This window comes from Lissotriton helveticus, chromosome 7 (assembly GCF_964261635.1).
Source record: "Lissotriton helveticus chromosome 7, aLisHel1.1, whole genome shotgun sequence".
Taxonomy (NCBI): Eukaryota; Metazoa; Chordata; class Amphibia; order Caudata; family Salamandridae; genus Lissotriton; species Lissotriton helveticus.
The window spans coordinates 285,674,072-285,818,250 of record NC_136068.1 but is presented as its reverse complement, the minus strand read 5'-3'; the positions used below and the strand labels follow the sequence as shown (position 1 = coordinate 285,818,250).

Here is a 144,179-nt window from a genome sequence, read left to right as displayed (position 1 = left end):
CCAGAATCACAGAATCACAGGATGTGGAGTTGATCCTGAAGCTTAAACCTTGGTTTCCCAGCTTCTAAATCGTCAGTCTAGCCATGAGACTACATCCTCTCTGTTGCGTGGGACATGCCTCAATCATATGAGCGCCACTATTGTCCATAAAATATTGTAGGGTCTTGCGGGTCGGATTGTCCTACCAGTGTCAGCTAGCACCATTGCTACAGCCAACATAGCGATAATTATCGCTAGTTGTTGGTAATATGCCCCAATGTGCCATGAAAGCCCAATGACCATCTGAGTTATTTGCAAACCAGTTTAACTTATTTTTAATGTTTGTTTTAACCAATACATCGGATTTTCAATACTTGTTTTAACTAAGACACCTGTTGCACTAGTTCTCCTTCTCGTACAATGGTATGCTGCATTAATCTCTTAAGCCTGTTCATGCAATATAGGCTGAACATGAATATTGTAGACCCACAGGGCCTTATTTGGAGCTGACCTAAAGGATACCCCGTCATAAACGTGGCAAATAACTCTTCCACCATATGACAAGTGAATTATATTCTGTGGCACTGCAGTGGACGGGATATCCATTACCTTTGTGATGGAGTATCTCGTCCGCCAAACTCTGAACAAGGCACTTCAAAAAACTCTTCCAGATTCCTTCCAATCTGTCTCAGTATGCATGATACTGTTCCAGTAGGTTGACTAAACTAGCATTCCTTTACAGGAACCCCAAATAACCATAATAATGGTGGCAGCAGGTCTTATGTTTTCAGTATTGAAGCAGCCCCACCAAAGCACTAGCAACTTGACTCTGCTCACAATTACTGTTTCAGTAGAGGGATTATGAGCACAGCTCTGCAGCCCCCAGCTCTGCCAGTGCTAGTCTTCTACTGAGTCTTGTCAAAGCCATTTTATTCTTGCTGTTGGAACCTGCAAATCTGGGCACCGACAGCTGTTTCTGGAAGTGCTGAGTTCAGTCACAGAAACACATCCAAACTAGCAGTGGCAGTCCCCTTGTTGGGATTACCTTGTCATTGAGAGCCACTAGTGTGAACACAAATTCTAGATCTGTTTTTCGCTGCTACTACTTCAGAGCAGGTGAAAGCAAAATACATTTTCCCCTCCTGTGACGTCACCGGGGAATCACTTGCTTTCCCAGCCTTGCATTAATTTGCAGAGACCTAAGCAAAGTCATGGAATGACAACTGGCGGTATCACTTACCTTTTCCTTCCTTTCTCTGGTCTCCACAAACCTAAGGGAGGTGGGAGACAGCACGCAGTACTCTGTCTCCACCAATCACCACATTCCCTATCAGTTGTGGGTCTTTTCAGACCTGCACTTATAGAGGCTTAAAAGTTGCATTTCCATGGGTCTCAGGGAGCCTGTCAGCATTGTGCCAGTGTTACTCTACTCATCATGGGGAGCGGAGAGCATGCCTTTGGGGAGGGAGAGAAGTTAGGCTGCTGTTTGAGGGGGGTATGAGCCCTTCTCAAGCAGCATCCACAATCTTTGTCGGGGTGAGCAACAAAAAGCTACTAAGTTAACCTGGCCTGTGGTAGCTTGGCAAAAAAGCAGTCAGGCTTAACTTTGAGGCAATGTGTAAAATATATTATTCAGCATTCCAACAGTAATAAAGTGAAAACACAACACAAGAATAAATCTCACACCACTTTAGAAGAATAGAGTCAAATTTATTAAATTATTTGACACCAAAGTGACCGGACCAATGCAATTTCAAATATTCTAGTATGTGTAGCGCCTAAAGGCACAAAGCGCCACTCAGAGTCATCTAGTAGGGCATGGCTGGGAGAAAGTCATATGTTTATGTGAACTGCAATGGATCGTGGGACATATACCGGAACCAGGTTAGTCCCGCTTCACAAAATGACCTTTTCAAAGTCCTACGCCTGTGCAAAGAGTCCAGTTTGCGTGGAGTAGGCAGATGGTCCTGGTTGTAGCACAAAGAGCAGGCCAGGTATCATGGACAGTCATGGATGCAGCATGAAGATACTGTCACGTATGGTCATTGCTGGAGGTTCACAACGGTGGTAACCACAGGCTGTTGATGCTGTAGCATGAAGAGCAGATCTCACATTGCCAGTTGTCACTGGTAGTTACTGTAGCATGAAGAGTCGGGTTCATTAGAGCTTTGCAGTGGCACTCAGCATGGGCAGCAAGATCTTGGTGCAAACAGCGATGTTCGCGGTCGCAAAGACCCCAAAACTTCAGGATTACTCTTTTTCTTTCCAGAGGATCTCCACTGATGCCACCCCAAGAGTTCAGGACCTCGGAGGCACCTCTTGGTAATCAGGAACTCACTCCAACAAAGGACAGCAGGGCCAAGTGAAGCCCTTGCAGTTCCAGGCAGGTCCAGTTGCAGTACGTCAGCTGGACAATTGCAAGGAGGCTTCTGGAGCTTATTATGTCCCTGTAGCTCAGAACGGAAAGTCAATCGGCTGACCTTGGGAGACCTTTGTCCTCGGATCAAGGGATCAGGCCTGTTCTTTTTTCTCAGACAGCTTGGCAGGCCTCTAGTAGGTACAGTTGATGGCCAGGAAGGTCCAGTGAAGCAGGTCAGCTGGGCAGCCCACCTGCTTCAGTACCCACAGGTCAAGGGGTGTACTGAAGAGTGGGTCTGAGGGTCCTAGCTTGTACCTGGCACCAGCTTTGCAGTGAAAGAAACTTTGGGAGTTTTCCACACTAAGAATTGTCTGGAATTTCCTACCTGCCTGTCCTGGTCCCGGGATGCCTGAGTGCACAAGTAGGCTAGTGTTCTGTTATTTGTGTGTGTGTTGAAACAATGCATTTGAAGTGCAAGTGGGGCTGTGCACAACTCCACCCCCTTCCTGCTTCAATGGGCCACCCTGACATCACCCAGTCCTTCTATTGCATGGCTGTCTGGGAGGAATACATCAAGGCCAACTGACCCAGGAAACAGGCTGCAGGTACCATAAATGGTTAGGACAAGGAAATGGCAACTTTCTAAATATTATGCGATGTTACATCGCATGCGATAGATCGCATGCCATTACAACACGGTCGTTGAAACATTACATACCTTTACAACACAATTCATTACAATGACTTGCTGTAGGGGGCGCTGGATGTGGGAATAGTATAATTTACTATTCCAACTCCAGTCTGTGCAACAGTAGGGAAGGTGTTGGATTTTAAATCCAACACATTGTGCCCCCTACAGCAAGTCGTTGTAACGACTTGTGTTGTAAAGGTATGCAATGTAACAACACAGTTGTTGTAACGACTCCATTGTAATGGCATGCGATGTAGAGTATGTTACCCCTTTCTAAAAGTGGCATTCATAGAATCCTGACTTAAAATTCAACTTTTTATTTAAATATGATTTTATATTACAATTCCATAGATAACAAACATGCCACCTCTGCCTGCTCCTAAACAAAAGTTATCACTTTTTAAATGTAATCAGATAACCAATTTTCAGCTTTATCCTATGGGAGATGTAGCTCTCTCAATAGTGAAAAACAAGTTTGTGAGTTTTCACTGCCATGACACATAAAACTTATAAGGACATGTCCAACTTTTTAAATACAATGCACCCTGCCCAATTAGCTGTTTAGGGCCTAATCTATGGAATGACATATGTAGAAGAATGGGCGTTTAGGCCTGGCAAGGGGTTTATTTTGCCAGGTTGAAATGGCAGTTTACAACTGCACACATTCTGTCATGGCAGGCCTAAGGCATGTTTTAAAGGGGTAATTCAGTGGATGGTACAATAAGTGCTGCAGGCCCATTAGTAGTATTTAATTAAGGGCCCTGGGTGCATCTAGTACCACTTTACTAGGGGTTTACAATGTAAATGAAATGCGCCAATTGGGTGCAAGTCAATTTTGCCATGTTTAAAGGAGAGAACACAATCATTTTAGCACTGGTTAGTAGTATTAAAGTGCACAAGTTGTAAAGCCAACAAAATAAATTCAGCAAAACAGTTGGGGTGAAGAAAAAAGTTTGAGGGTGATCCTGCAGGGAGGGCCAGGACCAACAGGAAGCTGACTAGATGCTGCATCCACAGAGGACGTTTGCCTGCTTGACTAATCAATCACGGTTAAACTTAAGAAACTGCCCAGGCGCCCCGGATTCCTCCAAGTGCCGTGTGCCCAATGAGGCCCACGTAGCCAGAACCCTGTCTGGCCTACTGACGGCTATCATTCCCATCCCCGCACTGTCCTGATGAAGATCCAATGTGACTAGCTAATGGAGCACACCTCGGGTTGAAACATCGACGACCATTTCACAAGGCCCAGTTTGACAAAGGCTCTGCACGCGTTTATGAACATGATCAACCAACAGAGTCATCAGTCCCAACAGTTTCGTCTGGCCTAAGAATTGTTTTTTCCTTCCTCCCTCTTATGTAAAATCCTTATCACTGTATATTGTACACCAATGTAGCACTGAGCACACATGTCACACTGTTCACAATTGTATATATTGTATCGTCTCCTAACAGCCTAGATCTACTATATATGTGAATATTGATGGATGATTTAAATCTGTTATAACATATATAGTAGACACTACTTTGGAGTCACTGCCTCTATTATTTGTTCAAGTCACTTTATTCAGGTGGTTGAGAATTTGCACTTACGAGATACATGTGACATTAAGTGTACTGAAAAGAAATTGACTCATACCCAACAGAACCAATTCTTGTTTCCTAATACATACCCGGGTTCTGAGGGACACAGGGTCACCCCGTTTTTGTGGTACTACAACAGGAAACAAAGGCACAAAGTCGGCAATATTAATGCAGGAGGGCCAGCTATCCATATTGTTTTATTTATATTTTGTATGTAAGAAGGGAAGAAAGATTAGTTAAAGACTGTATGTGGGCGGGGAAAGGGCTCCAGGCTCATTTTGTATTTGGGTGGGTAAGGTAAATGCTGAGGGTGGTGGGGGTGGCTTGGAAGAGCTCCAAGTACATTTATTTAATACTAGCTTACCCGTCGCGCATTTCTGCGATCTCCGAAGAAAGAATATTCAAGGAAACTCGTTGTGATAACATTCAATTAACATTGTGTCATTTTTTTTTAAACATATTCATTTAAATATGGAAAACATTTCAAAGTCTCGTTTTAATTCTATTTATTTATTCGAGTGCCTGTGGATACACAATTTTTAGTTTTGCCGTCTGGTGCGTACATCAGTATTCGAAAGATTATGAGGGCCCTGGGGGGCCGATATTTAAAAAACTTTTAGGCCAGAAACCTTCACGGGAGTGTACTCAACAACTTCCCAAAGTTTCCCGGCGATCGGATGAATGCTGTTTTAATTCTATTTATTTATTCGAGTGCTTGTGGATGCATGATTTTTTGTTTTTCCGTCGTGTGCGTACATCAGTATTCAAAAGATTATGAGGGCCCTGGGGGGCCAATATTAAAAAAAAAATTATGCCAGAAACCTTCGGGGAGTGTACTCAACAACTTCCCAAATTTTCCTGGCGATCTGATGAATGCTGTTTTAATTCTCTTTATTTATTTGAGTGCTTATGGATACACGATTTTTTGTTTTTCCGTCTTGTGCGTACATCAGTATTCAAAAGATTATGAGGGCCTTGGGGGGCCGAAATTTAAAACAAAATTATGCCAAAAACCTTCGCGGTAGTGTACTCAACAACTTCCCAAAGTTTCATGGCGATCGGATGAATGGTGTAGTAATGCATAAAGGACAAACAGACAGACAGACAGACAGACATACATTTGTTTTTATATATATAGATTTGGGATTGAGTGAGGACGGTACTGCTGAGGATTGTGTGCATCAGTCCTAGGATGCTAGGAATGGCTTTTAAAAATTGGGTGGAGAAGGGAGGTGAGGTGAAAGGATGATTAAGTAGGTTGCTAAACACCAGGTGTCATATGGAGCAGGGAGTGACTACAGTTAAGCCATAATGTACGTGACTCCTGGATGGCTCCCATGTACAACTGATGGGAGTAAGGTGAAAACAAAATGAAGGGACCTACATCACATAAAATATTGAAGTGTAGATGTGAATTAAAGGGCTATTAGGGTTTTGAGTGACTATCATAGACAACTCCAGCTTCACTCATTATTTAATTTGACGTCATTCAGAAACCCTCCGTGAAAAATATCCCCATCATTTAGAGTTACCCACCTACACTTCTATATATTCCCAGCACAAATGTTCTGCCATTCAGTACATCTAAATCTGTATCTTAATTATGCCCAAAGAGTTTCAAGCTATTTCTTGACGGGAGTCATACACTGCTCTGCCAAAATACCTCAAGGTTGAACAAGAACATCTTCTGTTGAAGTACTAAGAATAATACTGCTATGTCAGTGGACAAGACCTCAGTCACGCCCTGCTCATTCTTTATTGATAAGGTTCTAGACAGGAGTTGTTAATGATGTGCTTCATATACATTACATGCATTTCACCAGTTACTCAACCCATTTCCTCACCAAATCAAACAAGTTGTTTTCCATTAATGTGAAGAGAATCTTGTTGCAGTTTCTAAAATTGTGTATTCTGAACGAACCAAAAATTGCCACTGCTTTTCTATCTCAGGTCGGGATGGACAGAGAACCCCCAAAGTATTACCAAGTTACTGATTAGGTCACAGATATCAACCGAGAAAGTACCAAACCTCTTCGGGTTTGAAGCAGTGAAGCAATGAACCACTGCTTGAAGGACATATTCCAGAGCAACATCAAAAACACAGCTTGTCTCAAGGAGGTAGTAGCCCGGCTTGAGAGCACGTTAAGTACAGTGCACTCATACGGTTATGTTATTGGTGCAGGTACAAACAGGCCAATTATTACTCAGCAAGATACATCTTTCTGGTTGAATAGAGGAGTCCAACTCAGAATGTGCATTGTACTAGCTGATTAATGTGCTCTGTTTAATTGGCTGGATTTCAGCGTGTGAGAGATGGTGTTTAATATTTAAAGATGCTATTTTTATGGGCTGAAAAATATGTTAATAAAATTTTGACAATACACAGTTAGATGGTAATACAGATTGATATTTGAATTGTATACATAGTTTCATGTGATCAAGGCCAAAACACATAATGGCCGGCAGAATTTGGAAACAATAGAGAAGATTCTGTGCCCTGAATTGTGGTCTGTGCTCCATTTGAGAAACTGCAATGCATATATATATGTATGTATGTATGTATATATATATATATATATATATATATATATATATATATATATATATATATATATATATATATATATATACACACATATATATATATATATATATATATATATATATATATATATATATATATATATATATATATATATGTGTATATATATATATATACATATTACCTACTGGCGGTCGCCAGTAGGTATATATAGTTAGGATTTTTTCCCTATGGGATTTTTGAAAATTCTATGTCTAATAACTTTGGCGTTTGTGGACGGAATTGGCTGAAATTTTCAGGAAAATAGAACATTTTGTTTCTGAGCAGCCCCTGGAAATTTGGGGGGGGTTCGTCAAGGGGGGGCTGAGAAAAAAGGGGGGTCCCAAAACGTGTTTTTCCAATGTTAATTTCCATAGGGTGGTTGGCCTCACTTTTAGCCCGAACGGCTGAATGGATTTGCACGAAACTTGGCAAAATTGTAGGGACTGGTAGCCCGATGTGCCTTTGCTAGGTCTCAATATATGTGCTCCAGTGGATTTTGAGAAATTAACGTTCAAAAAAAGATATATATCTGTAACAGCGGACCGGGCAGCGCTCCGGTTCGCGTACTTTTCGCGTTACGGAGCTTTGTGAAGCGAAGCTGATTGGTTCTCCGGCATCTGTAAACATTCCAAACAGTCCGTAGCGGCCGCCATCATGTCTCTTGGTAGGATCGAGAGACAAGAGGAGGCCAAAGCGAAGGGGCAAATGACCATAAGGGGGCATAGTAGATCCTCCCTGACCCCCTAGGTTTGATGTGGAGGTTTTAAAAGGGCCCCGCGGGGCAAAAAAAAAAGAAAAATAATAATCGAACGGCTGAATGGATTTGCACGAAATTTAGCAAAATTGTAGGGACTGGTAGCCCGATGTGCCTTTGCTAGGTCTCAATATATGTGTTCCAGTGGATTTTGAGAAATTAACGTTCAAAAAAAGATATATATCTGTAACAGCGCTCCGGGCAGCGCTCCACTTCGCGTACTTTTCGCGTTACGGAGCTTTGTGAAGCGAAGCTGATTGGTTCTCCGGCGTCTGTAAACATTCCAAACAGTCCGTAGCGGCCGCCATCTTGTCTCTCGTAGGATCGAGAGACAAGAGGAGGCCAAAGCGAAGGGGCAAATGACCATAAGGGGGCATAGTAGATCCTCCCTGACCCCATAGGTTTGATGTGGAGGCTTTAAAAGGGCTCCGCGGGGCAAAAAAAAAAAAAAAAATCGGTTTTTTGGTGGGGTGCGCCCGGTTAGCGTAACGGGAAGCGGACTGGGGAGCGTACTACAAGGAAAGAAGAATGATTGACTTTTAACTTATTGTATGTTTATAGACTTTTTTAAAACTTTTTTTTCTGCTGAGTGACGTCTCGGCCTATCTCCACGGGATGCAGTCCCTACCATCTCGGCGTTTAAGCCCAGGGGGACCGGTAGTGTGGGAGAGATAACGGGGCATATTATCAAGGGGGTTAATTTCCGCTTTTTTGGCTTTAAAAGCCAAGAAAGCGGAGATAAAATTATCTCCGTATTACCTAGCTGTCGCTAACACCAGTTAGCGACCGCTAGTAGGAGATAGCGACCATCTTGGGCCCCACTTTGCATGTCAGTGATATTTATCACTAATGACATGCAAAGTGGGCATGCCAAGATGTTAGCGACTGGAAACTGTCGCTAACATCGCTATCTCCTATTACCAACTTTTGGAGATATTCGCGCTAAGCGCGAATATCTCCAAAAAGTAACACCTGCCCTGAGCAGTTCTTAGCCATGTTATCCAATGGGAGGTGGATAACATGGCTAAGAGCATTAGCTCGGTAATGCATGAATATCGCTGACTTTTCAGCGATATTAATGCATTGCGGCCGTTTTTTATCGCATTTGCGATAAACCTTGATAATAGCAAGGTTTATCTGCGATGATTTCTGACGATGCTTAGCGGTAAAAAATTCGTTGCTAAGCATCGTTAGGGATAAATATCGCTTAACTTTGGTAATATGCCCCAACGTCTGTTACCGTTCGATTCGAAGGAAATTAGGAAGTGTTGAAAAACATTGTCTGCGCCATCTTGCCTTTTTTCAAATGCCACACTTTTGTCGTGCACGGCAGCCATTTTAGATGCCTTGACCAGACCCACTCTCTGCACGCTGTCGATCCTTAGCATGGCTCCCCACCCTCGCAAGCATCTCCCCCAGGCACTGGTCACCCCCGCTCTCTGTCTTATGCATGGGTAATAAACCTCCCCCCATCTGCGCTGCTCTTCCCTGAGAATCAAACCCTGTGCCCGCCCGACACCTCCCTTTCGCCCTATTCACTACCGCACCCTCTGACACTCCTCTTCCTCTGTGTCCGATTGTCCAGGCCGGTCCCTGGCTATCAGCTAGCCCTGCAGATGTAGTTTATGGCCCCAGTTGTAAAGAATCACCCCTCTTCAAAGGAGTTATAGTAGATCAAGGCCCACACCCGATGAGATCCGTCACACCACACGCGTTCCTACTATCTGAAAACCATCCTGTATTGTGATTGGGGAGGGGACCGAGCCTGAAGCGGAAGATTCCAGGGATGACTCTTTGTACATCAAAGTTTTTAGAATTATGTGTCACATTAAAAATATATAGCACTCCAACAAAGTAGTAGGATTATAAAACTTTAATAACTTATAAATATATACAACAAAACAAAAACAGTAAAAACATTTAAACATTTTTAGGGAAAAAGAAGGAACAATGGTCAGTAGCGGTCGGTTGTGCGAATAGTCCCAAGGCAGCACAACGTCCTGAGTTCTGGACGGCACCCAGGTGATGTTGCCTGGGTGCCGCACTGGTTTTGGGTATCCTACAATGCTGCTCCGAATAACGGCGTGGGGCGTCCCGGGGGGTGGCTCGTCAGTAGCGGTCTGTTGTGCGAATAGTCCCAAGGCAGCACAACGTCCAGATTTCTGGACGGCACCCAGGTGATGTTGCCTGGGTGCCGCACTGATTTGGGTATCCGGCGTGGGGCGTCCCGGGGGGTGGCTCGTCAGTAGCGGTCTGTTGTGCGAATAGTTCCAAGGCAGCAGAACGCGCTGAAATGTGGATGGCACCAAGGTGATGTCCAGTAAGTTGCCGCCCGCCGAATAACGGCGTGGAGCGCCCCGGGGGGGGGGGGGGGTGAGGCGGCGTGAACGGGCCTCCCCAGGTGGAGCCTCGTCTGCTGTAGTGGGGCGCCCCTTTACCGTTTCAGTTGCCATTCCGTCCGCTTTTGGTCCACTGTGTCAAAATCCGCAATTCAGCTGAGTTGCGCCCACTCTTGCGGTGCAGCGATAGGCGGCTGTCACAGGACTCTCAAAATGGCGGCAGGCTCTTTCCTTTTTGGGCCTGGTCCACTGAAATGGCCCTGGGACACCTTGGAAATCGGACGCTTGTCTGCTAGGTCTTGGACCCCATTCTCGAAAGCGTCCCCTCCGCCTTGAGGATTCTACAAAAGTCTTGGGGGCCCCCGACTCCTGCAGGCTTCCGGTGGGGAGCGGCTGCCATGATTGCTCGCGGAATGACCACGACGGAGCCACGAGATGGTGGTGCTTTCATGCTGACGCCAGCTTCAGTCTGAAACATCCAGAAACAAGGTGGGGCTTTCATCGTTTGGGGGAAAAAAAAGTTTTCATCCAATGAAAAGTGTTATTTTTAGGTCATATGATCAAGCCTTCCATCATTAGGAAACCAAAAGTAAAATGAACCAATGAAAAGTTTTATAAACAAGTCACATGACCTGTTATGCGGCATAGGGTATAAAAAGCGTAGAAAATCCGTTGGCACGTGAGGCGGCGTCAGTAGCGGACCGATGTGCGAATAGGCCGAAGGCAGCACAACGCGCCAAGATCCGGATGGCACCGAGGTGGTGTCCAGCAAGTTGCCGCACTGGTGTGGCCATCCTACAATGCTGAAAGTGGGCGTGGGGCGCCCCGTTGGCCTGTGAAGTGGCGTTAGTAGCGGACCGATGTGCGAATGGGGCCAAAGGCAGCGCAACGCGCAAAGATCCGGATGGCACCGAGGTGGTGTCTAGCAAGCTATGCAGCTGAGTTGCGTGCGCACTTGCGGCGAATAGGTCGAAGGCAGCACAACAATGTTTTCTGAATAGAAGGCACCACAAGGCGCTGAGATGCCAAGATCCGGATGGCACCGAGGTGGTGTCTAGCAAGTTGCCGCAGTGGTGTGGCCATCCTACAATGCTGAAAGTCGGCGTGGGGCGCCCCGTTGGCCTGTGAGATGGCGGCAGTAGCGGAGCGATGTGCGAATGGGGCCAAAGGCAGCGCAACAATATTTTCGGAATAGAAGACACCACAAGGCGCTGAGATGCCAAGATCCGGATGGCACCGAGGTGGTGTCTAGCAAGTTGCCGCACTGGTGTGGCCATCCTACAATGCTGAAAGTCGGCGTGGGGTGCCCCGTTGGCCTGTGAGATGGCGGCAGTAGCGGACCGATGTGCGAATGGGGCCAAAGGCAGCGCAACAATATTTTCTGAATAGAAGACACCACAAGGCGCTGAGATGCCAAGATCCGGATGGCACCGAGGTGGTGTCTAGCAAGTTGCTGCACTGGTGTGGCCATCCTACAATGCTGAAAGTCGGCGTGGGGCGCCCCGTTGGCCTGTGAGATGGCGGCAGTAGCGGACCGATGTGCGAATGGGGCCAAAGGCAGCGCAACAATATTTTCTGAATAGAAGATACCAGAAGGCGCTGAGATGCCAAGATCCGGATGGCACCGAGGTGGTGTCTAGCAAGTTGCCGCACTGGTGTGGCCATCCTACAATGCTGAAAGTCGGCGTGGGGCGCCCCGTTGGCCTGTGAGATGGCGGCAGTAGGGGACCGATGTGCGAATGGGGCCAAAGGCAGCGCAACAATATTTTCTGAATAGAAGATACCACAAGGCGCTGAGATGCCAAGATCCGGATGGCACCGAGGTGGTGTCTAGCAAGTTGCCGCACTGGTGTGGCCATCCTACAATGCTGAAAGTCGGCGTGGGGCGCCCCGTTGGCCTGTGAGATGGCGTCAGTAGCGGACCGATGTGCGAATGGGGCCAAAGGCAGCGCAACAATATTTTCTGAATAGAAGACACCACAAGGCGCTGAGATGCCAAGATCCGGATGGCACCGAGGTGGTGTCTAGCAAGTTGCCGCACTGGTGTGGCCATCCTACAATCCTGCTCCGAATAACGGCGTGGGGTGCCCGAAGGGGGGGGGGAGGCGGCGTGAACGGGCCTTCCTAGGTGGAGGCTCGTCTGCTGTAGTGGGGCGCCCCTTTACCGTTTCAGTTGCCATTCAGCTGAGTTTCGGCCGCTCTTGATGCTACAGCGACAGGCGGCTGCAACAGGACTCTCAAAATGGCGGCCTGTTCTTTGGATTTGGGCCTGGTCCACTAAAATGGCCCTGGGACACCTTAGAACTCGGACGCTCGAATTTTTTTTCCTTTCCTCTACATGCAAAAAAAGGTAAATGCCCGGGACGTTACACGCTTCATCTGCCACGATGTACTCTCCAGAGGAACCGAAAAAATATATAGTTATGGTAACTATACCATGCATCGTCATATGGAGAGGTGGCACCGATTAATTATAGTGCTGCATAAAAGAGAGATTTGGAGGAGAACCCCCGACCTGCCAGTACATTCATCAAAGAAGTGGCACTGACAGCATCAGAGGCAAGGGAAACGGTCCCAAATATTTAGAAGAACTTTGGAAAGATTAAAATGACATGTTTAGATTGTGGCAAATTAATTTCATGTGGACAGATGAGTGTTACTCTAATAAATACAGCATATGAACATCATCATAGTCGATGGTTGGTAGAGACATTTTGACTATATCCTGGACCTGCCCGTCCTCGCCCAAAATGGCGCCGGAATAAATGGGACTCGTAACTCCTTGTTGTGTACTGGTTGCACAACCTTGATATCACGAGATACGTATGCAGTTTTGAAGCACATGGCGGGCGGGGACGAGAATAGATTGAATATTTCGATATCCCTATTGATATTAAGTTCTGATGTGTTATTGATTACTGTACTATTGAAAGTTCGAATTAACGTCACCCATGGTACTTGCCCGCAAATGTATATCTAGATAATTTTATTGTAACTGGCCCTGTCGTATTTTAATTATAAAATGTACGTCCACCGATTCCGCAACTGTTAGACACCTTAGTTCTTGCAACCTAATGGCCCGCCCGTTACGTTCCTCTACAGTGTAAATGTCTACTCATCATATACGATTACAGTTTGCTCCGTGGCCGGCCCACGTGGTTATAGGCCCGTATTTGTATAATGACATTTTCACAATAAAGGTTTTTAAAAGAAAACATGGTAGTAGTATATACATTGGTAAAGTTTTTAATAATAGTCACTGTTTTAGAATCAGTAAAAGGCAAGTGAAATAAAGCAGACCAATTACATGAAGGGTAAAAGGTATAATACGCAGGAACGCAGTAAAGATAAATGGTCAAGGGCTGTTGTGTTTTCTACTCCTGCAACATAAAGTGATCGATAAGAATCTCATATTCAGGCGTATCGGCGAGTAAGACAGCAGGCCGACCCTCTTTTGCTCAACGGCTCCGTCATGGGACGAAGAAACACCCTTTTTCTCGAAAAAGGAATATATTTTACTTGCAGGACAGTTGTAAATTTTCCGGGAAAGTACATTAGCCTGGAACATTATAACATATATTTAAGAAAAAATAATGTTCGAAAGTAATAAAAAGCGTAATTTTTAGGTCATATGACCAAGCCTTTCATCATTAGAATAAGAACAGTAAAATGAACCAATGAAAAGTTTTATTAACAAGTCACATGACCGTTATGCTTACGTTACACGCTGCGCGTTGCGCCCAGGATCAATTCCGGATGCGCTAACGCGGCGCGTCATATGACGCATTACGCGACAACGCAGGTCCAGAATATAGTCAAAATGTCTCCACCAACCAGCGGTCGGAACACAACCCCTTTCAGCAGGCTAAATAGTTCTATTAAATGACAACAGAAGGGACAGGCAACAAGAACCATCAGTCAAAGAGGGGAGGGCTAGTTCTTCTCTACCGGGTCACGTTGGGGCGCTACCGGAACTGATCGAATTGGTAGTCTACAGTGTTTCTGGATGTTTCAGACTGAAGCTGGCGTTAGCATGAGAGCACCACCATTTCGTAGCTCCGTCGTGGCCATTCCACGAGCAATAATGCTAGCCGCTGCCCACCAGAAGCCTGCGGGAGTCGGGGGCCCCCAAGACTTTTGTAGAATCTTCAAGGCTGAGGGGACGCTTTCGAGAATGGAGCCCAATCTCTAGCAGACAAGCGTCCGAGTTCCAAGGTGTCGCAGGGCAATTTTAGTGGACCACGCCCAAATCTGAAGAGCCGGCCGCCATTTTGAGAGTCCTGTGGCAGCCGCCTATCGCTGCACCGCAAGAGCGGGAGCAACTCAACTACATGGTGAGCGAGACGCTGTAGTCGAAAGAGCGGGCGGTAAACAGCTGAATAGCGGAAGAGGCACAGTGTAGCAAAAGCGGGCGGAATGGCAACTGAAATGGTAAAGGGGCGCCCCACTACAGCGTGTCTTTAGGTGAAACGGATTGTGGGACAAGGTCAAGAATGAAAGAGTTACCAAAAGGCAAAAAGTTCGGCTTGATCCCGGGAGCCGGCCACCTATGTCGGGGGCGATCTCAGGCTACACCAGGAGAACACGACTTGGGGAGGGAGCCGGAGCTAAGCGCCCCCTCCGAGTCCGCGCCATCACACCGTCCCTCGGGGGCCTCCGTCAAGCGGTTCAGGGTGGCACTGCATCACATGGTTCACAAATGCAGTCACGTCCTCAAACAGCCCCCACTTTACTTTGAGAATAGTGAAGCTGAAGCAAGTGCAAATAGGCTTCAGACAGTGTTACAAGCACTCCTCAAAACTTTGAACCATCAGAGTGCATGAATTTCATGCTCGATCGATTGAGCTAGCCGGATCGGGCAACAAAAAGTATAAAATAGTTATGTAAATAGTTGTTTAATAAAATGTTTAACCCTGTTACTTTGCTGGTGTGTTGTATATATTTGTAATATTTACATAGAGTTTATCGTTATTTTGGGCGGGGTGGGTGGCGGAGCCGAGCTGTATTGCAGCCATCATGGTGTGGCGTTCAGTTCATCTCACTAGTTTCGTATTTGTCATGAGGGGTTGTTCCTAATGTTTCTATTTTAGCGAGGTCAAAAAGAGATCCCATTAGTGGCCTACTGATTTTGCTCGATTCCTTTTGTTTTTTTACACGATTTTTCGCTATCTGCAAAGACTAAACAGAGTATTGCGACTCTCTGCTTGTTTGTAAATAGAGAATGAACCAAAGAGAACCCATTCTAAAACAGTAAATGCTTGGATAACAATCAATCAAATGGAGAGAGAAGCAGGCACGACGGATTACAACGGGGGCAAAGGCCTGCGTTAACTACCTTTCACTATCTGCAAAGAGAGAGTACTCCTAATAGAAATGAGGGGGGGGGGCAGCATTCAAAGCAGATTAGTGTGCATAAACACGAAAATGTTTTTTCTTACCACGTACTTGACATTCGACAGCTTATGATATTTGCTATTAAAAAACCATTGAAATTCACTGAAAAAACCATAGGTTATAGACCATATATAGTTAGGAATTAGCATTTACAAAACCTTGAAAATTCACTGAAAAAACCATAGGTTATAGACCATATATAGTTAGGAATTAGCATTTAAAAAACCTTATTTTACTCACACAAAACCATTGAAATTCCATATATAGTTAGTTGTACTAACTATATATCGCGCACCCGCAATCCACTGCTGATCATGTCACATATTACATCATTCATGACATGGTCAGTGACATCACTGATGACATCACTGATGACATCTCAAATGACATCACTGATGACATCACTGATGACATCTCAAATGACATCACTGATGACATCACTGATGACAACATCCAGTGAGTGTATTTTTCTGTAAAGTTAAAATATGTCTTGAGTGGATGTATAAGTGTCTGGATGAAGGATTTAGTAGGTGCATGACTGACTGTATGAGTGAGTGATTAAATGTGTCTCACTGAGTGCATGGGTTAGTGACTAAACTGTCTTAATTTGTGCATCATTATGTCTGTTGTTCTGAAAACTGCTGCATGTGTTGTTCAGTAGCTATATGAGTAACTATATGGGTTATGGGATGTTGTCATCAGTGATGTCATCAGTGATGTCATTTGAGATGTCATCAGTGATGTCATTTGAGATGTCATCAGTGATGTCACTGACCATGTCATGAATCATGTAATATGTGACATGATCAGCAGTGGATTGCGGGTGCGCGATATATAGTTAGTACAACTAACTATACATGGAATTTCAATGGTTTTGTGTGAGTAAAATAAGGTTTTTTAAATGCTAATTCCTAACTATATATGGTCTATAACCTATGGTTTTTTCAGTGAATATAGATATATATAGATATGTATATATATATATATATCACTTGTCCTTGTGACACCTTCCACTGCTTCACGCAGAAATGACGAGTGCAGACCTCCAATAGTGCAGATAATTTTTATTCCAGTTTTCTTTTTTTTGCCTTGACGCTTTTCGGCCATACATACGGCCTTGATCACATGACTCATGACTATATATATATATATATATATATATATATATATATATATATATATATATATATATGAAAAAAGCAGCACTCCCCGCAGATAAGGAAGGAGAAGAGGCCACGCGAGGGAACAATGTAGGAGCCGTTTTTATTGACAGACAGCGTAGCAAGATGCATTTCGGCAATGAGCCTTCTTCGGTTGCTGTTGCTGACACGTGATGACCCCACCTGCATTTTCGAAATGTCCAGTACCACCCTCATTGGAAGGTAAGTAAGCCACCGCCCCCAAGTCACATGTTGATTCTACCATGGTGGCGCAAAATGAAACTTCAACTCCCAGAAGACAGTGCGGCTGGAGAGTATTGCAGGGGACGGCAGACAGGATTAGAGGAAAAAATGCAGTGATGAAATGAGGAAAAAACGTAAAATAAAAGTCTTGTGCACTCCTACAAGTCCCTCTCAGTTCAAGCCTCGAGCATAGTGCAGCCCAAAATTAAGCCAAAATGCAGAGCCGAACAAACAGTGCAGTCGACTCCTCGTTAAGTAACAAGCTGCCAGCTGGCAGAAGGCTGAGGCAAACACAAACTTGAGGCGGGCAGAAACTGGTCCGGGAAACGGTAATTATAGATGCTTGGAAAGCAGGCGCCAGCTGGTTTCTGCCACTTGAAGAACCGGAGCCTCCAACGCACCTCTGGCATGTGCGTGAATCTGAATGAAAAAAGCAGCACTCCCCGCAGATAAGGAAGGAGAAGAGGCCACGCGAGGGAACAATGTAGGAGCCGTTTTTATTGACAGACAGCGTAGCAAGATGCATTTCGGCAATGAGCCTTCTTCGGTTGCTGTTGCTGACACGTGATGACCCCACCTGCATTTTCGAAATGTCCAGTACCACCCTCATTGGAAGGTAAGTAAGCCACCGCCCCCAAGTCACATGTTGATTCTACCATGGTGGCGCAAAATGAAACTTCAACTCCCAGAAGACAGTGCGGCTGGAGAGTATTGCAGGGGACGGCAGACAGGATTAGAGGAAAAAATGCAGTGATGAAATGAGGAAAAAACGTAAAATAAAAGTCTTGTGCACTCCTATATATATATATATATTGCGAACACCGGAATCCCCCAATCCTCGGGATTAACCACAATTGAGAGCACTCAGAGCCAGTATATCGTGGGTTAGCCAAGTGATTTATTAAAGTTAATTCTCTGCAAATAAGGTTAGCTTACAAACGCGTTTCGGCGTTACCGCCTTCGTCAGTGTAAGCAGGCGTTGGCTTTTCAACATTATTTAAACACCAACATAGTGACCATCTGTCACGTGTTGCCAATCAACAACATAAAAGAAGGCACATATTATTTTCAATGTGATTACATGGCGGCCATCTTATAATGGTAAAAACGAAATGTAAATCAATATTCACAATGCATTAAATACAGGTATATAGCGTTAATGCTTGGGTTAAGTGAAAGTTATATTCACACTATTTACAAATTTAATCAAAAGAATTACCCAGTACTTAATAATGTACATTCTCATACACTCTTGTCTAATTGCGCCTCGAGTGCCTTCAAAACTAGTAGCTCATAATACTCCATACATGAGTTCTCTCAAGAAAGGTTCACAATTGAAATTCTATATGTGCAACCTATACTGCTATCATGCCCTGAATGGGCTAGACGTTATTCCAATAATTCATTAACACGATATATTCAAAATAAAGGGAAAAAGAGCAAACATTTCTGAATATATATGCATGTTTCTTGATCCAGGTTCCTAAGAAAACAACACACAGTGAGGTGGGATAATCATATATGTGTCCACATCTCTTCCTCATTATTCATCCCACCCGGGGTCTTAGTCTGTAACTGGATGATGAATCTCGATTCCAGAGTTCTCAACTTTTTCACCCAGTTGCCCCCTCTCTCAGTTCTGACTAACTGATCCAGTATGAAGTATGTCAGTAAATTGCTGTTACTATTGTGTTTTTGCTCGAAGTGGCGTGCTACAGGGTAATTAGGGTCTTTTGTAGTAATCGCCCTCATGTGCTCAAGGACCCTCAATTTAGTAGCTTTAATTGTGCTCCCTATATATTTGTGTCCGCAAGGACACATCAAGCAATACACTGTATAGTCAGAATTGCAGTTAAGAAGTTTCGTGATCTTATTTTTTGTTTCCTTGCCTGGAATTGAGTATTCCTTGACTTTTTGTGAATTCCTACAGGCCTTGCACTTCATGCAAGGATGGAAGCCAGAGGCAGTGATTTTCCTCTTTTTCTTCTTGTCATAGTGGCTATTCACCAGAAAATCTTTAAAGAAATTTCCCTTCCTATAAGTAACAAGGGGATAATCTGATATAGATTTCCCGATTACAGGGTCTGATTTCAAAATCCTCCAATTCTTCTGCAATATATTAAAGATTTCTGGAGATTTGTCTAAGTAGTCCGTGATTAGTCGGATCTTAGAATCTGTGGATTTGACCTTATCACTTAATAGGTCCTTCCTCCCCACTAACTCACTTCTCATTGCAGCTCTATCCAAGATCCCTTTCCCATAGCCTCTCTGTGAGAATCTCTCCCTCGACTGCTCCTTTGCTGTATGGAACTCCTGTGCAGTTGAGCAATTGCGTTTTAAACGCAAGAACTCCCCAAGGGGAATATTATTGATGACGCTGCGTGGATGATAGCTGCGTGAGTGTAGTATGGTATTACCCGCGGTGGGTTTCCTGTAAACCGCTGTCTGAATAGAACCATTCTCCAAATAGACCCGAAGGTCCAAGTAGAAAACCTCACTCTTACTAATATTGCTGGTGAATTTTAAATTCAAACTATTGTTGTTCAATTCCGCAATATATTCCTCAGCTTCAGACTGTGGACCTATGTATATACATATATATAAATAGATATAGATATAGATATATATACTCATAGATTTCATGCGAGTCAGGTTGCTACTCTCCCCCATCAACAATGGTAATAAATACGATATTATACTCCACACATCTTCATTTATGTTTTGTACCATAGCAGCTGTTCATGTGTATTTGGTTTAGACAAAACCAAGATGCAAGGGGTAAAATTCAAGCAGCAATGTTAATTCACACCCAAATGAGTTACTATTGCAAGACTTGTTTCCATATGTAAGATAATTCCTAAATTTAATCTGTGGGCAGTAAAAAGGAGTTTTCTCATATTGCCTTTACTAATGAATTTGAATGTAACTGTTGTACTGCATTACTAAATGTTTGAATGTATGTTTATTGGTACATTTACTCTATAACTAATGTGTCATTTGACAGGATAGTTGAATGTTTGCCAGTGGGCTCAAAACTCACATTTCACAGAGAAAAAGTCTAAATGTGAAGTATTTTCTGAAATGCACAGTATGAATCCCATTTTCTGTATAAGTAGCTTCCCATAAAAATAAAAATAAAAAGTAAAATGGATGTTTAATACAGAGTTGTGTCTTTCTTTCAGTGGCAGTAAAAAATGCTTCCATTGAAAAAGTACTTTTTGACTTGCCTATATCTTTGGCACCGTTTGATGAATCTTCACTGGTTGAGCATGGAAAGTTTTACGGTGATCCGTCAAGCGGGGGCTGACAAAAAAGGGTGTCAAAAAAAGTGTGCTTTTCCTTTTTAATTCACATAGGACCTTTGAAAACATCTACAGGCCGAACTGCTGAACGGAATTACATCACCAGTTCAACCAGGAAGTGTTGGCAGCCATCATGGGACTGGGTTTGAGCCCAGTCAAAAAACAAAATGTAAAAAAAAACCTGAAAAAGGAGTAGGGTAGGTATACCCTGACCCCATAATGTTGATCCAAGGGTCCCGGAGGGGTGGCTGCCATGAGGTTTTGGCCATGTTGTGGCCAGCCTATAAGAGGGTGGGAGTTCATTTGAGACCACCCACATATCCTTTGGGGTCAAGCTGGGCGCACCCTGCCCCCTTTCTTTTTTTAAATACATTTTCAGGACATAGAGATCATATCCCTGAGTTCTGTAATGGCTGACACAACATGTTATTCAGGTTTTGACTAACTAATATGAGTTGTCTGGTCCCCTTTAAAGTGGCCATTTGGAGAATATCTGGAAACCAACAGCCCAGATATCACTATAAATTAACCCCTTCATGACCACCACAAGTACCACTTTAACATAAATTTCTTGAGATTCGACAAACTATGCCAAAATTATTAGAAAAATAAGAAATGCTCTTTCGACGGAAACTCTGAACTAACTACAACTACACAACGGAGACCACTACTGTGTGATATCCAAGAAGTGGGAAGATGTAGCCTTAAGGCTAGAGAGGTCGACCTCGAAGCTGGGGAACTGGGTTCAAGTCTCAGCAATGACGCTCAACATCCTGTGATTATGGGCAAATCACTTAATCTCCCAGTGCCTAACAAAAATGAATGTGTCCATCTGTAACGAAAATAGTGCGCTTGAAAAGCGTTCTGATAACTGATATCTTCAGGTCTAGTTCGCGCCATATATAAACTCTAAAACAATTTTTTTTTAAAGAAAGTGCATATGTTTTTCTACTTTGACAGTAACCTCACATTTACTACTAGATTCTGTCAACTAAATTCAAGCAGATTAGCAGTAGCTTCAATGACTATACATTTTACATGTTTTACTGGAGAGAGAACTGGCACACAATTGCTGAAGCATTATAAATGCATAAGAAGAAAACTTACAGTGAAGAAAATGTTCATCAAAATTAAGAGACATTAATGTCAGTTTATCAGTATCAGTCATCTTTATTAACTGTTTATATTAGGTATGCATAGTTCTTATTTATATAATTAATGTGGTGAATTGCACAACTAGGAGTCCTGGCTAATCAACCTTAGTCACCCATGTTTAAATATGGATCACTAGGTGTGTGTTGTTGTGCAACAGCTAAAGCTTTAGCAGTATGTGAATGTTAATTTGAGCAACATTCAAATTGATCTCTATAGCTATTATGAGTCAAGTCTTTATAGTGAACCTCAATTTTCAATTGTGTGAGCTAGGGGGGAAATAGAATACAGTTTACATGCCTGACTGAGGGCAAAGTTGAGCAAAACGTTATTTGCATATTTCTATTGATAAATGCGTATCATAAGCAAGCGCACTTATAAAGTGTATATTATCCCAGCTGGTCATTTATGGAACAAAAGATGTATGATGTAAGAGGAAAGGCACTGGTCATGTACTTACTGAAAGATCCATGATATAAGAGGAAATACACTCTCTAAATAGTAGCAATTAGGAGAAGAACACAACTAAAAAGATGGGAACTAATGAGTTGCATTGCACACTGCACTTGGAAAAGCGTCTTTAAATTGAAATCAAACAGGAACCGATATCACGAGAAAAGGTTCTACTTCATCTTAGATTGGGAACCTCGAAAAACCTTGAATAACATTCTTTAGAAAGACCACTGTCTTGTAAAGGACAATTTATAAGACTTCTTCATGCCCCTTTCCTTGAACTCACAGAGTTTGCTTGGCATGTGAATAAGAAGTCAAATTGTATATCTTTTGCCCATTACTGCACTACACAATTCTGTCTCCATCCTTTATACACAATGTGCCAGGCAGCTCACAGAACACCTCTCCAGAGACTGTGAGTGCAGAGATGCTAGGGTAATCCAGGCAGTGAGCTGCTCCCCCATGTGCAGAGCACAGCGCAAGGCAACACCCTGCAGGATAATATGAGAAGGACTCATTCCTTCTCTGAACACATGTCGACTCTGGTAAGCTCTCTCAACTTCTCTGAGCAAAGATGTGACACATCCCTCTCCCTGAGGGTTTGGAAACTAGAAATCCTTAAATATAGGTATGAATATGCTGATTTAATTGGAAATGCTCACCAAATATTACAACTCCTCATCACTTAATATCTTCAAATGATCATCCCCTTCATAAACACTTAAAAAAAATGCAAAAAGAAGCCAATGAACCCATAATAATTCAATAAGCAGATCCCCAGCCATTGAATTACTAGAAAGCTTGAAACGATCTGACAAAAACATCAAACTCCAGAGGCACTAGGATTTTCAGGTTACAGATCAGGAAACAGCAAATTTTCACAACTCAACTCCAAAATGCAAAGTGCTAAACATAACCAAGAACCAAACATTCCCACTCAGCAAACACTAAATCTCATATTGCCACCTTCTTCCATGATACTTGTACATAAAACCACAAAGAAATAAAGTCTGACTAAAACAAAGACCTACAGCTGGTAATTCCACATAGAAACATTAGTAAGTGGCCCTATTTGAAAACCCGCACACACATTATTACTTCAAGAACCCTCTTATTCCATGTACATGACCCAGTTCTCCCCTTTTTCTGCAAAATGGGTGAGGAAGCTGTCTCAGTGCAATTCTTGTCACACATCTCTAACACTTACCATTTGAGCAGCTTTCATCAAACATTCTGGTCCAAACACAGCATGGAAACAGTGACACATATTTTTGGATGCCATTTTTCACAAAATTGATGATGATTTTCCAGGTTTCTTGGTGCTTCTGGATTTGTCAGTGAGATTTGAAACAATTGACCATAAGACTCACCTCTCCATAAAATACATAAAGATGGGAACTAAGGATATTCTGCACCTGTTCACTTATTTTCTCTCCTCGAGATCCTATTTCATCAACTGCAGATCACCATCACTTCCCTTAAATTGTGGAGTTCCTCAAGACTCCCTAAAATCTCCATTAAAAATAACAGGGAAGGAGAAGCAGAGATTCATCCAGCCTCTGGATTAGCAATCTTATCATTAATGATGAATGAATTACTTGTGTCAACAGACCAGAGTCTCAAAGAAATTGTATTGGAGACCCCCAACCACACGTTCACAGTACATAGTATCTATCTCTTTTCCACTCGTGTGCTAAGGTGGGTAGTGCCATCATGGGGTCGTAATCACTTGAGGGTTCTATTCACCCAGTGATTAACCGTCCTCCACCAGGAGGGAGACTGTCTGTGGTGTGTAAGGTTGCCCCTGGGAACTTTTAGTCAAATAGTTGGGGGTGTTGAGGAGTTATTCCGACTCAATCAGTGATTGCAGGCATAAATGTGGCTTCCCAAGTACCATCCTCTGTACACCTTCTAAACCATTAGTTGATCAGAAAAAGAATTGATAGTCTGTGACCTGAGAAGATCCCTGAAGGACTGGACCTGTTCCCTTTTGTACCTAAAACAAGGAACTGGACACCAAAGGTTAGATGTCTGTCCTTGTGCATGGTTTTAGGGACACAACAATCTGCAAGAGGCATGCCCAGCTGTCTAGTGGCAATTGCACTTGGATTGGACTTTGGTGCAGTTCTCTGCCTGACTCTCTGAGAGTCTGTGAGTGTTTTCCCCTGAGGACCTGGGGAGGGACACAACAATCTGCAAGAGGCATGCCCAGCTGTCTAGTGGCAATTGCACTTGGGTTGGACTTTGGTGCAGTTCTCTGCCTGACTCTCTGAGAGTCTGTGAGTGTTTTCCCCTGAGGACCTGGGGACAATAAACTTGCTATTAGGGTCCGCTAATTACCGGAAAATTATACCTGATGGTAATTAGCGAAAACTTTGAAAAATGCACCAAAGTGCATTTTTCAAAGTTACAGGTTACACACACACATGCCCTTGGGGCATGCATGTGCACAACATGAGTTTGCAGTACAATTTCAAGGGTGCAACAGGGTGTATTTTTGGCACCCTTGAAATTGCATTCGCAATTTGCGAGTATCTAATGGGTACTCGCAAATTGCGCGTTCAATTCCCATTCATTCCTGTGGGCCTGTAGGCCCATAGGAATGAATGGGAAGCCATTCATTGATTGTGACTCGCAGTTTGCGAGTCACAGTTAAGGTATTTGTAGGAATCGCTATTTTAGTGAATTCTACATGCATAGGCTTTTGTTATTCCTTATTAGCGAATCCTTATTTTTCGCTAATAAGGAATCGCACATGCCATTTTTGATGCATGTGCCAGAAAATGTTTTCATTTCTTACCGCTTTATTTTTCTTTTAAAACAGTTTTTAAACTGCTTTAAATTAAATCAATAATTATTTTGCATTTGTAACACTATACAAAATAGAACTATATTTTTAACTAGTTTTAAATAATTAATTACATTTAACATTAGTTTATATGGGTTTTTATTAATATAATAAGACCCTATCTCCATTATTTTCCATTGGAGTGTGTGGCAGTACCTGTGGTTGGCCTATGATGGTGCTGGACTTACTCCAACTCTGAGCTGGAATACATTGCTGACTGTTTTGGGTGCTTTTTGGCTATAGCAATTTGAGAAGTGCAGTTTGTGGATAAGAATGAGCCTACTCCTTTGTGGGTGGGTGCATATACCTCCATAAACCCCTCCTAACTCCCTCCATAACCCTTCCTTAGTCCACCCCTAACCTTCCCTTTTAATTGTAAGTATTTCCCATTTTCCAGCACCAGACACTCTGTCTGTCCAATAGCGGTCGGTAGTAGGATTGCTGCCAGGTGTTGACTTGGGGAGGGGGAGGGGCGGGGGTGGGGGTAGTAAACTATAGAATATGTACAAATACAGGTAAGTAAACAAATTTCTAAAAAAAACAAATTTCGTAGTGTGCACTGCATTGCATTTGGCGCTGCAGTGCACACAACAAACTTCGTTTTCTTTTAATGTTTACTTACCTGTATTTGTCCATATTCCGTAGTTTTCTAACCCCCCACCCTGCCCCTCCCCCTCCCCATGTCACCGCCCGGAAGCACTCCTACTACCGACCGCTACTGTGTCTAACTCTCCCACATTTACTACTAAAACGAATACTTACGCGTGCAGAAACTCTGCAGTTGCGGTGGACATGTCCTCTTATGAAAAGAATGTAAAGGTAAAGGCGAAACCTTCTCACTCAGATTTATGAATAGCATTTTGTAGCATGTTAGTAGAGCTAATGTAGGCCCAATAGATTTTTTATTAAGGGTGGGGGTATTTCCTAAAGTAGTCCTGGCTCTGTAAATATTTAAAAAATCTTTAAATCAGTACAGAATAAACAGAACTGTTTTATGATTTATTCCTTTGTTTGTTATGGGCTATAGACATAGTCTATTTCAAATATTCAACCAGTTTTCTGAGCTTCATCTTAAAAAGGAACTATACACCAGCTTAGATTTACTTTCATTTAGCTCTGTTTTGCATCTTTTTTAACAAACCAGGACCTTCTTCATGTAACAGAACAGATATGGGGTGTGGCATTGGCTACCGTCCGTAAGATTGGCTGCAGGAGAAGCACTTTCCCAGCCGCCTTAGCCTTTTTTTCTGTGGCGCTGATGTAATTTCCCTGAAAGTGAAATAGAAACCAGCTAATCAACTCATTTCTCTTTCTTTGGATCAGCGCTAAGGGGCATATGCCAGCCCACCTAGCACTGATGATTTGCATGGGCTAGGTATCAATGGGAAGAGAAGAATTAATCTACCCCTTCCAATTGTATATCTCCCTAGTGGATCCTTGCTTTGGGGTGCCACAGAAGGGCAATACCCAAGCAGGGATCTGCCTTCAAGGAACTAGTATACAATCGGTCCGAGTGCCCCCAGGGCAATGGGCTACTGCTCTGATCCCCACTTGCACCACAGATTGTGTGCCCCTCTGGGAAACTGATAGGCAGTCTTGAACCCCCAATCTGCCCCTTCCAAAGGGTAGAAAGCCCTATGGGCGCCAAGGCAGTCATGCACATATATCAGGCCAATCCTCCACTACAAAAAAGGCAAACCAGCTTTTTGCCTCAGTTGGAGCAATTTTCTCTCCAATCTGCCCCCAAGGGTTCAGACACCCACCAGATCCCAGGGAACATTATTTCGTTAACTAGTGAGTGGTGGGAGTGGTCCTCATACACAGCAGTCCAAGCTGCACCCCAAGAGGGTGTCAATTAAGTATGGGCCCAAAATTCGTTCCGCTCGTAGAATTTGCGGATTTTCCGCAATTTCGCGATCCGCGAATCTTGCGAAATTGCGGAAACTCCACAAATTCCACGAGCGGAACGAATTTTCAGCGAATACGCGAGCGGGACAAATTTTTTCCAGGAAGCACTTACAGGGTTACAGCAGGTGCCCAAGTTGAAGCTAATTTCTTTGTAACCATTTACAAAATGGTTACAAAGAAATTAACTTCAACTTGGGCACCTGCTGTAACCCTGTAAGTGCTTCCTGAGCAACGCCTCCAGAGATCGTTGCCTACTTGCAACAATTCTCTGACCCTGCTCTGACCCTCGAAGCAGGGTCAGAGAATAGTTACAAGTATCGCACAATGGTCCTGTCACAAAAATTAAACCGCAAAAGGAAGTACTTACAGATAAGGCCTCTATGTAGGTAAATGGCATTTACCGATTCGTAAATACCGAATTTTACCGATTCGGTATTTACAAATTGGTAAATGCAATGTAGGTATATTTACCAAATTTTTTACCGAATCTGTAACATTCGGTAATTACCGAATCGGTATTTACTGATTTGGTAATTGCCATTGATTCCTATGGGCCATGAGGCCCATAGGAACCGATGTCAATTACTGAATCGGTAAATACCGATTCGGTAAAATTACCGAATTTACAAGGGGGACAGGGTGTCACTTTGACACCCTGTTGCACCCCTGATTCAGGCTTGTGTGCCATGTGACACACATACATGCCCTCAGGGCATGTATGTGTGCACATGGCACAGGTGTACATGCACAGATGTGCATGTACACAGAAATTCCTTATTTACCATGCAATAGTATTACGTGGTAAATAACGAATTCTTAGGGGCCTGTGGCACTGTTTCCAGTGCCACCTACATATGGATTTACCCATTCGGTCAAATTACCGATTCGGTATTTTACAGAATCGGTAAATTTACCGATTCGGTAAATTTACCGATTCTGTAAAATATATGCCCCTACATCTCAATCACCTAATACCGGTCGGTAACGGCCGAATTCGGCCGTTACCGACCGGTATTTGGTGACCTACATCTGGCCCCAGGTGCCGGACTTGAAGCTCAAAATCAGTAACACATTAACCAGCCCCAAATTAATTTGTCTCGGTTGAGGCTGGCTGGGCAGGTGTGCTTTCTCCCCATAATCTACAGTGGTGAACCAGAGGGTGCTGTGATGAACCAGAAGGTGCAGTGGTGAACCAGAGGGTGGCAGTGGTGAACCAGAGGGTGGCAGTGATGAACCAGAGGGTGGCAGTGGTGAACCAGAGGGTGGCATTGGTGAACCAAAGGGTGGCAGTGATGAACCAGAGGGTGGCAGTGATGAACCATAGGGTGACAGTGATGAACCAGAGGGTGTCAGTGGTGAACCAGAGGGTGGCAGTGGTGAACCAGAGGGTGGCAGTGGTGACCCAGAGGGTGCTGTGATGAACCAGAGGGTGCTGTGATGAACCAAAGGGTGGCAGTGATGAACCAGACATCTGAAGGATTCTGGGGTCCTGTGCCAAACGTATTTTTGCATCGATGAGTTTCCCGAGCACCATCCCCGTGTAATTCCTGTGACCAGGAGGCTGCTTTCTCCTCATCTGCTGCTTTGTCGGTCTCTGACCCTTTATAAACAAGATGCATGTGAACTCGCATAGAAGCCCCACCCGTTTGACCCCGTCCACCACACACTAGCGGTATAAACCGTCCCCACTATAATGGCCGGCTCACTCAAGGGACCTCAACGCCTTTTGGCACGCTGGCAAAGTTACAGGCACACATGGTCACATATTTGTGCAAATGGCAAAAAAATCAGTGGATTTTTTTTGCCATTTCGCGCGAATTTGCGGACTGCGAATTCGCAAATTTCGCCCATACTTAGTGTCAATACAATCTTTCTGCCTAGGGTTAAATTTGTGAGGGGTTTACTACCAATCTTCTCCAGCTGGGGCAGAAAGCCCACCAGATACCAGGAAAATAAATGTGCCAATATTTATTTTTGGGTGCTCCCCCACATCCCTGGCACAAGTAACTTTCTGCCACCCTCATGGGGGCATGTGTTATGTTATTTTATTTATATTTGTAGCGTGCACAGATAATCCAAAGAGTGTCCCGGCGTGAACCTCCAGGAGTGAGGAAGCCAGTTTAGATAAAGAGAAATGTTTTCAATTTTTTTTCTAAAGAATGGCGTCCTGAATGCTAGAGGCAGTGAGTTCCAAGCAAGAGCAGCTTTCAGGGTGAGGGAACTGCCACCCATCCTTTGCAGTCGTAAACAGGGGACATAAGCCATGAGTTGAGAGGAAGAGCGCAATTGTCTCGAAGGAGAATAGAAAGAGAAGCGCTTCTGTAAGTAGATTGGACCAGAGGCATGAAGGGCCTGGTGTGCTATGGCTAAGGATTTGAATTTAACCCATTCTGCTATGGGCATTCAGTGAAGAGGGCGCATATGTTGTTCAACGCTGTTTCTAATGGGGATGTTAAGGAGGAGCCTGACCGCTGCATTCTGAATTACTTGTAATTTATTAAGCCGATAGCCCAGGCATAATCTATTCGAGATAAAATAAGGGCTCAAGTGACAGTTTCGTTAGCAGCCCTAGGGAGGAGTGGAAGAAATTTCCTAAGGGTTTTAAGTAACCCAAAGCAGTTCCCAGCTAGTTTCATGATCGGGGTCGAGAACGTACGGTTCTCCTCAAACCAAACCCCAATATTCTTAGGGGTTGCCCCGTTTAGGCTGTCATAACCAAGTCAGGCAGCTAGAGTACCTCTCTAAATTGTGGGGGAAACTTTCCATGAAAGAGGATTTCCAATTTCTCCTCATTACATTTAAGTTGTGCGGAGGCCAGCCCGTGAAAAACCGTGGTCAAGCACTTTTTAGCGGAGGAGGTGGAGCACTCAGTTTTTCCTCATGTGAACAGGAGCTCGGTGTCGTCAGTATAGGCAATACTTTTGGCTGCCAAATCCTCCCCCAATTTGACCACGGGGGTAACATAAATGTTAAACAGAAGGGGACTCAAGGAGGACCCCTGTGGGACCTCAGTAGACACCCTCTGTGGTGACGAGGAAGATAGGGGGAGCCATAACTTTTGCATCCAACCCTCCAAAAAAGATTTGAGACAACCCCAAGCAATGCCAGATATGCCAATCTCAGCTAGTCGGTTGAGCAGCAACAAGTGGGGAACAGTGTTGAATGCCGCCGAGAGGTGAAGCAAAATGAAGGCTGCCCTCCCGCCGGCATCCAGACAATCCCGGATGGCCTCAGAGACTTTCACCAGAGCTGAATCAGTGTTATAGGAAGCTCTGAACCCAGACTGGGCTGGATGTAAAAGGCCCAAACTTTCGATGAACTTGGTAAGCTGTTTAGTAACCACTTTTTGACACACTTTTGCCACACTAGGCAAAATGGTAAAGCGATGGCTTTTTTAGTAAAGGTAAAATCTTGGTTGCTTCCAGTCTGCCGGTACAAGAGCCTCCTGGAGGGATATATTAATAAGTCTATTAAGCTCCAGGTTAACAGTCTCTGCAACGGCAGACAGAAGTCTGGCAGCACAGGGGTCCGATGGAGAACCTGATTTCAAGCCCTTAAGGGTTCTAAGTGAGCTAGGCAGGTTGATGGGATTGAAGACAGTCAAAAATTGAGGGGAAAGACAGGCAGAGACCCTGAAAGCAAGGGCACAGCTGTGTCTATGCTGCAAGAAATAAATGACTCCTGTATAGTGCTAATTTTATCCATGAATAAACTGGAGAGATTTTCGCACCATTTTTTCAAAGATGGGAGCGTACTCAATTGGGCCTTGGGCACCAGGAAGCTCTGAACAATTGAGAACATTTCCTTGGTGTTTTCCTGGCTAGATCAATGCAGGCCGAATAGTAGATGCTTTTAGCATGGGCTGTGGCGGTGTAGTAAATTTTAAGTTTTTTTTCCTAAGCATAAGCTTTGCCAAAGGGCAAAATTCCTTATGCCAGCCTTGCTCCAGTTTCTTACACTCCTACTTTAAATCTTTCAAATCGAGCGTAAACCACGGTTCTGATGGAGAGTCCCTGGAGTGCCTATGAAGGGTGGCAGGGGATAGGAGATCCATTGTTTTTGAAATTCAGTTTGTAAAAACGGCAAACCCCCCTTCCAGGTCATTGGCTAGATCAGCCTGGAAGTTGCCAGGGTCTGGCTAAACACAAGCGGGTCAATTTTGGCAGAAGCAGGTTCGCGATTAGTCCGGGATGGGGAATTGATGTCTTCTGCCACTCAGTAAAAATACATCAAGAAGTGTTGGGACCACGAAACCGGGTGGGGATCTTCGACTTGGATGGGAAAGTTAGAGTAAATTGGGTTGAGGATATTACCTCCAAGATGTGTTGGAAGGGTGACCCATTGGGTAATCTGGGCAAGGTTCAGTGTGTCTAGGAATTCTTGGGTGTCCCCAGAAGCTGCCTGGTCAAGGTGGATATTTAAATTCCCAAGGAAGATATAGTGGGAGAACCGAAGTGCCCGGGGAACAATGACATCCCCAAGTGTATTAAGAGAAGCCCCTGTCGGTCCTGGGGGCCTATCGATCAAAGAGCCTTAGTAGGAAAACTGTGTGGAAATGCCACTACTGAAATCCAAGGCTTTGCATTCCCCCCACAGTATGGCCTCGCCCCTATGGTGGACCCAGTTGTCTCTATATTTCATAGCCACCCCTCTCCCTCTCCCCCCTGTGCGGTCAACTCTAGAGACCGTATAGCCATCGGGAATGGATAACGTAACGAGGTCTTTACCTCCAATCTCCCCCCAGGTACGTTTTTTTCCTAATAAAATGGATGGAGGCAGCCAGCCCAGACATCAGGTTGAGCCCCCAGCCGCAAAATGACCCCACCAGTCTTCCTGCTCAATTTGGGGTCAGATAGGAGGACTTTACCTCCAACTGTTTCCTGGGGTGGCAGAGAGCCAACTAGACATCAGCGAAGTATTTTTCTTTGTAAAGAAAAGTGGCTGAGCAGCCCTCAATTTATGAATTACTAAAGAAGTCTTTTTGCACCCCTGTGGAGGAGCTAGGAGGTTTTTGCCTACCATCTGCTGCCCTGGAGGCAGGGAGTCAGTAGACTGAAGGGAGTTAATTTTTCTTTTTACAAAAAACAGTGGTGGTGAGCCATCCAAGCATTAGGCCAACCCCCCCACCCCAAAAAGGTCACACAATACTTTATGCCCCTGATGGACAAATTTGGGGAATTAACTCTCAAACTGACACCCAGTTGGAGGATATAAAGCCTGCTAGACACCAGGGTATTATTTATGTGCTATATAAAAATAGAGGTTGGGAGTGTCTACCCCCAATCTTCCTCAGGGGGCCAGAAAGACAGTTTTGCCCATTCAGATCTAGGGGTAAGGTAAGATACATGGGTGAGAGACCCACACCCCATTTTTTAACTTTTGAGCCTATTTTCTCTCTGGATACTAGCAGTCTTTTAGTACCCCAGGGGAGGAGTTTTGGTAAACACCCACAATGCACCCCTGGTGGGCAGAAAATGGTTGTACCTATTCTGGGATGGGTGCAAAAAGAACAGGTGATTGACGGAATGCTGTACAATGTCAAAAACTCAACCCAGTTCAGAGAACTGGGTCTAAATACATTGTTGTTGTGCTCACCACGCCATTCCAGTTTGGACACAGCCATAAACAAATTAGTCTTGACCCTGCTCCATAAGGGAACAGTCCAGCCTGACCTGCAAGGCCAGGTCCTCCCTGGATGGGAAACAAGTATCCTAGGACCAGTTTTGGGGTATCACCCCTCATAAGCGAGAATATCTTGACGCCGGTGGGACGGCGAGCACGTGACCCTTCCTACTTGGGGTGACAACTGCAAAAAGAACAAGTGATAAAATCAATGCTGAACCATAGCAAACACTCACCCCCAGTTCAGAGACCTGGGCCTAGATCCATAAAACTTTTTGTTCAACACCCCATTCCAGTTTGGATCCAGGCATACGCAAATTTGCCTTGACCCTGCTCCCCATGGGAACAGTTCAGCCGGAATTGCCAGGCCAGGTTCTCCCTGGACTGGAATCAAGCATCCTAGGAACGGTTTTGGGATATCACCCCACATGAGCCAGGATAGCTTGACTCCAGTGACACGGCAAGCGAGAGACCCATGTCTGGGCATACCCATCCCACTTAGGGTGCAAAGTGCTGCGGCAATAAATGATGGCCGAACAGCTGAATGAATCAAACATTCACCCTCAGTCAAGAGATCTGGGTTAAATCCATTGTTATTTTTCTCAGTTTGCCACCCCAGTCTGGACCACGCCATATACAAATCGGCCTTGACCCTGTTCCTCATGGAACAGTCCAGCCGGAACTGCCAAGCCAGCTCCACCCTGGACCGGAAACAAGCATTCTGGGACCAGTTTTGGGTAAACACAACCTTATCAGCCAGGCTTGCTTGAATCCAGGGGCACAGGGAGCAAGGGACCCACGTCTGGGCATACCCATCCCACTTAGGGCACAACGTACTGCAGCAACAAATGATGAATGGAATGCTGAATGAATCAAACATTGACCCCCAGCCAAGAGATCTGGGTTAAATCCATTCTTCTTTTGCTCACTGTGCTACACCAGTTTGGGCCCAGCCATATGCAAATCAGTCTTGACCCTTTCCTCATGGGAACAGTCCAGCCCAAACTGCCAAGCTAGGTCTTCCCTGGGCCAGACACAAGCATCCTGGGACCAATTTCAGGGAATTACTTCTCATCAGCCAGGCTAGCTTGAATCCAGTGGAACAGCAAGCAAGGGACCCACGTCTGGGCATTAGCATCCCACTTAGGGCGCAAATTACAGCGACAACAAATGATCGACAGAATGCTGAATGAATCAAACACTTACCCCATTCAAGAGATCTGGGTTAAATCCATTGTTCTTTTGCTCACTATGCCACCCCAGTTAATACCCAGTCATATGCAAATCAGTCTCGACCCCCCTCTCCATGGGAACAGTTCAGCCCGAACTGCCAGGCCAGGTCCTCCCTGGACCAAAAATGAGCATGCTAGGAGCGGTTTTGGGGTATCACCCTTCTTCAGCCAGCATAGCTTGACTCCAGTGGAACGGCCAGAGTGGTGCCCATATTTGGGTATACCAGTCCACTTAGGGCAACAAAAAAAAAGGACAAGTGATAGAGAGAATGCTGGACAATGCCAAACAATCACCCCCAGTACAGACATCTGGGCCTAAATCCATCATTGTTTTGCTCATCACACGATTCCAGTTTGCAGCCAGCCGTATTCAAATCAGTATTGACCATACTCTCTCTGGGAACAGTCCAACCCACACTGCCAGGCCGGGTCCTCCCTGAACAGGAAACAAGTATACTAGGACTGGTTTAAGAGTATCACACCTCATTAGCCATGATAGCATGAGTCCGGTGGCACAGCGAGCATGGGACCCACGCCTGGGAATACCCGTCCCACTTAGGGCAACAAATGCAAAAAGAGCAAGTGATGGATGGAATGCTGATAAATGTCAAACACTCACCCCTATTACAAAGATCTGGTCCTAAATCAATTGTTTTTTTGCTCACCATGCTATTGCAGATTGGACCCAGCCATATGCTAATCAGTCTTGACTATGCTCCCCACAGTAACTGTCCAGCCCAAACGGCGATGGAAGCCTGGTGCAATCCATGGTTGAGCCACTCTACCCCCTTTTTTATTTTCCGGGCCTATTTTTTCCCTTCCTGTCCTTGCGGGCCCAGATTTTGGGTAAACACTCTCAATCTGCCCCCCGGGGGGGCAGAAAGACTGGAAAAATTTGATATATCCATGTTGCTTAAAGGACCCTTTCCTATTGGGTGAACTTGGCCTACCCGCACAAGCGAGATACATTTTTTATCTGGAGACTTGGGGCAACACTGAGTGGTAGGAAATGTGTGGTTCCCCACAGATTCCAGACACTTTCCTTACAGAAATACAAGTAAAATGTGTGTTTTAGCCAAAGTTTAGATTTGCAAGGGCTTCTGGATAAATAAAACCTAGTGAGAGCCACAGATGCCATACCACTCTGGATTTCCATGGGTGTCTAATTTTTTTAAATTTGAAGGTTTTCTAGGTTTCCCTAGGTTATTGTAGGTTTCCCTGGTCCCGACTGATCTAGAGCCCTAAATCCAAAGCTACACAAATTACAAAAAAGGGGCACGTTTCAGTTAAAAAAGGTGATGTGTCCATGTTAGATTTTGAGCCCTTTCCTAGTGCTTAAACAACAGGGGGGGGTTTGGCCCAGAAGGACAGGGGGGGGGTAGGGCCCAAATATCAAGGAAAAAAGTTTTACCCACACCTCCTACAGTTTGGATCAAATTTGTGATCACAAAGAAAGAGATAAACACCAATTACTATGCTTATCTTGGCAATGACTTATGCCTCTTTACTCTTTTTATTTTTTACGAAAAGATACTTTTTTTGTCCGAAAGGTGGACACACTATCAACTACACAAACATCTCACAATAGTAAAAAAATGAACAATACATGAATTAAATTGTGCTGTACATTACTCAAGGCAGTTATTTACAAAACATTTTACATATACCGTGAAACACTAATACATTCGTGAACCCTATTACATAACATTCAATATGTCAAAAACAATTTATCTACACATCAACTCAATATCAAGAAGTCAATATCAAAAACACAGTCAAAAAGTAAATATCCGACTGAAGCTGTAGATGAAATCAAGCAGCTTTGTGACAAATACCCCGCTCAGAGAACGACTAGTTCAAGTACTCTGAGCATTCGGAAATAAACACGAAGGATTCAATCCCACATAGCCAAATAGCTTTCCTAGTGCTGGCACTAAATCTACCCACACAATTGATGTACCATTTTTATTGGGAAACTTGGTGGGAGGCTGGTGATAGGAAAGGCGTGGCTCCCCACAGATACAAAAAGCTCTCCTCTCTGAAATGTGAGAAAAATGTGTGCTTGTAACCAATGTTTAAGGTTTGCAGGTTATTTGGATACAAAATAACTGCTGAGAGAAATGGAAGTCATGTCACCTTGGACCCCCAACCCATGTGTTTACTTTTCAAAAAAGTGCAGGTTTGCTAGGTTTCCCTATGTGCTGCCTGAGCTAGGGTCCAAAATCCACAGCTACCCGCATTTCAATAAAAGGGTCAGTTTTTAGTGGAAAAATGTAATGGTCCACATTGCATTTTGGGCTTTTTCCTGTGGTGGGCACTAAGTTTACCAACACAAGTGATGTACCATTTTCATTAGGGGTCTTGGGGGAATGCTGGGTGCTTGGAAATTGGTGGCTCCCCACAAATGTCCTCACAGAAATGTGAAACCTTTTACAAAGTTTATCCAATAAGTATTCTATACCACTGGCCCTTGGCCAACGTTTTGTGAGGCACTTGGGTCAGCTGGTGGAACTTCAGGTTCCTTTAGTTTTATTAAACATTTACTAAAAAAGTATCAAAATCATTTGATGACAGACACATGTTTCCAGCATCTTCCAACTGGGAACTAGACTTTTGTTTGAACTGATAATATCATGACTTTAGCCATGCATGTGCCTTTATTGCCCCTCACTACCACAATTGCCACACCTCCCTGACCAGGGAGTTCTGCACTACTTCACATTACATCTGGAAAACCAGGGTGGCAATGAAAACGTGAATGACTGTGAGGATATGTTTTTCCTAGTCTGGCAAAGATTAAGGGGCTTAATTACAAGCCACTTGCACCTCGGGTGCTTCACTTTTAATTTGGGAAAAAGTGATGCAACAGTGGCATAAGGGGCTTGTAAATCAACCCCTAAATACCTTTCCTCAAAGCATGTGCACTCACTTTTAACTATGTACTGAATCATGCTCAAACTTAAGCTGGGTTATTTCAGGATCAGCTAGCATAGTTTGGCTGAGCGACAACCTCACCACATCTGTCTGGCAGAGGGCCATACATTATTCCCTTCAGTGCCTTAGTTACCTCACCCATTATAAAAGAAGCCCGGAGGAAGAGGATTCTGTGGAGGAAGAAGCAGCAGAGACAGATTCAAGACAGGGCAAGGTAGGGAATAGTGATCCTGGATGGATGCTTCTGGGACAGAAACTAAGGGCCTTATTTATGAGGCCGTGTGACACCTTCCGGAGCCATTACGTCACCTTTTGTGGTGCACCAGCAGCATAAAGAAAATGCACCATGTTGCGCCCTATTCACAAAGTGATGCATCTAAGCAGATGCGTCACTTTGTAAAGCCCTGCGCAGCTGCGCTACATTACACCTGTGTCAGGTATAGTGCATGCAATTTGGGCTTTCCCCCGTAAAAAGCTTTCACTGTGCCACTTCTAGGAAGCCACTGAGTCAAATTCTTATGCCTGCCTCACAGCAGGGGTAAGACTGACGCAGGCACATTTAACCGCATGCGCGCTAGCGAAATTCCGCTCCTGTGCTCAGGTTTTTAAAACCGCACTTTACATGACGAGCTGGGCTCGTCATGAGCGTGCGAGGAGGCTACCTCATGACGAGCCCAGCTCGTCATGAGCGTCGAAGGGGTTAACATGGGACTTGCCCATGTGTAATGATACATTGCTGCAGTTGGTTCACTGTTGTGACACACTCCAGCAATGCGTCATTACCGAGCCTACAGATACGTCAGAAATACTGAAGGATCTGTAAGTCCTTGCGACATGGAGTGCTGTACATTTAATATGTGCATCCATCATGACGCAAGGAGGGCGCAGTGAAAACTGTTACGATTTTCATGAATGATGCCCTGAGTATCTAGACAGGATTCTGAGACCTGGGTTTAAATCAAGAGTCTGCTAATTCAGTATTACCTTGGAACGTCATCTCCCTTTAGCCTTTCTTTTTCAAGAACATGGTCCTTCCCTTTTTCCCTCTCTTTCATACAGGGCAGGTGAGGCAGTGTTTTTTTTTTTTTTTAGCTCAACACTGATTATCAAGACCGCATGTGAAATCAACCACTCAAACAGAGTAGGATGTAGAATGGGTTTTGGCAGATATTAAACCTTTTTCCTCGCTCCTTAGTTTCAGGGTAATGTTAATTAGTCTGCACATTGCCGTATAATCGTGTATAAGGCACCTGCGTGAGAAACATCTTTGAGATCTGCCACTGTTTTCTGTAAACAATTATCTTCATTAAATATATTCATTCCTACTTGGAATTGCAGAAGGAGTAGCCTCTAGCTTCTGATGTTGCGTATTTGAAGAGGGTCATCTAAGAATGGATTTTGAAGCTTCATGTTCTGCTCATGTGATGACGTGTTCGTACCTACGTGTACTATCCATTTAATGACTATCTTTCGATTCTTCCCATACACTTCCAGCCTCATTTCAAGTGCTGGTAAGTTTTAAACCAGTTGACCTTTGAAGTCGTTATCAAATCTATGGCTCCGAGACAATTATGCTTGAACTCACGGATTTTTTACGGCGCAATTTCCTCAAATCATACTTGCAGGAATTTGCACAGGCAGATGGAAATTAAGATACCGTGAGGTAATACTGGTGCTCAACACCATAACAGCACACTGGTCATCATTTCCTTTGCTAAAAGTTGGAACTAGTTGCAGATACTAGCCTGTGAAGTATTAGAGCAGTAGCGGTATTTCCTCTGAGTTTTTATACCTCCATCCACCCCCCTCCCCATTTTTCCACCGCGATGTTTCACTTGGATCCCTGAAGGAAGTAAGCGAACTTCTGAATAATGTTAAATTTCTTCCTATTTCTTCCTATTATTCTTAAATTCTGTACCACCAGTTTTTATTGTTATTTTATGTGTGCATTTGTGCTTGGCCTTTTTATGGTATGTTTACCGAGATAAAGCTCTCTGACTGACTGGCTTCTGAATAATGTTATATTCTATTAGCAGAGATATGATAAGTGGAGGTGATGTAGCTAATTTGCTTCAGATATTTTAAAACGAAAGTAACCCTGCCGTCTTCTTTATTAAAGATGCAGTTTACGTGGGAATACCACTAGATCACACATGCTGCATGTTTTTTCCTTCTTGGGAGTACATTTTTTAATTCTTGAAATACTTTTGATGAACTCTATTGCCAGACTAGTTCCGGATGTAAAGAAATCCAACCACATCCCCCAATCTATTGCGGTCTACTGCTCCGCTTCTTCCTGAAGCTAGAAATACATTCAAACTACCCTGCATTACGTTTAAAGCCATTCACCCACAACATCCAGGCTACCTATGTCCCTCCTTTCAAATTTCTGACATATGTAAAAACTTCAGGAACAGGAAGGTTTTTTAGGCTTAAATCCTAGAAACTCAAATCAGACCTTGCAACCCTGGTTTTTTCTGGGGCAGCCCCATCTCTTTGAAACTACTTCCCCGAAGACCCCCATTAACATATAGACTAAATTCAATTCCAGTAAAAACTTAAAAACCCACCTCTATAGGATCTACCGTGATAGTAGATGCTGTCTATTATCCTTCCTCTGCCTTCCCCTCTATCCTCTACTGCAGTCTTTGACTCCACTGTGCAGCTAGTCAGTTTCAGCTGCCAGATCTCCAAAACCCCTCCTTTCCTTTCACTTTTCTTACTCTCATTCTTTTTCATAACAATTTACAACCAGACCGACTTCTCCAAACCCTACTCAATTTTGACTGGTATGCATCCCTACTTTCTTTTTATCACATCCATCTCCCTCTGCTCTAACCTCTTCCCTGTCTTGTTAACCCCTTCGATGCTCATGACGGAACGGTTCCGTCATGAGCGTCGGTTGAGCTATGCTGAAGGTGTTAACTAAAGTACCTCCTAATTGCACACAAAAGAATCCTTCACTACTTTTTCACTCTATTCTCAGGTTTAAAAAGGTTTATACCCAAGAATTCTTCTTTGGTAACTGGTTTATGATAAGTATTAATGTCTCATTGTTTAATTTCTCCACATTCACTCTCTTGCGCTCGGACCCCCTTAATCCTTCACTACTTCTTCCTCCACTTGCAGTTCACTCTTCCAACTCACATTTAAACTTTGTTTTACCCAAGAATTCTCCCTGGGAGTCAGGTTTATGATAAGTATTAATGCCTCATTGTTTTCTTTTTCTGTAGGAATAATTTCTATTCTCCAGTGTTATGTTACAATAAATAAACAGGTGCTTCTGGCACCAGCCAAAAATTGAAGATGCATTCAGAGGGCACTGCATTATAGTTTTGGCACAAGCCTAGCAAAAACGTCTCACACGCTTGTTTTTAGGTTTCAAATACATCACCCACTTTATTCAGCTCAACATTGTGTGATACATTGTTGCTACAGTATCTTGAGCATCAATGCAAATGACTAAAAGGTAGAAGTCGCTTTACATTATTTCAACTCCGAAATCTCAAGTGAGTAGGAAAAACTCACAAACAGCTAACTCACTTATAAGGAACTTTTTATTTTTGAAAGCTAAAAAACACTTTTTCAGGAGCTTTCCTCAGGAATGCATCTGCCAGATTACAATGATGGAAGCTCATTTAACTTTGACATGAGTTGAGGACTTGTTACACTTTATAACAGTTCAATACATGTGCTCTGTGACCAAGTGGATTACTAGTTGGGTAGACTGTATTCTACAACTAATAATGGTACTATTCTTGTTAGGTTCACAAATGGTTTCAGTAACCATGAGCAACCATGAGCTTAACCCCTATTAGCTATAAAACAGAACAGACAGGCTTAGCTTAAGAAAAATATGTAAAATATTTAGAAATAAAAAAAACTGTTAACAAGTTAAAAAAAAAAAAATCTGACTCAAAATAGAGAATATTTTAATGAACAAAATGGCACCAAACTACAAGCATCCAATAAGGGAAATCGGAGATATGAATTTTTAAAGCATTAAACAAAAAGCGACAAAAGGAGCAAAGGGCCAACTGCCGGTAACTGGTCGTGCTTGATCGTGACAAGGGTAGGTTTTGTGGGTGACAGCGATGAAGCATGGGGGAAGGTACAAGGACCAGGTTGGTCCTGGTAGAAAGGTTACCTCCTCGAGACTACTGAGAAACCAGGCAGTGAGATGGCACAGAGGAAACGGTTAGGTGTTGGACAAATCCGGCATTGAGGTGCAGCCTCAGCTAAATTGTTGATTTAGATGGGAAAAGTTAAGGCCTTTTTTATGAGGCCCTTACGCCGCAGTTGCGTCACTTTTTGTGATGTTGCAGCAGCTTAAAAAAAATGCACTATGCTGTGCCATATTTACAGAGTGACGCATCTAGGCAGATGTGTCACTTTGTAATCCCCTGCGAAAAATTATGCCTACGATTGGTATAATGTATGCAATGTGGGCGTTCCAACACAAGAAAGCCACGCAGAAGTGACAAAGTGAAATCTATGAGATTTCACTATGACACTTCTACAGCATCAGTACGTCAAATCCTTATGCCAGCTTGAAGCCGAGGTAAGGGGTGATACAGTGTCTTTCACATGGGGCTTGCCCCATGTGAAATGACAGGTTGCTGGGGGGTGGGCGGTCAGGAACCCAGAGGGGAGGAGCTGGTGGCACAAAAACAAAATAAAAGACACGTTGCTGGAGCTGCATCTGTTTTCGGACACACTCCAGCAATGCATCAATTTTGCGCCTATAGATAAGTCAGGAATACTGGTGTATCTGTAAATCCTTGCAACATAGAGCACCGTACAGTAAATACAGTGCATCCATGGTCTCGCATGAAAGCACTATGAAGATTAATGCATCGCTGATTTGCCGCATGGATGCAACACTTTTCATAAATGAGGCCCACAAAGTTTTTGCGCCTTGGAAATCTTGTGCATATACTCTTCAATGGCAGCGTCTAGGGAGCTGTAGGATCGTGCTGATGGATACTGGCATTGATCAGGGAATATAGCAGAAAATGTCAGAGTCATGCCTACCGGCAATGCACCCTCAATGGTTCTGCTGGTAGGTGGGTTCCCATCCCTCAGCGTTTCTTCAAGCAAAATGTTTGTGGAAAATTTCAAAGTCCCAAGTTTTAGTGTTAGGCTGGAGGAGCACACTCTGATACCAGCCAAGGATTCCAGGACCAAAGGGACAACACTTGGGGAACAGGACTCACTCCAACAGAAGCCACCGGACAGGTCTAGGGCAAGTGCAGTGGAAAGTGGTCAGCTAGGCTCTTTCAGGCTTGCTTTCATTCTTCCAGCTTTTTTGTCCCTGTGACTTAACTGGAGACCAGCCAAATGAAGCTCGGAGTTCACCTTTCTGATTTGGGTACATGTGCAAGCAAGTCCAACACTCAGGGTTCTCCTCACAGGCCTCAACAGCAGGTGCACTCCTTCTTATGTCTTCCACAGGGCCTGTTGTGTTCTGAAGTGGGTGCCCAGGTGTATTCCATTCATGCCAGACACTAGCCTGTGGGTGGGGGTGACTTCTGGCTACTCCTTGACCAATAGGAAAACAGTTCTCAGGGTAATTCTACCCCCTTTTGCACCAGTTCTTAGGTGCCCTACTGCAAACAATCCTGTATTGTCCCTCTCTACCTAAAAGCAAGATGGCAAAACCTTTCCTTCCTTGTGCAAAACTCCTGTTTCCACCCTAGAATTATAGCCAGGGCAATAAGCAAACCTTCTTCTCTGGTCACTCAAAACCGGTTCTCTGGCAGCTCCACTACCACTGGAATTAGGTCTTGTCTGGCTAGGAAGACACATTTGAGGCAGGCCCATATGTGAGCTACATCTGCCAGTGACAGGATAGGATTGTATGTCAGAGGCAAGCATGGCTAAACCATGTGTGCTTCTACTACGCAGCCCAATCTATGAATACTTCTGAACCATGCATTCCTTTTCCACGTAAACCTTTATGACACATGCCTTGCCTTTACCATGCATATTCGAGGTAATGGCATGATAGGTATACAAATGTGTGGTAAAGATCCCAACCTATGCCACCTGCCCTTAGCCCTAATAGCTAACCAGACCACCAGAGCCCTAAAAGCAGCTCTAACCCCCCAAGCCCTCAAAACTACCTCAAAGCCCCAAGCCCTAAAAACTACCCCAACCCAAGCCCTAAAAAGTTCCACAACCCCACCCTGAACATTGTAATCCAACCTGAGCCCTGAAAACTTCTCTGACACCCCTGAGCCCTACAAAATACCCTGAACCCCATCCCTAACAACTATCCTGACCCCCTAGCCCTAACAATGACCCAGACCCCAACCTGAGCCCTAAAGCCTGACCCAACTCCTGAGCCCTAAAAACGACCCCAACCCCCATGCCCTGAAAACTACCATGATCTCCACTAAAGCCTAAAAATTACCCAACTACCCAGCCCTAGAAACAGCCCCACTCCCAGCCTGAAAACAACCCTGACCCCTAATCCTGAGCCCTGAAAACTACCCTCAACCCTTAAAAACTACCCCGCCCCAAAACCTGGCCCTAGCCTCAGCCACCTCACTGCGTCCTCTACTGATCCTTTCTATTCCTAAGGCCAACCGTCTCAGCATCTAGACCGCGCACATCCCTTAACCACACATATGCCTGGTTAAGGCATATGCGTAGGTAAGGCAAGAGTGGTTGTGCTTGCTTAAAAACGTCACACGCCCTGTCCACATTGTTCACAGGATAGGCATTCTTTGAAGATATAAAAGGGGATATCAATGGAAGCTCAACCTCTCTCAATATGAAAATCCTTTATCTCTGCTCTGGCAGTCAATTGACACTTGATCAATGAGTTATTCTACTCATGAGTGACAGCTGGAATCTTAGCTCAGGCAAATGGGCTTCTAGAGTCTTTAAGCTGGTAGAAGGTGACTATTTAAAAGTAATGTACCATTTGTGGGACCTTTGTCACAAACCTGACTTTACCAATGAATTAATTGTATGCGTTACATTGTTTGCTAAAGTTTTCATGTATTACAACTGTTTTTACTTTGTCCTTCATGAATGATCAATTACAAATTAATGTCTTCCTTTTTCTACTAAAAGATACATCCAAATATTGTCCTTTCAAAGGGTTAATCAACCCAATCACCTCATAATTCATCTACTTCTGCACACACTTCCCCACTAACAGAGTGTATGAGGCCCTTTGTGTGAGTAGTGTCCTTGTCTTTCATCCAAACATCATAGGAACCCTAGAAGGCATGAGTGCCACCCTCTGATATAGTGACAGAGAAAATAAGTGCTTGGCTGACTAAGAGGACAATGAAGGGGCAGGCTGAGTTGTGAGCCACATCAGCTTGTGACAGGTCAGGACCCTTTGAAAATAATCAACTTCCTAAGCATTGCCTAGATGGCCATCCTGTCAGAGTAAGGTCAATCTACCCATGTGTGTCTGAGGCCCGGGAGTCAATTCACAGGTGTCAGATGTGTCAGCCTTAGGGTGGTCTTCCCAACAACTTTTTGCCCTCCCTCTCCATTTATCTGACCTTGTGTTTGCTAGCCTTAGGATTCTGAGCGCTTTACCACTGTGTGTACTGTGCAGGCATAAGTTATAGTTAGCTCAGTTAACTATAACTGCTGATTTTCTCTGGTTTTGTATGAGTGAAATGAGAGCCTAACTATATTGTCCCTGTAACCTTAGTTTTTTCAGTTATTTTCTATGTTTTTCTAGTTCTATTTCCTAACTATAATGTCTCTGTAACATTTGTTTTTTTCAGTGAATTTTTAAGGTTTTTAAAATTCTATTTCCTAACTATAATGTCCCTGTAATGTTAGTTTTTTAGTGAATTTCTATGTTGTTTAAATTATATGCCCTATATTTAACCTGTAACCTTTGACAGTGAGTGTGTGAGTGAGTGTTTGAGTGTCTCAATGGGCGTGTAAGTGGGTATGTGTTTGTCTGTGTGGGTGTTGGAGTGGCTGCATTAGTGTTTCACAGGGTCTGTGAGTGGGTGCATGGGTCTCTGAGTGGATCAGTTAGCGTGTGCGTTCATCTCTGAGTGGGTCTGTTACTGGCTACATGAGTGTTTGACTGAGCCTCTGCATGGGTGTGTCAGTGTCTCTGTTGGTCTGTGAGTGGGTGTCTCAGTCTATGACAGGGTCTGTGAGTGGACACATGAGTCTCTCAAGGGGTCTCTAAGTGAGTGTATGATTGTCTGAGTGGGTCTGTGAGTGACTGCATCAAAATATCAATCAGTCTATGAGTTACTGCAGGAGTGTCTATATGGGTCTCTGCGTGAGTGTATGACAATATGAGTAGGTTTCCAAGTGAGTATGTAAGTGTTTGAATGCATCTGCAAGTAGATGCATCAGTCTATCAGTAGGTCTGTGAATGGGTACTTGAGTCTCTGAGTTGATCTGTGAGTGTGCGCATTAGTGTCTGACTGGGTCTCTGAGTGAATTTGCCAGTGTCTGAGTGGGTCTCTGAGTGGGTGTCACTGTCTCTGACAGAGTCTGTGAGTGTGTAGATGAGTGTCCAACTGGATCTGTGAGTCGATGTGTCAGTGTCTGAGTGAGTCAGTGAGTGGCTGTCTCAGGCTCCGACAGAGTCTGTGAGTGGGCACATGCATCTCTTAGTGGGTCTCTGAGTGGGTGTATTAGTGTATGAGTGGGTCTGTTAGTGACTGTGTCAGAATATCAGTGGGTCTGAGAGTGACTGTATGGGTCTCTGAGTCAGTGCATGACAATATGAGTGGATCTCTGAGTGAGTACATGAGTGTCTGAAGGTATTCGCTGGTGGATGCTTCAGTCTATCAATAGGCCTGTGAGTGGGTGCATGAGTCTGTGAGTGGGTGCTTGAGTGTCTGACTGGGTCTGTGAGTAGGTAGATGAGTCTCTGAGTCGGTGTGTGATTGGGTGCATGAGTCTCTGAGAGGGCCTGTGACTGGGTGCATCAGTGTCTAAGTGGGTAGGTGAGAGGATGCATGAGTCCCTCAGTGGATCTTTAAGAGGGTATATGGGTATCAGAGTGGGCCTCTGAGTGAGTACTTCGGAGTATCATTAGGTATGTGAGTGATTGCATGACTGCCTGTCTGGGTCTCTAAGTGAGGGCATGCAAATATGACTGAGGTTCTGAGTAAGTGCATGAGTGTCTGAGTAGATCTGTGAGTGGATGCATCAGTCTTTAAGTAGGTCTGTGAGTGGGTGTGTGAATCTCTGCATGAGTCTTTGAGTGGGCGCATAAGTGTCTGACTTGGTCTGTGTGTGGGTACACAAGTCTCTCAGTGGGTCTGTGAGGGGGTGCATGTGTGTCTCAGTGGGTCTTTGAGTTGTGTGTGAGTCTCTGAGTGGGTCTGTAAGTGGATGTGTGGTGTCTCAGTGGGTCTCCGAGTGGGTGTATGAGTGTCTGAGTGGGCCTGTGAGTCACCAGTCCTTCCAGGACCAAATCAGGTGCTCACTCTGTGCTCTCTTTTGTTACCAAGGCCAGTGCTTGTTTTATTTTTCATCAGGCCTACCATTCCTTAGAGCGGCTCACCAGATTTTCATGGGTGGCTCAGTCTCCTGCCCCCGCTGTCACAGGACCCCATAGAACTACCTTTATATGCTCTTGGACTGCCTGGTCTTAGTGAGTCTCTGGACTCTAGTATTACAAAACCTGATGACTTGCCCATGTGGGAGCTATGCACTCTGGGCTTTTATAAATGTCCCATAGTGCGAAGGGCGGCCAAGCGGTTCCTCGATGCCTGCTGCCCCTGCTGTTCCTAGATGGCACTCAATGACCAAACTGTGGGTGCTAGCAGAAGGCATACTTCTCCACAGAGAAGAAAACAGGGGTGTCCATAAGAACCTGATTGCAAACAATTGGTATGACCTTTGGCTGCTATTGGGGGAGCCACTGAGGGAAGATGTCATGACATCGTGAATAACGGATCACCTACATGCCCAGGTGCCCTTAATGGGCTATCATTCTACATCCACACCTTCAACAACCACCCTTTTCTCCAGTGCTCCTGGTCCCTCCACAACATTCCCTAATGCGCAATTCTCCCAGCGCCCCTGCCTCCCTGCTGGCCCCTCATGTCATGTTGTGTAGGTTATCTATGTGTGCTTGCACTGTAGCACCAGACTGGGGTTTCAGGCTATCTCACAGGCATTACTTCCCCTATGGCAAATACTCCTGGTGAAGCCACAGCTCCCCCAAGCAACTCTGCACGACACCCCACTGCAACATGTCCCCTAACAGATATTGTACATGTTAGTTGTCTCCCTGGTTATATGATTATGTTCCTCTGCACTAAAATTCTATAAAATACTAGAAGTGAACATATTACTCTCATCCAATCTTGAAATGTCCCCACCCTACTGTACTGAATACACATAGACATATGTGGCTTTTCCTAAAATGCCCTCAGCACACATTAAGGAATGTATGACGTTACAACGCATGTTTTTACCACGCATGCTGTTGCAACGCAGGTTTTACTACGCATACCATTACAACGCATTACACTTGGGGGTGCTGGATAGTGAATAGTTTAATTTACTATTCCAACTCCAGTCCCCGTGGACACTAGGGAAGGTGATGGATAGTAAATTAAACGTATTCCCTATCCTAGAGCGTCCCCCAGTGTAATGCGTTGTAATGGTATGCGTAGTAAAACCTGCGTTGTAACAGCACTGAGTGGTAAAAGTTGCGTTGTAAAGGATGAAAACCACATTAAGCACACTTAGGCTGTCGTTGAAGTGTGAGGTCTGCACTACTGTATTCTTGATTTGACCTTTCACCAACAGCAGTTACGCTGCCCATCCATCATGCGTGTATTGCCTTGCGTCTTACGTCGTAGTTCTTCTCTTCTATCTGCACTACATTCTTAGAGATATGCAGAAGGTTGCGCCCAATAAAATTAGTGAACATTCGCCTCACAACTAACTTCATGTTCAAACCTAAATACATTGATTGCTTACGTTTTTCGTCATTGGCAGTACAACTGGAGTTATGCAATTTTGTAGCTGCAGCGTTTTCTGCATAGCCATGGATTTTCCACATGATGCATAATCTGCTGCATAATCTACATACTTGTTTAAAAAAGAAAAAACAATTCTAGCTCAAACCGATCAAAAGTCTCTAAGAATGCAGCGGCTAAGTGACATGTGCTCCTGCACAGTGGGAGGTCTGCTGCGATGGATGACTTGTCACCCTTCTGTTGTTTATTGTTATATTTGGGTGTTACAGTGGTAATATTGAGGTGAAACCTATGCCCAGACAATGTTAGGAAGTGTAACAATAACAAACAAATGAAGTAATACTATTACAATATGGGCCATATTATGCTGCATTGTTTGCCTTTTCTTGCAGCGTAATTTAGTCAACCCTACTATTTGGAGCTCCCTTATTGCATAATCCCATTGGCCCTGGTCATAGCCAAGCTTTTTTCCATGTAACTGTTTCACAATACATTTAGCACAAATAAGTTAAATGTAAGTTCATAATAAGTGACATGTGAGCACAAATGGCATCACGATTCATAGAATCATGATATGTGTAAACTGCTGTATAAACTTTAGGTCTGCAGTAAAACTCAAAAAGAAAGTCTATTTAAAAGCTATTGATTATGAGAGAATGGCGGTAAATTCACTTTGAAGACTAGTCATTATTAGGTTGAGCCTAAAGACAGCGCAAGTGCTGTATGTTGATAGTCATATTGTGGTTTACCAAGAATATAGAGGGGTTTGGAGCCCGCCCATTGCTTACCATTTCTTTGCTTTCCTGTCACTCTCACTTGCCTACTTCTTTTTCATGTCTCAGCTTGTGTACATGGCTTATAGCAACATTAAAAAGTACTATGACGTGGCTAGCATTATGGCACTTTTTCCATTTAAGCCATGTTGCACAGAAGCTCAACTGCTATGCAACATGTAAAAAAAACATTGAGGAAGCCAATTGCTTTGATTTGGCATAGTCACAACCTATTGGCTTTGCCAATTCTTGTTAATACATATGTCACCTCTAGGGTAGGCCCTGGACAGCCCAGAGGGCACAGTGTAATGTATTTAAAAAGCAGGACTGGTACTTTTATGCTTTACATGTCCTGGCAGTGAAAGTGAAAAACTCTTAAATTTGTTTTTCACTCATTCAAGGCCTTTATCTCCCATAGAATAACATTGGGTTCACCTTATTATATTTTATAAGTGTAATTTCCAAATTGGAAGTTTGGTGTTTCTGGATTCTAAATCCTAATTTATGGAGAAGTCAGATTTTAAATTGCAATCCTGAAAATGCCACTTTTAAAAAGTGACCTTTTCTTGCCTTAGCCATTTGGTGCCTGCAGCTTATCTCATCTCTGGTCACAGGACTGGGTGTAGTTGGCAGTTGGGCTTTGTATATTCTTCCTAGACAACCACACAGAATGGGAGTTTAGGTGAGACTAAGTTGGCCATCACTGGCAGGATGGGTGGGAGGAGCTGGGCCCAGCCTCACTTGTGCCTGAATAGACATTGCCCTGTCTCCACACAAAGGGCTGCATACCCCCTGTGTGAGAAAGGCATCCTTTTTCCCTGCTCACCCCCATTTTGATTGATACTGGTGGTTACTAACTCTGCTTGTGCCCTGGACCCTGCTAACCAGGCACAGGGGCAGTGTTCTGATTAAAAGGTATTTTTTAATTAGGTGTGATTACAATTGGTACTGACAAACTACCTGTCTAACGCTTGTATATGGTAGGACATGTAGGTTTAGAGGCCCAGTAATAGATTTAATGCACCTAAGGATGTACTGCTGTGGGCCTGCTGTCATTTTAAAAGCCAGCACTGCCTTGAAGGGTGCTTTTAAAAGAAAACTATGTCCAAGTTCGACTTTGGAAATGGCAGGTACTTCCAAAGTCTTAAACTACCCTGTTTTTACATATAAGTCACCCCTAAGTCCTGCCCTAGGTGCCCTTGTTATTCAGGCATTCAGGACTAGGTTAAAGCAAAAAGAAACTTGCTCAGCGTATATTATGTCCCTCACATCTATAAGGGTTGACAATTTTCAGCCAGGGCCGGACTGGCCGTAACAGGCACTGGGCGTTTCCCTGGTGGACCGCCAGCGTGGGGGTCTGGTTTTGGGCGCCTCGGGCGGGGGGGGGGCAAGGGGGGGGTGTTGTTACCGGCAATATCAGCAATATCAGCAATATCGGCCCCTGTAACAAAATCGTCCGAAACCGGCCCGAGCCAACAGCTCGGCCTCACTCCTACCTCCCCTCCAGGGGGGCCGGACGAGCAGTTTGCCAGGGCTGGTTTCGGTTTCGAGTCCAGCCCTGGTTTCAGCTGGCTTTTTCAAATGCCCCTTGGTTCACCCAGCTTTTTTCAGGACCAGGCAGATTCCTAAACGGATGTCGTTCTAATGTTTGGGTATGTCCCTCACTCACACCATGATCATTTTGATCTCTAAAATATGCCTTCATTCCACCATTGATGAAAGGTGATTGGGACTGTTTTCCCCCATTTGGTTAATGTCATCAAGAAGAGATTATGCCTGATCATTGAATCCCTAATGATCGTCCTAGCAAAATGCTGGCTGTTCTTCGAGGTAATCGTGATTGTGTATTGTACTCCAAGGCTTTTGGGACCTTCCACCAAAAGGCTTTTAGCTGGGGTCTGCTTCATAGTATGTATCAGGGTGTGCCTACTTTAATGCATTTCTGAGTTGTCATTGTTTATTTTAAGTGGCTTAGGGTCAGCTGCTATCTAAATAAGGTTTTCCTAAACATCTCTCTACCTTTTAAGTTAGAAGTGTCTCTATATGTGTTGTGATATAATATTTCCACTGTTCTCTTTTAAAAGTCAGACCCTAGTTCTTTCTTCCAACCGAATTGGACGGCGCCTTTTATAATCGTTTTGGCCCTCCCTGCAATCTCTTAAAACTTACATGGCACGCTGCAGATTCTTTCAGACATCAAGATGTCTTGCTCTGTGTGGTATCGCAGGAGCCTTTCTTAAATGATTGGGACTGAATCTCATAAACTGAAAACTGAAACTGATCTGGGCTAGACCGTATCCTAAATATTTGAACAGTTCGAGTGGCGAAATTCTACCACCTTAAGTAGACCGAGGTGGATGCAAAAATGATTGCATCTGATAAAAATCCAATACTGGTGAATGTTTTGTGTTTTTTGGGAAAACATGCACATTTGTTAGCAGCACAACATGTGCATGTTATTGTAAATACCGTACAGTTTTCTCCTTTTAAATTCCAGCAGGTTTGACCTGCTGAAATTTATTGTAGAGTGAGGTCTTTAGCACACCTGGTAATTACTGGGTTCAGTAAGTACCACAAACCCCCTGCGCAGAAAACAACACCACGACTAAAGAATGCATCATACCAAATATTGAAAACATTCTGGTGGTCACACATTATCACCTCCTCCAGTGATATAAAGGGTTTTCATGAAGCACCCTCCACTCTCCATCAAGAACATGATTTAGCGCTAGTGAATACTGTTTTACGATTGTACCCTCAGTGTTGCGGTGATATTTCTGACAGTGATGTTGTACAATTTGAGATATTGTGTACAAACTAGCTCATGGTGACCATTGTGCTAAATGGGGGAATATTTCTATACTTGGGCATTTGTAATCCGTGGCTATGTCTTTAAACTTGGTACTGAGGGTTTTTAAGAGTGAGAAATGTTATTCGTACTATTGCTCAGTACAACATAGGGGCATATTATCAAGGGGGCGATAGGAACTTTTCGCCGGTTTAGCGGCCGTTTTCGGGCGCAAAGCGGCGAAAATTCTATCGCCCTATTATCAAGCTGTCGCTAACAGCAGTTAGCGATTTTGGAAAGGGGGGTGGTGATGGACAGAGTTTTTGAATGATGCAGAATACTCTTACCAAGTCAAGAGATCATGGTTTTATTCCATCACCGTTTTTTGGCTCACTGCACCATCCCAGCTCAGAACCTGGCTATATGCAAATTAGTCTGTTCCTGTCCCAGTGCATGATGGGAACAGGGCAAACCAAACTACCAAGCCAATTCTTATACTGGGAAGGAAACAAGCTTCCGGGGACCGGTTTCTGGCATCACAGCCTTCTTCAACAGCAGTTAGCGACAGCTTGAAGGCGATAGCGAGCGGTTTGGGGCCCGCTTTGCATGTCAGCGATATTTATCACTAATGAAATGCAAAGTGGGCGTACGCAACCCGTTAGCGACTGAAAGCAGTCAATAACGTCGCTATCGCCTATTCACAAGGCTGGCGTAGCAATGGAAATATTCCCGCTATCGCCAAAAACTAACGCCTGCTCTGACCAGTTCTTAGCCATGTTATCCAATAGGAGGTAACATGGCTAAGAGCATTTCGTCGCTAATGCGAGAATATCGCTATATTCTCAGCGATATTCTCGCATTACGCCGCTATCACTGGATATTTTAGCGCTATTTAGAAAAACGTTGCGAATAGCATGTTTTCTCCGCTAAAATATCCAGCGATAGGCAGCGATAAAAAAAAAGTCGCTGAGCGCATTCAGCGATAAATATCGCTAGTTGTTGGTAATATGCCCCATAAAGTTTTGGGCTTATTCTACAATTGAGCAAGATGGGTAATATATGCTTACTGGGGCAATGTGCTAACTGGACAACATGTTCTTCTGAACAAAGGTGAGCCACAAGAAGCCTTCAAAGCGCAAAATTAGAGACAAAGAAATAGGAACTGTGGAATAGAAGGGGGAATGAATGAATGAACACATAAATAACAGAAAGGAAGGCGAAATGAAGGATTTTTGCTGAGGATAAAAAGGAAGGAAAGAATGACGTAAATATGAATAGTCCGAGGGACAAAAAAGAAGGAATGAGAGATGAAAAGCAGGAATAGTGTGGGAATAAGGATGAAGGAAGGAGATAAAGAAAGGCGAAAAGAAGGAATAGAATGGGGAGAAAAAGGAAGTCGAAAGGAAGAAATAGTGCAGGCAATAAGAAGGAAGGAGGCAGGGATATAAGTAGAGTATATGGGGAGATGGTTGAGTGAAAAGGAATGATGAGCAGGCACAAAGGAAAGGAGATAGGTTTATTAAATGGGAAACATTACGAGCGGCGATAAAATGGACAGATGAACAAGATTAATAGTGTGAGACCGAAGGTAGCAGCGAATGTGGAACATGAGGAAAAAAATGATGAAGAAAAAATGACCAAACTACATTAAATGGTATAAAAGAATGAGTGAAAGAAGGATAAGATGTGTAGGGGCAAATCAGAGACGGGTTGGAATGACATATCATTAATAAAGTACTAGAGTATATACATAACAAAACACATCAAAAAATGTAAGCTCTGTAACTTTGCAAGAATTTGGCATTAGCAACTAAAAATTAAGTTGGAATATTTCATTTGATTAATTGGATCAGCATACATTCAGTAAGTGGGGGTGTGCTTCGTTGTGTCCACTTGGAGCACTGGTGTGCCCCAACAAAAAGAAATGCTGCATTATGTGCATAAAAGATAAAGTGATTTGCGTGAGTTTAGGATAGCACTTAGGACCAGATGTAGGTCGGCAATTACCGGTCGGTAACGGCCGATTTTGGGCGTTACCGACCGGTAATTGCAAATGGAGATGTAAGGGCCTTAAAATTTACAGAATCGGTATTATTACCGAATCAGTAATGTTACCGATTCGGTAAAATACCGATTCTGTATATTTACCGATTCTGTAAATCAATATGTAGGTGGCACTGTAATCAGTGCCACAGGCCATTACCGATTCGTTATTTACCATGGAATACTATTGCATGGTAAATAACGAATTCCAGTGTACATGCACATCTGTGCATGTACACCTGTGCCATGTGGCACACAGACATGCCCTAAGAGCATGTATGTGTTTCACATGGCACACAAGCCAGTAACAGGGGTGCAACAGGGTTTCAAAGTGACACCCTGTCCCCCTAGTCAAATCGGTATTTTTACCGATTCGGTAATTACCAAATCGGTATTTGCCATTGATTCCTATGGGCTTCAAGGCCCATAGGAATCAATGGCAAATACCGATTCGGTAATTACCGAATCGGTAATTACCAAATCCTACCGATTCGGTAATTGTTACCAAATAATGACCTACATCAGATTTACCGATTCATGAATACCGAATCAGTAAAATTCGGTATTTATGAATCGGTAAATCTGATTCACCTACATCAAGCTCCTTAATCTTTTAAAAATAAAATCACCTTTTGAAAAGCTCCAATATGCCCATTAAAATTAACATTTTGGTTTCTGTTTGTGTATTAAAGAAAATAAGTTGTAATGTCTTTATGTCTACTTTTTACTATAGTTGTGGTTATTTATTTTTTATGTCGTCAAAATTGCTTAGGTGGTGGTCCATGGGTTCCAACAGTGATTCATTGGGATCCGTGGAAGTCAAAAGGATATAAGAACCGCTACATTAGAACATGCCTGCAGAGGGACAGGGGGGGAAATGTAACACCTTTGGACTTTATGAGACCCTTGAAAGGCTTCAGAAATGTAAGTGTAATATTAAGATGGTAGGAGCAACTGTCAGCTATTACAGAACAGGATGCACCTTTGAGGAGGTAAATATCCTGAGGATAATGAGGGAAGCCGGATCTTCTCAATGAGCCGCCCAAGATCCAGTGTGGCCAAGAAAGACATGTGAGTTGTCTCAGTGAAGGGATGTGTCCACTCAAACCGTGGGGTGAGATGCGCCCATATTGGAATGAGATCGGGAACCATCTGAAGTGCTGTAGCAAATAAGGAAATGGAGGCGGTGTATATCTGCACTACAAAGGCGTGGGGCGTTTTCCATATAACTCGGATTAAACGGGGTAAACACAGAGATAGACTACAATTGCGCCTTGACTGCAGAACTCAATGGGTGCTTAGAAGAAAGGCTACTGCTCTTTAATATCGCAGCAGATTTGTAAATTGTAAATTGATACTTGTATAGCACACTACTCACCCACAAGGGTCTCAAGACGCTTGTACGAATACCACTGTGGAACCCATCCTGGCTTTCCCTGTGAGGTGTCCACTCCTGGGCACCCCCAAGGTGGAGGCCAGATATCCTTAGCATTGTGGGGGCCGTTGTGGAGATTAAGCAAGCTATTGCCCAGAGTTGCAGAGTGGGACTCCATGATTGGAATAGGCACCGAGGCGAGAATTATCAGGTCCGTGGAATTTTCGAGCCCAAGACCCGCCGAGGCGGGGAATTGAACCCTGGTCCTGGGCTAAACCTCTGCATCAGGGTCTGCCGCTCTAACCATTGAGCCACACTTCTCCACTAATGCGTTCCTCGTGAAAGTGGTTAGGACAATAAAGCAGGACTGCTTTGCCATAAACATGTTTAAAAACACAGGGCCCTTTTTGATTTATAAGCTGCAAATGTCAGGGAGACAGCCTCAGAAAACACTGCATTTATTTGTCCTTATGAAGATCTCATCGGAATTCAACCCTGCAGATGATTATTGGGAGATTTAGTGGGAAATCCTGAGCGCTGTGTCCGAAGAAGAAGATGTGTAGGTGCAAATCAGAGACAGGTAGGGCTAAGGAAGGTTAGGAATGGAGGTGGCAGTCAGAGAACAAAGTCTAAAAGAAACAAGTTTCACTTCTCTGTCAAAGGGCGGGGTCCCAGAACTGGAAACAGGGTGTCTGAGAGGGAGGGCGAGGGTGAGACAGGCAGGGGAGAGAGAGTAGACAAATGTAAATAAGCATGTGCGGCCACGCTAATGCCACGCTAATTAGAAACAGATGGCCCCTGCATCCTGCTGCTCGCTCCCGCAAGTTGGATGCCACCACAAGCACGAGTGTTAGGAAAGTGCAGAAGATTCCAAAAGGTCATCTCCTAGAGCATCGGATGCGCGCTGCACTAGGCTCGACCTTAAAAGGGGATGACAAGCAAACTAAACCTATGAGCAGAACTGTTGTTGAAAAGAACTCCTGTACTTGCATGAGACATGCATGAACCTGGGCTAACATCTTGCTATGGAGATTACCTTCTATGGGGATGATACAGTGCAGAATCTATGTGAGAAAGAGTAAAAAGTGTTTCCACATAAAGGGCATTATGGCCATAAGGGTTTACGTAACCTTGAGCTGTATCTCAGGAAGTTGAGGGACACCACCAAAGAATAAACATAGTCATGGGAAAATGTGTAGATTCCTGATTCAAATCATTGGAGTACTGATTGGAGTACAGTAATGTAGCTGCAACTGATATGGGGCTTTATAATGCAGGTACGAAAAGCACAACCTGATTAGAAGTGTTACAGGAGTGCATCAGCAGCTATTGGGTATCAAGCTGATTGACCTCAAAGTTCTTGGATGAAATGATGATATTTGGGTTTGCACCAGTTATTTTGGGAAAAAAACAGGGGTGCATCAAATGAAAAGGGTGGTACAGGCCCCATTCTACTTCATGGAGGAAGACAATGGGCACCCTGGGGAGAAAAAGAACCTTTGAGAAGAGCCAATGCTTCAGCTGGGTCCAAATATGGTATGATAGGGGAGACTACTTGTGTCCTAGGCAGGTCCTCTATCATGGGTAACCCACAGTCATAGCTAGGGTTGTGCTGATGGAGACCATTCCAGGAAAGAAAGGTCAGATAACTACCTAGTGTCCCTAAGCTGGAAGGTGGACTCAGACAGGAAGCTGGGGATCCCAGAGAGTTTTAATATTTAATTTCAGAGGGCATCACTGAATGGGATACCTGTGATTGCTCTGTTGGGTTCTTGTGTATGTTGGACCTAATTGCTCAAATGGTTCATCTCATGAGGACAGAACTTCAAGGAAGTAGTCCGCAGGGCAAGGACTTTCCATTGGATAAGAATGTCTGTCCTATGGCCATAGCTTATCAGCAAACGAGGGTCTTTAGTACCTCAGCCATGCAGATCTTCCTCAGGACAAGGGGACAGGTGAAGTGACCCTACAGAATAATAACAAGAAACTTAGAACCAGGACCTAATAGGTTACCCAGATATGGTGAATAATTTGCATGTGGCCAAGTTGCATCTAACTGTTTATTGGATATCAGTTTTGTACAGTCTTGTAAATATATGCCCTTTACTTTTCTACACACTTTGAGCTCTCTTGACTCCTATATATACACTTGAGCACTCTTTCTTACACGTTCCCTAGAACATTCTCCCAGCTTCTTGACCCTCTAATGATTGTTCATTTAAATGACTAAATAAATATATTGTAATAATACTTAGTGGTTTTTCTGCACATCTGTTTATTTTAATTATTTTCACGATTTACAGACGTTTGTGAGCTGATTAATGTATGCTCAAATAAATTGATAAATCTGTTAATCTAACTCTTCCATAAATAATTGGTCCAGGACCATTGCATACCGTGGATGGCCATAGTGGTACCTGTCAATTTTTGGGAATCTTCTGTAACTATGCATGAGTCATCCGCCTCTCAGGTGACATCTGTAGATAAAGATCAGGGTTCCCAATGGATAGTGATGAGGGCAAACTCTGAAAGAGAGAGCTCCATTCTGCAAAAAAGTTCTATCAAACTGACTGAGGTGGAATTGAATTGGCTAAAAAATTTGACTACTTTTTTTTTTCAAATGACTCAGGGCACCTTTCCAAGTTTAAGTATTTACACATTTTTTTCAGTAAAAAGAAGTGTTGGGAAGAAAATTGACTGTCCTTGAAGTTATATTTAAGGGAAAACAAACTGCCTAAAGGGACAAACTCCCTTCCTCCCATTTATACACAAACCCTATCGTCTTTAGACGGGAGATATGCCAACCAGATGTACCGAACATGTATATGAGCCTAAACTCTGCTCCACAATGGAGCTATCACATCTTCACACTCTGCAGGATACTCTGGTCACAGTTGAAAATTAACACATTTGTTAAAGTGGAAAAACCTGCGAAAGGCATCCTTATGGCCTTTGGTTGTCATGATTCGGAGGCTTTTGGAAGGAAGTCAGTATTAATTTACAGAACATGTCTTATAAGTTGTTTTTTGCATAGTTTGTTTTCTTTTTTGTAATTGTTTTGTTAATAAACTATTAGGACAGACAGAAAGAGGTACGAAGAGGAGAAGGAATAGAATATAAATTAGAGTAATTCCGAAACATTTCTCAGTTTGAGTATATGGAAAAGTATGCACGGACTTAAGATTATGCAGTCAATGGAATCAAATCAATTCAACTGTTGATAAAGAGGAGTGTCATGATTATGCAACATCTCTCCCCACCCAATCGAAAGGGGGAGGGAGGGGGTCTAAAGAAGGTCGTAGGAAGGAAGGGATGGTATATGGGTTTGCAGGAGAGGATAGCGGCAAGGTGTCCGACTGAAATCGGGGCACTATTTTATTTTGTATAAGTATCTATTAATAAACATCAACAGTTATTGTTATTTTTGTTATTGTTAATTGGGATTTCTAAAGCGCATTATTACCGACAGGTCTCTAAGCACTGCACGAGAGAGCCCAACCTGGTCACATCTGCAGGAGTGTGCCTTGAAAACTTGGATTAGGTGGTGCCCCAGGCTTCAACAAAAAGGAGTGTTTTTAGTTTCCTTCTGAATGGAAGGATGATAGGTTCTTTGCGAAGGCTAGTGGGTAGCTTGTTCCAGAGTTGGGGGATCATTGTGGTACAAACTCTGCCCCCTTTAATAGACATATTAAAATGGGGGCAAGCCAGCAGGCCAGGATCCAAGGAGCGGAGGGATAATCCTGGCACATAGCTTACCAATCGGTCCCTGATGTAAGCTGGGGCCTGACCCTGGATAGCTTTATGGGCTATGCATAGCCCTTTGAACATGGTTCTTTGCCTAACCGGGAGCCAGTACAACTGCTGCAGAAGGGGGGGGTGGCGTGTGCCTGCCTTGGGAGCCTGGAAATCAATCTGGCAGCAGCATTCATGACTACCTGGAGTTTTGTTAGCAGCTTCCCTGGGAGGCCAATGTACAGGTAATTACCATAGTCCAGAAGTGACACGATCATTGCTGACACTACCATCCAGAGGGCCATGAATAAAAAGAGGGGGGCGAGTCGTCGTAGCTGTCTTAACAGGCCCACACATGTTCCCACCAATGATAATACCTGGTGAGCCATGGAGAACTTGGCATCGATTTTTATGCCAAGGCTCTTTACCATTTGGGCTGGTTTGGGGATAGTGCCAAGCTCTTGTGGCCAAAAGAGGTTGCACCAGGGATTGGTGTCTGTGGTGATTGCCAGGACCTCAGTTTTATCCGGGTTAATTTTAAGGGAATTGGCAGTCATCCAGTTGACCATGTACTTCACGATATTCTCACCAACCCGTGGGCCGTGGGTGAGTTGTCAATCTGAATGATAATTTGGGTTTTATCTGCGTAATTGAATACTTGGCACTCCATGCAGCTCAGTGCAGCCACCAGAGGCTGGAGGTAGGCATTGAAGAGGAGGGGGACAACGCCGAACCCTGGGGCACCCTGCACAAAAGCTTGCCTGAGTTGGACATCTGTTCAGCCACTAGGACCCGTTGGGATCGGTCTGATAAGGAGGACGAGAGCCACTGGAAAGCCATGCACTGGATGCCCAACTCCGAGATTCGTGAAAGGAGTTGGCTATGATTGACCGTGTTGAATGCCGTTATAGCAACAATGTCCAGCAGTTTAACAATAGAAGAGAAATAAACAGATAAGCAAACATGGACTAATGAAACAGAACACCAGAAATAAAAGATACGAATATTTTTCACTTTGGGGGCAAATTTACAAGCCCCCTGCGCCACCAGTACATCACTTTTCAGGATGTATGACATTACAACGCATGCTTTTACCACACATGCCTTTACAACGCGGTTTTTACAACGAAAACCTTTACAACGCATAGCGCTTTGGGGTGCTGGATAGTGAATAGTTTAATTTACTATTCCAACTCCAGTCCCCGTGGACACTAGGGAAGGTGTTGGATAGTAAGTTAAACTTATTCCCTATCCTAGAGCGCCCCCCAGCGCAATGCGTTGCAATGGTTTGCGTTGTAAAAGTTGCGTCGTAAAGGCACTACGTGGTAAAAGTTGAGTTGTAAAGGATGTTTCCCCACTTTTCATGACGTACTAATGGCTCAGGGGGTTCCTCCATATTTACAAGGAGAGGAAAAGCTATCCTGCGTGACTTTTCCTCTCCTTGTAAATACGGCCCCTTCACACGCTGCACTTTGCGTTGAAGGGGCGTTCCATTGGTGTTGCTGTGGGTGTTCCCATGCAACACCAATGGAACAAGACACATCTCCAGATTTGCAAGAAATCGTGAATCTGGAGATGCGTCTGAATGCTACGCCACAATAGAGGTGGCGTAGCCAGGTGCAACAAGGAGAAATGTTTTAATTTCTCCTTGTTTTTTCCTTTTTCAATGTGTGATGCATTCTACAGCATGCATTGAAAGAGGAAATTGCCTGTAGTGATTGTTTTTGTGCAGGAAGTTGCCCCTTCCTGTCAGTGCTTTAAATGGGCAAGTATTCACAGGCACTGAGTACCGGCACTTCTTAGATTTATCAATCTGAGTACCGGCACTTCTCTTCTGCTGAGGAGAGTACCAGTACTCATGAAAAGGTAGGCTCATTGGCTGTGAGTGCTGGTGAGCAGGAGTGGAACCGGTCTCTGGAAGCCAAGGCGCCGCTTCTGTATCCCCAATCTGAGCCCCAACTGAGCTATTGAACAGGGCTCATTTGAATAATGTCTGGGTGCTCACCATCACGCTGTGTTTAACAGAGCAGGGTCCGTTCAGGCCCTGTGCTGTCAAGTACAGCCATACTATCCTGTGCATTTGTGTTGTGCAAAGACAGGAATCATGGCAGTTCCCTGGCAGTGGCAATCAGGCTACAGAGAGTCAGGCCCTGGTGGCAATTAAAAAAGCCATGGCAGGTGAAGAGTATAGCATGGCTTTTAGCATACCCAAGTCTATTGGGTGTTTGCCTGCATTCACATGCCTATTTTATGTAAGAAAAAAGTGAGCAAAAGAGAGAGAGACTCAAAACACTCTCATTAGGTATTTCAAAGAAAATGGGTGGCACTGTGTGTGTACATGTCTGCTCGGCGAGAAAGGTTCATAAATGACGTAGTAGGGAGGGTTGATGGGTGGGTGGGTGAGAGAGTGGATGGATGAGTGAGTGAACGAGCAAGGGTGGATGTATAGATGGATGAATGGTTGAATAGATGGATGGATGAGTGAAAGCATTGATTGCTGGGTGAAAGAGGGTGGATGATTGGATAAAAGGGCAGATAATGGGTGGATAACTGAAAGATTAGTTGGATGAATGAAAGGGAGGGAGGATGGATGAAAGGATGGATGATGGATGAGTGAAAGGAGGGATTGAGTGAAAGGGTGGCTAGAATAAAGGAGTGAAAGGGTTGATGGATAGATGAGCGAAAGGATTGATGAATGAGCAAAAGGGTGGATAAAGAGATGGTTGAGTGAAAGGATATATGGATATGTTTTGAGATGGATGGATAGATAGGTTCGGATAAGGGTGGACAGACGGAATGGTGAAAAACTGAATGATGGATGAAAGACTGGATAGGCAACAGGATGTAAAGGTTAAATGGTGAACATCAGCAAGTAAATGGTAGGGTGAAAGGATGAATGGCTAGATCCATGGAAGAGACAAGAGATACCTTCTGTGGAGGGTCATGATGATTTTCTTCATTTGCTTTGTGCCATAAGAGCTCTGGTTTGAAGTGGGGGTAGTTTCAGTGGGTGAGTGGATGGGTGAGTGAGTGGATGGATGAGTGAGCAAGGGTGGATGTATAGATGGATGGATGAATAGATGGATGGATGAGTGAAAGTATGGATGGCTGTTGTGAAAGAGGGTGGATGATTGGATAAAAGGACGGATGATGGGTGGATAAGTGAAAGATTGGATGGGTGAATGAACGGGAGGGAGGATGGACGGAAGGGTGGATGATGGATGAGTGAATGATGGATGAAAGACTGAATAGATGGAGGAATGTAAAGGTTAAATGGTGGACATCAGCAGCTAAATGGCAGGATGAAAGGATAAATGGATAGATCTATGGAAGAGACAAGCGATATCTTCTGGGGAGGGTCCTGATGATTTGCTTCATTTGCTTTGTGCCATAAGAGCTTTGGTTTGAAGTGGGGGTATTTTCAGTTTCTTCCTACTCACGTGCTGAAAAATATAGTACAGTGCCAAACAACAGCAATTAACAGCATGGTATTAAGAAGGTGTAACCATTGCAAAAAAGGAAATGTTAAACATATTATAGCATTTCTCTTTCATTTTGTGTAACGAGTTAACTTACTTTGTTTATTTGAACACATTTCTCATGTGTTTTGGTACGTGCTGCAACTAATAAATGTTGTTAAGTATCATCATGTCTTGCCCTAAGCCCCGCCCCCTCACTAAACCTCTAGTTCATTTTAATGAGTACCTGCACTTATTTTTACTCATTTAAAGCACAGCTTCCTGCACAAAAGCAATCTCCCCATGATGCAGGCATCCTTGCACCATGGTCCAAGGGTGCCTGCATCATGACTGCAGTTTGTGCGCCAGCGCAGGGGGAAGCACTGAGATGCAACATATTACTGTAAATATGTTGCATCCCTGTGCTTCATAAGTGCCGTAGGGTGGCGCAGCCAAAAGGCTTGCGGTGCCACGCTGCGGCACTTCCTTGTGGGTCTGCTCCAGAATATCCAAACTCCTAGAAGGGGTTCAACAAAGTACAGTAGGCTAACATAAGTTCTTCTATGGAAGAAATGCGAGGAAGAAAGGGATCTATGGAATGGCAAATATATTAATCACAGTCTAACAGGACCCTGTTGCCGTCTCAGTTTTAATCTTTATTAATTAGTCTTTATCCGTTCCATGTGTTTAAATTCAGATATGTTTTCATTCATTTTATAGATACTATGTTCAATATAAGCTGTCCTGGCTTGTTCTGTTAACCATTTATACTTTATAGGCAATGTAACTTAACTCCAATGTCGAGGAATGCAGATATTGGCAGCTCCAATGAAGTTGCCAGCCACATATGTGAGAAAGAATTAAAATCCATAATTGAAGGGACATGTGAGTCAATGCCAAGTGTGCAGAAGAAGTAGGTTGGGCACAGTGAAGATTCTGACCCCTCACCTGTTAATGTGGTTGTAGCTCCTCACAGTTCCAGGAGATATAGTGTATATGCCAGTGTGAATAGCAGCATCTCCGACAGGCATCATTAGGCGATAAGCCGGCTCTGTACAGTTGCTGGGGCAACCAGTGCCATAGGATTTTGAAATATAGAAATTTCCTTCTGACCGCACAAAGTACTTTGTCATAGGTTGTCTGCTTCAGAGTTGGGTTCCTTGATGATGATCTACCAGCTCTGCCAAGCTGAGCACTCATGGGTTTTTATGCACTGAGTGTACCACTGAGCTATAAATACCCAAAACAAATCACTCATGCCCCTGAACATAAATCTGTAATTCTAAAAAAGGATAGCTGGGGAACTCCGGGGGTACCAGTCCCAATGCAACACCCAAAATGGCTGTTAAGTTTAAATGATGCCAAATGTTGTTTTTCTGCCATGCCATTTTCCCTTCATACGTCTTGGAAAATTTTAAACACTCCAATTGGAAAGTAATCGGCCTATATTCAGAATATCCTTTATCTGTCTTTAAAGTCCAATCAGAGCTGTATTATTAATTAAAATTGCAGCTGATATCAGGGCTGTGGCATGCACAAATGTTTTATTAAGTTTGTGACGTTGTTTTCATACAGATACCATAAAATCCGTGATCGGGCGGAATTAGTGGTCGCATTCAATCAATCAGGGTCTGTAAAGCATGGCCTCAAGGCATCGGGGGGGGGGGAGGGTGGCTGCTGATCTGTCTGAGCGTTGGTGTTCAATCGAAGAGCCAAGTCTTGAGATCCTTCCTGAATTGGGTCAGTGAAATGAATTGTCTGAGGGGGAGAGGCAGGGTGTTCTAGGTCTTGGAGGTAAGGTAGGAGAAGGATCTTCCTCTGGTTCTTGCCTTGTGGATCCCAGGGAGGGTGGCCCGGGCCAGCTGGGCGGAGCGGAGGTGTCTGATGGGTACGGGGAATGTGAGGAGGTGGTTCAGGTATGCTGGTCCTGCATCGTGGAGGGCTTTGTAGGCAAGCATGAGTAGCTTGAAACAGATTCTTTTGTTGACTGGGAGCCAGTGGAGTTCTCAGAGGTGTTCGGGGATATGGCTGGGGATGTCAAGGACCAGTCTGGCTGCGGCATTTTGAATGTTCTGTAGTTTCCTGAGGAGTGTCTGGGTAGTGGCAGCAGAGAGTGCCTTGCCGTAGTCAAGCCTGCTGCTGATGAGGGGGTAGGCGATCGTTTTTCTGGATTATGTGGGGATCCATCTGAATGTCATGTGGAACAGGCGAAGAGTGTGGAAGCAGGATGAGGATGCGGCGTTGATCTGACAGTTAACTGTGAGCGAGAAGACCAGTATGATGCAGAGGTTTTGTGCATGGTCCATGGGGCTGGGTACGGTTTCCAAAGCGGAAGGCCACCAGGAGTCATCCCAAAAGAGGATGTGGGTCCCAGGACGAGGACTTCGGTCTTATCCGAGTTGAGTTTGAGCCAACTGTTTTTCATCTAGGAAGGCAACAGCCCTCATCCCGCTGTGGAAGTTGATTCTGGCGGTTGTGGGTTCATTGGTGAGGGAGAGGATCAGTTGGGTGTCGTTGATGTAGGAGATGATGTTGAGTCTGTAGTTCCTGATGATGCTGCAAAGGGGCCATGTAGATGTTGAAGAGGGTAGAGCTCAGAGAGGAGCCTTGGAGCACTATGCAGCTGACTTCTGTAGGTTTGGAGAGGAACGGAGGTAGACTGACTGATTCTGTTCAACCACTGAGGATAGAGTGGATCCAGTCCAGGGCCTTTTTTTCGGATGCCGGTGTCGCAGAGTCTCATGATTAGGGTGCGGAGGGAGACGATGTTGAAAGTGGTCGAAAAGTCCAGAGGATGAGGGCTCCAGTTTCGCCCCAGTTGAGGAGGGCGCAAATGTCAATGGTGGCAGTGAGAAGTGTGGTCTCAATGCTGTGGTTGCTTCTGAAGCCGGATTGGGAGATGTCCAGGGCGTGGTTTGCTTCGATTAATTCAGAGAGTTGGGCGTTGATGGCCTTCTCGATGACTTTGGCTGGGAAGGGGAGCAAGGAGATGGGTCTGAAGTTCGTGAGGTGGGTTGGGTCGGTGGATGGTTTCTTTAGCAGAGGATTGATCTCGGCGTGCATCCAGTCATCGGGGAAGGTGGCAGTCTCGATGGAGCAGTTGATGGTACGACAAAGCTTAGGGGTGATGGCTGCTCTATGGAAGATGTGGTGGAGCCAACGGGGCTCCAAAGTGGATTTGTGGTCTTGAGAGTGTCGTCTGTGGTGAGTAGAGTCCACTTGAGTAGGATCTGTTGGGGTGAGGCGTTGTTGAGTGCGGTGGTGTTGGGCTTGGTGGTCACATGAGTGTGGTCCATATAAATTCTGATCACCCAGTCTAGGGATCGGAGGAGACTCCCCACCATGTGACCCATGTAGGTTTATGCTGAGTTTTGGTAGTAAACAGTCCAATTGGACGATATGGTGTGCATAGTTATAGAGCTTCATTTGTGGGAGACCTAAGCCCCTTGAAGAAGTACCCACCCTAAGAGATCCAGGTTTTAGCTTAGGCCCAACCACGCCCCATAATATTATTTTGCTGTCTGAGTCAATCATTGTCATTATATAATTTTTTATCAGCAGTGGAAGCATACTTAAGGTAGAGTCATAGTGAGGTGTCTATGTAGTCCCCACATTGATAAATTAGGCTGGGTCCATTGTAAGAAAACTGAGGCTTGCATGGTATATTAAAGGGTGTTTCTTCCAACATGCCTTTTAGTACTATATTCATACTGATACTCAAGTACTTTAGTCTCTTGAGGTTTCATTTAATTGGATATTCTACTATACTTGTCCTAGCAATATATCTGGTCATGGGCAGTGATTCACACTTCTTCCATTTGTTTCTATAGCCAGAGAACTGGGAGGAGGAGTGTATTAGTGACATAACCATAGAGATCGAAGTTGGTCTAGTAATCGCCAATTAAATATTGTCAGCATATTAAAAAGCCTTTATAGAGCCTGGCAATGTCTCTATGCAAGTAATATCATTTGAAAATGTGGATTGCTTTAGATACCCAAGCCACCCCAAAACCCCTAGCCACCCTAAACCCAAAAATTACCCTTGCCACTCAAAAACCCCACCCACCCTAAACCCAAAAATACCCTTGCCACCCCAAAATCCCCACCCACCCTAAACCATAAAATTACCTATGCCATCCAAAACCCATACCCACCCTAAACCCTAAAATTACCCATACCACCCCAAAACTCATACTCACCCTATACCCTAACATTACCCATGCCACCCCAAAACCCATACCCACCCTAAATCCTAAAATTAACCATGCCACCCCAAATCCCATACTCACCTTAAACACTAGAATTACTCATGCCACCCCACAACCCATACCCACCCTAAACCCTAAAATTGCAAATGCCACCCCAAAACCCATACCCACCCTAAACCCTAAAATTACCCATGCCACCCCAAAGCCCATACCCACCCTAAACCCTAAAATTACCCATGCCACCCCAAAACCCATATCCACCCTATAGCCTAAAATTACCCATACTTACCTAATACTTTCAATTGAAACGCATATCCATTTAACATTCATACCTTTACAGCAAAATCCGTTGCAAAAGCATGCATTATAAAGGCTTCCACGTGGTAAACAATTGCTTTGTGATGGTCAGTAACAATGTTTGCGTTGTTACAACCATGCGACAATGGTATCGCGTTGTAATGACCGCAATGTAATGGTTCTTTTCCAATGGGGATGTCAAGCTTGGACTCAAATAAATTGTAATTTAAAATTCCCTTAAACGGCAAAGTCATATCTTATATTAAAGTTTGGAAAATGCCAGTTTTAGAAATGCATTGGATTGTTGGAATAAAAGTATGGCATGTGGAACCTATTGAGGACTCCTGCGCTTTTTTTGAAGAACGACGATAAATAAAGATTGAATATAATGAATTTAAACAAAAAAGTTAAGAGTGGATGAACAAGAATGGTGAAAAAAGAGGAGAAAAATAAAGAATACAGATGAATTTGATTCACTGGATTCAAAACGAGGTTAGGCTGTGCAGCTTGACGGGATCTAATGTTTGGTTCCATTTCTTGTGAGTTGTTATGTTGCAGCGCAACGAGACGAAGCGTGGGGCAAGCTTGCACGCCTTTAAAATATGAATGGACTAAAAAGACGGTCTACATTAGAGTAAGATTGGTGTGCATCTCTTTCTATAACCTTCATGAACATGAATTTTTTCGTCTCACATGAGATTGCACCCAAGGGTAAACAGTAAAGGAAATATTCAACTATAAATTGTTATATATGAAGATAACAACCAACGATCACGCGAAATTTTGTGAACGGCTCAGGAGATGGGTTTCACCAGCTGAACGTTTGGCTTGGGATACATTTTTACGGATACATTTTCATAGAAAGATCAAGTAGACGTTGTCACGTATTTGATGTTTCGATCAGTTAGATTTGTAAGCCTTTATTTTGTAATATAACATTTGGAGGGGATAACGATGCTTAGATGTAGAATATTATGCGTAAAGGTATGTGTTGCTTTGCATCTTGGGATATGTAGTGAAATAATGGGGAGAGCACAGATGCAATGGTCCTTTGTTTATGTTTAGCCTTTGAATTGTGGGACATTCAGGTGTAATTGATTGGTTGGGGGATAGTTAATTAGGGCGGGAACGCACAGGAGTAAGCTTTTAATATTCCACTTGGCATTGAATACGGGTCATAGACGGTAATAAAATGATCTGCCAAATGAGATTTACCACGCATTGGGATAATGGATGTGGAATTTTGACACTACGTTTTTAAGAGATTAGAGGGATGAACATGCCAAGGTAAGCGTAGAGAAGTTTGTCAGTATTGGTGCTGATTGACGTGGTGTAACTATCCTTATTACACACAAAAAATCAGGGAAGGGAGAATGCAGTTTGCAATTGATACGCCATAATGAATGTGTGAAACTCGAGGCTGGGGTAAGAATAGAATGCAGCATGTTGGAGGTAACTTTTTAGGTATTATTAGCAGCGTCTTAGCTTTGTTTACTCGTAATACAAAATTTGGTGTATAACTGATTAGTAATGGGTTTGATATTGAGAAAAAGAACATACAATGTTTTACGATGTTAGCCAAGACAATTAAAATTAATATGTATGCTTATAATTATAGATTCCCCTGACGAAGGGATCTCATTCCCGAAATGCATTGGGTTGTTGGAATAAAAGTATGGCATGTGGAACCTATCGAGGACTCCTGTGCTTTTTTGAAGAACAATGATAAATAAGGATTGAATATAATGAATTGAAACTAAAAAGTTAAGAGTGGATGAACAAGAATGGTGAAAAAAGAGGAGAAAAATATAGAATACAGATGAATTTGATTCATTGGATTCAAAACGAGGTTAGGCTGTGCAGCTTGACAGTATCTAATGTTTGGTTCCATTTCTTGTGAGTTTTAGAATGATGGCAGTTTCCTGCCTAAAAGTTTCTAAGGCCTTTTATGATTTACCAGCTGAATCTGCATGTTATTGGCTCCCCCATTAAGAAGGTGCATTCCTCACAGACAGTGAGACAATAGGGCTTAGGTACAGACAGGATGGGCCATCCTGGTAGGATAGCTGGGGGCGGCGGGGGGTCTTCCCTGCCCCAGTTACATTTCAAAGGGCATGCCTCCAGTACACAGAAAGGAACCTGACACTAATGTGTTGTCATCCCAGACTTCTTGGAGCCTCGACAGAGGAATGGAAGAGCTTTCCAGAACCAGATGTTGGAGTATAAGGAATTCCCCCCTCTTCAAAGGCTAGAACCAGGTATTATTATTGGACCTCCTGAGACACTTTTCAGTGCACTCCTGGACCGCAGGATGTTACAGAAGGACTGCCTTGTTCCCCAGAGGACTGCCCTGCTGCTTAAGCCCTAGTTTGTTCCCCATGCACTGTTCTGCTGCTTAAGGCCTTGTTCCCCAGAAGACTGTGCTGCTACCAGAGGACTGCCCTGCTGCTTGAGGCTTGCCTTGTTCCCAAGAGAATTGCCCTGCTACATGAGGCCGGCCTTGGCACCCAGAGGGATGCCCTGCTGCTTGAGGATTGCCCGGCACTCAGAGAAGGAAGACTGGACCTGCTCCCTTCATCCCAGGCTACCTGTTTGACTCTGAGCTACAGGGACACAGCAAATTCCAGTGACCTCCCTGCAACTGCCCAGTTGTCCTGCTGCAATAATACTTGCCTGGACCTGCCTACATCCTGTTAGCCGCTGCTAGAGTGAGTCCCTGATCCCCAAGCGGTGCCTCTCAAGGTCATGGACACTTAGCTAGCATCAGAGTGCACTCGTCTACAAGAGAAAGAGAAATCCTGAAGTTTTGGACACTTCGTGCCAGACTTTAAGTTTTTCAGCTGGACTAACCTGGTCCATGTATTTGGCCCATGCTCCATCACAGTCGGTATGAACTTGTGACTTTTCCCAGTCTTGCACAACCAGATGACCATAAGTGGCATTTTTGATTTTATGTGCTATGCCTACCTAAGACTTGACAAATGCATATCTCTCGTTCTAATGATTGGATTCTTGTCATTTTTATATCATTTTATTTATTGACATTTACTCTATTTCTCTAAATTGGTTTAGGGTTTTTTTTTGCTGTGTTTTCAATTTTGTCTGAGCAGCCGACGAGGACTGGAACACAATTAATCTGGCGCAGCTGATGAGAACACACTGACGCTCGAAGCAGCACCAAGCCATCAACGCGCTTTGTGTCACAGCCTTGCCCTCATCTCCCCAATTAAGTGCAGGATTTGGAGTGGACATGCATTACCTGTGACAGCACCTCACCTCAGCCAGCGTGAGGCACACTCACCGGTTGCAGAAGAATTATACCGGTTTCTAAGGTACTTCAATCTTCCCAAGTCCTGAAGAGGCCTAAATTAAAGTGGGGCCAAAATGCGTTGGCAATTCCCTTTGGAGAAGTCATCCAATCTTAAAAATGAATTAATTTTATGAACACATAATCAAAAGGTTCAGGGCAGGACTGCCTACCAATGTCACACCATTCAAGGACTACCTCCTATGTGGATTGCACATTAAATATGGTGTTCGTCCACATCTTGTTTAATACTGAAGACAAGATTGATTGTGTTTTAGTAGTCAACCTTGTGTTGAGATTCTTTTCTTTTTTCATCTACTTTTAACTTACACTCAGAGGATATGCGATTACTACGCCATAATGAAACAAATAAAATGTTTAATGTAAATCATTCTCTCATCCCAATGTTTCATTATTGAACACATACCTGTATGGTATATCCCTATTATATACCACATCTGTGTTTAGTCAGTTTCATGGCCAGGTATAGTGGTATAGTGGGGTTATTCGGGCACACCCTTAAATGTAGAGACGTGTTTTTAACTTATGACTGTGTGCTGCATAAATACTTAAAAATTTGCCTCTAAGTGAAGCCTGACTGCTTTTGTGCCAAGCTGCTAGAGGGTTAAGCAAAGGTTAATTTAGTGATTTTTGTGTTGTACCCTGAAAAAGATTGTGGTTGTTGCTTTAGGAGGTTCTTCACCCCCATCAATCAATACTTCAATTTCCTACAAGCACTTTCACATCAACTTTAATGTGAGATAAGGTATGAAAATTTGAACAATTGAGAGTTTCCTTCCAAGGCTGTGGAAGTAGCAATTGTATTCAATGTTCTAGATTTGGGCCCCAGAGAGCCAGTTGTCTCTGCTTATTTATATGCCATATGCATCAAAGTGACTAGGAATAATTGGTTCAAATTATAAAATTCTCCTGAGATTACATATTTTTCAGGACACAGAAAATCATACCGGGCAGTTATGGCATCCGCAATCTCCTCTGTGGTTATTGCTCCCTCAAGTAGGGTCCTACATTATATGGATAATGAGGGAACAGGCAGTTTAAAAATTCTTTCTTGAGTTCAATAGTGAGGGTTGGTTTGAGTCATATAAGGACTCATAGTTGGCAGTAAATTGTTCTGTCATTTCATCTGGATGTGTCAATATAAGACAGTCTGCATGTGTAATTGCTGAAACTGCTGTATTAGCTGTGCCTCTAGAAGTTATACAACCTTTTCCCCCTATTCTAGTTTCGCTAGAATGCATTCAGCTACCTTAAATTGTAACGTATTCAGGTCCATTTTAGCTACTTCTAATTTACTTCTTAGGGTCAAAGTCAGTCTTCTAATATAAGACATTCTCAGATCTCTAAATTCTTCCTCAATCGTTCCCTGCTGTTCATTTTGCTGTTTTGGTGTTGAATAATATTTTATGAGGTAGCCACTCCAAGCGACTTTCCTTGGTGCCCGCACTATTTGTGCGGAGGAGACAGAGTCAGCAGGTGTATACATATGTTCACGTTTTCTTTATCATCTGGTGTCCTACATTTTGCCACCCTCAAAAGTCACAGCTCAGGTGGCACATGTATTAAGAGAAAGTCTAGGAAAAGTTGGATGGTCCATTATTTGTCCGTCAAGAATGTCATAGCTTTGTACATCAGTCAGCATAGATTCTTGTCACAAAAAATATTCAACCAATGACAGGGAGAAGATGAAGGTAAAACAGTATAGTGAAGGGATAAAGTGTGAGCCACATGAAAGAGGTACGGGAAGCTCCAGGTGGGTGTCAGCCTCTCTCTGTGTTTGATACCGGAGCCTTGAAGCTATATCCTAGCACCACTGAACAGCCTCTTATGAGGCAGTTTAGAGTACATGATTAGTGGTGGGAAATAGTATGAGAAGTGGTGCATGATTGGTACTGTTGCATAGTAAAAATAAAAGACAGAGATGGGAAGAATAAGAGTGGAAGTTCAGCTAACCCAGGGTCCTTGTGACTATGGAGGAACAGGTGCAGGAGGCAACGGCAGAATTGATAATGAGTGTCCGCAGTCTGGAAGTTTGATAAACTAAAAAGGTAGTGCAGGGAACCTATCTCTAAATTATTAGAATGGTCCTGCATACACAGCCAGCACAAGATACCTTTTGAAAGCACCACACTGCTGCTATAAATCATTAATTTGTCCAAGAAAAAGGAAATTATCAATTTTGATGGCACAACAGTATATGAATTGATTTATAGCAGGCGTATTTGTCTCAGTGTCTTTGATAAGTTGGTGCTCAAGTCCAAGGAACACATCGGGCCTTCTCACCCACATTTCCTTCACACCTCACATAGCCTATTCTCACAAAAACTAAGTGCTCCCACGTAGTTCGTAGGTCGCAGCACGCCCCGCCCCATAGAGGGACGGGAAGACCCCTATGATGAAGCATGACACTATGGGATTCTTAGTGTGTGAGGGGTATTTTAAAAACACATAGTGCTTGCCTTTGCCATTGACAAAGAACAGGCCCTTCACCCACCTTTCTTCAAAAAAACAGAAAGATAAAAAAAATGTTTTACCACATTAATAGAATCCCATTGTTTATCTACATATCCAGGGAGGGGGATTCTATCACCATTACCTCTACACTTCCTTTTTGTTTATTTAAAAGACCTTACAGTGCACCAGGATGTGGCAATGTTAATCAGGACTCTTTAATAATTCCTTCACCATAACCCTCCAACAGTGCCTCTCAACTCTACATGTATTTCATTTGTTTTATAGCACATTTCACACCAGTGTAGGGTGTTGAAAATTGTTTCATAACACACACATACAGAGCCAATGAAATCAGTGTATAGAAAATGTTACATAAGACAAAGGGGACTACAAGGTGTAGGATTCACATCATCCATACTGGTAGGCATTTTTTAATTTTTGGTCTGGGGAAGCACACACTCAGGATTCAGAACATAACACTGTGGTTAGAGTTGACGTTAATAATAAGAATTTATTTCTACTGAAACAATCCATTTTTAGCAAAATTAGGATAATGAAAGACTGGGACAAAAAACATAACTTTCTAACCTGGATTACGATTGTAACTTATGAATGCACAGTAACAAAAGGATCTATTTGAGAAAAGCAGTAACCCACTGAGCTATGCACATAAAATACTGTTCTGTAATCTTCATAGTACACACTTTGTGCAGCATGCATGTTAACCTTCTGTGCTCCTTAGATGAGCCTAACTGACACTAAACAAAACTTTGATCTCTCTCCATTATCCCCAAATGATCACTGTGTGTCCTTAAGCGCATGTATTGCCCACCTCAAGCAACCAGCTGCCACTTGGCCACAAATAAAATGCAGTTATGAAACAAGGATGAGAGGCAATACAATTGATATGTTGATGTTACAATATTTTCAATATTAGTTCTTCCACTGGTTTCTCGTGTGTGAAGAAGATTCTTTATTCTTGTGACAAGATGGTACAGCCAATGCATTTCACCCTAAATAAGGCTTCTTCAGGGCAATGTTTCAGTAAGCATTGAACAAGTTTCTGGTTATGAACGCCAGCATCAAACTAAACCAGTTCTGTCTCCTTATCAATAGTAGTAGTCCTGTGACATTACAATATCCTTAAAAACTATGTTGCAATAATGAAAATCGTAACTTGTTTAGCGGTGTGGGTGTGTCCGGGTGTGTCTGGGAGGCAAGGTAACCTCGATTTATTATTTCAGTGTGTTCTTCGTCTAGTGCCGTGTTCGGCAAGTCATCTACAGCCAAATTTGTAAAATTGGACTGACAAGAATCTGTCAAAGCAAGATGGGTAGTACAACATATTTATTTCAGAAAGGGAGCTGTTTAAGATAGGGACAGTATACAAGCATATCCAGAATACTGGAATCCTTTTTCTTTCTATAGACTTTCCTGAAGTACCCACTGATAGTGAATCATACCAATTATTATTCCTCTGTGCTTGGAAGGATGCCAAAGTATTTCAAGACTTAAGTGACCCATCTTAGTTTCCCTAGTTTACTGGGGTTCAAATAAGATGACTAAAACATAAAAAGAGGGACAATGATCCAGAAGTCGCAAAATGGATGCGTGATCACATGCTGGTCAGCTTCATGCCTGCTGAGAAAACCTAACTTCATATTTTGTCTAAACCTACTGTTATCTTTTGTAATAGTAAACGTCTGCATAGGTGCTTATCTCCTGTGACATGCAAACACTATTTTAAAACCATTTCTATTTAGTGCCAAGCTGTTGCGTGGTTTCACAAGTCCATGACGGTCTAAGTCCTTTTTTATTGCTGGGATTAGGAACCTGTCAAAACACTTGAATAGCCTGTGGATTTGCAGCTTTGTTCTGATTATCCTTTTATCCATTGATTAGATTGCTGAGGTGAGGCCAAGTGCATCCTCTTTGCTAAACCTGATTTTTCCATCCTCATTAGCGTGCAAACAAGGGACCCACCTAACCTGAGCAAATTACTGGCACTGAGCAGCTAGTATCCTTTGGCCCATCTCAGCTCCCAGGCGTTGACAGAATAAGCCCATCTCCCTGGATACAAGGTTGAACATTGGCTTTTGGGGTTGAATATTGTAAACCAGTTTGACATAAAAGTATGAAAACTGGCATGGCCAGTCAAGACTACGAGGGTTTTATATTTGACAAGCCCCCGAAGAAGTGGAAGAATCAGTTAACAGTTTTTACAGCAGATTGAGAGAATTGGTCAGCACCTCTGGGTTCAACAATGAGCAGAAAGAAATTAGAGGGCCAATATTACAAGGCTGTTCTTTGCCCAAGCTAAGAGAAAGTATCCTCCCAGAATCATAGAAATCCCTGAAGGACATTCTGACAGTGGGAAGGTCAAATGAGCTCTCAAAAACTTGAGCATCACATATGGAATCAGCACTACACCAGACCATCAAAAGAGAATCCGTCAACGTGGTTCATTGGCGGAAAACACCCAACAAGCCAAAAACAGCATTGAAAGCAACAAGAAGGTGCAAGCACTGTGGTGGACTCACACAGAGACTGACAGGCTGCTTAGCTAACGTAAAGAAGTGAGCAGCAGGTGGCAAGAACAATCAATTTGCTAAAGTGTGCAAATCCTCAAAAAAAAGAAGACAACGAGACTGTCAAAGCAATCGCTGACACAGGAGGTGAGGCGGAGGACATGGATGATGATATCACTGAATACACGGCGCACTTGGTGGTCACCTTTGGCAATGCCACTGCAACCCAATGACCTCTACCCTAATGACACCTACAAGTTGGCAACTACCCAGCCCCTCCACCATAGATACCGGAGACTCCATGGACATAATGTCAGCACAGATATACAAAATTAAGACAAAGCCACCCACATTAGCCAAAGTCAAGGTCAGAGTTTTTGTGTATGGACAGAACCAACCCCTATCCATGCTAAGGAGCTTCATGACACAGGTCTGACACAGGGAATCATGTGCCAAAACAATTATATGTGGCCAAATAGAAGCCAAGGCATGCTCCTCAGCTGCAACACCACAGAACCGCTGGGGCTAGTCCAGTTCTCCCATGGAATACACACAGAGTAACTTTCTCACATCTTGGTGGAATTCCAGAGCAGAGACATTTTATGGCATGGGCAAAGTGGACTCTGGCCCAGGGCCCCAGCCTTTCAGGGGGCCCCTGATAGCCTGCTCTGTTCTGCAGAGTCTTGAATTCATGATCTCGAATAGTTCTTAAACAGTTTGTTTTAAATACTGTTTTCATTTAATGTATTCTTAATGTGGGTGATGTGTGGAAGTCTATTACAGACATCTGCAGAGAAATGTCCTATTTATGTTTCATGTAACATATTTAAATATTGTTCTTTTGGATCAAAACCGGACCTTGCATATGAGAACATGGAGGGTGTCAAAGAGATTATTTGCAGCAACATTAGTGAGCTTTCGCTTTGTTACAATATTGAATGCACACATCATTATCCCCGCATATTAAATGTAAACATATTTAGAATTTGGGAGTGCGTCTGTGCACTGTCGGTAACCTCGCCAAAGAGGGCGCGAAAGTCCTCAAACTGGGTCATAAATACATAGCTGTTCCGAACAGGGACCCCCAAAATACGTTTGGCCCAGGGCCCCCATAATCCTTAAGATGCCCCTGCTTTATAGCCTGTTTGAAGGGATCGGATACGTAAAAGGACAAGGTATTAGAGCAACATATCGAAAAGTCCATACAGCTGGTGGCATTAGGACACTGCCAGTTCACACTCCACCTGCAATCCAAAGTCAAGAATGAGTTGGATGAGCTCAAAAGAGGTGGGATCATTGAGAAAGTCACCGGCCCTACCCCATGCGTGTCATACATTTTCATGACTAGAAAAATGATACAGCTCGGATGAGTCTGCATCTGTGTGGATATGAGGCTGCCCAATGTTGTGGTCCAGCAAAAGCACCATCTCCCCCTACCATCGACTACTTAATCGGGGAGGTGAGTGGCACAAGATGGTTCCACAAGGTGGACCTACCGCCAGGGTATCACCAACTACCACTGCACCCGAACTTGAGGTATATCACACCATTCTCAATGTGCGTAAGGCTTCGCCGCTATTGCTGCCTAAACTTTGGGATTTACTGTGTGGAGGAAGTTTTCCAGAACATGATACAAGTGATTGTGGCTGGCCTGCTGGGTGTCGTCAATGACTACACCAAATAGCCTCCGGTGGAAATTGTGAACTCCCAAACAGCTAGTGAGAAGCTAAGTGAGCTAGTGGGAAGCTAAGCTAGGGAAGATTATAGCCACGCATGAGCTGTTGAATTAACTCAGGACAGACAAGGGCCCACCCTACAAGGGCCAGGAATAGGCAACATGCCTACAGTACTGGAACTTTAGAAACACTAAGGTAGCACCACGATGGCATCAGGTTAACAGGGAGGCAGAACACTTCATGTGTACACTCAACAAAATAGTTTGCCTAGCCTATGTCAATCAGTAGCCCCTTGAATGAGCCATATCTGCCTTCTTACAGGAGTACCGTCAAACCCCACATTCAACCATGGGACAAGCCCCAGGATATGCCAGCATTTGTTGGGTGGTCTCAGACACCATATCCTATTATCTGCAGTGGAGGCCTCGCATTGATGACCACCGAACACTCCAAAGAAGGAAGGCCACCAATCATCAGGTGTTTGTGTCCTCCAAGAGGACCAAGTGTCAGACCTTTGTCCAGGGGGATCAAGTATTCAGCTAAGACTGGTATTCCGGTAGTACATTCTGACTCCCTTTTGAACAACACCAGCAGCTCCTAATCCAACAGCAGGGCACCATGGTCCCCACTCAGCACAATGGAGAAGAGGTCGCCAGAAACCTACGATTTTGTAAGCTCTCCAGAGTGAGACCTGAAGCTGAAACAAATGGCTCAGAGAACAGGAGTTTTGGTGAAGGTGCCACTGCTGAGCCATCATCCAGGGCACTGCCGGTGAATAGCCCAAGCTAGGCCCCTAAGCGGAGAAAAGCAGAACCTTGCCTTCTCCCACCACCAGGAGCAGGTACATCGAACCACAGATTATCCATCCCCCACCAGCCAAATCCCTGAAGAATGAGGTGACCATCTGAGAAGCAAGCCTGCTCCATCCCTCTGGCTCAGAAACTATGTGATCTGTAAATTTTTCCCCATGTTTGTATACAAACCTATATGTTTGGATTGTTTTATTTTACTTAAGGTCAGTAAGGAATGTAGTGTTCCCCCTCCTGTGATGCAACTGGGGGGGGGGTGGCACCTTGTGGGTGGTGGTCTCCAGGAGTTCCCCCACCCTAATACATGTTTTAAGTTAGCCCACCTGTGACATGGGACACTAAATAAAGGTGCAGGGCGTGGACTACACTGGCAGGTACATGCCACCTGTGTTACATACCAAACCTGGCTCCTGTGCTCTGTTGAGTCATGTTAGAGGTTTGAGTGATTCTGCTGCATGAGAGAGGCCAGAGACTTGCCAATGCATGCCCTGCTCACATCTGTACACCAATATTTACAAGCCCCTATTGCCACAGGAACATCAGTTTTTCTGACTTTCCTGTCAGGTGAATGTTTTGATTTGTAAGGCATTCCGTCCATCAATTGTGTGTCTTTTGCTTCCTCGCCCTAAGTGCGCCTGGTATGCCCACACGTGGGTCCCTTGCTTACTTTGCCACTGGATTCAAGCTATCCTGGCTGAAGAGGGGTGGAACCCCGAAACTGGTCCCAGGATGCTTGTTTCCGTTCCACGGACGACCTGGCTTGGCAGTTCGGGCTGGACTGTTCCCATGAGGCACAGGGTCAAGACTGATTTGCATATGGCCGGGTCTAAACTTGGGTGGCATGGTGAGGCAAAGAATGATGGATTTAGCCCAGATCTCTTGACTGGGGGTGAATGTTCTGATTTGTTCTGCATTCCGTCCATCAATTGTGTGTCTTTTACCTTGTGGATAAGGCACCCTTTCACGCTATACTTAGGGGTCTATTAGGATGCCAGACGAATGGCCGCCGCCAGGCCGGCGGTGGACGTCCGCCGTGATCGCCGTGATCGCAACCTGGAAATCTGCCGGTCCAATTAGAATGGCGGTGAGAAAATCCACCCGCACTTTTCCATCGGTAGCAGTCTGTACGCCTGCCTGGCGGGTGGTACTGGACCGCAACAATGGGGCTGGTGTAGGGCCAGGCTCTGCCGGCATGATTATGACGACAGCGGTAGCCAGCCTTTCCGCGGCGTTGGAACCGCCATGGAAAGCAATGCAGAGAATGTCTCCGGGGGCCCATTGCGGGCCCCCCATGTGGTGGGAGGGGTATGGGTGCACTGGGGGTGTATATGTCCCTGTACCAGGTGGCAGGCACTGTGCAGTGCCTGTCACGCAGTGCAGGGATATGCATGACATGCTCCTTTTCACATTGCGGCTGAGCTGCTGGCAGCAGCAACTGCCACAATGTTAATGTCTGCGATCGTACCCCCGCAGTCGGATTGCGACTGCGGAGCATACTAATAGGACCGGCGGTTATGCCGCAGTCATTGCAGGTGGTCTTTTCCCGCTACCATGGTGGTCGGGGTGATTTTCTGACCACCATCCTAATAGACCCCTAAGTGTAAAATGGGTGGGCAATGGGGTTGCGGTAGGCGTTCTGCCGCAACACCAATTGATTTTGAGTTGCCCCCTGTTTACAAGGGTGTTATAAATATGGGGCAGAGCCAAAATTAAGGCCAGAGATAGCCTGGTATTAAACAGGCAAAACGAGGAGAAATGTTTTATTTCTCATTGTTATTGCAGTGTCTATTTGTGCTGCCTTATGCACATAGACATAGATAAACACCATATATGATTGTTTATATGCAAGAAGGTGTCTCTTTCTGCACAGAAAAATAACGAGTTGCAATTTCTATGTGTGCTGCAGAAGCAGCACACATACGGAGCAGCCCTGCATTTCTGAAGTGACAGAGCCTGGCGTTAGCCTTCTTGGCTTAATGTCGAGCTCCGCCACTTTTATTGTAAATATGCCCCCACGTTTGCTGCAACTTTTGTTTTACCTCCATTTTGTGATATGCAACTCAAAATTTATTCTTTCACCAATTTGGGTCACGACAATGCATATCATCTTAAAAAATAGCTCAAAAACCAGAAGTGCAGGGAACAACAGTCATTCACCTTCTGGTAGTTTATGTTATTTCTATTATCCCACACTAAAATTTTACAGCCTGTCGTAATTACGTAATTGAAGAATTTGCATAGCAAGCAAAATGAAACATTTCTGAAATGATGTTAAATTACTCTGTGTAAGGTTGCCTTTCCACATAAGATTAACCACAAGTGAGGCAGGTGAAGTGGAACTTAATCTTTTATTATATTTAAACACTAGTATGAGAGCGCCGGGCTTCGAAAGTGCTCCGGACGTTTCTCTGCCGTTTGTTGGAGAATCGCGCATGCGCAGTGCGCTCTAAAATGGCGCGTACACTAGAGTGCGACTCTACATATCTCCCCTTTTTTCCATATCAAAGGAAAACATACAGTCAGTTTACATCTGGAAACTATTTAGCTTCTCCCAGTTCAAAGTCTCGGAAACGGATGGGCCTGACCACCACCTGGCCTGCTCGTCTGCGTCTTACCGGAGTAGATGGAACTTCCCTGGGGCTGTTCTCTGCAGGGCTCACCATCTTATCACCTTGCTGCAGGGTCTTTCTCTCCATGGGGTCACACTCTCCTCTCCCGACAGTTCCTATGCCACCTGGTTATCATTGTCTCCCAACTCCTCGCTGTTTTCACTAGCTCCAGGATTCTCTTCTCCCCCAGGTGTACTTTCCTCGTTTTCCCGTTGCCTCTGGTCTTGCAGTGTCTTCCCATTATCCTCCTTGAACCATTGTAGAATCTTATTGCATTTGGCCATGCAGTCTTGGGACCATACATTTCCATCGCTGAGTAGTGCTGCCCTGTCGTATACTTCTTTTACTTGTAGGGGTTGACTGTATTTGCTGTCCCCTTTTCTCCTTAGTACTGCTAATTTGACTCTCACCCATTCCCCTCTCTCCAGGGCTGTTCCTTTCACATGCTTTCTTTGGTTGTAATGTTCGGTATATATCCTTTGGGTTTTCTCTAGATTGTGCTGTACCACCGCCGGAGACCACTTGCTTGTTACTGTCTTTTCCCTCCATGCTAAGTTGTCTTTGGTGAAGGGGTGTCGCCCTCTCAGGATCTGGACGGGGCTGTACCCTGTGCTTGTGGGGGTGATGCGGTAGGCCCACATTTTGCTTTGGACCTCCCTCTTTTAATCCTTGCCCATCATTATGGCGGCTTGTATGGATCTCATTATGACCCTATTGAACCGCTCCACCTGACCATTTCCTGTTGGATGGTAGATAGAAGTGTGTTTGACTTTGATGCAGTTTCTTTCTGCATACTTGTACCACTTCTCCGATGTGAACTGTCGCTCAGGATGGATCTGGGAATACCTTCTCTGAGGAAGACGGATGTAAGGAATCGGAGTACTGTTTCTGTGTCCATCTCTTCCTGTATGTGTACTTCAGGCCACTTCGAGTATCTGTCGACGAGGACACACAGATATTTTGGTGTGCCCAGGGTATCCAGTACGGGCCCTAGGATGTTATTGGACACCTCCTCCCATGGATTACTCGGGTTGGCAAACTTCCCCAAGGGGGGCCTCAGGGGAGTCAGAGTTTTGTCTGCCCTTTGACACTGGTCGCACTCCCTTACATGTCTATCCACTTGGATGTCCATTCCTTGCCACCAGTACATTTGCTTCGTCCTCATCTTGGTCTTTACGATTCCCAGATGGCCCTCATGTAGCACCGCCATCAGGCGGGGTATCAGTGTTGTCAGTGGGACTACTTAGTCCCCTCTGTACAAGTATATGCCCTTGTCTCCCACGGACAGTTCCTTCCGGACTTCATAGAATTTCCTGAGTTCTGCTCGTAAATGTTTTTTTTTCTGGCCATCCCTGTACTATACACTTCTTGACCTCTCCGATGTCATGGTCCGCTGCATACGCCTCTGTCCACTCCTGGTTGCTTATCACACGTTCCGGGTCTTCCATCAAGGCTACCATCTCCTCACTCTCTCCTGCCTGGCTGGGGGCTCTTTCCATAGCTGATGCTCTACTAAGGTAGTCCGCTATCTTGTTCCTTGTATGTATTCTACGTCATACCTATACTCCAGTAGTTTCAGGGTCATCTTGGCTCTGCGCGGCGTCGCGCTTGCATGTCCACTCGAGGTGAGTACCTTGACTAGGGGCTTGTGGTCCGTTTTGAGTTGGAACCTCGTGCCCCATAGGAATTGTCGGAACTTCCCCATGGCCCACACTACCGCAAGCATCTCCTTCTCTATAATGCTGGATTTCTGTTCCGTGGAGGATAGGGACCTGGACGCGAAACTGAGGTTTTCCATTGTTCCGTCTGTCCTCTTCTGCATAAGAACTGCTCCCAGCCCTTTTTCGCTGGCATCCGTCGTCAATCCTGACCTCCCTTGGGGGTCGTATCCTTGTAGAGGTACAGCTTGGCTGATGTCCTTCGTCAGGGTGTAAAATTCTTTTTGCGTCTGTTCTGTCCATGAGAACACTGTTTTGTCCTTTATGAGTTGCCTCAAGTGGTGCGTCTTGGTGGCGAAGTGTTGTACGAATTTGCTATAGTATTCAGCCATTCCTAGGAAGGATCTCACCTCTTCTTTGCTGGTTGGGGCTGGGGCATCGCAGATTGCCTTCACATTGGTCCATTTGGGCGTGATGCAGTGTTCTCCAATTTCGTGCCCCAAGTATGTGACCGACGTCATCCCGAGTCGGCACTTCTCCCATTCCGCTGTTAGCCCATTGTTCTCTAGGACTCGGAGCACCATGTCCAGCTTCCTATCGTGATCCTTCCGGTCTTTTCCCATTACTAGTATATCGTCCTGGAAGTACTGTACCCCCTCGATATCTTTAAATAGGCGGTGCATCAGTTTCTGAAAAACGGCCGCTGCTGACGCAAGACCAAAAGGCATGCAGCAGAATTGGTAACATCCGAAGGGTGTTATAAATGAGGTCAGTTTCCGGGTTGCTGGGTGCAGGGCTACATGATGATAGGCGGAAGTGAGGTCAATCTTGGAGAACCACCTTACCCCTTTCGTCTTGGCCAATATTTCTTCGATGCGTGGCAGCGGGAATTTCTCCACTATTATGCATTTATTCAGTTCTCGAAAGTCTACGCAGAGGCGAACCTTGCCATTTGGTTTCATTGCCACCACCAGGGGCGCCAGCCACTCAGAACTATTTATTGGCTTGATTATTCTGTTCTCCATCTAGTCTGTGTAATTCCTGTTGTACCGCTTCTCTCACAGCTATGGGCACGTTCCTTACTTTGTGGGCTATAGGCATGGAGTTCTCCTTGAGGTCTATTCTATGTGTGAACTTTTCCAATTTGCCGACCTTCCCGCCAAATACCTTGGGAAACTCGCTCTTCATCTTCTCGAGTTCCGGCCAATGCTCTGGAGCTATCAGTAGCACTTGCGTGTCTCCTCCTGGATCCAATTGTATTCCTAGGTCACCTTGATCCATCCATCCTAGGACCGACGGACCTTTCTCAGCTAAGTACAATTTGCACTCTGCACTACGCCCCTTGAACTCAAATGTTAGAGCTCTGTAACCAACCATCGGAATGGGCTCACCGGTGTACGTGACCGGTCTTATGTCGGGAGCTTCTAGCCGCGGGCCCAGGCTGGGTCTGAAATTTTCCTCCCACACTGTCCTTTGGACGATGGTGTACGGGGATCCCGAGTCCACCACGATTTTAATCTTCACTCCTCCTATCACCATGTCGCATTGTGTCTTGCGGGAGCGCCTGCATCCAATGCCCAGCACCTGCTCTTCTACGCACAGGACGCTGTCTCCTTCATCTTGTTCTTCCTCTTCCTCTTGCTGTTCCTGCGCCACATACTTCACCGTGGGTCTTCTCACTTTGCGGCAGCACACCTTTTCATAGTGACCCACTATGCCACAGAACATGCATTTAGCTATGAACGCTGGACATCGCTTGTCATAGGCCGAATGTAACTGGCTTCCACACCGGTAGCACGTGGACGTGCATTATTTGTTCTTCTTCCTCTGCTGTCCTGGTTTTCCCGTCCACCTGTTTGGCCCTTTACCTTCCGCTGTCGTGGCTTTGCTCCTTCCTGGTAGGTCTGCATCATCTACCTTGTTCACCATAGGCCGCTGGACAGGTTCTCTCTTAGCCGCATCCGCGCATCGTTTTGAGAGTTCTGCCTTTTTCACCATGGCAATCACCTCCTTAAGTGGGGCGTCTCCATTTACCCACATTTTGTCTTGTACTGTCTTATTGGTGGTGTGCATGACTATCTGGTCCTTTATGAGTTCGTCATGCAGAGCACCAAATTTGCATGTTATCGCTAACTTCGCTAACTATCGCTAACGAATTTCGTTGCGCGCACTGCATCACCAAATGTGATGCAGTGCATGCAACGAAATTTGTTTTAATTATTTAAATGTTTACTTACCTGTAAAACTCCGTAATCCATACATTACTACCCCCCACCCTGCCCCTCCCCCTGCCCACGTCACCGCCCTGCAGTAACTCCTACTGCCGACCGCTACTGTTTCCACATAAGATTAACCACAAGTGAGGCAGGTGACGGGGAACTTAATCTTTTATTATATTTAAACACTAGTAGGAGAGCGCCGGGCTTCCAAAGTGCTCCGGTCGTTTCTCCGCCGTTTCTCAGAGAATCACGCATGCGTAGTGCGCTCTAAAATGGATAACGCGCGCTACGCCGTGATGTAGCGCGTGTACACTAGAGCGCGACTCTACACTCTGTATTAACAGAAAGTGTACCCGGTTCTGGTTATGTGTTCCCTGACTAATGCGGCAGATGGGAGAGTGTGAATACAGCTCCTCCTTGTGACCAGACATCTCTGTGCGGGGTGGGGGTTGGTATGTAGGGAATATGTGGTCGACCAAAATAAAGACCAAGCAGTTGTTTTAGAGGAAGCTCTAGAGCTTGATAAAAATATGATTATAAAAGATAATGCTTTAACAAGAGTGAATCCAATGGTTCTGAAAATTAAATTGGTTGAACTGATTCATGAAGTAGGCACAACTTCATCTGTCATGGAAAGGCTCCTTAGCTTCAGGAGAACAATTTGTAAGACCCAATAGTTGTTTCATATCTATTGAGCTTTTGTAAGGCACAGGACCTTGAAATGTAGCATTTGGTTAGTTCGGCATAAATATATGTTCATACTTCATATAAGGCACTGTGCCGCCCACAGTCATGTAGTGAAAGATGAGTTTAATTACATGCACTGATTCTGAGTCCAAGCATTAAGTATTTTCAATCAAGTAGCAATGGGAACGGGGGACAATAGAGCTGAGTTAACTTTGGAGTGCTATGTTTCTAGGCACCAGTGCCAACCTACAAATGCAATAAAATAACATATCATTCATAAATACAATTCGTCCCTCATTCTAATGGGAAAGTACCACCGCAATTCGGCACAAACACAGTTTGTACCTAATTTCAGTATTTCTAATTCTGCTGTTTTGTCACGCACTCGTGATATTTCCCTGGAAACCTTTTAGTGTCTGATTGAAGTCTCCTGCATGGTAATTCTCTGGTGTCCACATGACTTGTTATCCCATTTCCTAGAGGTGCCAGTGAAGGGTGAAATGAGTGTGTGCTACCTCTATATCCCACGGTACACTGCGCCTTCAGACAGCCTCTTTGTGGCACCCACATTGTTAATATGGCCCACATGCAGAGGCAAAAGAGTCCCTCAGGCTTTTCCTGGCAATTATGGGTAGGAAAAAAAAGACATTACATCGTCCACCCCAAATAGGGCAGGCAGTGTAAATTCCTACCCCCGATGGCCGTCACTCCATTGGGCCATCGGAGGATGGTTTCCATAGAAGGGGCCATGGCAGACTCCATCAATGGAAGCTTGATGTCCACCCATCTCTAAATGAGGTGGGTAGACTGAGAGTTTGTCGTAAAGGGTACTGAGTCTCATTAAAAATAATAATATTAATGATAATACTCACTGATTGAGAGTGTTTATTTTTTTATATTTCCATCTGTATGTATCTATATTTACTGTCTAATGATTTTTTCTGTATATATGATCCACATTTCTATATTCAGTGGAGTATGAGGTGGCAATCCAGCTGGTATGTTTCCATTTTAATTTCAAGATGCAAACATTTTCATTGAAATTGAACAGCTTTTCAGAACAGCACAATGCTGTGCTCAAAGTGCTTGGGAAAACAGCCTCATTACTAAGAATATACCATTACCAGTTGCAATCCTTCACATTGAATCACAAACCCATACTCAACCGCTCCGGGAAAGAGAAGGGTCAGTTGGGGGAAAAGGAGGCATCAGGCAGGCAGAAGATGACGGTTATAAGCCGTGGCGGCTCCTCCACTATGGTGGAGGAGCATCGCCCTACTGCTTTTAAGCAGTGCAAAGCAGAAACATAAAATGATAATAACTTTGTGTTATTATCATTTTATGCTACTTCCTGCTGCTTTGCAGGCACGTGGGTGGTTGGGGCATCTCTGCTCTTGGAGCAGGACAGGGGAGGAGTGGTTTGCCCACTCCTAAGTGTGCAATGACTGTTTGGTCGGCGCTCTTGGGCCACCCAAACCAGTCATGCGCACTTTCCCCGTTCTCAGCCTGCGTGGAGAACAAGCCCAGTCTCCCATTCCCTGAATGAGCGTCCAACTAGGACGCTCAAAACCAGTCACAATGCTGCATTGCAGCATTGTGATTGGTCAGTGGGGCCTGGCTGTGAAGAGCAGAGAAGAGCAGGAGCGGAGATGTGGGACCCGGCGCAACTGTATGTTTATTATTTATTTATTTATTTTTTCATTAGCAAACTTTTCTTCAGCAGTTTTTTTTTTTTAAACAGTTTTATTCAGATATATTGCAGAGCATTTCAATGACAGCTTTACAGTTGATATTAAAATAAACATCATTATTATGATCTCTTTATCTACAACAGTCATATTGGATTCCATACATCTATTCTTCCCTCTCATACCTCCCCGTCCACTAGCAACCATCTTACGGGAGCCACCTACTGCTGTATTATCACAGACTTCCATCTGAGTCAGAGTCCGACTGTGGGGGCTCACAAATGCCACCCCTGTATGTGTTCCATTTTCCCCATACCTTCTCCCATTTTTTGGGGCAGAATCTATGGGTATATACTGATCTCTCTGCCACCATGGCCAAGTCCATATCTCTACACCATTGGGCCAGAGTGGGGCTGTCCCTGGATCCCCAGCGTTGTGCTATGTTCCTCTATGCCACCGTCATTCCCAGAGTCACCCAGTCCTGGGTTATCCTGTTTAAGTCTGTTGGGTCCCAGATATTAAGGAGGCAGCATCGTGGGCTGGGCAGTACAGTGAGCTGTGTAACCTGGGAGAGTGTCCGCATAACCGCCATCCAGTACCTCACAATCACGGGGCAGCTCCGGATGATGTGATAGAAGGACCCCGTGTCCCCACATTCCCTGAGGCAGAGTGGCAAATCTGCTCACCCTATTTTGTGTAGAAGTACCCTTGTATAGTACGTACGATGCAATATTTTAAGTTGTACGAGCCGGAGCCTTGATGGGATAGCAGCCTCTCTAGGGGAGGCCAGTGCCTCTCTCCACTGTGCCTCGTCGATCTCTCCCACCTCGCGCTCCCATTTAGCTTTCAGGGCCTCTGTGGGATCTGCTCTATTGTTTATAATTTTTTTATATGTCAGTGATATCGCTTTTTTCTGGAGGTGATCAGTCAGGAGTCTATCCTCCAGCGGGGAGGAGTCTTCCGGGTTCGTGTCTGGCGGTTTCAGGCACCGCAATGCATGTGTAACCTGCATGTATCTAAATCTCTCAGTCTCCGCCAGGCTGTATGTGTCTTGCAAGTGAGCGAAGGGGACCACCCCACCCCTCTGCCATATGTCGCCCACCGTTGAAATACCTATTGAATCCCAGTTGTGGAACCCCTTCGTGTTATCCAGCATCCCCAGTTTTTTAGTGTCCCACAGTGGCATAGCCTTCGTGACCACTCCGTCCTATCCGAGCGCTCGCTGAGCATCAAACCATACTCGTACTGTGTGTAGTGTTGGAACTGTGATCTTGTGTTTCCTCCGCCTATTGTATAGGGCGTTCATTATTTCCGCTGGTTCTAAAAGATGCCTATCAAGTCTAAACGCCAGTTCATCCTGTGGCACGTGCAGCCAGTGGTTAATCGCAACCATCAGGGAAGCCCAGTAATATGCCTTGACATCCTATTTATTTCTTTTTAAAAAAATATGCGTGACCCCGACGCAAGCCCCCCATGTGATTTTAAGTATTTTAGGGCCATATGTACATATGGTTGTCTTTGCGATGAACAAATAGCAAATTATTGCGATTTGCTAGTTGGAAATTGCAAGCACCCATTTACTAATGTGACACATTTTGCAACTCCCAGTGGGTTGCAAATAGACCTACCTTATTAATATTCATGAGGTAGGTCTCGATTTGTCTTAATTTGCGACCTATTGGGAATTGCGAAAATTACAGAGATGGTGGCCTGCTGGAGTCAGCCGACCACCATTGTCTGTAATTGTTTTTCAATAAAGCAATTTTTTTGTTGAAATGCAACCCTTTTTCCTTAAAAGAAACAGGATGCATTTCATAAATAAAGTTGAAATTCTTCCTTTTATTTTTTAAAGAGTAGCAATGGTCCATGGGACCACTGCCTGCTCTTAAAAATGTTTTCACAAAGACACACGAAGGGGAACAGGTCACTCTGGGGACCCCTTCCCATTTGTGAATGGTGTCGCACCAACTCGGAGATAGTGGTTGTTGGACTTGGCGCTTTTTGCAGGGTCATCCCTGAACTTTTTGCCTTCCTCCTGTATTTTTTCTGACCTGTTTTATCACTCTGGGCACTTTACCACTGCTGATCAGTGCTAAAGTGCATATGATCTCCCTATTGTAAATTGATGTGTGGATTAGTGACTCCGTTATTGGCTGGTTTGGTTTACTAGTCAGACCCTAGTACAGTGCACTGCATGTGCCCAGTGCTTGTAAATCAAATGCTGCTGGTGGGCTTGCAGCACTGGTTGTGCCACCCACAGAAGCAGACTGTAAAGTGTGTCTCGGGTCTGCCATTGCAGAGCCTGTGTGCAGTCTGGTACTGCCATGTCGACTGGGCTAGTGCACCCATTTGCCAGTTCCTAAACCTTCCCTTTTATGCATATTTGCCACCCCTATGGTGGGCCCAAGGGCAGGGGCATTGTAGGTAAAAGGTAGGACATGCCCTGATGTGGGTGGCATGTCCTGATAGTGAATTACAGCCATTTTCGTTGTTCACTACTTAAGGCTACCTGTTCTCCATAGGCCAGAATGGGCAGTTTGAATATTACATCTCATAATCCTAACTGACTCAGGGAACCAGGTAGAAATTCGAGTTTAGTATGCCTGAACTCAGAATGATAAAATATATTTTTAAGTGAAGGTCATTTTAACATTCTGTGTTTGAAAATACCACTTTTAGAAATTAGGAATTTTCCGGCCTAACTGTCCAAACCTGCCTCTGATAGATTGTGTATTCCTTGTCTGAAGTTTGAGTGACAGGGGCTGGGGGATTCCAGAAGACAGGGTGAGTCAGCACATGGCTGAATAGAGCTATCTGCATGTAGATGGGTGGGAGGAGTTGAACCTGGGACCTGAATAGGGCTGTGCCTGCCTTCCACAATGCTGGCTCCACTTCCTGTGGTGTTGGGTAACTGTTTGGGTGGGAATTTCTGGGCCTCAGTGCTACAATTGTCAGGGCCCAATTGTGTTGTGACACATTCCTCACGAAAGACTTCACCCAAGAGCCATTGTAAGTATAGAGGAAAAATGGAGGATTGTGCCCTCACGATTTGTCAATAGTAGTCCGAAAATGAAATGCAAACGTTCTTTGAAAGTTTTACGTGCGTAGTTTTTATTTCATGTTACATCTGTGGATAAAGAACAGCCGACACGTGTTTCGCCCTAGTGGCCTTTAGGCCGTGGGCTTTTTCAAGGCAAGAGTCAGGTGTTGATGCAGGTTGAAATCATGATTCTCTAAAAAGCTGGTATCTCGTCTCTGCGGTCCTGGAACAAAATCTGCATGTAGATGGGTGGGAGGAGTTGAACCTGGGATCTGAAAAGTGCTGTGCCTGCTTCCACAATGCTGGCTCCACTTCCTCTGGTGTGTCTGATGTCCCAGGCCCACACTGTCAAAGGTAAGAAGAAGTCTTGTCTACAAAGTGCTCTAGGACTGCACTGCACTGGTTTGGACTGGGTACAGGACCTTCTGCCTTCAGAGGACAAAGGATTTGCTAGTATAAATATGGGGACCCAGACCCCAGAACTTTAGATCACTTTTGGGAAACAAGAAAAGCCTTTGCTGAGGATAGGAACAAGAGAAACTGAGGAGGAAACTATCCCTAAGCTGAGTGCTGTTTGGGGGATTGCCTGCAGTGGTTGTCTGACTGCCAAAGAAAGCATAAAGGACTTAGTGCTACTTTCAAATCAACTTGTAAAGGATCTCCAAGGGCTTGAGATAGGGCTTGCCTCCTGCTGAAGTCTCAGGGACAACAGACGTCACCAACCAGCTCCCCTGCCTTCCCTTGCTGGGAATTGAAGTGCATGCTGTTGAGCTGGGCCTTCAGAGAGACTGCGTGTCACTGGGAGCTGGAAGCACGACTCAAGACAAAGAAGTGTGTTGCCGCCGCAGCCATTGTTGTCGCAATGCTACAGAAACCGTTGCATCACCTAAGAAGTGTGCCGCTGCTGCCGCCATCACATCACCTGAAGTGCCTTGCATCACAGGAAAAGAGTGTCACCGAAGCAGCAGAAGCTGTCGCATCACCGGAGAAGCGTGTCGCAGGGCCTTTCGCGGCTCAGAAGAATCATTGAGTCACCGCACGGCCGACTGAAGTGCACGCATCGTTGTCGCATCAAAAAGGAGATGCCATTTTGTTTCATTGCACCGGATCTTCATCGCATCACAGCGCTGCTGGTCGCGTCGCCACGGAAGCACAGTAAGAAACCAAAGCATCACCTCCCAACAAGGAGATGAACCAACGCATCCCATACCCAGCAGTAGGGACCCAACGCATCACCGTTCTTGTGTGTATGGAGCTGATGCATCACCTTTCCTACAACACTTTCGTTGTATAGCGTTACACATCCAAAGGTACATTGAACTCAAAGTGTCGCATTTTTAATCTAAAGAGAAATAAGCAATTTCTACCATTTTTACAGTACAGTATTGTGGATTTTTGTAGTTTGTGGTCTTGTGTTAAGTCTATATAAAAATACTTATTTTTATACTACAACTTGTGTGGTGTCCATCTGTATTGTTGTCACTGGGTTACTGTATGTGTTCACAAATGCTTTACACACTGCCTCTGAGATAAGCCTGTCTGCTCGTGCCAAGCTACCAAGTGGGTGAGCAGGGGTTATTTAGGAGTGTAGCCCCTTACCCTGTCTAGACGCAAGGGTCCCTATTTGGTCAAAGGTACCTACCTCTGCCAACTAGAGACACCCAAATCTAGCAGTGCTTAAATGTGAATTTTTGCCGGTGCATTTCAGTAGCAAAACATTTACAAATACCACAGCAAGTCAATATTAGGAAGGGACGCCCTGTTGCTCGAATATGAATTTACCTTAAAATAACAAAAGACGAGAGGCGTATGGCAAAACAGGAACAGTTAGTTTAATTAAATACTTCGACTGAGAGCTCTGTTACTGAAACAGGTCTGAGGACTGTTTAAAAGTACAATCAATCTGAATAGGGTTTTCTATCTTTCTTTGGGTATCATAAAGTACTTCAGGTGATTCTTGTTTAATAAAAGAGTCATAAATAAGGCCCGATAATAAAATGAAGGTGGGTCTCAACTTTGAATAGACACAATGTGGCCCAGTGGGATATGTCCAGCATGAGGGGTGCGTGATCACTGTGTGAACTGTGTGTTCTGTGTACTGATTGGCACTGTCTTCTAAACTTCATATGGCATCTGACTTTAAGGTGTTTTTGGAATGCACGCACCCCTTTGGCCATGTGTGCTTTATTGGGACCAATTTCCCTAGACCAATGTGGTGGCGGTGCGCTTATCTGGGGGATGGAAATGAGTTTCATGTTCACGCGGTTCTCAGCCAGCTACGTGCAACCCCACCTGGGACCTGTCAATAAGTATCCTCAAGCCTAGGTTGCAAAGCCTGCCTGACCACGTATTTCTGGGTCGGGGTTGATGGAGAGTTCATGACGGGCAAATTTGATAATAATGATGCAATTTCGTTCTTATGTGTGAATGTATCATTATAAACATTGCCATTGATTCCATCAATATTAACAGCCCTAAACACGTCCCTTCCTTATAACGAATCGCAAACCCTATTTGCAATTCCGTAATGGGTTAACGAATCACGAGTAGGGCTATGTACATGTAAAAAAGCATTTTTTCTTTTGCAAACGGCTGATTCTGCGACTTGGGCCTTTGTGACTGGAAACTCACTTTGACATCTGGCCCCTTAGGCGCCCTCATTATCAACTAATGCCCACCCATCAGCTGAGACATTGGGGTCTCTAACATCCTGCTCAGCCACTTAGACGGCCCCCTGTCATTCCAGCAAATCAATAGCCCAAAATATTAAGGAATATGAAAAATCACATCAGCTAACCTCGTTCCTTCTCTTCCCATTTGCAGCTGCCATTTGCATAAATATATGACAGTTGTCATAAGTGACTTTTAACTTGGTGGTTGCCTTTCTAGCCCAGTTTGATTGGTTCCTTATTCACTTTTATTTTACTGGAATATGTTGACACCTATTCAACAGCTACATTGCTTTAAATGTAATAATGAGCATACTTTAAGATATACTATGACCTTAGCTGAGGTTGTTCCATAGAGATTACAAATATTCTGTTACTTGGCTATGAATTGGTCACCCTCCGCTTACTTTTAGTCCCTCTTGCACTTTCTAGCTCAGTTTGATTGGTTCCTTATTCACTTTTATTTTACTGGAATGTGTTGACACCTATTCAACAGCTACATTGCTCTAGATGTAATAATGAGCATAATTTAAGATATACTATGACCTTAGCTGAGGTTGTTCCATAGAGATTACAAATATTCTTTTATTTGGCTATGAATTGGTCACCCACCGCTTACTTTTAGTCTCTCTTGCACTGTAATCATAGCTCCCAATTGCAAGGCTCAAAACAGGGACCATATTACAGAGAAGTGCCTCGGGGGCACAATGGGCATGTGTGCCAATTTTGTGCAGCCTTAGGGCACTTTGGTATTACAAAAGTTGTCGCAGACACTTGCGTACCCACCGCGCAATCACGAGATGGTGTCCCCCCACTTGCATGGGGACATGGCCACTGTGCAAAAGGTGCAGAATGCATAAACAAGGAAAGTGCACCATATTACAAAGAATGACCTGGGGGGGGTTCAGGGGATCTTTTGGGGGCGCATGCAACGGCCCTGGTGTATTACCGAAGTGGGAGCAGAGGCAAACATGCCTTTAGGAGGCACACAGAAAGTGGGCCACCAAAAAGTGGTGCACTTTAAGTGTGCATCCAAAAGACAGCCCTGATGAAAAGAGAGCCCTCGTACCCCCCCCCCCACATACCCCTACAGGCATGGGCAGTCACTCACAGCCCCTGCCTGCAAGGGAATCTCTAATCCCCTTTGAAAGTGCAGGCAGGTTTCTGCCTGCTCTGTGATACACAGAGCAGCTTTTAAACAGCTGCTCTGTATTTCACTTAAATGGGCTGCCTCCTGTGCAGCGCAAGTTCATGGCTGCCCTCGGAGTAGCTCCTTCTTTGTAATATGGTGCACTTTCCTTGTTTACGCACGCCACACCTTTTGAAAGGTGCACTTTGGCACAAACAAGAAATGTGTGCCGTAGTCATATTGCAGCCCCTGGTGTCTTACCATTAAAAAGCTCAATTCAGGCACTCCCTCTTGTGTGCCTCATTAACCCAGTGTCAGCAAAATGTATGGTTGCTGTCCTAGTGCAGGAAAGACACCCTTTCGCGTTGCAGTGTGTAGCAATCCTAGAAGTTGTCATTGAAGCTGTGAAGGGAGGTGATTAAAAACAATAAGTAAATCATGAATCACTGTTTTATTGCACTTACAGTGCAACCCAGGTTTTGGCCAGGCAGTCAGAACACTGATTGTACGTGGAGTCATGAAGCAACCTGCTCCATGTTTACTTGCATCACGTTTGTAAAATATTAATACAGACAAGATTAGCCTTTTCCATGCGTCGGGCGTCAAGGTGGATGTGTGTGTCGAACTGCGCACGTGTCATTTTTGTACACACCACGACGGAATGTCCGCCGCGGCAAAGCAGATACAAGTATTGTTGTTATTATTATTATCATTATTATTATTATTATTATTATTATTATTATTATTGTTAGTATTGTTGTTATCATTATTATCATTATTATTATTATTATTATTATTGTTATTATTGTTGTTATCATTATTATTTTTCTTATTATTATTATTATTATTATGTTTTTTATTCTTGTTGTTATTATTGTTGTTGTTATTATTATTTTTATTATTATTATTATTATTATTATTAATAATAATAATACTATTATATCATATTGATTTAATAAAAGGAAAAAAACTCACAGGTTATGCAAGTGTCCTATCAAACGTACTTTAATTTTTCAAGAGACCTTCTGTCTATTTTAAACATTATCAATTAGATTTCTGATTATCTGTTCTTTTTTTGTGAGCATGTTTCTTTTTACCTTTCACAGACTGCGCGTAAAAAAAGAACGTAAAAAGAAGAAAGGATGTTGATGTTTTACTGCTACTCCCTTCTCCTCTTTGGCCTTCTAGGCTTATCTTTAAGTGCTAACCCTGGGGTGAAAGTGAGGGCGACTCAGAAATGGCTGGACTACAGTAAGTTGCGTATGAACTGAGTCTTGCAAAGACAAGTGCATTTTTACATCGCAAGTATTTTTCTTTCGAAATGTGTTTGTGCTTAATTTATCACTATTTACACAAGGCAATAATGTAACGATAACATTTTAATGGCATGGGATGTAAGAACCAAGAAAGAGCAAAGAGATGAAGATAGGAACAAACAAAACACTATTCCTCTTATTTAGCGCCTTAACGGCGGCCACGATTTTAAGGAAGTGCGGCACTTCTGCAAAACGGGCGGGGCTGCGTCGGCCCATGCCCGACGGCAGCACTGGGGAGGTAGTGCTGCTGTCGGCCAATGGCCGACGGCAGCACGGAACGGGTTAACGTTCACTCTGACATGTTTATTTGTATATCTCAGGTAAGCTTGAGTGATCATGAATATTTGCCTGTGGCAAAGAAAATAAATAGAGATGGCCACCTGATTTGGCAGTTCTACTTGTGCTCCCCGTATGCCCTGCTCATATAGGTTGGCCAGGGGAATACACATGTATGAAACTGTACTTGCTGTAAGTCCCAGATACCAAGCCAAGCTCTGCCCTTGTGACCTTTTCCTGCATGCCCTGTGTTTCACCATTATTGAGAACGTGGTGAATCTATATTGTTCTTCACGGGTTGTAAATCCCAACAAGTGTGAGTCCAGTACATGTCCTGAGTCTAGTGGGTATCTCCTTGAGAATGAAAATATTGGCCTTCACTACATAGTTTGGAGACAGATTTACAAACAGCCACGGCCGGCAGTGGGAGTACCTGCAGGGCGGTGACGTGGGGAGGGGGACGGGCAGGGTGGGGGGTAGTAATGTATGGATTACGGAGTTTTACAGGTAAGTAAACATTTAAATAAATGAAACAAATTCCGTTGCGCGCACTGCATCGCATTTGGGGATGCAGTGCACTCAACTAAATTCGTTTTATTGGTGTAAATGCTTACTTACCTGGGAAGCTCCGTAATCCATACATTACTACCCCACGCCCTGCACCTCCCCCTCCTCACGTCACCGCCCTGCAGGTATTCCCACTGCCGACCGCAGCTGTTTACAAAAGGCTTGTGTTGCCCTTGAGTCACACAAGGTGATGCAAGGCAAGGAAGCCCTTCATTGGGATTTTCCAAGCCATGCAAAGCCGTCTTGCGTGGCTCTGCATGGTTTAGTAAACCAAAGTTACACAGTGCAGCACATTTCGCTGCTTTGCTTTACTTGGTCGCAGGGAGGTGTTCTCTGGATGGAGTGTGGGTGTTCCTAAGCATTCACCCATGGATTTTGATGCATTCCTAGATTTACAAAGAATTGTAAACCTGGGAATGTGTTGAAAAACTACGCCTCCTAGACCTAGGAGTAACAAGGAAAAAGATCTTTATTTATCCTTGGTATTCTTTCTTTCTATATGTGGTGTTGTCTGCGGTAGGCATATCAAGGGGAATATGCTTTTAAAGATTGTTTTTGTGAATGAAGGAATCCCTTTCTTTATAAAAACAATCCTGCTTGTAAAGCATGCACCTGCAGGAGCGAATTTCGGGGCATATTTACAAGGGCTTTACCTCCGCTTTTTTGGCTTTGTAAGCCAAAAATGCGGAGATAAAACCAGCACTCTATTTACAAACGGGTGCTCACATGCATATTCGCATGTTAGCACCCTTTTTCCCAACGCCTCCCTTTGCATCTCCAATGAGATGCAAAGTGGGCGTTACTGGGCGTACCCCAGATGGACTACCTTGCAAGCATCGCTGATGTTTTCATCGCGATATTTACAAGCAGCCCACATGATTTTAGCACACATTAGATTTTGGCGAAAACTGCAGTTTTTGCCGAAGTCTAACGTCTGCTAAAATCCTGATTTAGCCATCCCTAACATAGGGGGTTGATTATGCTGATACGACCCTGTGGGTCGTATCAGCAAGGTTATCGCCCTTTTGCAGGGAAGACCGCTGGAAAACCAGCAATGTTCCCTGCAAAAGAGAGATAACCTCACTATCTCGAGAATTTGTATCGCCCTAGAGTAACGCGTTGTTAATTACGCGCTACCAGAGCGATAAATACCAGCAATAATATAATTATCACTAAGCACGGCTAGTGACGATTATCGCTGGCCGTTGTTAATATGCCCCTTCATTTGCAAACAAAAACAGCTTTAAAATAAAAAACTTGCAAAGGTCAACGTTAACTAGCATGTATCGTAAACGTAAAATATATTTACTGATCAGCAGTGCTAAAGTGTCCAGAGTCATATAACCAACAAAAACAGGATCCAAAACAGGAGGCCACAAAGCAAAGAAATCTAGGGATAAACTCACTGTAAAAGCCAGGTACAACAATCGAACTAATAAAACACCACTTAAAAGTCCAGCCACCACTTGGAAGTATTAAGTGTAAGCCTTAGAGATATTTTTGATGGTATGCTCTTGATTAAAAAAATCTACTGCCTGCCTACGCCTGTGGTAAAGGATAAAGAGATGTCGTATCAAAAAAGGCTTAAAGTTCGAGCATATAATATTAGAGTTTTTGTTCACTTAACAAGTCTCTTCCTCAAAGGTGTGTTGCTTTATACACTGAAAATGAACACCACTTTAACCACAAAAGTATCAGAGGTCAGTGTAGCTCTGGCAGTACTGAACAAATTAGACTTGGTAGATGTAACTGCTCAGTTGATGATGAGGACAGTTGAGAATAGATACTGTATAATCATATGTGACACTTAATAATACAGAAATAAATATATTTTACAGGGGAAACATTGATGTGTGTAAATATTTGGAATAAAATTATTTCTAGTGAAATATATGTGAATATTCAATAAACGCTATATCCATGTTCCTCTCTTTTCTCTCCCACTATCTTATTAAACACTTCCTCTGCCTTGCTTCTACTTACCTCCCTAGGAACTAATAATTTTTATCAGTGTTTTTGAACTTTAATTTCGCTGACTTTGATTTTGCTGAGTCTCGCGTCACTCTCCTTCGTCTTTCTTTCTCATTTACCCCTCCTTTTCCTTTGTCTCACTTTATCTCAATTTCTCTCTCTCACCAACCCTTTCGATTCCCCTCCCTCTCACTATTTTCTTTTTCTCTCTTCGTCCTCTTTAATTGCTCCATATTCTCTCACCATTCTCTTCCATTTATCTCTCTAGCTTCTCTTTTTAACAATCACTGTATCTCTGTTCTGTTGTTCCTAACACTGATTGCGCATATTCTCCCTAAATGTCTATCCACTTTGTTTTCCACAACGTTCACACAATTCTGCTTTCCATCTGCTTTTCATGTGTCTCTTCCCATCGTGATTCCTCATTATTTGTTCTTTGACCCATCATCTTCCTTTTCTATTACAGTTCAGACCGTTGGAATGGATGTTTTACGACAGATGTTACAGGATGAACCCCTTCCTGATATTATTGGAAGCACTCGAATGTTTGGTGCGGTGGAATACAGCATCACTGGGTACGTAGAATCGGAATATTGCATCAATGGTAGGTACTTTTTGAATACAGCATCACTGGGTAAGTACCCTCGGAATACTGCATAACTGTGTCAGTACTCTCTGAATATCGCATCACTAAATGAGCCCCCTTGGACTACTGCATTACTGGGTGGGTACTCTCTAAATACATCATCACTGGGTGAGTACCCACTGAATATAGTATCACTGCATAAGTACTCTCGAAATACTGAATGACCTGCTCAGCCCACTGAATACAGCATCACTGGAGGACCATTCTCCGAATACTGGTTCACTGGGTCAGTATTACTGGCTGAGCACCCTCTGGATACTGCATCACTGAGGAAGCTACGGAATACAGTATCACTGGGTGAGCATCCTCGGTATACTGCATCAGTGGTTCATTACTCTGAATATAGCACCACTGCGGTATAGTGTAGCAGTGGGTCAGTGGTCTTGGATGCAGCCTCTCTGGCCGATGACTCACTGAATACAGCATCACTGGGTAAGTACCCTTGAATACTACATATCTGGAGCATCCACTGACATCAGTATCACTGAGTGAGCATCCTCAGAATACTGCATCAGTGGGTCAGTATTCTTTGAATACAGACTTAGTCCGTGAGCACCAACGAAGTAATGCATCCCTGGATAATTAACCTTTAATTGTTACTCAGTGGGTAAGTACACTCCGAATACAGTGTCACTGGTTGAACGGTCTAGGAATTATGGATCTCACTGAAAACTGCATTACTGGTTAGTACCCTCAGAATAAAGCACCCTTACGGATTGTCAGATTATTAAAATGGGGATATACTCTGGGAACTGTGTGGTTTATGATGGCTGTACTATCATTAAATAAAACTGAGTGATGAAACTGTTATTATAAGTGCATAGTGCACCAGCAGGTATCACATGAAAAGTGACACACCAGTTGTTGAATATGTGATGTTACAATGCAAACAATTACGAAGCAGCCTTTACAGCGCAGTTGTTACATCGCAACTACCATTACATCACATGATTTTACAACGCATGCCATTAGAACACATTTTTTAAAACTACCATTACAACGCATTCCATTACAACGCATACCTTTACAATGCATAATACTTATAGGGTAACAGTAGGGTAAATGTTGGATAGAGTAGGGGTAAACATGACTATTCCCACTCCAGGGAGTGGAATAGTAGGGAAAGTGTTGGATAGTGTAGGAGTAAAAATTACTATTCCCATGTACCCCAAAACCTATACCCACCCTAAAAGTAAAAAATCTCCACTACTTACCTGTATATGTATATATACGCATGTGCAGCGTATATATATTCAAATTCCAAATATTGGCCAATTTCTATACAATTCCAAAAGTGTCGCATCAAACGACCTTAACCAAAAGCGTCGCAACAAACGACCTTACCAAGCAAAAATCTCCAGATTCCAACTGCCAAGTTCTGTATCGACCAAATGGTCTCTGCACGGGGAACACCAGAAGAGATCTCAGTTGAGGACCGGCACCACCTGGAGGGTCAGAGCAGGAAGAGAGGAAAAACGCCGTGGGTGGGAAGACGTGGGTCTCCTCGGGCAGCGATCGCCCGTAGCGTGATTCCAATCCTCCATTTCGACCACTCCGTCGGGCATTCGAGTCGCCGATGAGCCCCAGTGGTTGGGCGCCAATCTGTAGAGATGGGCCTCAGCCAGGCCAACCAGTGCTAGGGGTTCGCCCTTCTCTGCACACAAGTCCTCAGACCAGTAAATAGAAGTTGACACGAAAACTGAAATGTAAAAAGAGATATTTATTAAACTTCATGAGGTGGAACTACATTCACACAATATCCTTCGGTAGTGTATGAAGTAGCACAAGGAGTAGAAGAACCATGGGCCTTTTATACCCACACAGGGGCTCAACAGAAGGCGGTACAAGCACACATAGGAGAGTTACATACATGAATGGTCATACAGAAATGCACAGTCAACATAGAAGGAGGAGCAAACAGTTGCTGACTTTAGTAGAAGCATCCTGACAGTTACAGACCTAAATAGGAGCATGGGCAGCTACAAGCTCAACTGAGCATGTGCAGGGTAGCAGAGGCTAAGTATAGCCAGTCTATGAGCAAGGCACAAAGGTAAACGACAGAGAAGAAGGAAAGAACACATGGCGAGCACACGGCAGACAAATTGGCTGCCGGAAACAAGATGGCTTCAGCAAAATGCTAACATTGATCTCTGCCAAATTTCAACATACCGTATAATGCATTGTAATGGCATGCGTTGTAATGGTATGCTTTGTATTGACAGGCTTTGTAGTGACATGTATTGTAATGGCATGTGTTGTAATAGCATGCGATGTAAAGGCAGTTGTGTTGTAACAGATGCGTTGTAAAGGTAGGGCATTGTAATGACTACGTTGTAATGTATGTTTCCCACCTGTGTTACGAGAGGCTTGTAAATAAGTCCCTGTAAACAGAAGATCACCATTTTGTGACAAAAAACACAGTTTTCCTTGCATCACCCTATGTCAGAAAATAGCAAGGAGTGATGCTTATCTCCCACAACCAGGATTGAGATGGAAATTGCTTTCTTCTGCATAGGTGCATTGACAGTACTGTTCTACCACTAAGTGACTAACTCCTAAGGTATCGCTTGCTTCCATAGATACAATGATAGACACCATACCACCCACACATCCCTCAATACACCTGCTCAACGGACTGTTTAATAAACACAGAATCGGTTTGTGTCTGCAACAATGTCTGGTAGAGTAAGCTCCATGAAACAGATGTATTTTTTGATCACTTAGCACTTCATAGTCCGATCGGGCTCTGTATCCAATACTTTTTAAAATGACTAAAGGCCTCATTATGAGTGTCCTTGTAATTCTGATAGGGAAGTTTTAGACCTGGCATCCTTGATGTAGCTTTCCCCCTAACTTTGTGCCTTCAACTCAGCTATTAGCTGACTTCTAATTTGCTGGCTTTAGGACTCTGCACACTTTACCACTGCTAACCAATGCTCAACTGCTTTTGTTCTCTCCTTAAAAGATGGTAAAATTGACTTTGCCTAATAGGCATATTTAATTTACCTGTAAGTCCCTAGTAAAGTGGCATTACCTGTGCTCATGGCCTTTAAATTTAATGCTACTAGTAAGCTTACAGCAGTGATTGTGCCATCCACGTAAGTAGCCCTGCAAACATATTTCAGGTATGCCATTTAAGCCTGTGTGTGCCCTTTCAACCTGGCAACATAAACATTTTGGCAGGCCCAAACCCTCCTTCTTAATACATATAAGTCACCTATAGGGCAGGCACTGTACAGCCCAGATGGCAGGGTGCATTTTATTTAAAATGTTGTACATGCATCTTTTAGTTTGACATATATTGCTAGTGTAAAATGTTTAAATTAGTTTTCCACTACATCTAATAAGTGATGATTTCCATATGGGAGCTGGTATCTATGTTTGGTTGCATATTGTGTGTGAATGGGGTGGGGTCGCACACTACTCACACACCGTCGGTGTCCTTAGGGGCGACACCGCCGGTGTGTGAGTAGTGTGCGACCCCACCCCCATTTGTAACGTTAAAGCTCCCGTGAGCAGTGGGCTGACGAGCCTTGGATCCCGCACCTACGCGCCTGAGTGGTACTATACCTGGCAGATATTGGCAGCCATCGGAAACCCCAGTACATGGCCTATCCCTGTTGATGAGGGGTGATACCTCGAAACACGTGTCAAGGGATGGCGAAGACAGCAAAGATAGCAGAAGATCGAAAGATGATGCATCGCAAACACTTTACTACATTGACCAGAGTCCTTAGGGGCGACACCGCCGGTGTGTGAGTAGTGTGTGACCCCACCCCCATTTGTAACTTTAAAGCTCCCGTGAGCAGTGGGCTGACGAGCCTGGGATCCCGCACCTACGTGCCTGAGTGGTACTATACCTGGCAGATATTGCCAGCCATCGGAAACCCCAGTACATGGCCTATCCCTGCTGACGAGGGGTGATACCCCGAAACACGTGTCCAGGGATGGCGAAGACAGCGAAGATAGCAGAAGATCGAAAGATGATGCATCGCGAACACTTTACTATATTGACCAGAGTCCTTGGGGCGACACCGCCGGTGTGTGAGTAGTGTGCGACCCCACCCCCATTTGTAACTTTAAAGCTCCCGTGAGCAGTGGGCTGACGAGCCTGGGATCCCGCACCTACGCGCATGAGTGGTACTATACCTGGCAGATATTGGCAGCCATCGGAAACCCCAGTACATGGCCTATCCCTGCTGACGAGGGGTGATACCCCGAAACACGTGTCCAGGGATGGAGAAGACAGCGAAGATAGCAGAAGATCGAAAGATGATGCATCGCGAACACTTTACTACATTGACCAGAGTCCTTAGGGGCGACACCGCCTGTGTGTGAGTAGTGTGCGACCCCACCCCCATTTGTAACTTTAAAGCTCCCGTGAGCAGTGGGCTGATGAGCCTGGGATCCCGCACCTACGCGCCTGAGTGGTACTATACCTGGCAGATATTGGCAGCCATCGGAAACCCCAGTACATGGCCTATCCCTGCTGACGAGGGGTGATACCCCGAAACACGTGTCCAGGGATGGCGAAGTCAGCGAAGATAGCAGAAGATCGAAAGATGATGCATCGCGAACACTTTACTACATTGACCAGAGTCCTTAGGGGCGACACCGCCGGTGTGTGAGTAGTGTGCGACCCCACCCCCATTTGTAACTTTAAAGCTCCCCTGAGCAGTGGGCTGACGAGCCTGGGATCCCGCACCTACGCGCCTGAGTGGTACTATACCTGGCAGATATTGTCAGCCATCGGAAACCCCAGTACATGGCCTATCCCTGCTGACGAGGGGTGATACCCCGAAACACGTGTCCAGGGATGGCGAAGACAGCGAAGATAGCAGAAGATCGAAAGATGATGCATCGCGAACACTTTACTACATTGACCAGAGTCCTTAGGGGCGACACCGCCTGTGTGTGAGTAGTGTGCGACCCCACCCCCATTTGTAACTTTAAAGCTCCCGTGAGCAGTGGGCTGATGAGCCTGGGATCCCGCACCTACGCGCCTGAGTGGTACTATACCTGGCAGATATTGGCAGCCATCGGAAACCCCAGTACATGGCCTATCCCTGCTGACGAGGGGTGATACCCCGAAACACGTGTCCAGGGATGGCGAAGACAGCGAAGATAGCAGAAGATCGAAAGATGATGCATCGCGAACACTTTACTATATTGACCAGAGTCCTTGGGGCGACACCGCCGGTGTGTGAGTAGTGTGCGACCCCACCCCCATTTGTAACTTTAAAGCTCCCGTGAGCAGTGGGCTGACGAGCCTGGGATCCCGCTTCTACGCGCATGAGTGGTACTATACCTGGCAGATATTGGCAGCCATCGGAAACCCCAGTACATGGCCTATCCCTGCTGACGAGGGGTGATACCCCGAAACACGTGTCCAGGGATGGAGAAGACAGCGAAGATAGCAGAAGATCGAAAGATGATGCATCGCGAACACTTTACTACATTGACCAGAGTCCTTAGGGGCGACACCGCCTGTGTGTGAGTAGTGTGCGACCCCACCCCCATTTGTAACTTTAAAGCTCCCGTGAGCAGTGGGCTGATGAGCCTGGGATCCCGCACCTACGCGCCTGAGTGGTACTATACCTGGCAGATATTGGCAGCCATCGGAAACCCCAGTACATGGCCTATCCCTGCTGACGAGGGGTGATACCCCGAAACACGTGTCCAGGGATGGCGAAGTCAGCGAAGATAGCAGAAGATCGAAAGATGATGCATCGCGAACACTTTACTACATTGACCAGAGTCCTTAGGGGCGACACCGCCGGTGTGTGAGTAGTGTGCGACCCCACCCCCATTTGTAACTTTAAAGCTCCCGTGAGCAGTGGGCTGACGAGCCTGGGATCCCGCACCTACGCGCATGAGTGGTACTATACCTGGCAGATATTGGCAGCCATCGGAAACCCCAGTACATGGCCTATCCCTGCTGACGAGGGGTGATACCCCGAAACACGTGTCCAGGGATGGCGAAGACAGCGAAGATAGCAGAAGATCGAAAGATGATGCATCGCGAACACTTTACTACATTGACCAGAGTCCTTAGGGGCGACACCGCCTGTGTGTGAGTAGTGTGCGACCCCACCCCCATTTGTAACTTTAAAGCTCCCGTGAGCAGTGGGCTGATGAGCCTGGGATCCCGCACCTAGGCGCCTGAGTGGTACTATACCTGGCAGATATTGGCAGCCATCGGAAACCCCAGTACATGGCCTATCCCTGCTGACGAGGGGTGATACCCCGAAACACGTGTCCAGGGATGGCGAAGTCAGCGAAGATAGCAGAAGATCGAAAGATGATGCATCGCGAACACTTTACTACATTGACCAGAGTCCTTAGGGGCGACATCGCCGGTGTGTGAGTAGTGTGCGACCCCACCCCCATTTGTAACTTTAAAGCTCCCCTGAGCAGTGGGCTGACGAGCCTGGGATCCCTCACCTATGCGCCTGAGTGGTACTATACCTGGCAGATATTGTCAGCCATCGGAAACCCCAGTACATGGCCTATCCCTGCTGACGAGGGGTGATACCCCGAAACACGTGTCCAGGGATGGCAAAGACAGCGAAGATAGCAGAAGATCGAAAGATGATGCATCGCGAACACTTTACTACATTGACCAGAGTCCTTAGGGGCGACACCGCCGGTGTGTGAGTAGTGTGCGACCCCACCCCCATTTGTAACTTTAAAGCTCCCGTGAGCAGTGGGCTGACGAGCCTGGGATCCCGCACCTACGTGCCTGAGTGGTACTATACCTGGCAGATATTGGCAGCCATCGGAAACCCCAGTACATGGCCTATCCCTGCTGACGAGGGGTGATACCCCGAAACACGTGTCCAGGGATGGCGAAGACAGCGAAGATAGCAGAAGATCGAAAGATGATGCATCGCGAACACTTTACTACATTGACCAGAGTCCTTAGGGGCGACACCGCCGGTGTGTGAGTAGTGTGCGACCCCACCCCCATTTGTAACTTTAAAGCTCCCGTGAGCAGTGGGCTGACGAGACTGGGATCCCGCACCTACGCGCCTGAGTGGTACTATAGCTGGCAGATATTGGCAGCCATCGGAAACCCCAGTACATGGCCTATCCCTGCTGACGAGGGGTAATACCCCGAAACACGTGTCCAGGGATGGCGAGGCAGCGAAGATAGCAGAAGATCGAAAGATGATGCATCGCGAACACTTTACTACATTGACCAGAGTCCTTAGGGGCGACACCGCCGGTGTGTGAGTAGTGTGCGACCCCACCCCCATTTGTAGCATATTGTGTGTGCCTTCTTAAAATTGCTTAATGATGCCGCACACTATTAAAACCCTAATTTCTTAAAGCAGGGGTGGGAGCTGTCCATCGGCCCTCCTTTTATGTTTATCTAAAATAGGCTGCGGGCCTGCGAGCACACAAAGGGCTGCATATCCCCTGTAGTTAGTCTTAGTCTAGAGCCAGGGCAGGGAAGGCAGGATGCCTGTGAACATCGGGGAGAAACCTCTAGAAGCTCCTACCATTTCAAAGGAAGGCCCAGTTTTAAATATTGGACGGCAGACACCAACTATTCAGTACACTTCTGGACCTGTGGATGCTGTGCCAGGGAGAAGGTCTGCTGTGCTGCTGAAAAGGGTTGCCACTCTGCTGCTCTTAAGGTCTGCTGTCCTAATGTGCGGAATTGGTGCCATCTTGCCTCGGTGAGAAGGACTGGATCTGCATCTGTTGAACCCAAGACCCCAGAGTGACTCCAAGGGGTAGTTGGCTAGCCTTCTGACTAGAGTCTCAGGGACAGAAGGCTCCATCAACCTTGAACCCAGCATCTGGGCTCTGCTCTCTGTGAGTCCTACCCTGCCTAGTGGTGCCACCCTAGTCCTGGACCCTTGAACATGAGCCTGAAAGTGCTGTGGCAGTCGGTCAGTGAATTTAGCAGACCTTTCTGCTGCGTGTCTCAATCCCGAGCAGAACCGATGCATTGCCACTGCTGGGAGAGTTCTCCCAGCGCAAGGACTCTACATCAACCTCACAGCCCGCATCGGACCTGGGGCTGTATGTAGCTTTACCGACGCCGGGCCTAGCATTGCAAATTCCTTGTCGACTGCAGCCACAACAACAACAACACAGGGTGTTGCATTGCAAACTCGCACCATTTCAGAACCAACACATTGCCTCAACTGCTTGACACATCCGCTAAACTGGACTGCACATTGCAAGCCCTCAATTATGGGATTCTCAGTGATGATGCAGGACCTCACAAATGCAGCTTTGCAGCTCCCAGGATCAATGCATTTCCTTTGCTGCACAATTCATCCTTGACACAGAACCTCACAACACTCCATACCCAGGATTTAAGGTACTCTTGTTCAGTGGGTCTAACTGGGTCCCTCTAGCTGGCCCGCACTCCATCATGGTTGACCTGAACATGTGACTGTTTCCTGGTCTGACGGGACCAGATTGCCACAATTGGCATTTTGTGCTTTTTGTCGCTATTTTCACTTAAATCTTTAAAATTGTATATCTTCGGGTCTACTGACTGGATTTTTGTCGTTTTGGTCTTAATTTATTTATTCACATTTACTCTTATTTTATAAATTGGTTTGGGATTTTTCTTGTGTTGTGTTTTTATTGTATTACTGTTTGAATTGTTGCATAAATACTTTACACTTTGCCTCTAAGTTAAGCCCGACTACTCTGTGCCAAACTACCAGAGCGTTGAGCACGGGTGAATCTGGGGTTTCTTTGTGCCTCACCCCAACAAATATTGTGATTCCTGCTTGAGTTGGATTTTACCCCTCTCAACCGGTAACTCAATTTCTGACAGCGAGGTAACAGAAGTCATTAGCACAATTTGATTAACAGTACCTACATTTTCTAAGGATCTATTGTGTTTTACCAGGATAATTCACATGTTGAAAGCAGGCAAAATCACTAGATGATACTCATTAGCAGGGGTGGTCGTACAATGTTCTCACATTTCACACATTTTCACACATTGTTGCCTTATTGTATTGTTGTGATCACCCGGTTAAATAGCCAATAGGCTTGCAATATATATCGACGTGGTGATCTTTGACAAAGCCAATAGACGTGCCTTATAGATTGATGTAGAGTCACTTTTACAAAGCCAATAGGCCAGTTTTATTTAAAGTGATACCCCCTATATTGTGATATTCCATCTGGTATAAGTGGGGTTGGGAGGTGCTTCAATTTCGAGGGTCACGGCCCAGGTGTGGTCAAAGGTGCTTTCAGAATGCCACCAAAGGTATTTCTATCTGCCTTATGTATACATTTGAAAATTAATGTGTAGTATTGAGTAGTGTGTGTGGGATGAATTAATTTTAATTTTTCTAGGAAAAAACACTGTTTGGACACTCATTTATTATTGTGTTATTATTGTGTGCCAGCGAATGGCAATTAATAGCCCACACCACCTCCCTGAGAAGATCTTGGACTGCTCAGCTTCATTTCCTTGAGAGAGTCAGGCGCTACAATTGGGTTCTTGGTTCCCAATAAGGAAACAAATGTAGGCATATTACTTGTGCAGGTCTTATATCCTGCCCAAATAATGACCCATTTTTTTACAGTCACCATTGAGATTTTCTTAAGCCGCAGTTCAGTATAAAGAAACTCCTTTTTTGGGAAAAGTTGTCAGAAATTAAAGGGGCTTCTTAGTTGGTAAACATGAAAGACCTTCATGCGCCCGATAATGGTGCATCTTGAAAACCTCAGGAATTTCAAATAAACGTAACTTTTTTCTCCACCTGCAAATTACATACTGGAAACCATTGAATTTGATATTCTTCACCTGCTTCTAATAATGATTTTAATGTAGGGAGCCTTGGGGATCTATAGGGAATGTATTAACATGCAGCCATTGCAAGTATGTTGCAAGACAGCCTTCTGTAGCGATTATCATCCAAACTACATGAAAAAAGATAACCCACAAATATAGATAGAAGTGTTTTCTTGAAAGTCTACCATTCTAAAGAAGTTCTTTGTTTGATGTGTGTAATGTGATAATTTGCCTAATAAATGTATCCAGAGGCAGCTGATGACATACATCCTTACATACTCCAGGGAAATGATGCACGTCACAAAAAAATCTCTGCAGCCTGAAATTTTGGAGTGTATTTTGATGAATGAAAAATTGTTGGTAGATAACCAAATCACAATAGTGGTAAAAAAGATCAACTTTTTCCTCATGTAGCTAACAAAGGCTCTTCCTGCTAAATGAGCTACATCATCACAACAAACAATACGATGTGTAGGATTAATGAGAGTGGTGGAGGCCCAAAGAAAAGAAGGCCTAACCTACAGGAGCTACAGTGCCACTTTGCAAGGCTCTTTCCTAACCCAAATAAATTGGCTAACATCACACTAAGGGATGGATCAGGACTACTTGAATGTCGGTGGAAAACACTCTGTATTCTAGAGGAGCGCCAATAGAGAGAAGAATAAATTCCCTCAGCAATACTAATACTACTCAGAGGGCTTTAAATGGGCCGGGTCCCTCTGAGTCTCAGACCTGATAGTAATTTCACGGGCACACTTAGCCAAGTCCTAAATTGGCACTTCATTCATGTACTTAGTGCCTCATTACAATGTCGGTCTTAAAGGCTCAGAACGGCATGCGGTTTGTCTGAATCTGTTTCGGAAGCTGTGTTTCTGACCGACTCAAAAACATTTCCGACTGACTGATTACGATGTTAGGTAACCGACTCTGTTCCAACTGGCATTCGGAAGAGCATAGTCGGTTGGAGCCGACTTGTACGGCACTACGGACCGCGTTTCCGACCGACGCATTACGATGTCCAATTCGGACAGCCGTTCTGACTTGGTTTGTCTGACATGGATTGTCTGTCGGAAACCAACTTTGGGTGCACGTAGCAGGTCCCCCTTCACCCGGAGGTCTGCAGTCAGGGACCATGGGGTACCCATGGGTCCCCGTTTTCCAAACATGCACAGTGAGTCAAGCATATTGGGGAGCCTGCCAACGGGTGCAGGCTTTTCCGAAACCACCCCATTTTTCAATGGGAGCCTGTGTTGTCAGTCGGAACACAGGCTCCCATTGAAGTCAATGGGAGTCCAACCAAACGGTGTTCGGAAGCATCGTAATCAGTCGGTCGGTCGGTCTCCCCGAATCCAATACAGTTGGAAACCATTCTGACACTGAGTTGGTCAGAATGCTTTCAGACTGACATTGTAATGAGGCCATAAGTTGCAATGGCAAAAACACTGATCAAATATTGAACAATGAATCTAAAAACAGTAAGGTGATGCTAGCAATTTAGTTCCTGTTTATATTTCACAAGTTTTATTTAATCTTGCATTTGTTAAGAGCGTTAGCTATTTTCAAGATGTTATGTATTTTTTTCGTATAGCATATTACTCTTATATAGTGCATACCTTCAACTAAGTTGCCTGATAACATAATAAAACGATCAAGGAATGTTGGAGAAAATTCCAAAATGCACTCTCCTCAGGATTTTGCACTCAGAACTTAGAGGGTTTCCCATTGCCTCCCAATTCTAAATCGTGCCTACTAATAAAAACATGTTATCAATTATTGTTTTCCATGTTTGAGAGATCCCAGCACTCACATTGTTTTCTGCTTTTCCAGGATACGAGTGGACACATTTGAGTTCCGGAAAACCTTGGCCATCCCTGTTGTTGGAACTGATGTTGATGTAACTATTGTTGATGCTTCTGCAAGGGCCCATGGTACCTGGAAAGTGCATCATTGGTTAATGTGAGTTCTGCTCAAAGTCATTCACTTTTATCAAAGAAATCAATCCTCCAAAAAATAATGCTGAGCGTAAGAAATCCTGAAGACTTGATGGTAATTATTTTAGAGGATAGTATATCTTGTTAACTGTAGTTTAGTGTCATTCCTGTCTCACAGAAAGCTGCCTCCTAATGAAAGAGCCTGGATTCTGTCTTTTCCACTTAGTTTTACCTAGAAGACAGGGATTGCACAGGGTCAAAGGGCAACTGTTTTACATTATTCGCAAATGGGTGGTGCTGTATAATTCTTATCATGCAAATGCAGGGCAGATGGAAACACTGGTGCAAAGGTATTTGATAAGAATGAGGATCGTTTCTGGTTCATGGCATTTCGCAAGCAGCAGAAAGCAGTTTCATTATGTATTATATGATGGCTATTTGGAGTGCACCCTGCTTTTGGATGTACCACTGCCTTTGCTCAATGCCTTTTCCTGAGACCAAATGCCCTGCATAATCCACCCATGATGAAGAAACGTATATTTGTCTTTTTTGATGGTAAGGCCCTAGCACCAATGATCTCTAACACCTTCCTTACTCTCGTGTTATGTACAGGTTCATCTTTGAAATAGATCAAAATCTCAACTTGAAATTTATAGCACCATCTATATTCTTAAATAGGGTTTATTAATCTTTGAAAAGCAGAGAATAGTGACGCTAAGCCAAAGACCATTTGGACATAACAATAGGCTTCTTCCGGTGTTGCAAAATAATTTAGGTGCCTAGAGTCCTTATAGAGTTCTATCTTATGAAAGGCAGCAGATATTGTCAAGGGGTTTAAATATTAATGCTCCATTCGATATAAACAACATGTTGTTGATATTCAGTGGTAGTTGGCGATCAATCCAAATGTTGAAATCTGTTTCCACAAGTCAAAGTCAAAAAGGCTTTATTTCGATAAAAAAATTATCATAAAAGCAGCACATAAACACAATACACAGTAATTTATAAAATCAATAGAGCACATATAGAACATTTTTACAAATTTACAAGCAGTTCATTTAAAGAGTAACATGGAATTAAACAATCAATTTTAGCCTCTTGATACGGATGGACCAAGCCCATGATAAGAATTTAGCTAAAACACAAGCATAGGTGGGACGGCTATCAGACATTAATATCCTGATTGCAGTCACATGACTCTTGGTACCTAACTGCCGACACAAATTTTTGAGCCAAACCCTCCTTGGAATTGCATACTCTGTGCATTCAAACATAAAATGCGCCAATGACTCTGGTTTAAGTGAGCACGCTGGGCAAAGCTCTGAGGTTTGAACGAGTGATTTCCAACTTGAAGTAAAAGAATAAAGGGGAAGGGTTCCTGCTCTAAATTTAAAATATAGAGCCCTATCAAAGGGTTTTTCAATAATGTCAAGATACACTTCCCGTTTAGGGTGGTCTTAAAATTTCAGGAAATCCTCAGTGAGTCTGCCCATTGTAGTACTAGTATTTCTTTTCGTGGAGATCCAGTCCCAATAAAGTTTCTTGAGCATTAACTTCGGGGGAGAAGTTCTATTTGTCCACGCCTCATTAAGGCCCAAATTGGCTAGCAGCAACTTCATGTCTCTTAACCATTTAATTTTGTGCCACCCAGGTAGTGACATGATTTCTGCAAGGCCTTGGGCATATTTGCTGAGTTCCTCCACATGCCACAGCCGCGCCCATAACAAGAGTGGTCGAAATTTTGCGAGGTCATCAATTGGGCGACATCCTAGGTCCAACATTAGCGGGACCGTGGGTGTTCCCTGTGGTAGAGACATAAACGCTCTGAAAAATTTAGTCTCAGATCTTGGTAGAGCATCGGAAATGGATGACCCCCAGAGTTCGGCCCCATAAAGGGCAGAGCTGACACCCTTGGCCGAATAGATCTCTAGGACAGTAGCTATAGGTCTTGATTTACAGGAGCGTTGTTCTTTCAAAAGAGCTCCTGTTATTCTCTTATGAGATAAAAGCATTTTGTCCAAGTGTGGTGTCCAATCCATTTTTTGTGAGAGGCGTATCCCAAGATAGTCGAAAACTTCGACCCTTTCCAGCGGTTCAGCATTCAAAATAGGTGAGCGGACTGGTTTTTTGGGGGGATTCAGAACAAGATATTTTGTCTTACTAGTGTTGATTACCAGGCCCCGATTAGCACAGAAAGATTGAAAGTTATTTAGGAGTCTTTGGAGACCTATAGGGGTTTTAGACATTAGAAGCGTATCATCCGCGAAGAGGAGGGTTGGTATGCGCTCGCCAGCCAGGGATGGTTCATCTGAAGGATGTTTCCGAAGATGCTCAACCACCCGTTAATATAAAGGGAGAAAAGGGTGGGAGCCAGGACACATCCCTGGCGTACACCTCTCTCTACCGGGATACTATTGGTTTTTTCCCCCCCTGGGCCCCACCTAATCTGGGCAAAACTGTTTTCGTGCAACCTAACAAGCAACACAAGCAAGTAGTGCGGTAACCCCATATCAGCCAGTACGCTCCATAAGGTCTCCCTAGGTACAAGGTCAAAGGCAGTCTTTAAATCGATGAACGCGAGATAAAGACTGCCCTTGCCTATGACCACAACCTTCCAGTAAACCATCATAAGCCTAAAAGCTTGCTCGATTGTCCCAGTTCCTACTCTAAAACCCGCCTGGTAGTCAGTGAGGATTTTATTTTCTTCTACCCAATTTAGAATTCTTAGCAGTATAACCTTGCCAACTACTTTTTGGCTGATATCCAGCAGGCTAATGGGCCTATAATTTGACGGATCTTCCCTGGGGCCTTTTTTGTAGATAGGGACCACTTCCGCCCCTTTCCACGAGGAGGGGACAGGGGCGCCCCTACAGATAGCGACAAGTAGGGAATGGATGAATTTTCCCCACTTTAAGATGTCAGATCTTAGAAGGTCACCAGGGATACCATCCGGGCCAGCCGCTTTTTGGGGAAGAATAGTGCCTATGCCATATTCAACCTCCTTAATAGTAAAATCAAAATCGCTAGGCTGAATGTTTCCGATTGGAGGGAGCAATGATGGACCCGCAACCTCCCCTTGGGAAACGCTCATCAGCGATTGGTCAGCTTGGCGAGTGTATAGTTTAGAGAAATGTTGGACCCACGCCTGACTAGGGATATTGCAAGTTATTAGATCACTATCAGGCCTATTCCGAGCTCTAATAGTGTCCCAAAAACATTTAGAATCCTTCTTTAAGCTAGCTTCTTTGAGAGTAAGCCAGTAGGCTTCTTCCCACTCCTTTTTTGCTAGACCCAGTATTTTCTTATGTTCTTTCCTGGCTAGGTGTATTTGGGGTTGAGATTTGCCTTTGACGGCTTCAATTAGCCGGGACTTAGCTTTCCTGCAAGCTCCTGTATACCAGACATGCATTCCCTTGGATTTATTCTGGGGCCTAAACTTCCCTGCGTTGCCCTTGACCCAAAAGGCTTCCCCTATAGTCTTGACAGCAGCTTCAAAAATGGTTGTTGCTCTGTCCGCTGCCGTGGCTAAATCAATAGTATCAAATTCTGTTTGTGAGGCCGCAAGGACCACCTCAATATTAGCAAGTTTGTCAGGGTTACTGCCAACTTTGTCCCACTTTAAGCGCCTTCCACAAGAGGAAACAGTAACCTTATGCGAGCATTTGGAAGGTGCTAACAGTGCTACATTAGACCAGGGATTCGTGATAATTAGGGAAAGCGAATTATGGTCGCTCTCGACAGTTGGTATGACTGTCATATCATCAACCCAGCTCCAAAGCCCCAAGTCCAGCAGGATGTAGTCAATCCTGGAGGTATGACCAACCCTGTTGAACGTCGGGGCGCCCATCCGATCGGAAGGTGTACGGCCATTGGTGGCTCTTAGCCCAAACTCTAAGGTCAGTGCATTTAGCTGTACTGCACTGCGGGTCCAGCGCCTAATCGGAGGGATGGAGAGTGATGGGATGCCCCATCTACTATCTTCATCGCCCAAGTCAGGGATACCTTCTAGGGGGAGTGGCTCATAGGTGCAGTTAAAATCACCTGCTACTAGGGTAAAGTCAGCTTCATTACGATCCCTGAGTTGCACCTCGAGATCTGATATTACGATTGAGGTGTGCCCATTTTTTGTACCTCTCAGTGGCGGCTGGTGGAATTTGAACCTGGTGAGGCTTTCTAAGTAGGCCCCAACGAACGGGAGCGAGCGAGCGAAGCGAGCGAGCCCGACGGCAATAAGGGTGGTGTGGGGGGGTTCTCCCCCCACGAAGAAATTTTTAAAAAATTGCCATTTTTTGGTGCAATTTTCCGCACTATTTCTGTGATAAATGGACTGAAAAATGAGTTCTTCTAGGCATTCATAAAAGAAAACTCATACATTATGTCAGAGAATTTCTGTGTTGCCAAGCAAGACTGACTTCTGAAGAGGGCCAGGGTAGTAAGCCAGGTTGCACATCCACAAAGAAACACACTTGTAATTTTGTTCCTACCAAAAATGACAGCTGGCCATTTCCTTTTCTGCATCAGCTATTCAACGTTGATTGCCCAGTAATCTTTATCACATATTAAATAGCTACATGTATAAGAAATATCAATTTGAAACAAACAATAATTTTTAGGAAGTCAGCAAAAGGTGTGCATTTTTGAGCAAGGCAATTTTGCAAAATAATTAAGTAAATATTGTATTTAAAATAGTTCATATAGCGCTCTGAAGCCCTTGGGTCTATCAGTATTTTAGAAAACCACTAAATAAAAATAAGTTAGGAAATGAGTGTAATATGCATTGCTTATAATATAAGAAATATCCATTAAAAATCTTTAATTTATTTAAGAAAGAAAGAACAAAAACGTTATTTGCATAAGCAGGCTAGGTACAAATGTTTTACTTTATTTTTAAATACTTTTCATGCCACTCTCAGGCCCTTGTGGCAGTCAGTATAGTAGAAACTGGCTACATAAAGATAAAATATGAAAATAAATAAATGTATATTTTAATAAATATTCCTCCAAAACCAATATGATATTTGTAAACACAAACAAAATTATTTTAAATAATACTATGTAAATTGTTTGAATGCCACTCTCAGGTCCTTGTGCCCTTCAGCCAGCACAGCAGAAAAAGTTAAACAAAAAGAAATTATGGAAATAAATAAATGTACATTTTAAGAACTTTCAAAACCAATATATTTTTAAACACAATTGACAAAATAAAAATAATATTTAAATACTTTGCATGTCAATCTCAGGTAGAAGGGTTCCTGTCCCTGTCAGTACAGTGGAAAACGGTTAAATAAAAATAAATTAGGAAAATAACTAAATGTTGTACATATAAAGACATATACCCTCAAAACACTAACAAAAGTATTTTAAATAATATTAAAATATGAAAACAAATATATATAAATTCACAGATACATAAGCACACATATATAAATACATATCAACTGTACAGGAGTTGTATGAATATTAAATGGAATGAGAACATTTCCAACAGTACTTCCTAATGTTATCAAACAAAACAAACTGAGCTATAAACACCTGAAACTATGATCACACATCAGATTCATATTTTCTATTTATATAGAAAGTTTGCTCGTCGATCTTTAATATGAACCAACTTTTCAATTGTTCTTTTGTTGAATTCTGGTATTTCCTTTATTAGCTCTTTTTCCACTGACAGCATAGCCAAGGCATTAAGGGGCATATTACCAACAACTAGCGATAATTTTTGTCTCTAACTTGTTTAGAGACAAAAATTATCGCCGCACATCGGCGATTTTTATCGCAGATAAACCTTGCTATTAGCAAGGTTTATCGCAAATGCGATAAAAAACGGCCGCAATGCATGAATATCGCTGAAAAGTCCGCGATATTCATGCATTATCGAGCAAATGCTCTTAGCCATGTTATCCACCTCCCATTGGATAACATGGTGAAGAACTGCTCAGGGCAGGTGTTAGCTTTTGGAGATATTCGCGCTTAGCGCGAATATCTCCAAAAGTTGGTAATAGGAGATAGCGATGTTAGCGACTGTTTCCAGTCGCTAACATCTTGGCACGCCCACTTTGCATGTCATTAGTGATAAATATCACTGACATGCAAAGTGGGGCCCAAGATGGTCGCTATCTCCTATTAGCTGTCACTAACTGGTGTTAGCGACAGCTTGGTAATAGGGAGATAATTTTATCTCCGCTTTCTTGGCTTTTAAAGCCAAAAAAGCGGAGATAAACCCCTTGATAATATACCCCTAAGTCTAGCTTGAGTCATAGTGTTTCGCAAAAACGTTTTTACTCTCTTTAGTGTGGAAAAACATCGCTCAGATTCTGCTGTTGTCATGGGTGTAGTAATGACAACTCTTAAGAGCTTTATGGTCTCAGAAAAGGATTTTTCTAAGTTGTTTTCACACAAAAAGCTAAATAAAGCCATGGCACCACCAGTAGTTTGACGGAAGTCTCGTCTTCCATACAGGACCGAAAGTTCTATACTCAATCTGGCTTTGTCTAACATAGGATAGGCTTCTACCGTTTCTGCGAGTGCCTCAGCTGGGAAAGATTTGTCATGGCTTTCAAAAAGGTCACTTCGCAATAGTGTTGCACTTACAAGATGCTTTGTGAAAGCAAAGCGCTCTCTGGCATGGACCACAATAATGTCACAGACTTCTTTTGCTTCTTGGGTTAAGGTATTTATTTGCAGTCTCCGGTTTACAAATGTACATTCTTGTGGCAGTGTAGAATCCAAACTGTCAATGGATTCTCGTATTTTGGTGATGCTTGTCACAAAGTCTGTAGTAGCTTGCTGGACAGACACAGTGTCAAAGTCTCGCTTTTGCAATTGATTATATAAAATGTCTACATGGGGCATTATTTTGAAAAAAAGAAACAGAAAGAATATAAACTCTCTATCATCTAATGTTCTACTAAATCCCTTAGCTTCACATATAGTATTCGACTCAAAATCACCACAGTTTGCAATGGTTGACATGCATTCAAGAAGATCTTCTCTGAATTCATAAATTAGCAATATTGCTCGAATATTGAAGTTCCAGCGAGTTGCAGACCCTCTTGGAAGTCTTCTTGAAACTATTTGTTCAAGAATTTCCGTCCTTTTCGGAGAACGTGAAAAAAATGCTGTTATACCACCAATCTCTGAAAAGAAAATTTTAACTCTAGATATTTTGGAGGAAGCCTGTTCCATAATTAGGTTAAGTTGGTGGGCATAGCAGTGAATATAATGTGCATTTGGGTAAACATCCCTGATTTTCTTTTGCACCCCACCTGTTGCACCACGCATGACGCTGGCACCATCGTAGCTTTGAGCAATTACTTTTCCTTTAGCACATTGCTCAGGGAAAACAATGTTTAATTCATTAAGAATGGCTGAGGCAATTGTTTCTGCAGATGAGTCTTTTAGATGTGTGAAACAATAAAATCTTTCAGCTACCTTGCAATTTCCATCAATGTAGCGGAAGACCAGAACTGACTGTGTCTTAGTAGAGACATCAGTTGTATCATCAGCTTGGATAGCTACATAATCAGTGGTTCTCAACTGCTGTATAATATAGTCTCTTATTACTTCCAGCATACAGTCCAGCAATTCATTTTGAATAGTTTTAGAAGTGCCTTTAAACACGGTGGCTGTTTTTAAATGTGTTTCCATAGCACTGTCAATGCTGGAGACAAAATCAACAAGGCCCCTGAACACACCAGGATTTAGAGACTCTTCAGTTTCATCATGGCCTCGTAATGCCAATTCAAAGGCACCACAAAATCGAATACAATCAATCAATTTTGATAAAATGTATCGGTTTTTATCCACTTCTGCATTATGTTTTCTTACTCCCACACGGTATGCTTCATTTAATTGCTGTACAATGTCCGATTTTCCAAAAAGAGATAATTTTAACATATTTGTCAAATGGGATTTACATGAATCATGTTTTTTTATTTTTTCAGCCAGATGCTTTAGGTCAGTAACTCCTGTTTTTGTCCAGGTAACTTCACCTCCAAAGAGTAAGCATGGGAAACAGAATAAAGCATTTTTAGAAGCGCTACCAGTAAGCCATTCAATCCTATCATACCACGTACTGGTAAAGCGACGGGTGTACCCCTTCCCCCTATCTTTTGTAGACTGCTCAATTTTAATTTGAGGTTTATCAGCTCCTAATGTTTTCACTTGCAGTTTATCTGCATGTGTCAAACCCAAAAATGGGTTTATGAGTAAACTGTCAACTGTGTTCATTGTGTCCAGCAATATATCAGATTGGAAATAGAAAACCTAGCCTGTTTTTTAAAATTCCCTTAGTTGAAGAGACAAAAACGATATTACGCAAAATACTAAATAAACACTAATATAAATTGTCATGCACACACAAGTAACAGCAATTATTCATCCACATCCATCTTCAGTCTGACAGGAATGCAACTGCAGCAGCACGTACAGCTGTTCCCCAAGCGTTATAGCCTTGTAAATTTTTGCAGAATTTCTCCTGGGATCCTGTTAATAATTAAAATATGGTATGAGCTTCGAGGCTAGGTGCCATAGCATACACAACACCAGTGGTGATTGAAAATCTTGAGCATGTCAATTCAGTGATCTGCCTAGAATTTAAAGGGTGTACTTATAAATTTTGACTTGACTTTTGATGGCAAATAATACAAAACATATTGAAAAATGTCTTCAAAAGAATGAGAGAATAATTGAGCAATACCCTTTAAATTTAAAAGGGTTCTAGGCAGATCTCTGATATATCCAGTACTCATCTGTACCCAACACAGCAAAATAAATGCATAGTTTTTCAATTAAGAGTTTAACATTGCAGTTAGACCATTTTGATATTCTACACATTGATGAAATGACCTATTTTACACACAAGACAGACTAAAATTACAGCCTATAGACAGTGCTAGTCCTATCAGTGATCCTATTACTAAATGGACAACAGTCACAACTGTCACAACACATTAGATCAATTTTATATATCCAACTCACTGTACGTAATCTGTGTGCAGTAAAAATTTTGTGTGCAAAAAAATAGGCTGAAAAACATTGCTGTAAAAAATATTGTCGACTGAAAAAACTAGAATGAAAATAAACAGTGGCCTAAAACATGGTAAAATGCCATGCATTATAGAGCAAAGATGAGTGTACTGGGATCAGGGGTAAGAGGCATCCTCCTAAAGTAGACAGGAGCATTTAAAATGAGGTGGGGTAAAGGGGCCGGAGACTAGCAATGCATTTTAACAATTCAAGTATAGTTAGCTTTAAGGGATAGTTAGGAGATTTTAGGGTATCACTAAGTAGTAGTAGAGGGCTATAATGAATTAGAGTAGTACTTTTTTAAGCAGGAAGAAAGGATACAATATATGGGCAGTTTGGGGTTCAAAGGCTTTAAAGGGTGAAAAGCATTAAGGGATAGTAAGGGATTATCAGGCCACAGTTAAATAAATGAAAGTGTATAAAAAAATAAAAGATTTCAAAATCAACATTTTGGGATTTTTCATAGTTCATGATAAAAAACAAAAAATGATTCCCTTGAACTTTCAACTCGCTACAAGCTCACACTCTCTGAACTGTTCTGCTAGGATAAGCCAACAGGCAGTCCTCCACACCTAAAGACCACACAGTTGGCATCCATATACAGCTGAATGTGGACCTTTGCCGTAAATAGAGAACCATGTCCTACCTTGTGGCCTGAGATTAAGGACCACAAAGCTGAGTTTTGATCAGTGTCCTGTTACAGCAGAGTCAGAACTACCACTTGTCCTCTTTCGATATCTCTCAGTACTGATCTTGAATGTGATTATATCACGACCAGTTTTAACTCCAATTTTTCATGTGCTAAAAGAATTAAAAGAATACTTATTACCAGCAATTACATTGCATTCATGTAATGTTTCAAGCCAATGTGCTTCAAGTATAATAATGTTTTACACAAAACAAATAAAAATAATAAATTCAGGTGTTTTTCAATGGAATGTGCATGAGTGCAAGTGAGCTCCTGGGTCTCTGCAAACATGGTGATGTGTGAAATTTTGTGTAGAGTTGAATATTTCTGCAAAGAAGTGCATGCCCATGTTTAAACATGAATCTATGTGAACGAATGTGTGTGTATGTTTGAGTATGTGTGCATTGCAGTGAGCACCTGTGCCGCTGGCCCGAACTCTAGAATCCTGTTGAAGTAGTGAGCAGAGGTATGGGAACACCTCATGTGACTAGAGGAGGGATGGTGAGTTAAGGTTTTACACCAGCTACATTCAGGGGGCTAGAGAGTCAGAGGACAGATAAGCCAGTGATCATTTTCAGCAACCAGACCCCAAGGTTGAAAACTGCCAGCACCAAGGCCACTGCCACCTCTAAGTAGCCTATACTTCATCGCCTTTCTGGAAAACAACAGTTGGCATAGGGCGACCCCTTGGTTCTACGTGGAGCACTCTCTGCCAGCCGGGTCAGGAATTTTTTTTGTTTATGACTTGCGCTAACTGAAGAAAGTGTTTTACACTGTGGGAAAGCAGGCAGTTTGGCAAGAGATTGGTGATTATTTTTTTCCAGGCAGTGCCGAAATGTGATTTTGGCAAGAAAATAAGTGGGACAGACTGCATGCTTTTCACGACCACGATGCACTTACTGCCAGCGTGCTTGCTGCCTAAATGCAGCTACTCAGAAAGCATGCAAGGTGGTAGGACCCAGGTGTGCTATAGCTTGAATGAATAAAGCATTCTAGTGTGGTGATGCGGACAGCAGCACTAGTCTGACCACTAATGAGTGGTACTTGACAGGACTACAAATGTGAAAGTGAACGCTCTTCAAAATGTTAAAAAAAGTGTATCTTTTTAACATTTGAAAGCTTTGACATTATCATGTCAAATTATAGCACTGCACTAAGACTTCATTAAACATAGAAGGAGGGTGGGGCTGACACCTCCACCTGAATAGGGCTATGCCTATTCCAACACAAATAGCTGTATAACCGCCTGTAGTGTGCCTGGAGCCAGAGAAGAAAGGGCAGGGCCCTTTTGAGGATCAAAGACAGCTGTCTTTTGTTGTCTCCCCCACTTCAAAGACACATTTTGGTATTAGTACTGGACCTCGCTGTGACATCCCCAAATTAGTTCACTTTGGGGTCTGGAGGAGACTCTGCAACTATGAGGTACAACACTGCTAGGAAGAACTGCCCCTTTGTCACTCGCTTTGCTGTACTGCCTATGCACTCTGCTCAGCTATGTTGGCCTGCTCCCTGCTACCTCTGCAATGAGGGACAACTGGGCCTCTATATCCTACAAGTTCCCAAGAACTTGTTAGCTTTCCTCCTGTTATGGAAGAATCAGGGCTATTTTTATGCTATTGGGCCACCAGACACACTCACATAGTCTAGCGCCTGCTGTGTTGGCGCTCGGTCACCTTTTGCTACTAGTCGTACTTGACACTGCTGTTTCTGAAGATACCGCAGCGGTGTAGACCTTTACCTTCAGTCAGCGTCGGGAGCACCGAGTGGCGTGAGCACATTCTGGTTGCCTAGCATCACAACGATCTGAGCTCGCTCTATCCAGGCTCTTTGGGCCGAAGATTCACAAGACTGCATCTACAATGGCTGAACACCAGTCCTGCCTGCCTCTGTACCTCTTACCAACAGGAGCTCCATGTGTGAGGCCCACCAACACAGCAGTATGGGGCCACAGACCTGCCTGTGCTCCAGCGGCCATGCCAGAGCCCAACTCCTCTTCCTACCACGTGGACCCCGTGTGCGAGACCGCCGACAACAAGAGCAGTGACTCCAAGCCCCTGGGACTGTCCCGAAGGCCTGTGCAGGCTAACTTCAACTCCCACTGCATTGAAAACCTTTTCGAGGCGGAGGAGGCCGGTGGGCTCATTTGAGGATTACTGTAACTCCCTTAAAGGTTCCTGAGCACTGTGATGAGCTATTAACGTTACTAGTACTGGCATAACTCTTGATAGACTATTGAATTGCTGTCCTTTAGGCCTGGTTTTAATTACATAAAGATGGTCTATTTTTCTAGAACTAGTGTGGAGTGTTTTGCTTTGTCTTTCACTGTTACTTTACTATGCGTTGCAGAAATACTTTACACATTGCCTCTTTGATAAGCCTCCTCTGCGCCAAGCTACCAGACGAGGAGCACAGGTAATCTTGCATCTGAATTAACCTGAGTGGTGGTGGGTACTGCTTGGCTTAGGTGTATACCTTAGCCAAACAAAAACCCCATTTGTAACTGACACATTCAGCAGCGCCTGCTGCTGCACGTTGCCTGCTATCATTCCCTTCCCTCTTCCTGCTGGACCTCTCAGCCACCTTCAACACCGTTTCCCACCACACCCTCTGCACAAGATTCCACGATGCCAGCATCCGGAACAAAGCCCTGGATGGATCTGCTCCTTCCTCACCGGCCGAACACAGAGTAAGACTTCCACCATTCAACTGAAAACCCACAGAGAACAGCTGCAAAGGGTCTCAAGGCTCCTCCCTGAGCCCCAAGCTCTTCAGGCCCCATTTGCAGCCATCTTCAAGAACCACAGACTCAACGTTGTCTCCTACGGCGATAACATCCAGCTGATTCTCTACCCCACAGAAGAACCCACAGCTGCCAAGAGCAACTTCCACAACAGGATAAATGCAGTCACCACCACGATGAAGGACAGCTGCCTCAAGCTTAACTAACTCAAACAAGACCTAGGTCCTCAACCTGGGAACCACCCCCAAGTGTTGCCACCCCCTCTGCCTTGGTTGACTCTTGGTGGTCCAGGCAGAGGGGGTCTGCAGCACTTGGAAACCCCCCCCCACGCCTACTGACTACGTGCGAAACCTTGGCAACCTCCTGGACTTCTCTCTCTCAATAAACCACCAAATCAACGTTGTTTATTCCTCCTATTTCCACATGCTCCATCTACTTCATGAAATCTTCCAGTGTGAGTACAAGAAAACTGTCACCCATGAGCTTGTCAGCACTCTATCCAGCACCACCCAGAAACATGATAAGAACTGCAGAACATCAAGAACACTTCCGCTAAACTCATCCTGAACATCCCACGCCGCAGCCACATCACCAGCCACCTGAGAAGGGAAATATCCATTACAACGAATCCAATACAACGCATGCCATTACAACGCATGCCAACACAACGCAAGTACCATTACATCGCAATGCTATTGCAATGCATAGCATTACAATGTAAAGCATTATAATGCATATACTTTTACCACACATGCCTTTACATGAATTTCTTTGTATAGGCAAGCATGGTAAAAGCATATGTGTTTTACATGTAAGTATAGGGTTTAGGGTGGGTTTGGATTTTGAGGTGTAGGGGTATAGGTTTGGGTTGCCAAGATTAATTTTAGGGTTCAGGATGGGTATATGTTTTGGGGTGCCAAGGTTCATTTTAGGATTCAGGGTGAGTTTGGATTTTAGGGTGCCCAGGGTAATTTTAGGGCTCGGACAAATTTGGATTTTGTGGTGCCACGGGTAATTTAAAGTTTTAGGGATGGGGTTGTAAGGGTAATTTTAGGGTTCAGGGTTGGTTTGGGTTTTGGGGTGGTAAGGGTAACTTTAGGATTTAGGGTGTATGGGTATTAGGGTGGTAAGGGTAATTTTAGAATTAAGGGGGTAGGGCTATTGGCACTGGTACAAAGGGTAATTTTGGGGTTGCCTGGGGGTATTATATATATATATATATATATATATATATATATATATATATATATATATATATATATATATATATATATATACACACACACACACACAAACAGAGACACACAATTACTTACCTTAACCACTTTTACCAAGTATATGCCTTTACCACGCATGTCTTTGCCTTGTAATGGCATGTGTGGTAAAGGCATATGCATGGTAAAAGTGTGCTTTGCAATGGTAATGCGCTGTCACAGCACTTGCGTTGTTACAACCGCGTTATAATGGCATTCTTTGTGTTGGCATGCGATATAACGTCATATATTCCCTGAGAGACCTTCACTTGCTATCTTTCAACAAAAGAATTACCTTAGCTCAAGCGCCTCACGCATGCCTACAAATCCCTCCACAACGCCAGACATACATAGCTCAACCACCACTTCTGCTTCTACACTCTCCCCTGACATATCCACTCCGCCCAACTGGCGCAGGCCACCATCACACATCTGTAGACCAGTGCTGGAGAAAGATCCTTGTCTAAACTTCTGAAACGTCCTGCCTCTGCACCTCAGGCAATCACCATCACGTCCGCAATTAAGGAAGGACCTCAAGACTTGGCTCGTCAAATGAATCGCAGATCCCCTCCCCTCAACCCCCCACACACAGCGCCATGAGACCCTACGGGTGAGTAGTCTTGCTTTAAATAGTAATTGATTTGCAGCAATGGAGCAGAAAGAAAGGCTTAAAGCTTATCACATCATAAGACGCTTGCTTTTGAATTGGTATTTGCAAACATTTTAAATTTAAATACGACTATTTTGTTTTTATTTCTTTTTATAGTGCTACTCATCCACATGTAGGTTGTCAAAGTGCTTTAGATCACATGTACGCATATATTGACAATAAATGAAGAGTGTAAATCAATGTACAGGTTGTGTAACAAAAGTAAGTGAGGGTTACAAGGTTGAAGAGTTGCATGCTGTTTATAGCTCACTGTGCTATATGGGAAGGATTAAAATGTATGGACTGTACATAACCAAATGAGCTCTGTATTAAAAGCAGTAACCCACTTATCTAGTTTCATAAAATAAAAATCTGTCATCTGCATATTACATAGCATTTTGCATGAAGTGCACTGCATGAGACACATTAACCCTTGCAAGTTTATTTAAATGCACTCATGAGTCATGATACTAGACTGTCCTGTCAAGTATCACGCATTGGGTGTGACACTCACACATTTCAGTGCGGTGGTCCGCATCACCGCACTGAAATGCATTGTCACGCATTTTGCCGACTCGCCTCCTCGCACCTGTGCACGGCTCCTGCTGCTCCGAGAGATGTACTACTTCAGCCAGTGCCAGCAGCTGCTCTTTCATAAATAGTTATTGGTTGCTCCCAGCTCGTGGCTGAGTGAGAGCGCCGCAGCTCTAGGCGGCTACAATGAAACACTCCTCGTGCTGTCTCCAGGCTGGCGCTGTAATTTCGGCTTAAATTTGACACACTGACAGATGGAATTAATTACGGGGGCGGGCAGTTCTCTCAGCACCATGCAGCATGCTGTAACTGGCTCACAGCCAGACACTCACCAGGGGCGCCAAGGTGATTCACTGATGGTAATACGCCTGTAACGCTAACTTGCCGTCAGGTCGCATCCGGAGGAAGTAGTAGTGTAAGGTAAAGGGAGGCTGTCATGCACAGCAGGAAACTTGTAATGGGAGGCGGCAGTTAAGGGTAACGCTTTCAGTCACCCATTCAAGTATCCGAAGTGCCAACAGCAATGAAGAGTTGAAGTGGCTTTGTGAGCCTCCCGCTCATCACTCGAGACACTTATCAGCCCTAAGCATGGGCGGATTTTGCGGATTGGCAATCCGCGAATTTGCGTATTTACGGATTCGCAATCCGCGAAGATCCGCGAACTCTAGCGGATTTGCGGATTTTTCCGTTTTTTGTGTTGGCGCGTGTTCGCGCCGATTTTGGGACAAGTTCGCAATTGCGAACTTACTTTTCGGCTTGCAACGGCCGCGACTATGTTGTTTCTACGTCTGGTTTATCATCACAGGTTCACAGCACCCTCTGTTTCACCACTGCCACCCTCTGGGACACCCATGCCACCCTCTAGTACATCCTCACTGGCACCTATTAGGTTTATTTATCACTGTAGATTATGGTGCTTGAAAAAAGCAAGCACACCTGCCCTTCTTCAACTGCCATCAATTAATTTGTGTTTCATTAATGTGTCAGTAATTTTGAAAGTTCCAGTCTGGCTGGCACCTGCTTCCTTCCTTATCTGTAATTTGCTTTTTGTTGCAGTGAATTTTTTTTTTCACAGGACCTTTATGGTGCTATTCTATGAGCCTGCTGTTTGGGTCATAGCAGGGTCATAGAATAGTTGCAAACTCTGGAGGGGCCCATCAGGAAGCACTACCTTGAATGTTACTAATGTTAAGTTTGAACTTTTGCACCTGCTCATTGCTTTCAGTTTAGCTAAAATCGTTTTTTCTGCAATTTCGCGCGTTTTTTGGGGCGCGAATCCGTGCGAGATCGATTTCGGAAGCCGCGAATACGTGCGAATACAAAATTGTTTTTGTTGCGATGTGTATGTTCGCGTGATCTTGCGCGTGTTCGCGAGGCGCTTCTAGCTATACGTTTGCCAAGTTACCCTATCGGTCGTACACGGGCGCGGCCATCTTGTTGGCGTGACGTAATTCCGTTTCCGCCCGCTATGTGTAATCTCGCAAAGTGTGCTGCTCGCTAGTACAATTTCGCGCGTACTCGCAAGGAAAATCTCGCACGAACTTACCCACGCGGTCGTGAACGGGCGCGGCCATCTTGTTTCTCATTCATTGCTATGGTTCTGGGCATGCTTTCTCTATCCTCTCTCAAACTCTGCCATCCTTTGCTTGTTTGAAGTTTTTTTGATCTAATTTTACTTATTATCTAACCCTCTATTTTTCTAGCTCTATATTTTTGTGTTTTCTGCAGCTTTTAGTTACTTTTAAACTACTTTTTTAAACTCTTTTCTTTTCTTCTTCACTATTCTATTTCTTCTTTATCATTTAAGTTTATTTCTGCCCAGACCATGGTAAAGGGAGCCGGGAAGCACCCTGAGAAGGGGAAGGGTCCCGCACCCCGTGCCCGGCTCCCGTGCGGGCGTTTAAGGGGGGAGCAAGTGGTCCCGAGGGAGATCTTCAGCGCGGAGGAAGTGGCGGCACTGATCTTCCACGTCCAGCGCCGCCTCCCCAAGACGATCCTGGGAGGCGGCAAGATCGCGACCGGCTATGGCATCCGGGAGCGCCGCCAGCGGTGGGAGAAGGTGTGCCGGGCCATGTACAAGATCTCTGGGGTCCGGCGCACATATAACCAGGCCACCCACCGCTGGACCGATGTCATGGACCGGGAGCGGGACTTGCTGGACGTGCTCGGCGTAGAGGTCCCCGGGCTTGGTGAGTAGTAGTAGTAGTACATTTACTACTCTGTTTTATCCTGCTCTGTTATTTGCAAATCTTTGTTCTTTACCAAGAGCAATAATGCTGCCGATTACATTGAGGTAAATTATATTTCAAAATCTTCTATGCATTTCATTTTCAGGTGCACTGCTCTCCTTCTCAGTAGCCTTGCTTGCTACTATGCTTCTTTGTTTTGTATGTTGTGTTCAGAAGCATTTCATTGGCCTGAGAAATTATGTATGAGTGTACTGTAAAGAAAAGAACTGCGTAATGCTAGACAGTAAGGGTCATATTTTCAATTACCGGCGCATCCCTGCAAAGTAGCAGGGATGCGGCAGTAATTGTGTGCCATGCCACCACCACCCATTGGCCCAAAACGTCACAGAAGCCTTACGCATCTGTGCCGTAAAGGCAGCGCATTGCTGGAGTTGCGTGCCAACGATGGCGCAGCTCCAGCAATGCTCTGGGGTACCCTATCTCCCCAATGATGCATCAAGCCGTACGTCGGCTTCAAGCGCGCAGGGTTTGAGTCATGCATCATTGTCCTAAAAGTGACTGATTGACATCTTGTAGATTTCCCTCAGCCACTTTTAGGATTCGTTCCTGCGCAGGTACGCCCTCCCTTGCGCCGGAACGCCCCCTGATGGCGCAGGGCTTTACAACGTGATGCATCGCCCATATGCCCATATGTGTTTTTTTTTTAATATATACGCCGCACCAACACCATGGCGAGTCTTTTGTTCTGCCGCTGCGTCAGAAAAGGCACGCAACAATGGAGGAAAATCAGCCGCAACTTCCGCAAGGGACTTATAAATCAGCCCCAACAGACTGAAGTCCAGTCCTTCCTTTAGACAGTCACATGGCTATCAGAAGAAATAGTGGCGGTGGTGGCGGGTGGATTGATAGTTTGAGTATTCACTGATCTGCAAGCAGGATGGACTTTGTCTGTCACGTGTTGCGCACTGCTGCCTGCAGTGCCAGGCCTAGGCAAACCTCTTTAGTAGTCTGTTTTTTGAGTTACATAGGAACTTTCTAAGTCAACGTTCCGCAAATCAGGCAATACGAATAACGTAGTATACCACATGAGATAGATCCCGTGGAATAGTTGTCTATCTATTTGCTATTTTTCCAAAATATGTTGTTATTGTTCTTTTCAAATGTTTGATTTGGTTGAAAAATCTCATCCATGTTTTCTGGTTTTTCTTTCTTTCATGTTGTACATCAGCTCCCCCCAAGGGCAAGAGGACACAGGAGGAGGGTGCTGAGGATGCAGGCCAGGATCGGGCAGGCGAGGGCTCCTTTGCTGGCCCCAGTAAGTTTACATTTTAATAAACAGTACCTATTTTTTCCTAGCGTTCCTCATTCGATTTTTTCTAAATCGTCTTTGATCTTCTTGTAGACTGGATATAAATTCTTATCCTGCCTCGAATATGACTCCCTGTGGTATTACTAGACTATTCTTATTAGTCTGTCTGTGTAGCTAACTAAGATTGGACATTTGGCAATTCCATTGGACTCCCATTATATTCAGCAATACCTCTATGCACTGTCTCCTTACTGACTAGATAGTGTGGCAGAGTCATTCAGCTCCCGAAGTCACCGATTATAGATCCCCAATGATCTCTAGATTATCGTACGCAGGACAAGAGAGTAGTACGGAGTCACAGCACAGTCAAGAAGTGTCAGAGGCACTCATGCTTGCAAAAATTCCAAAACCTTTAGCTCATCCACTCTAGTCTAGAGGAACAAAAACCACAGAGTCTATTTAAGTGTAAAAGCTTTATTAAAAGTAAACACATGTATTAAAATCTACTTTGTCATAAAACTATTTAACTGTAAACGGAAAAGTGGTTAGTGCTGACGATTAATTGGACACATTTCTTGTGGTCGAGCTGAACTCTCACCTAGTTTGAACTTGATCCTGGTCGTGTTCTTAGGACTCAGGAGTCAAGCTTCTGTCTGTTAGGAGAAAAAGTGGTGCGTGTTAAAAATCAAAAGCAAGCATTCATCAGTTGTGCATAAAAGTGCAGCAAGACAACAGCCTTCCCTGGAAAATGGGACATTTTTACTATGGAGTAGACAGTCACAAATTATTACATTGTATTCTGTTTTTTTAACATTTCTCCTAGACCAAATATTATATAGTAGTGAGTGGTGTATTCTAACATTCTTAAATGTACTTTGTAGGTGTAACATCTGGTGACGGGGCCAGCGCGGAGGTGGCTGTGTTGGACTTGGACTCGGAGGCCTCTGGGGAGGAGGCGGCGTTAGAAGAGCTGGTGGCCGTTCCTGTGGGGGATCAAACGGTGGTGGCGGAAACAGGTAAGCTATATATTCCTTACTTATTGAGATTGAAGACTGCATAGTGTGCTTTCTGCACGGGTGTATTACAATTACAAATCAACCAGGTAGTAGCCTCCTCGAAATGTACTTCGACTTAGCTGTGAAGTTTTTGGTGAGAAGAATCCCAATAAGTTCTTAGACGAACGTGATGGATGGGATGAACGAAAAGCGAAAGAAGGGTGTAAGTAAGTGGGACGCGAACTTGTATGATGGCTGGCAAAGAAGAACGATATGTGTTTGCTTGGACCCAGAGGTGGCTGGGAAGGAAAGAATATGGTATGGTGCATGGCTGGGTCAATGATGAAGCAAGGATGGGTGGAAGGACAGCAGCCTGGGTGGGTGAAACAGAAACTGTATGTGTGCGTATACTTTGACTGAATGGATGCCTGGAGCATGGTATTCTCTGACTCTTACATAGCACATGTGTATCTAGAGAGAGTAGATGGTCGCCAGGTGAAGTAAGTGTTACCTTGAAGAGCATGTACCACCGCACCCGCACGTCCGTCCCAGTGCAGGGAAGGCAAGGAAAAGAAATTGTAAATGTGTCCAATACTACCATGAATAGTAGCAGTACTTTGTATTGCGTTTGCATTCACAGCATATATCTGGTTATTACGGTGGACACTCCGTACCTCTCTTAATAACTTTAGTTTACTTGTAGTACGTCATTCATGTGTGGGTGTATCACTGTTCACTCAATATTAAGCAAAGCACCTAAAGTCATCTCATCTGTCATTAAATACGTCCCATGTGAAGTGATAGATAATCAAATTAGTTAGCTTCTTCAGTTTCCTTTTCTAGTACTCATTTGCACTGTAGGGTGAAAGGTAAATTAATTAAGCAGTAGCCCTTGTAACAGAGTATTCTCAGTGCCACCCGTAATAGAAAAGTAATAGCTTCACCACCTGCATGTACTGGACCGGTACAGTAACGCAAGTCTGTCTCCATCATCATGGTGTGCAACTTTTTTTCTCGGGTGCAACTTCACTGTGCTGTGTCCATGTCATTCTGCCGGCTTGCATAAGATAACGTACCCATTTCCCTAAACAAGAGAGAAGAAGAAGAATAAGACTGGTGTACTGTCATAGTCGACTGTAATGGAAGTCCATAGTGGTCGTAGAATTAGTTCATTAAACTACCACTACTGTTAGAGCAAGGATGCAGAAGTGGGAGGTTACATAGATACTGTCCTCAATAGTTATGTACTGTGCTTTCAATTTGCTACTTGTACTCTGTGACCCAACTTTCGGCTCAATCACTTTGTGTTATTAATAAGGAGCATTGGTTACAGACTATGTCTTTCTTTCTTCATATAGTTGCTCCTTCCAAATCAACAACAAGGAGGGAGCAGGCTAGATTGGCCCGGCAACGGAGGCTGGAGGCCACAGTCGCCGAGTATCGGCGGCTGGTGGCCCTGGAGGAGGAGGAGGACACGCAGTCGAGCGGGGCAACATCTTCGACTGTGACCACTGCATCCTCCTCCGTGACTAAGCCAGCGGGACCGAGCCGGGCTAAGAAAGCCGACCGCCACCGCCAAGCAACCGAAATACCAGCTGCCCCCCACAGGAGCTGCAAGGAACGCCAACGCCGCCTACGAGTCCGCATGTCCAACCTGGAGCAGGAGGTCCTGAGGTATAAGAACTTGGTTAAGGGCCTCCGCTCCGAGCTTGCCACCCTCCGCAAGGAGTATGATGCCCATGCCACATCATGCACCAGCACCAGCACCCTCCAGTAGTGGAGTGTCCCTTGCCCTTTTTTTATAGACTTTTGGGGGGTGGGATTTGGGAGTTGGGATCGTTTTGGGACGTTTCAGAGACAATCGTTGGGGTTAGGGTGGGTGAGGGAGATTATTTTGTTAGGGCTAAATAAATATATTTTTCAACTTTATCTGACCATACCTGTTTTTTACTGCTTTTCAGTCTGGTGCGTGGGGGGCGGGGGTGTAACAGTAACTTTGTTTTCCTGAACAGTCGTAGGACTTTAGTAGTACAACCGTCAATCTCTTGTCTACTCCGAAATAATACTCCATTATACTACCTCCCACCAAACGCTTATCTTACCTGTAATTTGTGTTAGAAATTAGGGCTAGGCCCAGGGCTGGCTCCAGGTGAAATGGGGATTAACGTTGTCAATCCTGGGCGGGTGACATTTCCTCATTGCGGTGGTACTAGTGGTGTGACACAGTGGCAGTTGCATGCCTATGGAAAAAAAGAAAAAGAAACCTTGTTTGTCCTCCTTACTGTAGCATTACAACGGTTACGGTACGATCGAGAAAATAGCAGGTGACAGTACACTAGAACAGTGCCATAATGTAGCCTAACAAATGGTAAAGTATTTGCTTGCAAGTATAACTAGTACTTGCGTTGAATTTATTTGACATTGGCTACTACTACTAGAAGATATAGTACTGAAGCTGAGTAAGTCTAGAAGATATCCTCGTATTCCTTCACCAGCCTGTTGCTGCTATCACCTTATCCTCCCCAGCAAGTGTGTGGAATTATTGATGTCATTTTAGTCAGACATCAAGCAAAACAACACAGCCCGGGGGAAGAGGGTTAGGGTTTGTAAAATGGATGGGAATGGGGGTTTCTTTTTGGGTAGGTTTTGTTGAGAGAAGAAAAAAAAAGCAGAGCATGGACAAACAATAATTGAAGATACAGAGTTTACAGACAATCTTTGGTTACAAACTAAAGGTAAGCACATGCAGTCACACTCATAGAATAAAAGACAACAATGGATACTGTATCTGTATTGCGTATGTTGTTGGAGTTGTCCTGTTGAAATTGGTAAGTAAGTTGCATGCAGCAAACAATTCCTCTTATTGGCGGCACTCCTCCATTCCAGCTGACGCTTCGTCCATCAATGTGGTGGTGACCACTGACAGAAGAGACACCCTGTCCACTGCCTGCCTGGCGGATGTTGACTGAAACCCGGCCTGTAATTATTGAACGGAAAACAGGAAGTGCTATTACAATACCACTGATAAATAAATAAAAGGTATGTACGCTGTGTGGTTCAAAAAGTGACACTTTGATTTCCCTAATAGACAGTACAATATTTTTGAAATTGCGTGCTCTGTCTGAGTCACCTTTTTAAGGATCAATAAGTATGGCCAAAATATTATAGCGGATCTTTCCCCTCAAGGTGGGTGTACTACTGTGTTTTAGAACAAAATTTGACCTTCCCAGCAATGCTCCCACCAAGACCCTTACTAAAGCCAGTCGCAAAAATGTAGAAGAACCCAATCATATCTCCAAAAACGATGCCTAGCAGAAAAATGGTTACAAAACATACTTTGAAAGTAACAGTAGGCCCAAATACAGACCGTGGATTGTATTCAAACCACTTGCCTGCAAGCAAAAGTATCCATAGCCAGCATCGCTCCAACAGTGCTCTACAACAACAGAACCGCGTTGCAATAGAACCCCCCTAAACACATGCAATCCTGCTGCTAGGGCTAACCCTAACGAACCCTAACTTACAAAAAGTGCCAAAACTGGTGTTTCCTTATGGATTTTGTCCAACAAACTTCTAGCCGGTATTAGACCTTCCCAGGAATGCCCCAGGCAAGACCCGCCAACCCACCCGCAAAAAAACACCCGACACAACACCACCAAACAGCGAAAAAGCTAAATCTCATACTTACAATGTCTCTCGGCCTTCGGTCCAAACGCGGCGCTGTGCAGCTAGGTCGTCATCATCGTCAATCATCATAACTCCTGTTTTCCACCACGGATTTCCTGAAAAGCAAATGCAATCAAGATTAGACTGTCGCAGCAGTGCTTCGACAGAGACCCCGGCCGCAACCCACCCACGAACAGCAGGAAGCCCCCCAAAACGCTACATTGAGCAAGATGTCTGAAGAAATGGCAAAAAAAGGCTGTTCCTTATGGATTTTGTCCAAAACACTTGTATCCGGTATTAGACCTTCCCAGGAATGCCCCAGGCAAGACCCGCCAACCCACCCGCAAAAAAACACCCGACACAACACCCCCAAACAGCGAAAAAGCTAAATCTCATACTTACAATGTCTCTCGGCCTTCGGTCCAAACGCGGCGCTGTGCAGCTAGGTCGTCATCATCATCAATCATCATAACTCCTGTTTTCCACCACGGATTTCCTGAAAAGCAAATGCAATCAAGATTAGACTGTCGCAGCAGTGCTTCGACAGAGACCCCGGCCGCAACCCACCCACGAACAGCAGGAAGCCCCCCAAAACGCTACATTGAGCAAGATGTCTGAAGAAATGGCAAAAAAAAGGCTGTTCCTTATGGATTTTGTCCAAAACACTTCTATCCGGTATTAGACCTTCCCAGGAATGCCCCAGGCAAGACCCGCCGGCGCCAACCCACCCGCAAAAAAACACCCGACAACACCCCCAAACAGCGAAAAAGCTAAATCTCATACTTACAATATCTCTCGGCCTTCGTTCCAAATGCGGCGCTGTTCAGCTAGGTCATCATCATCAATCATCATAACTCCTGTTTTCCACCACGGATTTCCTGAAAAGCAAATGCAATCAAGATTAGACTGTCGCAGCAGTGCTTCGACAGACACCAAAAATTACACACAAACCCCCGGAACCCCGCCAAAGAGCACCTCAAAGGCAAGCAAGTCAGCAAAAACGGCAAGAAATTTCCACCTCATATTTGGTCCAAAACACTTTTGTCCATTATTAGAGCTTCACAGCAATGGGCCCAAAACCGTCAACTCACCCGCAAAGAAGTACAACACCCCCACAAGTGCTGAGTCTTTCTTCATTGTGCGTAATCCAGCACTCTGCTTGGAGGGAAATCGCAGTCTGGAGGAGGAGGATAGAGGAGCATGTTCTTCAGAACTTGTGAACCTGAGGAATGTAGACTGCGGCACCTTCAAATCAATAAGCAAACAAATGAAGACAGTTCTGATGATGGTCTTGTTTTTGGGATTAGGTGATTAAAGTTTGAATTAAATTAACTGTGCAAAACAAAGAAAGAGAGACACAAAGCACACAGGAATAAAAGTGAATAAGGACGAAAAAGAAAGTTCTTGATTGATTGTCTCATTTTCAGGGCTCGGTGTCAGGGAATAAGAACAAGATTTCGTCATCATACTCTGCGAATTCAGGCTGGATGAGGTCAGTGGCACCGAACAGAGAAAAAATCCCCTCATCTACGTTGCTGTCCTCCTCGTCTTCATGCGGCGTGCTTTCTCGTACTTTGTAATCTGGTGGTATGAGGTGCTGATTCATCTTGATCATTGTCAGCCGCTCCACATTTTTGGGCGAGAGGCGGCTCCGTTTGGGAGTTACAATGCCACCAGCAGCACTGAAAACACGTTCAGAAGACACACTTGCGAGTGGGCAAGACAAATAGTTTATAGCCAGGTTGAAGAGCTGTGGCCACAATTGTTTTTTGCCATGCCAATACTGCAATGGCTCATCATTAAGGAAGACCTCTGTTGAGTCATTCAGATAGTCCTGCACCATCGACTCAAGGTCATCAACTGTTCCTCCACTTTGCTTACTTTTTGCTGTGCCTGTGACATTTTTTCGAGAACCATACCCCATCAAACTTAGCCAATCCTCCTCCCCAGCCACTGTTAGTGTTGTCATTGTGTGTGGTGCAGATGATCCAGTTGCCGGTGTCTTTAACGGCTGAGAGGTCACTTGTGCCCCAGCCACAGGTGCAGAAGTGGATTCTTGTGACTGCGGATGGCCTGCTGATGCTGATGTACTGGCTTCTCCTTCAATAACCTGCCGTTCTTTTTCAAACCTCTTGGCTGACCAGGCTAACCAATGTTTGTACTTTTGAACATCTGCATCAGCGAAAGGAAAGAATGCGTTGTCTGCCAGCGCCTTTTTGTAGCGTGGATCCAGAATAGTAGCACAAATGTAATGCTGATCTGAGTTGATGTTTTGAAGACGTTCATCACCACGTAGGCGATGTAATAATTTCTCAGACAAAATGAAATGGTTTTTTTTTTTTTCATCTTTTGCAAACTCAGAAGAAACCGCCATCAGTTGGTGCTCCAGTATGCACAACAATGGGATAGCTTTTCCCAAATTACAGTCCTCCTGGCTGACTGCACGCGTGAAGAACTCAAAAGGACGAAGCATGTCTGTCAGGCTTTTAACTATGTCCCATTGCGCCTTACTCATCCGCAGGTCCTCCTTCTGAGATGTAGCCTCTGTCAAGAAATAGTGATCGAGTACCGTATACTGCTCATGCAGACGCTCAAGCATGTAGAAGGTTGAGTTCCAACGTGTTGCCACCTCCTGGATGAGTGCTTTCACTGGCATTCCACGTTGAAGTAGCAGTCTCCGCAGATGCTTCCGGGCCTTAAAAGAATGGCTGAAATGGTTGCACATTTTGCGGCAGGTGGCCATTACCTCGAACGCTGGACTCTCTTTATCACTCAAGAATTTTTGAACTACCAGGTTGATACAGTGCGCCAAACACGGCACTCTAATATGGTCACCAAGGAACATGGCCTTAACTACATTGGCGCCATTATCCGTGGAAACATAACCAATCTTGCGTTTTAGGGGGGATAGCATTGTCAAGACCTTTTTGTCAAACTCTTCCAAAAGGTTTTCTGCTGTGTGACTTTTCTCCAAGCCAAACATGGCTAGTGTTGCATGTTTCCGAGCAGCTTTGAAAACTTGGTCCGGGTCAACACCTGCGTTTAGCTTTGCTATAACACCTGAAAAAGAGACCCAGTGTGCAGTGATGCACATGTAATCATCGCCTGGGCCACTGGTCCACATGTCTGTTGTCAGATGTATTGTGTGAACAGCACTCTTCTGCAAAGCTGCCCCAATCGCCTGCAGCACATCTTCATGTAGTGCTGGAACCGCAACTCTGGCAAAATAGAACCGGCTCGGAACCTTCCATTTAGGGCAGAGCGTTGCAACTAATTCAAGAAAACCTACCGCTTCTACAAAAGAAAAAGGTAGAAGGTCCACAGCTAGCATTTTAGCCAGCTTAGTGTTATACAGACGCGTCAGTGGGTGGTTGCGTTCATATGGCACGTCTGAAGTAAGCATTGTTCTAATGTTGGCCTGGACCAAGCATTTACGGGCTGATAATGACTTCGTTGACCCAATTTTGCTCGCTGGTGAACTTTTGTGCGTTGGTGTCTCACTCGCTCCAACACTCTTAGTGTGCCTCACATTGGGTGTGCTGCTGACAGGGGTACTGGGTGTAAGGGAAGTGTTTGACACGTCTTCTTCCTGCTCGTCAACATCAGATGAAACATCAACGTTTCCTTGATTTTGGCCTTTCTTGATCGCAGCTAGGTGCGCAAACCATTGGACAGCGTGCTTTCTCTCAAGATGACCACTCTGGCCGCCGGTACCATAGTTGGTACCTGACTTACCACGACTAACTGCAAGCTTACAAAGGGTACAAATGGCAAACTTTGGATTTTTGGGACAAACAGTAAAGAAGTCCCAAACTGGGGACTTGAAGTGTCTGTGGGACCTGGAGGAGGCGGCGATACTGGTGGTGGTGGTCATGAAGCTAATGCCAGATGAAGTGGAGGATCTGGATTGCCCAACTTTTGTACGTTTTCCACTTTCACCGCCACTAATTAAGGTCGAGGTTGACGCAGGTCTCTTCTTGCCAGAAAGAAATATGGAAGCGGGACGAGTTGGTGTACTACTTAACTCCAATGATTGTGGTGTTTCCACTGTCTCCTCATCGACAACATCATCATCATCATCATCACGCGCAGCAGCTCTTCGGGCTAGGGTCAAAATGTCTGTTTGCTGCATGCCCGCTGGGGCTGCAGTGACCTTTATGATGACTGGGTCGTCGTTGGCAGAGTCTTCATCAGCAGCAGTATCCGCCACTTCTTGTTGAGCCTCATCACACTCCATAAGTCTGAGACTTTGGACGAGCTTCCTTTTACGCTTAAGTACCTTTGTTGGATCATGGTGTGCCTCACTCTCAGACGGCTGTGGTGCTGGTTCCCAAGTTTGATCCGTATCATCAGAAGGAGGTGTGCTTGAAGAGGATGTAGACACCACCCTTGATCTCTTCCTTGCTAGGGTTGTGGAAGACAATGAAGGATCAGCAGGAGGAGTGGCTTCCTCAAATGATACCTCGCCTTGATTGTCGATTTCCTGATGTGCCCCTACTTCGGGAGGAACAACTATTGTGGGCACTTGTGACCCTCCATGCACCTCTGCTTGCGCATCTCCTTGCGCTGCCTCTCCTTCCACATGTACTTGGGCTTGTACTTGCACATGTGATTGTTGTTGCGGCTGTGGTTGTTCAACACTCGTCAGATGAGCTACAACAACCTGTGTTGATTGAGCGACATTGCTGCTGCTTTCTTGCGATGAGCCAACATCACTGGTCGATGGTGATTGAAGAACTATACTGGCTGCCTCTGCAGCACTCAAGGGCTTGGACTTAAGTTGGCGTGGTGGTGGTGGTGGCACTGAGCCCAATGGAGCGGGGGGGGGTGCTGCCAGCTTGGTCCCCAGCAGATCCCACTGCTGCTGCTGCAGGCATACTTTTTTTTTTACTCCCAAAAAAAGGGGCGGGCGGCACACCAGTCTCCTTGGTAACTTGCTTCTTCTGCTCCTTACTGGCACCTTTCTTGCTAGAGGAGCTACGGGTTACTTTTTTTGGGGCCATCCTCTTCAGAGCAGGTCAGCAGGCAGCAGTTGCACGAGTTGCAGAGGGTTCTGTGTCCAGACGTGACGTCGCGTGACGTTATGCTGCACACACCGCTGCAGGACTTCTTCCTGGCACTGGTGGTTCTCTTGAGTCTTCTTGTGCACCTAAAAGCAATGGAAGACAGAGGAACATCAGTTCAGTTATACACCCCAAAAATTCGACAAAACACAGAAAAATGAGCACAATCCCATGCCATCCTTGATGTTTACATTGAAGACACCCCACAGAAAGACTACGGACATGCAAGTATGCAACACTCACTACCCCTGGGCATAATGGATGAAAAGTAGGCAAAATAAGTGCAGGCCTCAGACACTGCCTCTCCTCAAAATGGCCCCTTACACCCCAGGCACATGTTGCCTGTACCAGCCAGCACTCAAGATGGCCACCACCACCACCCACATGGCCAGTCCACATCAACAGTACACCCCCAAAAAACAAAAAAACAGCCAGAAATCACCACAATCCAACGCCATCCATGATGTTTACATTAAAGAGAGTGAGACCACACCACAGGCACACTCAGTCCATGCACCACTCACCACCCCTGGGCAAAGGGCCCCACCAGCAGCCCCCCAAAAACGACAAAAAACAATAAAATAAGCACAATCCCAGCCCATCCATGGCCTCAATTATGTTTAAATTCAAGAAGACACCCCACAGAAAGACTAGGCCCATGCAACACTCACCACCCCTGGGCAAAGGGCCCCACCAGCAGGCCCAAAAAAACGACAAAAAACAATAAAATCAGCACAATCCCAGCCCATCCATGGCCTCAATGGTGTTTAAATTCAAGAAGACACCCCTCAGAAACACTAGGCCCATGCAACACTCACTACCCCTGGGCATAATGGATGAAAAGTAGGCAAAATAAGTGCAGGCCTCAGACACTGCCTCTCCTCAAAATGGCCCCTTACACCCCAGGCACATGTTGCCTGTACCAGCCAGCACTCAAGATGGCCACCACCACCACCCACATGGCCAGTCCATATCAACAGTACACCCCCAAAAAACAGAAAAACAGCCAGAAATCACCACAATCCAACGCCATCCATGATGTTTACATTAAAGAGAGTGAGACCACACCACAGGCACACTCAGTCCATGCACCACCCACCACCCCTGGGCAAAAGGCCACACCAGCAGCCCCCCAAAAACGACAAAAAACAATAAAATAAGCCCAATCCCAGCCCATCCATGGCCTCAATTATGTTTAAATTCAAGAAGACACCCCACAGAAAGACTAGGCCCATGCAACACTCACCACCCCTGGGCAAAGGGCCCCACCAGCAGGCCCAAAAAAACGACAAAAAACAATAAAATCAGCACAATCCCAGCCCATCCATGGCCTCAATGGTGTTTAAATTCAAGAAGACACCCCTCAGAAACACTAGGCCCATGCAACACTCACTACCCCTGGGCATAATGGATGAAAAGTAGGCAAAATAAGTGCAGGCCTCAGACACTGCCTCTCCTCAAAATGGCCCCTTACACCCCAGGCACATGTTGCCTGTACCAGCCAGCACTCAAGATGGCCACCACCACCACCCACATGGCCAGTCCACATCAACAGTACACCCCCAAAAAACAGAAAAACAGCCAGAAATCACCACAATCCAATGCCATCCATGATGTTTACATTAAAGAGAGTGAGACCACACCACAGGCACACTCAGTCCATGCACCACCACCCCTGGGCAAAAGGCCACACCAGCAGCCCCCCAAAAACGACAAAAAACAATAAAATAAGCACAATCCCAGCCCATCCATGGCCTCTATTATGTTTAAATTCAAGAAGACACCCCACAGAAAGACTAGGCCCATGCAACACTCACCACCCCTGGGCAAAGGGCCCCACCAGCAGGCCCAAAAAAACGACAAAAAACAATAAAATCAGCACAATCCCAGCCCATCCATGGCCTCAATGGTGTTTAAATTCAAGAAGACACCCCTCAAAAACACACTAGGCCCATGCAACACTCACTACCCCTGGGCATAATGGATGAAAAGTAGGCAAAATAAGTGCAGGCCTCAGACACTGCCTCTCCTCAAAATGGCCCCTTACACCCCAAGCACATGTTGCCTGTAGCAGCCAGCACTCACGATGGCCACCACCACCACCCACATGGCCAGTCCACATCAACAGTACACCCCCAAAAAACAGAAAAACAGCCAGAAATCACCACAATCCAACGCCATCCATGATGTTTACATTAAAGAGAGTGAGACCACACCACAGGCACACTCAGTCCATGCACCACTCACCACCCCTGGGCAAAGGGCCCCACCAGCAGCCCCCCAAAAACGACAAAAAACAATAAAATAAGCACAATCCCAGCCCATCCATGGCCTCAATTATGTTTAAATTCAAGAAGACACCCCACAGAAAGACTAGGCCCATGCAACACTCACCACCCCTGGGCAAAGGGCCCCACCAGCAGGCCCAAAAAAACGACAAAAAACAATAAAATCAGCACAATCCCAGCCCATCCATGGCCTCAATGGTGTTTAAATTCAAGAAGACACCCCTCAGAAACACTAGGCCCATGCAACACTCACTACCCCTGGGCATAATGGATGAAAAGTAGGCAAAATAAGTGCAGGCCTCAGACACTGCCTCTCCTCAAAATGGCCCCTTACACCCCAGGCACATGTTGCCTGTACCAGCCAGCACTCAAGATGGCCACCACCACCACCCACATGGCCAGTCCATATCAACAGTACACCCCCAAAAAACAGAAAAACAGCCAGAAATCACCACAATCCAATGCCATCCATGATGTTTACATTAAAGAGAGTGAGACCACACCACAGGCACACTCAGTCCATGCACCACCACCCCTGGGCAAAAGGCCACACCAGCAGCCCCCCAAAAACGACAAAAAACAATAAAATAAGCACAATCCCAGCCCATCCATGGCCTCTATTATGTTTAAATTCAAGAAGACACCCCACAGAAAGACTAGGCCCATGCAACACTCACCACCCCTGGGCAAAGGGCCCCACCAGCAGGCCCAAAAAAACGACAAAAAACAATAAAATCAGCACAATCCCAGCCCATCCATGGCCTCAATGGTGTTTAAATTCAAGAAGACACCCCTCAAAAACACACTAGGCCCATGCAACACTCACTACCCCTGGGCATAATGGATGAAAAGTAGGCAAAATAAGTGCAGGCCTCAGACACTGCCTCTCCTCAAAATGGCCCCTTACACCCCAAGCACATGTTGCCTGTAGCAGCCAGCACTCAAGATGGCCACCACCACCACCCACATGGCCAGTCCACATCAACAGTACACCCCCAAAAAACAGAAAAACAGCCAGAAATCACCACAATCCAATGCCATCCATGATGTTTACATTAAAGAGAGTGAGACCACACCACAGGCACACTCAGTCCATGCACCACCCACCACCCCTGGGCAAAAGGCCACACCAGCAGCCCCCCAAAAACGACAAAAAACAATAAAATAAGCACAATCCCAGCCCATCCATGGCCTCAATTATGTTTAAATTTAAGAAGACACCCCACAGAAAGACTAGGCCCATGCAACACTCACCACCCCTGGGCAAAGGGCCCCACCAGCAGTCCCAAAAAAAAGACAAAAATCAGCACAATCCCAGCCCATCCATGGCCTAAATGGTGTTTAAATTCAACAAAACAGTTGTATCATGCACCCCTAACCAACCCTGGTCCTACTGGATACTGTGGCTACCCACAATATAATTTATTTAATGTTCTGAAAAAGTTCCAAAATTTTACTTGCAGCAACTGTAATGCCCCAAACAAACTTACTTGTGAAAGTTGATTTCTAATCCAAAAGTGATCCAAAGACAGTCAAAAAGGCCTCAAATCCAAATATCCAGCAGCACCCACAAAAAGTAATCCTTCCAGCTCCAGATCCAAATGAAAGTGACCAGGAGATGGACAAAGCACTGGGAGGAGCCTGCTGGACAGGAACAGGAAGTTGGAGACTGTGGGGCACTTCCTTCCTCCCCCCCCCCCCAAAATGGACTCCTTGCAAAAAAAAAAGGCCATGCAAATGTCAACCTGAGGAGTGATTCTGATAAAAATCATAATTTTCTGAAGGTTTATCCTGTTTGCTGGTGATTTTCTTGTGCGAAATTGCAAAATCTCTATTTCGCAAGTGCGAGATTGTTCCTTTCCGCCGCAACTACGTGTTCGCAATTGCGAACTCTCGCGAGGTGTGCTGTGCAAGGTGGCAAGCCGCGAGTACGTATTCGCGGGCGACAAACTCCCGCGGGAACACGCAGCAAGATCTAAAATGGCGCGTCACTCGCAAAGAAAAACAACTCGGCAAACGCTAAAATGACGGAAAGTGAACGCCGTGCACCACGCCGCGCGCCGCAACCAAGCAAAAAATCCGCCGCGAGCGGATTCACGGATTTTCGACAAATTCGCGAGCGTTCGCGGATTGCGGATTTGCCGAAAATCCGAAAAATCCGCGAGCGGAGCGGATTTTACGCCCATGCTTAATCAGCCCCTGGAGAGGAGTGGTGCAGAATCTACCTGATCAGAGAATAAGCTGATTCCCGACAGAACAATTTAGTTCTCTGAAACCATCTTCTATCTCTACAGTCAAGTATATAAAAGCTCATAAATACTTCTATAGGGAATGGGAGGGCCAAGGGCGAAGAGCTGTTAAATGACACAGGTCCCGTACACTGAGGCAGAAGCTGCGGGCCGCGGCGGGGTACTCAAATCGAGTGGGAGTCCTCACCGTGGCGAGCTACACTGCTGTCACTTCCTGTGCAGCTGAGCGCCGCAAATAATAACCACGATGGCTACCTTGAACATGAGCTGTGCAGAAGTGTCGCAAATACTTCTAGGATTTCATCTCCGAGCTTTTGTGTACTGCTTATTGTGGATACAACTCCCTAAAGAGCTTGCAATCTATAAGGAACGACGTGAAAATGACATGTGAAATGTAGCACTCAGTCAGTGACCCATGACCCCGAGAGAAATGTCACCGGCGCGGCGACAACAGTGCCAGGAGGACACACAGACAGTGTCAGTCGCCGCCCGCTGTGCAAGAAGTGGCATTGGTGATAATCACGGGCGGCGGCGCAAATTAAACTACGGCCAAGTGGGGGGACGAGGAGTGTGTCAGCAGCCAGTGTCTGGGGGTCGCCGGAGAAGAAGACTGATGCAGTCCAGCAGAGTGCATCATGCTGCCGAGCAGTCAGTGCTGCATCTGAGCTGTGCGGCCTCGGCGGGGACCGGGAAACATCTCTGAACTCTTCTAGTTCAAGTAAGTTTTTTATTATACTACTACATCAATGAGGTCACATCTGAAATATATATTAATTTAGCACAATGGCATCTCATCTGCAGGGCTGCTCACTCTCGTCATCCTTCCCAGTGAGCCTCCTGATTTAAAGCTGCAGTCAGTCGGATCATTGTGATCATTACAGTGAATGCACGCGGGCCGCAGGACTTAACCTCTGTCTGACTGTCTCAGATCTGATCACAGGGGCACCAGTAAATTTATAATCTTCACGGGTCACATAGTGCGTGACAGTTACCACCATGCAGTGTTTATAATACTACTACATCAATGAGTCATCTGAAAAATAAATTAATTTCACACAATAGCATCTCCTCTGCAGGGCTGCTCACGCTCATCATCCTTCCCAGTGAGCTTCCTGGTTTAAATCTGCAATCTGATCATTGTGCTTATTACAGAAAATGCAGGCAGGGCCACAGGGCTTCTCGGTCTGAGTCTCAGATCTGATCATAGGACACCAGTAAGTTTATAATCTTCACGGTGCACTGTGCGTGACAGTAACCACCAGGCAGGGCTCTCTGAACAGTGGCGGGGAAGAGTGAGGCAAAACACGAACACAGGTCAGTCATGATATAGCTCACTGAAATCACATCTGGTGAGATAGTCTTATAAAAAAAGTTTCTCTAGTAGCCCCCTTGAAATTTTTTCATGAGGCTCTAGAACGTTGGGAGTTTCAGAAATAATAATAATGACTAAGCGAAGGTGGCTGTTTGTTTTTTACACAGCCTCTAATACGGACACACACACGTTTTCATGTAATCATATTCTGTTGGAGCGGAGTTCATGAAGATCGGCTGATTTGACAAGGATTACACAATACACATAAGTGAAGAGACTGACCACACTTATAACACTGAGGTCTCCATATTCTATGTAGGGTAGTGTATTCTTAAGGCAATATCTTAGAGCTACCTTGCTCAAATGGGTGTCATTTCATATATTTATGTGTTTCCCTAGTCTTTATTACGTGATTTTGCGCAGGACAAAGTGTCACTCATATTTCTTGAAATGGCACTCATAATTACACTGAAGTTATGAAAATGTCACACATGGCACAGGCAATCTGAAACCTTGGCAGCTATGACTAGACTAGAGTGTGCTATATGTCAAAATAATTACAAAGTAGTATATTTAAATCATGGAAATATTGCAAAAATAATTTAAAAGAACAATAATTAATACTTCACACTTACCCCAGTTATCAGGCAGCTTCTGTCTTGGTCAGTCAGCCGGTTGATGCTAGTTGCTGGCTGGCTGTGCTTCTCCTGTTGTTGTCCAGCAGCTACTGATTCAGAGAGAGCTGAAACAGTAAAGCTTTCACTTTCAGGATGAAAGTGAAACTCTACTCTGTGCAGCATGTGACACCACGTCACAGGGTCATGAGTTAAGTCTCATGACTCTGTGGCATAAATAAAATGCTTACAGCGTTTTGGTTTTTTTTAAAGTTAAAAGTTTATATACAATAATCATTCAGTGTAATGATTATTGTATTTTAAAAAATGACCTTTCCCAAAAGAGTCGTTTTTGAGAGATGGCTGGGGTCAGTTATGCATGACCCCACCCCCTCCAGTGACGACTGATCAAAGGGTGGGGTGAGAGTGTGCTCGTCATCATGCCCCAGCCTTTATGTAGATTACACTT

At 44.5% G+C, this 144,179-nt stretch overlaps 1 protein-coding gene across 1 annotated transcript; it reads right to left on the bottom strand.

Annotated features, from left to right (window-relative positions):
* Positions 1 to 84,348: 84,348 nt before the first annotated feature.
* LOC144769046 (zinc finger MYM-type protein 1-like) lies at positions 84,349 to 143,825 on the bottom strand. The gene is made up of 4 exons (XM_078653041.1): positions 143,732 to 143,825; positions 118,808 to 118,962; positions 115,417 to 117,618; positions 84,349 to 84,366 (listed from the first exon to the last, which is right to left on the bottom strand). Exons 3-4 carry the CDS (start codon positions 117,361 to 117,363, stop codon positions 84,349 to 84,351), a joined length of 1,965 nt encoding a protein of 654 aa, XP_078509167.1. The 5' UTR covers positions 117,364 to 117,618; positions 118,808 to 118,962; positions 143,732 to 143,825.
* Positions 143,826 to 144,179: the final 354 nt, after the last annotated feature.

Bases quoted from the DNA above. Each gene is read 5' to 3' on its own strand.
- LOC144769046 (XM_078653041.1), bottom strand. From the start codon at position 117,363: ATGAACACAGTTGACAGTTTACTCATAAACCCATTTTTGGGTTTGACA.